This window comes from Kogia breviceps, chromosome 1, assembly GCF_026419965.1.
Source record: "Kogia breviceps isolate mKogBre1 chromosome 1, mKogBre1 haplotype 1, whole genome shotgun sequence".
Lineage (NCBI taxonomy): Eukaryota > Metazoa > Chordata > Mammalia > Artiodactyla > Physeteridae > Kogia > Kogia breviceps.
In genome coordinates this window covers 166,399,085-166,506,696 of record NC_081310.1, presented here as the reverse complement: position 1 = coordinate 166,506,696, position 107,612 = coordinate 166,399,085, and the positions used below count along the sequence as shown (strand labels likewise).

Below are 107,612 nucleotides of genomic sequence, written 5' to 3'. Positions count from 1 at the left end.
CTGGTCCGGGAAGATCCCACATGCCGCGGAGCGGCTGGGCCCGTGAGCCATGGCCGCTGAGCCTGTGCGTCCGGAGCCTGTGCTCCGCAGCGGGAGAGGCCACAACAGCGAGAGGCCCGCGTACCGCAAAAAAACCCAAAAAACAAATCAAAACAAATAAAGTGAGTTTCACAAAAAGTCAAGGTCTTATGGCTAGAAAGAGGCAGAGACAGGTTTTGAACACAGGCCTAAGTCCAGAATTTGTTCTCTTAACCCTCCCCCCATCCCCCCACCTGCACAATGAGATCTCAGTATCAGGGCCAGGCATTTCACACCCCTATGCACAGACCTGGAATCAGTTACTTTATTTTGACTTCCTGTTTCCTCCTTCCAAATCCCCCCTGCTTCTACTCTTTCCCCCTTCAAAGTATCATACTATAGATACAATTTTCTAAAATGCAAATCCAATCATCACTGCCCACTTGAAACCCCATGATGGTTTCATATTGCACTTAGGATAAAGTGTAAACTGTTCCCAACTTGTCCTACCAACCTCATCCCTTCTCCCTTCCTCACCCCCACAGACGTCCCCTTAAAGCGAGCACAAATTACTAGCTATACTTAAAACATTTTTTAAAAAAATAAATAAATAAATTTTTGGCTGCATTCAGTCTTTGCTGCGCGTGGGCTTTATTTTTATTTATTTTTTAAAAAAATATTTATTTATTTCTGGCTGCATTGGGTCTTTGTTACTAAGCGCGAGCTTTCTCTAGTTGCGGTGAACGGGGCTACTCTTTGTTGTGGTGCGCGGGCTTCTCACTATGGTGGCTTCTCTTGTTGTGGAGCATGGGCTCTAGGCGTGTGGGCTCAGTAGTTGTGGCTCGTGGGCTCTACAGCACAGGCTCAGTAGTTGTGGTGCACGGGCTTAGTTGTTCCACGGCATGTGGGATCTTCCCAGATCAGGGCTCGAACCCGTGTCCCCTGCACTGACAGGTGGATTCTTAACCACTGCACCACCAGGGAAGCCCGGAAGCCCTCAAACATTTTCTTGATAAAGATTTGTTGAATGACTAGATTCCCACTGGGCTCTGCTTACCAGATAATCAAGCTCCCTCCTCCCCAGTCTCTCGCTGTTCTTCAAGCTCAGATCAAGTTTCTCCTCCTCAGGGAAGCCTTCATCCACCTTCTCAGGCCTCAGTGGCTATAGCCAATGCCAGCTTCCTCCACTGAACACAGAGTACAGAGGTCTTTTCCCTTTTGATTTTTTTTTCCCCTGCTGGGATAGCTGGCAAATGTTAATAAAAGGTGAGGTGGAGGGGTAAGGGGTAGAGACTGCTGGGGTCTGCGCCCAACCAGATCTATGGCTGATCTCTGCTACCCTAGCTGTGTGTCCAGGGACAAGATAAGCTCAACTTTCCCCAACTTCAGCTTCCTCATCTGAAAATGGTGAATGAAAATACCCACCACAGAGTTGTTGACAGAATTGGATCTAAGGGGAACTTCCCTGATGGCGCAATGGTTAAGAATCTGCCTGCCAATGTAGAGGAGATGGGTTCGATCCCTAGTCTGGGAAGATCCCACATGCCATGGAGCAACTAAGCCGGTGCGTTACAACTACTGACCCTGTGCTCTAGAGTATGCGAGCCACTACTGAGGCCGCGTGCCATAACTACTGAAGCCCGCGCACCTAGAGCCAGTGCTCCTCAACAAGAGAAGCCACTGCAATGAAGAGCCCCCCCCCCCCCCCCACGCTCGCTGCAACTAGAGAAAGCCTGGGCGCAGCAACGAAGACCCAATGCAGCCAAAAAATACATATAAAGAAATAAATTTTTAAAAAAAGAATTGGACCTAAGGTATGTAAAGTACTGTTCCTAGCACTTAAATGTGAGCTATTCTTATTTTAATTACTCATAAAGAGACGTTGCTCCCAAGAACCTGATGAAATTCCCCAAGCACTGTCCATGGTATGTGGTTTCCCAGTTGCTCACTGGGTGGCCCCGAGAGCCATCCTTTTTTATTCCTGAGGCGAGCCAGGCCCCTTTCTTCTCAGGGTAGTGCGGACGCCTTCCCAGACGGCCCGTTTCCTGGGCCCCAGGTCGTGCCGCCAGCGAAGCACCGGAGTGACCTCTGCCCCACGCAACCCGCACCCCCCGCCCCGCCCCACCAACACGTACCTTATCCTCCAGCCTGGGTTCCCAGCTCCACCCACCGGCCCCTTGAGTCACGTCCTCCTAGGAAGCTGCCCCGCAGCGCCTCCCACCGGTCGGACCTGGAGTGCCTGTTGGCCGCTGTAGTCCTGGGGCTGGCGGGGCTCGGCGAGTCCCGAGCCCACGTGCTCCCCGCCTCCGCCGCAAGGCACCGCCCTCCCGCTGGGCGCAATCCAGACTACATTTCCCAGGGTGCGCAGCGGCGGGGGCCTTGGCTCGACGGGGGCCTCGAGCGGAGCGCCGCTCCGCCGCCTGCTCGGGAGCACGCAGGCTGGAGCGAGGACAGGAACAAGGACCCGGAAAGAGTTTCCGCACAGTTCCGCCGGGCCGTGCTCGGCTGTGCCGTGCCGAGTCGGGCCAGGGCAGGCGCGAGTTGCGGGGTACGGCCTCTGAGTCGGCGGTGCCGGGGACAGGCGCTTGGGGCAGCCCGCGCCTCTCTGAGGTCCCCGCCCCGTCCCGGCCGGGCCAGCTCGCCTGTCAGTCAGTGGGGCGGAGGCAGCGACGGTAGAGGGGCCGGCGCCGGGCAGTGAGAGGAGCGCGGGCCAGGCCGAGCGGTGGGGACTTGCCACAGCCCATTAACTCCACGGACTCTTCGCCCCAGACTTACGAAGCTGTACCCGCTGCGCTTCGGTGGACGCCTCCGTAACCCGCGAAGGGCTCTCTTCCCCGTAGCCTCCCACCCCCGTGACCTCTTCCTAGGACCCGAGAGCTCACTCAGAAGAGGGTGTTGTGGGTACACGCCACCGACCCTGTGTGACCCCTCACGGGCCAGGGCCTTGGTTTCCCTCAGGCCTCCCTCCCCTATGACTCCCTCCTCATAGCTTCTGGGGACAGAGCCCTGACCTATCACCAGGACCCCTGCCTGCGAACTCCTCACTGACGGCTTCCTCCTAGGAGTCCCCCTCAGTGGGTCTCCTCTTAAGAGCATCCCTTTTGGCCTCTGGCAAGCCCCCCTGCCAACCGAGGTGGGGAGGCCTCGGCAGCCATGCTCGCCCTGGGCCCCCTGTCACCCCACCGCTCCCTGGGCACCGAAGCCGGAGTCTAGCAGGGGGCCAGCAGCCAAGAGGCTGGGGCAGGAGACAGGTCACGGTCCACCTCCCTGTTGGGGAGGGAGCAAAGATGGAGCGGCGGGAGGAGCAGCCGGGGGCTGCAGGGGCTGGAGCAGCACCAGCCTTGGACTTCACTGTGGAGAACGTGGAGAAGGTATGAGGGCCCTGGGGTGGGCACTCCAGTGACAGAGCAGAAGTTCTGGGGACTGACACTAATGCCAGAGCCCAGGCTTGGGCTGGGTGCCCGTTGGGATGGTGCCTCCAGAGCACCTGGCATTTGCTGTCTCTCTGGGCAGGCGGGACAGCAATGTAATGGTGTCTTAATAGGCTATTTTTGGCTTTCCTTAGACATGGGTCCTCTGTGGATATTCTGTGGTCTTGGGGTGGTCCTTCCAGGGTGCTGACGGTTTAGACCTCCAGCCAGACTGTCTATTCTCCAGCTCCATGGGAACGGCATGAGCAGTGCAGTAAGAAACCAAGGACCCGGGAGACCTGCAGCTCAGTCTCCAGAAACCATAGTGATATTGAGCCATCCTGGACGTGTTTTGTTGAGCCAGGGGCTCAGAAAATAATCTGGAACTAAAACAGTCTGGGTTATGTTTTCACTCTTCCTTGGAGAAGGGTCCTTCCTTTTTTGGATGGAGGCCAGACCACTCCTGGGCAGGCAGGAGTAGGGTTGGCCCCCTTTGTTTTGTGCTGGGTCCAAGGAGCCTGGTCCTGCTGGCAGCTTCAGAGTTCTTCCCTACTCACCTGCCCACATGGCTTCCTGCCATGGCACTCCCAGGTTCCCCCACTGACCAGTCCGTCTTTTTTGAACTGCTTCTCTGTTTCTTTTCTGGGTTCTGCCCCCAGAGGCCTGGAATGCAGAAATGCATTTTCCCTGGGATGAATGGGGAGATGGGGCTACCTCGCTGGAAAGCAGAGAATGGTTGCAGATATTCGTTTGTTATTCTTGAGCCCCGTTTACCATACCCAGTAGTGAGGATGTGTCTCTCTGCTTCTGTTCTCGGGCCTGCCTCAGCATCCCTGAGGGTCCAAACAAGGGACAGTGGCTATAACTGGCTGTCAGGGAAACAGACAGGGCTAAGTCTACTTGGATGGAGCCTGCTTAGGGGGTGAGAGTCCTAGCCTCACTCTTCCACCCCCTGGGGCCGGGCAGTGTTGGCATGGTGGCATACTGTTCCATGTGCTACCAGAGAGATAAGCCACTGTTTTCTTACTGTGTGAAGTCCTAATGGAATTGGGACCCTGGGGATTTGGCTAGTTGAAAGCTCCAGGCTAGGCGTTTGCCAGGGCTACAGGCCAAGACTTCACTGGATCAGCTTTTTGGACCCTCTCGTGTGCTCTCTGAGGAGTGTTCTCACCCTCCTCTCCAGTTTGTCTTTGCCCTAGGGCTGCCTGGCAAAGTCTTAGTCCTGCTCAGATTTCACAGTGGCTTTGGTGCCAGCATCTGGAGTGACCTAGGGATGATCCTGGGGGAGCTAAATGGAGCTGTTGGAGTAGATGAGAGCAGCTGTGCCTGGGAGGGTTGGGGGGGGGCCCTCAGGCTGCTTCATACTCTTCTCAGGTTTAGCTTCTTCCCTATGGAGCCATTCCTTCCACCTGGGCCTTGCCCTTTACTTCAGGTGCTTCCCCTTCGGGGAACTCAGCCTCCTCTTTTGCTGCTTTCCTGTGGAAGTTCATTTTCTGAACCCATCATGTTTTGTTATAAGGAGAAGGGATTATGGTAGAGCATGGGCAGAGTTCGGACACTCAAGATATCGGCAGGACTCCAGGCCCAGGAAACACTGCAGAGCCCTGAGCTCTCCCTTCCCGCTCAGCCCCCCAGTCAGAGAGAGAGAGCAGTCTTGCAGGACCAAGTTCTGCCCTCTGTTCTGGGCTCTGGCAGGATCCAGAGTAGCCAGCACCTGCTCAGTCCTGTGCTGTTCTGCAGGCGCTGCACCAGCTCTACTACGACCCCAACATTGAGAACAAGAACCTGGCTCAGAAGTGGCTGATGCAGGCCCAGGTCTCCCCACAGGCCTGGCACTTCAGCTGGCAGCTCCTGCAGCCCAACAAGGTCCCTGAGATCCAGTACTTTGGGGCCAGTGCCTTGCACATCAAGATCTCTCGCTACTGGAGTGACATCCCCACTGACCAGTATGAGAGTCTAAAGGCACAGCTCTTCACCCAGCTCACCCGCTTTGCCAGTGGCTCCAAGATTGTGCTGACTCGGCTGTGCGTGGCACTGGCCTCGCTGGCTCTCAGCATGATGCCTGACGCTTGGCCGTGTGCTGTGGCAGATATGGTACGGCTCTTCCAGGCTGAGGACTCACCGGTGGATGGCCAGGGCCGCTGCCTGGCCCTGCTAGAGCTGCTGACAGTGCTGCCCGAGGAGTTCCAGACCAGCCGCCTGCCCCAGTATCGCAAAAGCCTGGTGCGGGCCAGCCTGGCAGTGGAGTGCGGGGCTGTCTTCCCGCTGCTGGAGCAGCTGCTGCAGCAGCCCAGCTCACCCAGCTGTGTGCGTCAGAAGGTGCTCAAGTGCTTTTCCAGCTGGGTGCAGCTGGAGGTGCCCCTGCAGGACTGTGAGGCGCTCATTCAGGCTGCCTTCACTGCTCTGCAGGACTCAGAGCTCTTCGACAGCAGCGTGGAGGCCATTGTCAATGCCATCTCGCAGCCTGATGCCCAGAGGTGAGCCAGTCCCCACCTTCCGGAGATGGACAGTCTGCTTGGCCAGCCACACATCCATCCATCCATTTGTTCAGTAAACACTAATTGAGTGCCTACTGCATGCCTGGTCTTATGCTAGACATCGGTCCTATGCTGGAACCAAACAAGACATGGTCCCTGTCCTTATGGTTTAGAGAGGGAGACAGACATTAGACAACTAACCATGTAGTGAATTATTCAATGAAAATATTTGACTCTCCCTTCTCTTTCTCTCAATCATGCAGTCACAAAGTCCTGGTGTTCTGCTTCTGACTATATTGTGTATCTGTTTTTTCCATTTCCACTACCACCACCCTGGTGTAAGCTATCCTCACCTCTCTCCCCAGAATACTGAGGGGCTTCCTCACCAGCCCCTGGTTTTCACACTTACACCCTTCATTGCCCACCCAGCACCCAGAGCAATCCTTTAAAAATGAGGATCTAATCTTTCCTTTCTGCTCAGAAATCTCCAGCGGGCCCTCACTGCTCTTAGGATAAAGTTCAGAATCCTCAACGTGATTCACAGGGCCACTGCACAACATGGCGTCCCCAGCCTTGTCTCGTGCCATGCTCCCTGCTTTCATCACTTTCACATAATCTCTTCAGTTCTGTGAGTGTCCCAGGCTCCCTCTAGCCTCTGAACCATCACATGTACTTGTCACATCACTGCTGCCTCAGCTGAAACTTCACTTCCTTAAGGAAGTCATGATTTTTAAGACTCAGTTTGGTCTCTATTATTTTATTCTAGAGCTCCCAGTGTGTTTCCTTCTTAGCCCGTAACACAGTTTCATTATAAATTAATGTATGTCTCCCCATTAGTCTCTCAGCATTGTGAGGACAGTCACTCTGTCATTTTATTTTGTCACACTGTGCCTGGCAGCACTTGGTAGCATTCATTATTTTTTGAACGCATGAAAAGTAGGAGTTGCCTGAGTGGTGAGGGGCGAGGATGGGGGAGGGGGAGGTTGGAAGGGGAGGGAGTGTTCCAGGCTTCAGGAGCTACAGCAGGTGCAAAGGCCTGTGGTGGGCAGCACCGCCATACATTCAAGGACCCGAAACAAGGTGAGTGTAATGAGATGCTTCTTCAGCAAGTGTTGCTTGAGCGTCTGTTTATGTGTGGGACCCTGGTCTGAGCACAGGGAGCCTAAAGATGGGTTGATTTCTGCAGGATAGGAGCTCACAATCTAGTAGACACTTGGGTGGGCAAGTAGAGCCTATGTGATGAACACTCTGATGGAGGGAGCGGGTGGCTGTCAGAACCCAGAGGAGGCATTTAACCCAGTCTGAGGGTTATTAAGGGCTTCCCAGAGAAAGTGACAATAGAGCTGTGCTTTGAAGGCTGTGGAACAGTTAACCATATGGAGGTGATGGATATGCAGAGGACCTTCCAGAGAAATGGAAGAGCCCGAACAAGGGAAGGGTGTGAGAGAGCCTGGGGAGTGGGTGTGATTAGATAGCGGAGTATAAGGGCCAGTGGTAGGAGATCCAGGCCCAGATCATGCAAGACCTTGTTGGCCAGGCTTAAGATTTTCGTCTTCATCCTGAGGATGATGTAAAGCTTTTAAAGGATTGTAAGCAGAGAAAATGGCATGATGAGTGTAAGTTGGATTGGCCAGGGCAAGACTGGAGGCCTGACACTTCACATTTCAGAGAAGAGGCTTTGGGAATGCTTGGCAGAACCAGAGGGGAAGATACCACTGAAAGAGATGGCCTGGGGAAGTGGTTGATAGCTCTAGCCTTGGCATTAGTCATGTCTGAGTTTGAATCCCAGAGGGTTCGCTTCCTAGATCTGAGACCTTGGGCAAACCACTTTTAAGCCTCAGTTTCTATCATCAGTAAAATGGGTGTGATCATATTACAGAGTTTAAGTAGGATAATGTGCCCAGGGCCTGCCCCTGGTATTCTGTGGAGAATATTTTGGTATGAGGATTAAATAAGAGAATGTCTGTGAAAGGTTTAGCATGGTTCCTGGATACTCCATAAACGGCAGTCACTAGCATTTGGTATCACTATTGCATTGGCAGTTAGTACGAGCCCTTTCCCATGGCTTCTCAGGTTTTCCAACTTCAGGTGGGTACCAAGTCCCAGGTCAAGGCCTTTCTTGGCTGGCTGGGCTCAGACAGTTGGTGGCTGAGGGGAATTGGCAGGGCCAGTGCGTGGGTGATGTGGGGTGTCCTTGGATACACCCAGGTTTACCCGGCTAGCCAGTCTCGAGGGCTTTGGCAGGTAATTGATGCCTCTTCTCCTCTGAACGAATGAGCGAGCAAGGAGTCAGTGAGGGAACCTATAGCCTCCTGAGCTCCCATTGGCTGCAGCCCCCTTGGTTGCTTAGCAACTCTCCCCATTTTCTCAACTCTGCTCCCAGAGCTCTAATTGCAGGTCTGGGCTGAGCTCAGTGTGAGTGGCAGTCAAGGAGTCCCAGCAGCCCTGCCCAGGCAGCTCGAGCTGACCAACAGGAGCAAGGCCTTTTGAACCCAGGCTCAGCCATGGTGCTGAGAGACATCCGCTCTATCTCCCTCCCCCAAACCTAGAAGCCTCAAGGCCTCAGGCCTGTGTCTGCTCACAGGTCTCAGGCACAGGTGCCCAGGTGGTAGGAAATCTATGCAAGAGTTTCCCCCATGGGTGGGCTGCATCCAGCCTGGAGTCAGTGTTGGGCCTTGCTCTATCTGGTCTGTTTCCTGGCTTTGGCTTGAGAAAGTCACCTTCAGTGGCTTTGACTTCTGGGTCATCCAGCCACTACCTCCCCAGGTGTCCTGATGTCAGCTCTCTCCTTGGCTGAGCTTGTACTCAAGTCACCATTTTCCCACCCCTCCACAGCTGCTGCTGCTTGCCTGGCTCTCTCTCCTTTGAAAAAAAATTATTTTTCCCTGAGATTTGTTTTTAATCCTGGAAAAGCTTTTCACTGGGGAAGGGAAAGAAGGTGAATTAGACAGGCTCTTGGGGGCTCCCATCAGTTAGAACTTCAGATATGGGCTGAGATCTCCATAGTTCCTTTGGGGAAATTCAGGTTGGGCCTTGAAACAGAAGCAGATCTATAACTGTGTAAGGAGCTGTCTTAGCCTGGAATCTGTCTCCAATTTGTTCTGTGACCTTGAGTAATACTCTGAGTTCTACTGGGCTGTACTCTTTGATTTACTCAATTGCGAGGTATAGATGAGACAAATTAAGAACTTTCATTGAGTACCTACCGTGTACATGAATTTTGAAGCTGTGAGGGAATCTTGGAATACAGTGGGGATGCTGTGAGGGTAGGGCACTACCTCCTGCCCCCGTCTCAGCTACTGGGGAGTTTGCAGGCCATGGCCTTGGCCCTGCCCCTACTCATTGTGCCAGAGTCCGGTCTGAAGGTGCCCATTGTCTTGTGGTGCAGCCCGTGTCAGGGCCATGAGACAGAAGCTATCCCCACTGTCTCCAGGCAGCACCCTCTGGATCTGTCCCTGGGCTGCGGGTACACTGGTAGGGACGTCTTGTCCCACCAGAACCAGGATGTGGAGAAGGCCAACATCCTGGACTGGTGGCCTCTTGTCCTTCTCATCCTCTACCTAAGGTTATAGGGCTACCTCCTAGCAACCTGCTTGGGACAAGTCCAGATAGAACTCCTTCTGGACCCTCAGTAACCCCTCCCCTCCATAGAGTGCTATGGTGACTCTATGATTGACAGCAGAGGGATCCCCCCCTGAGAGTATCACTTCTCTGCTTAGTCTCATCTCCACAAAGCAGGTTTCTGGGAATGGAGCTAGACTTCTCTCAGCCTCCTTTGTATATTCTGCTTCCTCTGCTCCTTCTTTAGGCATCATTGTGCTCTTTTCTCTCATTCAACAGTTTCTTCTTGGGCAATTCTCATCTACTCCCATTGCTGTTTGCTGATGTTTCCAAAATCTATGTTTCTTGCTCTAACCTCTCCATCAGGCTTCAGGTTTTTATCTCCAACTCTCTGGACACTTCTACCTGCCTATCTCACCAGGTACCTCTGATTCAACATGCCTAACATTGAACTTACCACCTTCTGGCCTCCCATTATTTCATTCATGTCCCCCTCTACCCGCTCCTCCAGGTCTCAGTAAATACCTCCACCAAGGAGAGTTGTTCTTGACTCTTCCCCATCCTCATATCCCTATTTTGCCTCTGAGCTCCCTCTGAGTTCATCATCTACTTCTCTCCCTTCCTTATTGCCACCAGAGTCCTTAGGAGTTAGGGTTTAGTGGTAGGGGGTGGAGTGGAAGGTGGAGTTTGATGCTCTCAGGAGCTGTTGCTGCCTTCTAAAGTCTTTAACAGGACTCCTCAGCCTATATTACCTCTTCTGTCTCCCATCCTCGTTCAGTCTCCCCTGACACTGGCTGTATTAGTTTCCTAGAACTGCCATAATAAAGTGCCACACACTGGCACACACTACAGAAATTTATTGTCTCACAGTTGTGGAGGCTAGAGGTCTGAAATCAAGGTGTCAGCTCCGTCTGAAACCTGTGGGAGAATCCTTCCTTGCCACCTCCTAGCTTCTGGTGCTTTGCTGGCAATCTTTGGTGTTCCGCTTGGCTTGCAGCTGCATAATTCCAGCCTCTGCCTTTATCATCACATGTCATTCTCCCTGTAGGTCTCTGTCTTCACATGAATGTCTTCTTTTAAGAATCCCAGTCATATTGTATTAGGGCCACCCCCTACTCTGTGTTCTAATCTACAATGACCCTATTTCCAAATCAGGTCACATTCTGAGGTACTGGAGGTTAGGGCTTTAACACATCTTTTCTGGGGGGACACAGTTCAATCCATAACAGTCTGTTCTCTGGTCCCCCAAAATTTATGTCCTTCCCACATGCAAAACGCATTCACCTCATCCCAACCTCCCCAAAAGTCTTAACCCATTTCAGCATCAACTCTGAGTCTAACTGGAGGACACAAGTCCACCCATAACACTTACCTTCTCGTACTTCCTTCCCAGAATTCTCCTGGAAGTCTCTGACCTAAGGTTCTTCTCAAATTGGGCAGCATGAAACCTGCCGTGTAGGCCCTGACCTCTTTTTCACTTTGGGTTTGATGTGGGAAGGAAGGGGGGCTTTGATGGACAACAGGGAAATTGTGCCTTTCTCTTAAATCTGGTGGGGGATGGGCAGACAGCTATGATGGGTCTTCTCACCTTATGCCTCCAGGTATGTGAACACACTCCTGAAACTCATCCCGCTGGTACTGGGACTGCAGGATCAACTGCGACAGGCAGTGCAGAATGGGGACATGGAGACCTCCCATGGCATCTGTCGCATTGCTGTGGCCCTGGGCGAGAACCACTCCCGGTGAGGAGAGGGGCAGCTGGGGGTTGGATAGTAGGGCCCTCTAAGAAGTGGGGGAGGTGGAATGACCTCCCCATGTCTCCTCCCTCCCAGGGCCTTGCTGGACCAAGTGGAGCACTGGCAGAGCTTTCTGGCCCTTGTCAACATGATCATGTTCTGCACGGGCATCCCTGGCCACTTCCCTGTCAATGAGACGACCAGCTCCCTGACCCTCACCTTCTGGTACACGCTGCAGGTGTGTCATGTGACCTTCAGTAGGACTGGGCCATGATGGAAGAAGGTGGATCAGGGGCTTCTGTGGCTAACTCTCCTCCCTGGCTCTCTCAGGATGACATTCTGTCCTTTGAGGCAGAGAAGCAGGCTGTGTACCAGCAGGTATACCGGCCGGTCTACTTCCAGCTGGTAGATGTGCTTCTGCACAAGGCCCAGTTCCCTTCTGATGAAGAATATGGATTCTGGTCCTCAGATGAGAAGGAGCAGTTCCGAATTTACAGGTGATGGTAGCAGGCCAATCCTAGCTCTAAAGGGAGTCCTGAAATATTGAAGGCAATGAGGGGAGGGGCCCAAGGCCAGCCTCCCTGAATCCTGGGCCTCCTTTCTCTATAGGCACTTTGACAGGGCTCTGAGGGAACTGGGGTGGGCTCCTGGGCTTGGGGGAAGAATCCAGGCGGTGTATAAGACCTTTATCTGCTTCTCAGGGTGGACATCTCAGACACACTCATGTATGTCTATGAGATGCTGGGGGCCGAGCTGCTCAGCAACCTCTATGACAAGCTGGGCCGTTTACTTACCAGCTCAGAGGAGCCCTACTCCTGGCAGGTACCTCCCCAGCCTGATTCCCTCAGCCCTCCCAGACCTGTCGCACCCTCCTCCTCAGCCAAGCCAGTGGCATCCTCTTTTCCCAGCACACAGAGGCCCTGCTCTATGGCTTCCAATCCATCGCAGAGACCATCGATGTCAACTATTCTGATGTGGTGCCCGGGCTCATTGGCCTCATCCCACGGATCAGCATCAGCAATGTGCAGCTGGCGGACACTGTCATGTTCACCATTGGTGAGACCTGGCGCACACCCATGAGCACATTCCCAGAGCCAAGGCACACATCCCCAGCCACAGCCAGCCTGCTGGGTCCTATCCAAAGTGGGAGACATACATGCCCACACACACAATCAGAACTGCAGCCAACTGACTGTCCTGGCATGTCTAGGGGTCCTTGCTACAGTGCACTGAGCTAGCTGCAATTCAGTGAGGCTAGTTCGCTGTCACTGAAATAACAGCGCTGGGCCTCTACTGCATAACACCTTCCTGCTTCTCAGGTGTAAGGCTCATGTCTGAGCATGTGCATGCGTGTTTGCCCATTCAGTCCTCTGAATGAGCAGCGCTCCATACAGGGGCTGCAACTCCACCCTGCCAGGAGCTCTTCCTGCCTCACAGGGACATGGTACACAACCAGCCTGGCCTGCCTCAGATGTCTTGCCTTCTCCCTTCTTCCCCCAGGAGCTCTGTCTGAATGGCTGGCTGACCACCCTGTCATGATCAACAGCGTTCTACCCCTAGTACTGCATGCCCTAGGCAATCCCGAGCTCTCTATCTCTTCTGTGTCCACCCTCAAGAAGATCTGCCGAGAATGCAAGTATGACCTGCCGCCCTATGCTGCCAACATCGTGGCTGTCTCCCAGGTATGCGGGGGGCCTGGGTGTGTCGCTGGGCCTCAGGGCACACTCTGCCCTGTGCTGACACCATATTCCTTCTTTTTTTCCCCAGGATGTGCTGATGAAACAGATCCATAAGGTGAGTTCAAAAGTTTGTAAGGGGCTCCTTGGGGTATTGTGGGGAGCTGTAGAAATCCCATCTTCTGCCTTTGCACCTTATTCTCTGTTCTCGGAACCTTCCCCAAGAGGTTCATTCTTCCCACCCACAACCAGGTGTGTCTGGGACTGACCCTCGATGTTCTGCCCCACAGACGAGCCAGTGCATGTGGCTGATGCAGGCACTGGGCTTCCTCCTGTCGGCCCTACAAGTGGAGGAGATTCTTAAAAACCTGCACTCGCTCATCTCGCCGTATATCCAGCAGCTGGAGAAGCTGGCAGAGGAGATAGTGAGTGAGCTGATGTGCGCGCACACGCACGTGTGTGTGCATGTGTGAGTGCGTGTGTGCGCGCGCGCATGTGTGTGAGTGTGCGCGTGTGTGCGCACGTGTGACTGTGTGAGTGTGTGCGCGTGTGTGAGTGTGTGTGGCTGGGGAGCAGCAGTGGGACTATGGGGCTTCCCTTCGTGTTGGCTGTGACTGCTGAGGGGTGGGGCTTGAGCTGGCAGTCAGGGCTGGGAGACCCAGAGCTTGGTTCCCTTCTCCCTGTAGCCTAATCCCTCCAACAAGCTGGCCATTGTCCACATCTTGGGGCTTCTCTCCAACCTCTTCACCACGCTGGACGTCAGTCATCATGAAGATGATCATGAAGGCTCTGAGCTCCGGAAGCTGCCAGTGCCGCAGGGACCCAACCCTGTGGGTGATGTTGTCATTGCTATTGCCCCCCCAACCCTGTGGGAATGTCATAGTCACCCCTGAACTCTACGGGTAATATTGTCATTGTGTCCCTGGCCCCATGGGGCATGATGCATTTGGTCCTCTGACCCTGTGAATGACCCTACCATTGCCCCCTTGCTTTGTAGGGAGTGATGTCATTGTCTCAGTCCTGTGGGTGATGTTGTCTTTGTCCCCCCCGCCAGCTGGGGTGATGTTATAGTGTTTCCTTCTCCCCATGGGGGACACCGACATTATCCTACAACCCCAGAGTGATGTAATTATGGACCCCTGTTTAATCCCCAACTCTGTGAGGCCTTCTACTTCAGCATTCGCTGTCCCCTATGGGCACTCCACATGTAATAGTTCTTGCCTTTGAGTTGCTCCTAGTCTAGAAGAAATACATGTAAACAGATTGTCACAGAGCAGTGTGATAAGTACTGCAGTAAGCTCGGGCACAAAAGGGACTTACAAGCTGTTGGTCTGGGGCAAGCCTCAGCTTCCCATTCAAAACTATGAACATCAGGATATCTGGTGCTCATTTCATAGAACTGTGCTGGACAGCAGGGGTGGTCTTGATTGAAAGTACTTTGCATACCGTAAAGCTCTGTACAGATGTGAGGGACTGCTTTGGTCATTGTTCCAAGTATCCTCTCCAGGGTTTCTCCTGGAGAAAAGGAAGCCACAGTATCCTGGCCCCTGTACTCAACCCCCCACCCCAGTTTCAGTTACCCTTTTGGCTCCAGACCAAACCGAGGCCACTGTCCTCCCACAGAGCCCCTTCTCCTATGGTAGTCATCATCCTGCCTTCCCTCACCTCCCAGAACCTCAGGCTGCTCTCTGCTCCACCATAAGCTTCCTGTATCTATGCATCCCCTGGGGCTCTCTACCCTAAGCCTATGTGGGTAAGACAGCATCTCTGCTTCTTCAGAGGCTAGCCCATAGGCCTTTGGCACTAAAATACTTTTACTGAGCAGAAGTAGATAGGGAGTGACTTTTTTAAAAGGTTATCTTCTGAAGCACTTGTAATATGCCTGCTTTGCACTTTGAGGCTTCCTCTAAGGTGATCCCCAGAATTCGGGGTATCCTCTTTCATTCATGCTGATTCAGCAAAGCACTCCTGCCTCCAGGGTCCCGTGCACTGAATCCTCAATGGGCAGTCTGGGGTAATAGATTTGAACTCCTGGCCTACTTCCAGCTACTGAGTAGTCCTTCTTGGGTGGGTGAGAGTGGTAGTGGGGACACCTCACTTCTTCCTTTGTCTTCAGGTGGTGGTGGTACTGCAGCAGGTCTTCCAGCTTATCCAGAAGGTGCTGAGCAAATGGCTGAATGATGCCCAGGTGGTGGAGGTGAGTCCTGACCCTTGCCATCAGCCCCTGTGGTGACTTTGCTCAGAGGTGGAGCAGGAAGAAGGTGTTGCTGCCCCACCTCGGCTTGAGATGACCTGGAGGAAGTAAAGGAGATGAGTCTTGCCCCATAGACACAGGGAATCTCTGGAGAAGACATTCAGAGCTTCCCAGCATCACAAGAAGTGCTCGACCCCAGGACTGATGCTGGGGCTGAGTGACAGGGATCCATTTTAGCATCAGACACCTGCCTTTGTTCTGTTCAGTTCAGAAGTTTCTCACTACTGTTGCTCCCTGAGAGGCAATGGTGAGGATGTAAGTAGCAAGAGTTAAGTTACAAATTTCCATCCTCAGCCCCTCTGAGAAGGGCCTTTTAGCCTCCTGCCTTCCAGGGTGAGGGTCAGACTTGCCTACCTTCCTTGGTTCGCAGAGCCAGACAGGGCTTGTAGGTAAGGGCCCATTTTTAGGCCTCCTCTGTGCAGGGTCTCAGTTCTGCTCCAGCCAATGGTGACCTGCTGACTAGGGCCCCTTTGCTTTCTTCCCAGGCGGTGTGCGCTATCTTCGAGAAGTCAGTTAAGACTCTGCTGGACGACTTTGCCCCCATGGTGCCACAGCTGTGTGAGATGCTGGGTCGGATGTACAGCACCATCCCTCAGGCCTCCGCTCTTGACCTCACTCGACAGGTGGGCCTTCTGGTGGATGCAGCAGTGTTTGGGATGTCATCCCAGACAGAGATCTGACACCGGTGTTGGGCGGGTTGGTGGAGTGGGGTGGATGGCTTCTGTGGCAGGGGTTCTCACCTGCATCCCAGGGATGTTGGCCTGTCCTGGTGAGCCAGGGCCTCAGCTGACCAGCATTCCCTGCTTTGTTGTAGCTGGTCCACATCTTTGCTCATGAGCCTGCCCACTTTCCCCCAATTGAGGCCCTCTTCCTGCTCGTCACCTCCGTCACACTCACCCTCTTCCAGCAAGGTAGGTCCTGACCAGGGTCTCTGCTGCTGCCGCCACTGCCACTGCCTCTGCTTCCCCAACTGGGGAGCCAAAGCTGCCCACTCTGTTCTCCTCTCTCCCCTGAGTTGCACCTGGGACTTGATGGGAAACTAACGGGATCAAGCACAGCACAATTGTCACCTTACAGATAGTTGACACCTTAGATTGAAGTGGACAAGAGAGTGAATGATGTCTTCTACTGGCCTGCTGGACTCAGGGCCAGTCTGGATGTGGGGGAAGATGGGGCTGGAAGCTCTGAGGGACTTGGGGCACCAGGCTGACTCCATTTCCTTTGGGATAGAATGAAAAGTGGAGAGAGCGTGGCTTCAAAGTCAGATAGACCTAGATTCTGAGCTCATCACCACCAACTAGTTGTGTGACCTTGGGCAAGTCACTTACTTTTCCAGAGCCTTCATTCCCATATCTGTGAAATGGAGATTTTCAGATACTCAATAGGATTGTTACAGGTATTAAAGTAGCATCTTTTGGGCCCCTGGCTTGGGTTATTTTTTTTGTTTTTGTTTTTGTTTTTTGCGGTATGCGGGCCTCTCACTGTTGTGGCCTCTCCCATCGCGGAGCACAGGCTCCGGACGCACAGGCTCAGCGACCATGGCTAATGGGCCCAGCTGCTCCACAGCATGTGGGATCTTCCCGGACAGGGGCACAAACCCATGTCCCCTGCATCGGCAGGCGGACTCTCAACCACTGCGCCACCAGGGAAGCCCTGGCTTGGGGTTTTTGCACACGATGTATTCAGTGATTGCTGGTTCCTTTCCCTACATTGAGACTTACTCCTTTCTAGGCCAGAATTCTTTGGCTGTGGTCCCAGCACCCCATTCACTGCGGCCCTCTGCCTGAGAGAAGTTGGGAGCAGGGGGCTCCAGGCTTCCCCTGCTGCCTAACCCAGGCTTCTCACTCGGAAAGGAAACAGTGTTGTTCCTCCAGCCTCCTGAGTTTTGCCTAGATTTGTGGTCACAGGTTTGAGGCTCACCAGGAGTCTCAGCTGGAGCTAGAGTGCTCTCTGCTTCTGTCCTCGGTGTCTGGTCCCATGATGCTGGCCTCTGCTCTGGTGGGCCATGGGTAGTTTCCAAAGTGGGGAGAAACCTGAGCCAGAAACCCGGATGTGGTCATCCTCAGCTCCACTTCTCCCCCTCGTATCCAGCTGGGGACAGGTCGTGGTGGTCCTTCAGCCTGCCCACTTCTCCCCACCCTCCACAGCCACTGCTCCAGTGTACGGTGCCATCTGGATCAGCTCAGCAATCTTCTAACTGGTTTCCCTGACATCTGCCCTTCTCCAATTCATTCGGCACCATGCAGCTGTAATATTTCTTAGAAGACATAAATCTGAGCATTTTCCCTCCCTGGCTTAAAGCCCTTCTGTTGCTCCCCCATCACTGTGGGGTTATCGTCCCACTGCCCTCCACGTGACATAGCTCCTGCCTACTTCTCAACATCCATTCCTGAATGGCTCCAGTAGTTCAGCCACCCTGATTTTTCCTCACCGTGTCCCGTTTGATTCCTATGCCTTGCTCCTCTGCCTGGATTGCCCTGTGCCCTTTACTGGGTGAGCTCTCGCTCCTCCATGCCTTACCCATGCATCAGTCCTCGGAAGCTCCTCTGAGGCAGAGCTGGGTGCTTCTGACCTTGTGCCAAAACGGCATCGGGCATGCACTGCTGATACAGCACTGATCACACTCAGTAAGCAACTCCCATGTCTGTCTCTCTCCCTGGACTAAGCCCCTCAAGGGCAGGCTTGGCTCTCTTCCCTCTGCATCCGTCAGAACAAGGCCAGCATAGAGTAGGCACCAGACGCTGTTGAAGAAAGGAGGACGAGGGTTCCTTGCCCTTGGAGCCTTTCTTCCTCACTGTCCGGCCCACCTTTAGCAGGGTGGCTGCTGAACACCAGACCTGCCGTCTGCAGGGCGACCCAGGCATGGGGCACACTGGGCTTCATTTTCCAAGACTTGAGTAACTTGGGGCACAGATGTGGAAGGGACAGGCTTTATCAGTGGCTCCTCACAGCCCGAAGGAAGCAGGAGAGAGATTATTATCAACTTGACAGTCGGGGAAACCGAGCGTCTGTGGCTTGCGCAAGATCACACAGCTGCTTAGTGGTGTCTCAGGCAGGGGTTCCCGCAGCACCTCCTCCTGAGAGTGGAGCGGCGGGCAGGACCTCCAGGCGCACGCCTCGTCCTTGCCACAGGTGTCCTCAGAACTGGAAGCAGAGTAGTGTCCAACATCCTATCTGTTGGGCTTGTTGGTTGTCTCACAGGACAGGGTGGTTCCCTCTCACCTGCTATGCTGTCCCAGACTTGCCGTACTTTCCTCAGGCTCTGCCCTCCCACCACCCCGTGGGGTGACTGGTTTCCCTTTCCTCTTGCGTCCAGATGGTGGGAGCTGGTGGTCAGCCCTGAGCCTGGCTCTCTGCTGGGTCTGTGTCCATGTGGAGGGGCTTTGTGGGTGGGGCTCTATTTTTGGCCTCATGATGCAGTTCCCTCCCCTAGGCCTTGCCAGTGGCTTGCCTGGCCATCCCCACAGCATATGGGGCACTGAAGTACCCAAGAAGGAGTCTTCTGGTTTAAGAGAACCCAGCAGATTCCTTTCTTTGGCTAAACCAAGAGCCCTAAGGCCGTGGAAGGGAGGGGGCACCTGCTCAGACCATGATACACGGGCCTTTCCAGGGCCTTCAGCCAGGCCTCCAAAGGCAGTACCAAGGACCAACCTCCCACCAGCCCTGCCCTCCTCTTTGATGGCTAGTGATGGGGAGGTATCTGCTAGGAAGCAGTGTAGGGCCACTGCAGCGTGCCAGAGGCCACAGCAAGAGGCTGGGGGCTGTTTGTCCAGCTATGTGGTGGCCAGCGTTGCTCGAGCATCGCAGGATCACTTGGGGACTGATCCGAGGAGGAGCGGGGAGTAGGTGGAAGGCCCCTCGGGAGGGAGCTGGGGCAGACCGTCCTTCACTTTGCCGTCTCTTTCTGTTGGGCTTCTCCCAGTTCATGGTTTTTGTATGTTTTGTTTCTTTATCTTGCTTCCTGCTGCTCATGTGCCCCCACGCTGTCTCCCTGCAGGCTCTCAGTCCCACATAACTATATGAGGTTGAGTTGCTGTTTGTATAATTTTTTCTTAAGTTCCATCTTTATTATATTTTAGGGCCCAGGGATCATCCTGATATTGTTGATTCATTTATGCAACTCCTGGCACAGGTGTGTTTTAGTTTTATTCATTCACGTTCTGTTCTCTCTCTTTCTCTTTCTCTTATGTTGAAATTCAATTTAAGCCTATTTTTAGCTTTCTGTTGACAAATTTTTTTTTTCTGTTCAGTTGAATAGAGTTTCTTCATCTGTTTCCGTGGAAGTTGACAACCCAACATCCTCCTTTAGTGCCCCTTTGCCTCAACTAGCTCAGTCCTCCACAGAGACCAGGGAGAGGCTGATCCCGAAGGGAGGGAGCTGGGCTGGCCTGGGGGGTGGGGTAGGGAGGGGGTGGTAACTGTGCCCAGCAGCTCCTGTGGGGCTGGGGTGGCCGAGGAGTTCAGGGGCAGGACCGGAGTTGAAGGGCCTGGGGTTCACTGTCCCCGTGCTCCTGCCGGGAACTACCTGCCTCAGTGCCCCCAGCCTGCTCTCGAGAGGTAGGCTGGGAGGAGCTCCGAGGGAGGGGCCGAGCTGAATGTGCTGCGGTGGAGCCCAGAGCTTGGCTGTCGCTGGGCTGTCAGACAGATCCTGCTGCTGCTGGGAGGTGGGGTGCTGGCTTCATTGTGAGATGTGTCTGGTGTGTAAGTGTGTCGGACCTTACTTGTATGTTTTGAGTTTGGTTTGGGAAGGGAGCAGAAATCACTTGGCTGCCGTAAGTAGTTACGTGTATTGTGTTGAGTGTCGGGATAAATGTGTAGTTGAAGTGTGGGCCTGTGCATTGTTGCGTGTTGTGTGTTGATGTGCGTTAGGCACTGATGGAGTCTGAATATTGATGTGTGTTGGAGGTGTGTGTGTTGGGCTGTGGGAGTGTGTGTTATGGAGGGTAGGCGTATGTACGGTAGTGGTGTGTCTGTATTAGGGGTTGTATGTTTGAGAAGATATATGTGTCGGGCTGTGGGAATGTGGGGTTAGTATGATGGGGGGTTTCTATGTGTCAGGAAGTTCCTGTGAGTTGGGGGTTCCCATGGGTTGGGGTAAATTATGTGTTTCTTTTCTTAATCACTGTACAAATATTTTTTGAGTGTTTAATACATGCTTGGTAGTCTGCTAGGTGCTGAGAATATAATGGTGAGCAAAAGCAGGCACAGTTCTTAGTCTCTTAGAACTTACAGTCTAGTGGAGGGGGCACAGGAGGAGTGGGAACGGGTGGTGTGTCCTGGGCCTGGGTGGACGTGTGTGAGGGTACCCATGAGGGTGCATCTTTGGGGTGAGGGCGTTTGAGTATGTATTTGTGCCTGTGCGTGGGGAGAGTGCACGTGCTGGGAAACCGGGTGGGACGAGGGTGTGGGCGTGTGGACATGGTTTGGGGATGTGGGGGGGTGGGATGTGAATATGTAGTGAGGGTGTGTAGCAAATGTGGGAGAGTGGTGTGTACAAGGGATGTGATAGAGGTGTGTGATAGAGGGTCAGTAGGGCATTTCAAGTGAGGGTGCATGTGGGGCTGTGTGCACAAGAGTAAACATGGGGGAGTGGAAGGTATGTGAGGACTGGAGGGTTAGGGGTTGATGTGGTACGCATTGGGGGGCTGCTGGGGAACAGCAGTGCTTGATGATTGTGGGAGCTGTGCAGAGCATCTCCTGTGACCTGAGGATGTGCCAGTCATGCCCTGGTACCACTTGGGGTGGGCTCTCTGCCCCTATACTCCATCCACTCCCCCTGACATGGCAGCCCTGGCTCCTGGGCTGGGTATAGAGGAGAAGGGCCTGGACACAGGGTATCCTGGGTGAAAGGTGGGGCTGTGGCTCCCAGGCTCCTGCCCTGCTTTTCCTCTTCCTAAGCTGGAGAGTGTCTGAGGAATGCAGGCGGGACGTAGGAGGGGGGCTATTAGACTGGGCTCCATGTCCAGCTGCCATCTCTTCTTCCTGCTGCCCTGTTAACAAATCCATGGGGCCTCAGCTGCCTCTGTGAATCAGAGTGAAGTCACTGCTGGCAACCTGGAGCCTGCAGGAGGTCTGGCCCTGATGGTGGGAGGTGGGGAGTGAGGTGTTTGATCAGGGGTGACTTGGGACCCAAACTTTTGCATTATGACTCCCAACCTCTCTCATATACCTGTGCGTTCATGTACACATACATGTACGTAGCATCCCTTGGCTGCTACCCTCCTGACCTACTGAGCTCTGGAGTGGTCTGGGTCCCCCAGAGACGGCTGGGTGGCTGGTGTTGACAGCCTCTACTTGCGGTGTGTGAACTTGGGGTCTGGGTGGCAGGTGAGTGGGGGGATGGTTCTTGGAGTTGGCTGGGCTGGGCTTACCAGCTCCACCTCCTGCAGGCTCTGAAGCGGAAGCCAGATTTGTTCCTGTGTGAACGATTGGATGTCAAAGCTGTGTTCCAGTGTGGTAAGTGGGGCGAGGTGGACAGGTGGGCCTGGGGCCCCTTTGGGAGGATCCTTGAGACCCATCTGATCTGCCTCTGCCTCTCCCACAGCTGTGCTGGCCCTCAAGTTCCCTGAAGCACCTACTGTCAAGGCCTCCTGTGGCTTCTTTGTGAGTCCCATGCTGACCCCTAACCCCCCACCACCCCTATACCTAGCGCACCCTGCCTAGGACTCTAGAGGTTAGGGGTGTGGTGTGCAGGTCTTGTCTCCAGGGGGACGGGGAAAAGAGCTGGGGCTGACGGGCCTCTCCATCCTCTGTAGACAGAGCTGCTGCCTCGGTGTGGGGAAGTAGAACCTGTGGGAAAGGTGGTACAGGAGGATGGCCGTATGCTGCTCATAGCAGTGCTGGAGGTGAGATGGAGCAGGTGTGGGGGGTTTGATGGGGGTTGGGTGGCCCTCACTGTTGGGGCAGCTGCCTTCCTGGGGAGCTTGAGCCTTGGTTCCCTAAGCTCTTGTTTCTCCATCAAGTAAATGGCTGGAAGTTGTTGGGTTTCTGTGAGGATCAGCTGGCTCCTGAAAAGCAGTGCTCACCTGTCATATGCACTTTGGCTGAGGAACTGTCCGGGAGTGGGTGGGTGTGGCTAGGCACCCTTGCTGCAGAAGGGGCAAGGCCCTGGTGTGCTGAGAACCCGTCTCCCTCAGGCCATTGGGGGCCAGGCTTCCCGCAGCCTCATGGACTGCTTTGCCGACATCCTATTTGCTCTGAACAAACACTGCTTCAGCCTCCTGAGCGTGTGGATCAAGGAGGCACTTCAGTCACCTGGTTTTCCCTCTGCCCGCCTCAGCCCTGAACAGAAGGACACCTTCAGCCAACAGATCCTTCGGTGAGCAGAGCTGGCAGGGCCTGGGCTCGGGTCAGGGGGCAGAGGAGGCGTGGTGGATGGTGCCAACTTGCTCTCCCTTCTCTCCTTCAGCGAGCGAGTAAACAAGAGGCGGGTGAAGGAGATGGTGAAAGAGTTCACACTGCTGTGCCGGGGGCTACATGGCACAGATTACACAGCTGACTACTGAGGGGCGCCCCCGTCCCACCCACGCCTCCTCCTCACCCCTTCCTATCCCCAAAGAGTAAACTTGAACCTTAACTCCACTGCTGTCTCTGCTTCCTTTCCACTGCCACCACCACCTAACTGGGTGACCTCAGAAGACCTGGGGGAAGGATGGGAGGATGCTTGGACCCAGGCCTTGGTAGGGTGTGGTGGGCCAACCTCTCGCTCCTGGGGTGGAAGGGGCACTGCTATAGCCAAGCCGCCTAGGCTGGAGCCATTCCAGATACTGCGGATGCCCTTGAGGTAGGTGGGGACTGCAGTAGTGTCAGCAACCCCCGCCCCCCCCATTAAATTAGTCCCAACGTTTATGCATGCATACATTTACTTAATCAACAATGCTGAGTACTAGGCCCCTAATTCTGCCATGCCTTGTTCTGTCTGAACAAAAGCTGGATCTAGTCCATAGCTACCATGCTAACTAAGATGGGGAAACGGGACCAATGAGGAAGGCTGCATGAAGGAAGTTTTATTTCTGAAGGGAACGGGAGGTTTCCGAGGTAGAGGACTTGGGGCCTTGGGCTGGCAGTGAGGTGAGGCTGGGCTCAGTTGGGAGGGAAGAAATGGAGAGTGGCTTTGAATTCCAGGGTGTGTTTCTTGTGTGGGTTTATTGAGGCACCCAGACTTGCACTTGGTTGAGGAGAGGTATAGAAAGCGGGGCTGAGCATGTGGGGGAGGAGATATGGTGGACCCCAGAGGAAGAGGAAGGCAGGCCCTAGTGTTGTCTGCAAACCCATAGCTCCCCAACTCTATGGTACCTGACCAGCACATGATGGTCAGGGTTTGGTCAGGACCAAGGACAGCTCCCGGCCTGCTGTTGCTCTCCTCCCCTAGCAGGATTCCCTCCCTTTCTATCTCAGCCATAGTTCCACCCTGGCTGCTTCTCAGGCACCCCAGCCATCTCCTCAGTAAGATCGCAAGAGCAGGACTGGGTTCTCCTGACTCCCAGCCCTGAGCCATGAGTCTCCTTTGGAAGTGTTAGGAGAACTGGTTGCTCCCACGATTTTCTCACTTTTTCTCCTGTTCTTTTCCCAGCCTCTGCGCAAATTCTGTGTCCTGCATTCTTCATCCTCATTCAATCTCTTCCCACACCAGCCAGCATCAGCCCCCCTTTCATGTCATCCCCTGAGGTCACTCTGTCCCCTTTCCCTTACCCTTCCTCCATCCCATTCTCACCTTACTCTTGATTTTCCACTTCTGGAGTATGTGGAGATGTTTCACATACTTTCTGTCCTTTTCTCCTATGACATAGCACCCAGGTGTCTTCCTCCCTGCTGCCATGATCAAATGTAGCATATATAACCTGGGAGAATGAGGGGTCTAAAGAACAGCTTCTGAAATCAGACCTGGGTACTGATGGTGCCACTGATTTGCTGTATCTTATTAGGCAGTTAGCCTCTTTGAGGCTCCGTTTCCTCATCTGCAAAATGCTACAGCTCTTACTCCAAAGACTAAACTCTGTAGTACCTGGTGAACGATACGTGCTCAGTGTTTGCTTGATTGAGACTGCTGTGAGGATAGTAGTGGATTCTTCCAGTACATGTGCTATGCAAAGGACTACTTTATGAAGTTTTATATATAAATTAATTTACCCCAGCAATCCTATTAGAAGTACTATTGTTACAAGCCCCATTCTGCAGATGAGGAAACAGCCATAAAGACGTTGAGTAACTAAGAGCCTCAGTAATTAGCAAGGGGCAGAGCGCAATATTGAAACCCAGGCAGTTTGGTACCCAATTTAAAAATTATGCAATGCCTAATTCTCTATCACCTCCCAGCTGACAGAGTGCATGGTAAGTGCTTAACAGTGTAGGCGGATAGGAACTGCTCAAACTGGAGTAGTTCTTTTCAGGGAGTCGGTGTCTCTGAGGGCGCTTGGCGGCTGAACCGGAAGACCAGCGCCCGGAGAGGCGGGCCAGGAGAACTACAACACCCACAAGGCTCCGCGCCTTCCTCTGAGGCACTTCCGATTGGCTTCGGGCTGGGAGGCCCGACTATTGGTTCTCTGGGGGCGGCTTGGCGAGGACTGGAGGGCGGGAGCCGTGCTGATTTTTAGATGGGTAAAGTTGCCATCAGCCCCGCCTCAAAAACCCGGAAGTAATCTCCCTGGGAGGCCCACGTATAGCGGAGAAACGGGAGTTTGGATGGGTCGGGGCCTGTCCCAACGGCTGCGGGCTAACTGACTTCCCCTCACCCACACCACCTCCACCACCAAGCTGCTCCGACACTTTGAGGGCCGTTCTGAAGCTGATTGAGGGAGGTCCCCGCTGCTTCCCGCTATGGAGTCTACATTCAGCAGCCCCGAGGAGGCGGCGCTGCAGCGAGAGGCGGGCGCTGCCGGGCTGCGCACTCCTCTTGGGGACCTGGACCGAGTGTATGAGCTGGAGCGAGTCGTTGGATTTGTCCGCGACCTGGGGTGTCAACGGGTGAGGAGCGGATGGGTCGCCCAGAGGATCGGGATCTTGGGTGATTTTGTGAGGATGGGCATGAGGGGAGATGCTTCTCTGGGAGGAGGGGCTTTGAAGGTTAGGTAGGGACTCCCGGGAAGGTTTCCCTTGAAGAGGAGAGGCTGTTCCTGACTCCATGGTTTATGCTTACAGGTGGCCTTGCAGTTCCCTGATCAGCTATTGGGAGATGCTGGGGCTGTGGCTGCACGACTGGAGGAGGCCACAGGGTCGAAGGTGTTCATTCTGGGAGACACAGCCTATGGCAGGTGTGAACTGGAGCTTGACGATAGAGGGTGGGGTAGGTCTAGGGATCCAGGCCTCATGGCATTTCCCCTCTATGACAGTGTCTGACCCCGATGGTTGTGTTTCTCCCTGATGGTGACGTTTCCTCTTCTGATACTAGCTCTTCTCAGTGACGGTGTCTTCTTTTCATAACGTCATATTCTTCATTGACCACATTTTTCATTGATAATGGCAACGCTTTTCTCGATGAGAACCCCTCTCACTAATGGTATCTCCTCTGCAGCTGCTGTGTGGATGTACTGGGTGCTGAGCAAGCTGGAGCTCAGGCCCTTGTACATTTTGGCCCTGCCTGCTTAAGCCCTCCTGCCCGCCCACTGCCCGTTGCCTTCGTCCTTGGTCAGCGATCTGTGGCCTTGGAGCTCTGCGCTAAGGCCTTCGAGGCCCAGAACCCAGACCCTGCAGCGCCTGTGGTGCTGCTGAGTGAGCCGGCCTGTGCCCACGCCCTGGGTGAGGGTTTTGCCTTTGCATGCAGGAAGGGTGGGCTGACTAGTTTGTGCCTTAATTTCCCCATGTCAGTACACTCCCATGGAGTTATCAATATGGGCTTGACCCCAGCCTCTGCTTTTGGTTCCCATTCAGTCTCCTGGGGATGAGGGGGGATCCTGCTTTACCAGACCCCAATCCTGACACCACCTCCTTCTTCCAGAGGCCTTGGCCACCCTTCTGCGTCCACGGTACCTGGACCTGCTTGTCTCCAGCCCAGCTCTTCCCCTACCAGTGGGCTCCTTCAATCCAGATCCTGAGCCCCTGGAGCGTTTTGGGCGCCGCTTCCCCCTGGCTCCAGGGAGGTGTTTGGAAGAGTATGGTGCCTTCTATGTGGGGGGCTCTGACGCCACCTCTGACCCTGACCTTGACCCAGACCTGAGCCGGCTGCTCTTGGGCTGGGCGCCAGGGCGGCCCTTCTCCTCCTGCTGCCCAGACACAGGGTGGACTCAGGATGAAGGTGTCCGGGCTTGGCGGCTAAGAGCACGTAGATGCTATCTGGTAGAGAGGGCCAGAGATGCCCGTGTGGTGGGGCTGCTGGCGGGCACGTTGGGTGTGGCCCGACACCGTGAGGCACTGGCACACTTGCGGAACCTGATACAGGCTGCTGGCAAGCGTAGCTATGTGTTGGCCCTGGGGCGACCCACGCCTGCCAAGCTTGCCAACTTCCCTGAGGTGGATGTCTTTGTGCTGGTGGCCTGTCCTCTGGGTGCCCTAGCCACCCACCCTTCTGGCAGCTTCTTCCGGCCTGTATTGGCACCGTGTGAGCTGGAGGCTGCCTGCAACCCTGCATGGCCACCTCCAGGCCTGGCTCCCCACCTCACACATTACGCAGACTTATTGCCTGGTGAGTGGTGCGGGCACTGCCTAGACTAAAAATGCTTGGGGCATGGAGTTGGGGGGCCAGTATGGATCCGCTTTCTCCCTCCCTCCCTTCCAGGCTCTCCCTTCCACGTGCCCCTCCCTCCACCTGACTCGGAGCTGTGGGATACCCCAGATGTGTCACTCATTACTGGGGACCTCCGACCCCCACTTGCCTGGAAGCCATCAACTGATCCTGGATGCTCAGCCCTAACCCCGAGGCCCCAGCTGGAGCTGGCTGAGAGCAGCCCTGCAGGTGAGTGTGGCAAGTCTCCACTCCCATCTGAATTCTTCCCCCATGTTCAGGCCACTCAGCCTCAACCCCCTCCCTCTGCAGCCTCATTCCTTAGTTCCCGGAGCTGGCAGGGACTGCAACCCTGCCTGGGTCAGACGCCGGTGACGGCAGCTGTGAGCGGAAGACGAGGGATTGCCATCGCCTACGAGGATGAGGGAAGCAGCTGATACCACGTGGGGCCAGAGCCACAGGTGGACTTAAGACCTTTAGTGCTCCCTGCACCAACCCCACTCTTCTGCCAGGATCCTTGAAGGAGCCTCTCACTGAGGCAGCCCCTCACTGGGGATAGGATTCAGCTCTTCTTGTCCTGTCCTGGCACTGGCACAAGGCTTAGCACATATTGGCTTAGTAAATATCTGTTGTTTGACTGATGGGGAAACAACTTTGGGTCTTCCCTGAAGCCTTCTGGGCCATCTGTTCTCCTGGGAACAGCACAAGACATTTGAGGGTCTGCCTTTGTTAAAGGCAGGTGCTAAATGCTTTAGACCATGGTTTCTCAATCTTGGCACTATTGACACTTTGGGCCAGATAATTATTTGCTGTGAGGGGCTGTCCTGGGCATTGTAGGATGTTTAGCATCATCTCTGGTTTCTGCCTAGTAGGTTCCGGTAGCATGCCCCTCCCCAGTTGTGATGACCAGAAATGTCTCCAGATGTTGGCAAATGTCCCCTATGGGGGCAAAAGCGTCCCCAGTTGAGAACCACTTGTCTGCACCTATGCTGTCCAATACAGTAGCCACATGTGGCTGTTCAAACATAAATTTGGATGAAGTAAGATTAAAAACTAAGTTTCTCAATCACACAAATCACATTTCGGTGCTCAGATAGCCACACGAGAGAACAGTGCAGCTATAAGACATTTCCATCATTGCAAAAAGTTCTGTCGGGCAGTGCTGGTCTACACTGACTCCAATTTGTTTCTCAGAGAGATCACAGAAATTTGAATAAACCAGATAATTTTTCTCCTTGTTTCTTTTTATTCATCAAATACTGCAGGTCCTGCACAGGTCCTGTGGGTTGAGATCTGAATTGTATTTGACTGGATTCCTTTCCTTACAGTGTGGCTGGGAAGAGAGGCAGTTACAGGCACTTGCCACATGGTGAAGCAATATTCTTTATGAGTAGGGAAGCCCCCAGAGGCAGCTGGAGCGCAGAAGAGGCTTCGCAGAGGGGGTGTAACCTAAGCCGGATCGCTTGGAGGGGAAAAAAAAAATAATCAGAAGTGAGGTGAAAAAGACATTTGGGCAAAGGGTACACCATGCTAAAACAGGCATAAACCAGCACTGTGGGTGCTTCAAGCAAAGTGGAGTTGCTGGACCCTAAAGGTTCAGAGGGGTGAAATGAAATGACTCACCACTTAATTCCCCACATTTGCTGAGAAACTTGGCATATTGGCGTTGTCCAGCATGTTGAAGAAGCAGGTGAACAGGGAGATGTGATTTCTGCCCTCAGGGATTGCCCAGTCTGCTGTAGAGGCAGTTCTGTAAACCGATTGTCATAATTGGGACAGGGTGGCACCAATCATGTATTCTACAGATATGTATTGAGCACCCACTGTGTGCCAGGCACTGGAAATCCAGCAGTGAGCTTAGGAATCCTTGCATGGTGCTTACATTCTCGTGGTGGGGGAGATAGACACAGAACACTTAGTATGCAGAACGGTGATAAGGGCTATGGTAAAGCTGGGAAGGAGTACAAGAGAAGGGGCTGCAATATTAAACAGGATGGTCAGAGAAGGCCTTTTGAAGGTGAGCAAAGACTGAAAGAAGTTAGGAATGAACCACATGGATAATCTGCTGAAGCAGAGGGAACAAGTGCAAGTGCAACGCGTTGAGGGTGTGACTGGTGTGTTCAAGGAACAGCCAGGAGGCCAGTGCAGTCAGAGGAGGGAGTTAGTGGGGGAAGTATTAGGAGATGAAGTCGGGTAAGAGGCATGGGGACCCGCAACAGTAGAGGCCTAGTAGGCCATTTTAAGGACTATGGCTTTTATATCGAGGGAAATGGGGGCCTCCGATGTATTTAAAAGAGAGTGACAGGATCTTCCTTAAGTTTCATAAAGATCGCCAGGGCGGCGGGGGAGCCCACAGCGGGCGCACTCCCCTGCCTCTGGTTAGGGAAGCCTTCCTGGGGGAATGGTGTCCCAAGACCAATAGGTGTTGGCTGGGCCACGGGGTGAGTACGAAGCGTGCTTCAGGCAGAGGAAACAGCATGAGCTCAGTGAAGGAAGGAGCGGACAACCTCGCGGAACTGGGTGGGGCGGTCGTGGGGAGGCCTGCGAGATAAGCACTGGCTTGGAGACTAAGCTAGGGCGGCGGCGAGCAGGAAAGCAGGGCTGGTGGGCCGGAGCAGGGCGGAGTGTCGCGGCGCAGAAGGAGTGAGCTTGGTCGAACGCGAGACTGACCGGCCAGGCAAGGGGTCGAGGTACTCAGAAGGGTATCCGAGTCCCTTAGGGGCGCGAGACTACAACCACCACAATTCTCTGCGTCCGCACTTCTGTCATCATCAAGTTCTAGACAGGCGGCGCCGGGGCGCTAGGCCCGGCGTGTGGTCACGTGGCGCCTGCGCGTCACGTGGGCGAGTCAGGTGACACTGCGGCGCGGACGGCGGACGCAGGGTCGAGGTTTGAGCTCGGGCCCCCTACCCCGCCCCCGACCCGAACCCCGCCGTCGTTGCCGCCATGACTGGGCTGGTGCTGCTCTACTCCGGGGTTTTCGTGGCCTTCTGGGCCTGCCTGCTCGTCGTAGGTGAGGCCGGGCCCTGGCGGGCGGGGCCGGCATCGGGCCGACCTAGCCCGGCTGGAGCCCAGCAGGGAAGTGGAGTCTTGGGAATACTGGGCACGGGCTTTGCACCCCGGGCTCCTGGACTTGCCTCGCGTCTGTCTGGGCCTCTGACCCCGACAGAGGAGACCCGTATCTCCAGCTGCTTGGGGAGGGGCGCGGGCGGGGCTCGGTGGGGACCGCGAGCGCAGCCCTTGTCCGTTTCTGTCACTGCCGCCCCCTTCCCCCGCTCCCTGCTGTCGTCCCTCTCTTGCTCTTGACCGGCCTGCTTGGGTCACCAGCCGGCTGCTCCAGTTCCTCTTTTCCCGGTAGTCTTGCAGTCCCCCCACACCCACAGCGTGTTGGGTAAACAGCGGCTCGGACTGGGCTGGCTGCATCTGGTGGGGCCTGGCCAGAGCCCTTGCTCCCTCCCCTCCTCCAGGGTATTCAGGCCTGCCGGTGGCTCCCCTTGACGGGTCTGGGTCTGGGAGGTGGCCTTTTGGGAAGGTGGCCCATCAGCTGGGCAGTAACTTCTTGCCTAAGTTGTGGCGCTTCTCTCTAGAGAGCAGTCCCTAACCCCCGTTTTTCTCACTGCCGCAGGAATCTGCTACACCATTTTTGACTTGGGCTTCCGCTTTGATGTGGCATGGTAAGGGAGAGGTTTCCCCTAGGAGCTTCTTTGCAGCCTGCCCTCTCTGATCTGATCCCTACCCCACCCCACCCCCCAGCTGTCTGGGATGGGGACCTTTGGGAAACATGAAGTGTTTTGTCTCAGCGTCGAGGACTGGGGCTGTTGGAGGGGGGTGAGGGTGGATTTTGTGCCCACTCTCCACCAGGGCTGAATTGTCTTCCCCCGTCTGCACACCAGGTTCCTGACGGAGACTTCTCCCTTCATGTGGTCAAACCTGGGCATTGGCCTAGCTATCTCTCTGTCTGTGGTTGGGGCAGCATGGTAAGTGTTGGGGTCATGGGTAAGGGGAGGGGCTGAATCATAGCAAGTGGTGTCACTGGGTTCTTAGTCATCTTGGGGACAATGACAGGATTGGGCTCTGCTCATTGGTTTCTTATCCGTCTATCAGGGGCATCTATATCACTGGCTCTTCCATCATTGGGGGAGGGGTGAAGGCCCCCAGGATTAAGACCAAGAACCTGGTCAGGTAAGTGTAGGACCCTTGTAAGGTTGTCAGAACCAGCTGCATTGGTAGCTGCTTGTGCATTTGACCTGCCTGATGTGCTGCTCCTGACCAGCCTCCTGTTGGGATCAGATGTCAGTGGGGGAGAGGTGGCAGGAGACTCTTCAGGGAGGAAGGTTGGTTTCTTTCTCAACTGTTACTTCTCTCCACCCCCTAATCCCCCGCTACCACTACCAGCATCATCTTCTGTGAGGCTGTGGCCATCTACGGCATCATCATGGCGATTGTCATTAGCAACATGGCTGAGGTATGGAGGACTAGGTGGGGTGGGCATCTATTCCAGTGTGTTTATATATTGCTTAGTGATGGTGGAGGAGGGGGAGTGGAGTAGGGGGTGATTTCTGATTATTTCTCTGCTTCCCTCAGCCTTTCAGTGCTACTGACCCCAAGGCCATTGGCCATCGAAACTACCATGCAGGTAGGTGGGTGTGTAAAGGCAAAAGGTTGGGGCTTCACAGCTGCTTCCCCCTCCAATGCGCGCTCCAGCTTAGATTCTTCATTTTGGTATTCTCTCACCTACTTTGGCCTGCTTTGTAGAGTTGGGGTGGTGGCTGGGCCCATTAGTCCATGTTGAATCCCTTGCCCTCATGTCTCCTTGTGTCTGGCTTGGCCTCAGTGCTCCCCTTCCATCCTTCCAGGTTACTCCATGTTTGGGGCCGGCCTCACAGTGGGCCTGTCTAACCTCTTCTGTGGCGTGTGCGTGGGCATCGTGGGCAGTGGCGCCGCCTTGGCTGATGCACAGAACCCCAGCCTCTTTGTAAAGATTCTCATTGTGGAGATCTTTGGCAGTGCCATCGGCCTCTTTGGGGTCATCGTTGCGATCCTTCAGGTGCTGAATCCCCCTGGGGGGTCTCTGTCCTTGACCCCAACCCAGCCTCACCCTTTTTCTGGAGGAGCCACAGTGCTCCCATCTACACCTGTAACCATAAGAACCTCTTAAACAGTTTCCACCACCTAGTTTCCATCTTTTGGTTTTCCCCTTTAGAAGTTTTCCATTTATTTCTGTCTTCAATGTGGTATCACTGACAACTGTCTTTTTTTGTCTGCTGTGTCTATATACAAAAGATTTAGCTTCTCTTTCCTGTTCTGTTATTTTGTATGTTCCTCGCTGTCTTTGTAGTCTAGACCGGGTTGGGATGCGTCTGTCTCGGTCTGTCTTGGTGTGTTTGACTGTGATGTCAGTAGGACAGCACATCTGTGTGTGTGATTAAGGATCAGCCTGAGTGTCTGAGTGTGACTGTGGGCGCCTGACTGGGTTGACTCTTGGTGACTGGCACTGTCCATATGCCCTGTCCATGTGCCACTTCTCTTCATCTTGTCTGTCCCACAGTTGAACTCTGTAGTTGTCTCTGTGTCCCTGTTCACTGTGTTTGTCACAGCATGTCCATCCTGGTCCAGTCATCCATCTGTTGTGGTCTGTCCATCCTGCCATGGGTCTGATCATCTGTCATTTGTCATTGTCTAATCTATTTCTCTGTCCCTGACTGATTTCTCCTGTTCTTCTTTTGCAGACCTCCAGAGTGAAGATGGGTGATTAGCTGATCTTTGTGGGCAGGGCCGTGCCCCACTCTTATTTATTTGTTGTTTTCCCGGGACAGCTGGAGCTGTGCCCCTTAGGCTTTCAGGGGGCTTGGTGTTCAGGGCCCTCCCTGCACTCACTTCTGCTGCCTGTCGACTTGGAGGCACTGCCTGGCTGGATCCGCAGTGTGGGGAGTGGGCTGCTGTTGACTGTGTGCAGCTTTGCACCCGTGTCCCACCTCCACCTCCAACCCATCTTCCCAGTGTTTGTGAAATAAACATGGTATTTGTCTGGGTCAGTGCTGCTTCTCTTGCCTTTCTTTGCCACCTCCTTTCACAGAGGAAGGGTAAACAGGCCTGTAGTTCTCAACTTCATGCCAGCTTCTTGCCAACTTTCCGACTCATATACACTGTCTCTGCTGTGGACAACGATGGCTCCTGGGTTGGAAGGAAAGTGTGCTGGGCTGAGGACTCTGTAGCTCTGAACATCTTTATTGAAGGGAAGGGGGGAGTCTAGGTATATGGGCCCATGTGTTTGTGTGGGGAAGGGAGGTGTCCTAGTCCCATGCCCTCAGGGCTCTGGTCAGCCCAGCCCCAGTTAGCCACATCTGCTTACCTGGTTCTACCCTCAGGCATCCATCATCTCTACCCCTGGGGCCTTGGAACCCATTCATTTGCCTCTGCCCGTCCCTGCACCATACCCTGCCAGTAACTAGTTTGATCACTTGGGGCCATGTCCAGCTCCTCCCACTCCTGTCCAACCTCCTGTTCCCTAGAAGCCCCTGCAGGCCACACACTTCTGTCTATGCCTTTCAGTGTCCTGCTCAGTTTTAACTAGCAGCCCCCTCCTCTGGCGGACCCTTAGTCATGCTCCCATCGATGAGCTGACAAATCCCTGACCTCCCTGCACGAGTTGGCCTAACTTCCAGGTGCCCTTCTTTGGCCGAGTTCGCGCTCCAACCCAGACCAGACCCCATTCCTCCGTAATGGGTTTTACCCATCCACACCCTCTCCGGTTCGGACCTCGAATCCAATGAGTCTGATTAATTTCTCCCGCCCCTCCTTGGTCCTCCGTCCCCTCGCTCCATTGCGCTTAGCCGCCAGCAGGGGCGGGCGTCGGAGGCGCGCGGCGGGTACGGGCGCGCTGGAGGCGGGGGGCTGCGGGGGCGCGCGCGCGCGCGCGGGCCGGGCCTGCCCCTCCGAGGCGCCGTAGCGCGGGAGGGAGGTGGCGGCGCTGTGGTCTACCGGTCGGCGGGTCCGTGGGTCTGCCCGGCCGCCCGGCCCCGCCCTGCCCCCCGGGGCGGCTCGTCTCCATGGCCCGCGGCGGCGGCGGGAGGCGGCCCGGGGGCCGCGGGGGCCGCTGACCGGGGAGGCGGAAGGCGGCGGGGCCGGGCCATGGGGGACGGAGCCGTTCGCAGCCGCCGGATCCCGGAATCCAGCCGGAGCCGGAGCGGCGCCCCCTGCTGAGCCCCGAGAGCCGGGTGAGAGGGGGACGCGCGCGGCCCCCAGTCCGGGGCCCCGAGATTCTAGACCCGGCCCCGCGAGGGGTGCCCCGAGCGTGGCCCCGAGATCCCCGACCAGGACCCGGTGAGAGTCGCTAGCGGGCGTACCCCGGCCTGGCGTCACCCCACCCTACCCCCATCCCTCGAGTCTCCTCGCCCCCCTCGGGCTCCTCTGCCCGCTCCCAGCCAGCCTCCCTTATTGTCCTCGCTCACCCTGGCCTCGTGGCGTGGGGAGGCGCTCCTCGCTCCCCTTTCCTCGGCCCCTACCCCACATCCTCTCCTCCAAGCCCCCTCCCCGCCAGGCTCCACACCCACCCTGTCTTCGCTGCCTCCAGGTCTCGGGGTGCCACGTGTTCAGGCCACTCAGCCTTACAGCCCCGCCCAAACGCACCTCGCAGCCTGGCAGCCTGACCCAGAACCCCTGCCCCGGAGGGAGGGGTGGGAGTATTTGCACGTGGGTCCGGGTGTTGTGAGCTGCCCGGGAGCCCGTCTGTGTGACTCTGTAAGTGCAGGAGCGGCGGCTTTGTTTGTGAGTGCGTGACTCGCTGTGTTGCTGTTACTGTCACCCAGGCGTGTCTGTGACTCTGTATGTAGTTCTGTGTTTATCTGAGTGCAGGTGACTGTAGCTGGGACTGCGGGTGTCTGTGTGGTTGTGGGATGCTGTGTATCTGAGTGAGACTCGCCCTGCTCTCTAAGCACTGCCAGAAGTGCCCCCCGGAAGTGTTGCTGCTGTGTCGGACCCACAGTTAGAGCCATGGCCCAGGCAAGACCCTCTCCTAACATGCTGTCTCCAGGGCCCAAGCGTTCCTCTTTCCGGGAATCAGAACCAGCAGTACTGGGCAGGCCCCAGAGAGTTCATCCCAATCCTTGAGGTCTTATGGGAGGTGTGTCTGATGCCCCACCATGTATTTTGACCTCTTGCTCCAGAGGGAAGGGATTCCATAAACATCTTGTTCAAATTTGGGCCACCTGGATGCTGAGGGCCACTTCCCAGCCTGGTCCCAGATGGCCTGGCTTGCTTGCCACTGGAACCTGTCCAACCAAACCACTGCCCCCCATGTTCCCCAGAGGACTAAATGAAGTCTTGAGTACAAAGCGCTCTTGTGTGGTAAGTACAGTAAATGGTCTCTCTCCCCTAGACCAGGAGTCCTGGGTTGAGGATGCTGGCCTGTGGGGCGTTTGTTTTCTGGGGCACAGAGAACACATGTGGGTCTATACGTAAACGTGTTTCCTTGTTCAGGTATGAGCCAGCGTGAACTAGAGGTCACATGTCCACGTTCTTGGGAATCCATAGCGTGTGTGTGAAGTTGGGCAATAAGGGCACGTTACCTGAGTGTGAGGGTGGGTGAGGCTGTGCTTGTGAGTGTCAATGAGGATGAGGAAGGAAGGCGTTGTGTGAAGATGTGGGAGCAGTGAGTTGCCAGGGACTGCGTGTGTATTTGCAGGTAGAATGTAAGTCGAAGGGTGTGAGCAGGTAAGAATGTGAGCGGTGCGCAGGAGGTGGGTGGGTGGCCTAGCCCCTCTGGCCCTGACCTTCTGGCTCTGTTTCTCTCCTACCCGTGCTCAGGCCAGCAGCCGGATGCCCGGGCCCATTGGGCGGGCCGGTGGCCGCGTGCGGGATGAGCAGACTGCTCGGGGGGACGCTGGAGCGCGTCTGCAAGGCCGTGCTCCTACTCTGCCTGCTGCACTTTCTCGTGGCCGTCATCCTCTACTTTGACGTCTACGCCCAGCACCTGGCCTTCTTCAGCCGCTTCAGTGCGCGAGGCCCCGCCCGTGCCCTCCACCCAGCCGCCAGCAGCAGCACCAACTGCTCTCGGCCCAACGCCACTGCCCCCAGCTCCGGGCTCCCCGAGGCTCCCAGCGCCCGGCCGGGCCCCACGGCTCCTGTCCTGCCACCCTGTCCTGACTCGCCGCCTGGTCTTGGTGAGCCTGCAGGGTGGGGCTCGCCTCTAGGGGTGGGCAGGGGACTGGGGGAGTGGAGTCTTGACCCACGGGGGTGCCAAGAGTCTGGGTGTGTTGTCAGAGGGCTGTTCCTGGGGTTCCCTTGCCCACCCCAGGTGGAGGGAGAGGGCTGGTGTTGCTGGGTTCTGATGAAGGCCTGATTCCTGCCACCGTCCTGCCTGCAGTGGGCCGGCTGCTGATTGAGTTCACCTCACCCATGCCCCTGGAGCGGGTGCAGAGGGAAAACCCAGGCGTGCTCCTGGGCGGCCGCTATACACCACCCGACTGCACGCCAGCCCAGACGGTGGCGGTCATCATCCCCTTCCGACACCGGGAGCACCACCTACGCTACTGGCTCCACTATCTGCACCCAATCCTCAGGCGACAGCGGCTGCGCTATGGCATCTATGTCATCAACCAGGTGTGCTGCCTGCGGCCCCCAGGCTGGCCACCAGCCACCAGGGAACCTATGAGCACCCGTGGGTGAGGGGCCCACATGCCTGCTGGTACAGCCATGGGGTTGGGGGCATTCGTGGCTGCTTGTCTGCCAGTGGTTGTGCGGACACGTGTATGTATGTCTGGGGGGCATGTATATGTCATGGCGTGTGTAGGCAGGTTTGTATGTGCATTCAGGGGAGTGCACGTGTGTTACTGGTGGTGTGCACACTGCCTGGTGTGTGCATGGCCTCGATAGGGGGTGAGCGCCATTGTCTACCCGTGGTAGGCCCCATCCACGGGGGTGGCGGCTTAGGGTATGCTGGCTGTGAGATATGGAGGGCCCCGAGCAGAGGAAGAGTTAGACCTGAAAGAGGGATGAAGTCTGCCTTAGGGCCAAGTGCTGAGCACAGCTGAGATCCAGGAATTCAGCTCAGGCTCTGAGCCCTGCCATGGGCCTGGCTGGGGTTGGCTGCTGGAACCTGGAGAGGATCTGATACAGGCCCTCCTCCCCACAGAGAAGTCCCAGACGTGAACTTCGATCCCTTTAGACTCCAGGACAATGGTGTGTGACTGGAGTCAGGACAATGGTGTGTGACTGGAGTTGGAGCAGGGGACAGTGGGACCACCAAAGGGCCTGGTCCAGCCCTGGGGTGGGAAAGCGATGATGGAGATGGGTCTTGAGGGATGAACAGGCATCAGCTGGCGGAGGGACTGGAGGAGGCAAGCATTTTATGTAGAGGGACCTGGAGGCCCCAGGCCCCAATGAGAGAACTGGTCTCATGTGTTCAGGAACTGTCCGCTGAGGGGTGGGGTCTAACATGTAGGGTGGGTAACAGAGATGAGGTTGGAAGAGCTAGTGGAGGCCAAATCCAGAAGGGTCTTAGGAGGCATCTTAAACAGTTGGATTCTAGCCTGAAAGTGATGGGGAACCATTGTGAGGTTTTAATGAGGGAGTAATGTGTGTGTGTGCTTATTAAAAAGATTGCTCTGACTGCCTGTGGACAGTGGGATGGAAGGGGAGCCTGGAGGCAGGGGGCCCGGTTGGGAGGAGGCTACGATGTTCAGGAAGGAGGTGGTGAATTGTGCATACAAGTCGGGCAGGAGTCGTCTGGGTGAGGGGAGAGGTGTGACACATGTATCAGGGAGTAAGGTAAGGGAGATGCCGGGACATCTTGAGGGTTTCTGTCTTGACTGTTGGCAGTGTAGATGCCTGCGCCTCTGAATGAGATGGGAACATAGGATCTGGGCCAGGTCTGGGGGAGAGTGCGAATCTGAATTCTTTTTTGCATGTGATGAATTTAAGTGCCTGGGGGAAGTATAAGAGGAATGTTCAGCAGGCAGTTGGACAAATGAATCGACCTAGGAGTGAGGTCTGAGGTGGAGAGGGATCTGTGAGCCACCAGTACACAGATGATGGTCCCTAAAACCAGCAGTGTCAGCCTGCCCAGGGGGCCTGGGAGCCGAGAGGAGAAAGCCAGAACATAAGGGAACGGGTGGAGAAAGAGAGAACACAGAGGCCACACGGGTTGGCCAGAAAGGTTTGAGGAGACCCAGGAGAGCTTGGTGTCCCAGGAGCCCAGGAATAAGCGTCAAGGAGGGAGCGTGGCAGCTGCATGAGCGCTGCTGGGGGAGTAAGGAAGGATGTAGACCAAGAAGCGTCCAGTGGATTTAGCAACAAGGTGGGCCCAGCGAGAGCCATTTCAGGGGCCTGGTGGGGGCGGAAGCAGATTGCAGTGGGTTGCAGAAGGAATCAGATTTGACAAAATGCAAGTAGCCAATTGGAGACAACTCTCGATCAAAAAAAACCCCCTCTGCTGAGAAGGGAAGGCAAAAGGTAGGGCGGTGGCTAGAGGGAGGGCTTTCTTTGGATGGGAGAGAAATGAGCATGTTTATGAGCCCTGTGGGAGAAACCTAGGGCTCTGGGGTGGTGAGAGAGGTTAGGAAGGAGTGCCAATGAGCCAGGAGAAAATGGATAGTTGCTCCAAGGGCTGGTGGGAAGGTTCAGGGCAAGGAGAAAAGAGAGCAGGTGGGGCTGGGTCGTTCAGGGTCCAGGGGAGCAGCTTCCACCCCCTTGGGCCCAGGCTGGCTGGTGAAGAGGAGGGGCTACTCCTCCTCTCCTTCCAGAAGGTCCCACTTGAAGACCAGGAGCCTCTCTGGCTCCAGCCTGGAGATCATGGGTTGGATCAGGGGGCTCAGGGGCCAGCCAGCTCCTTCCATGGAACCCTCCTTGCTCTGGCCAGAATTTGGAGCTTGCGGCTACATGGCCAGGAGGCTGGCCTCAAGGAGACCTCGTCCCGCAGCCCATTTCTCGGGGAATCCGAGGCTCACTGTGCTTATCATTTTGTTGGGGAGACAAGTGAATTAAGCCTGGTCCCGTCCTGGTCCCAGAGGCTGCCCAGGGAGTTGGATGTGGATCTACATGAGCCAGAGGGGACAGGTGGCTGAGGCTCAGTGGCTCAGTCCTTGTGGTCTCTGCATCTTAGATGCTGGTCATTTGGGGGCATTTTTTGTTCATCTCACTCTGTGACGTGCTCAGTAGGGAAACTGTGTGCTCAGGGCCGGTCATCTCTAGGATCCGCACCAGCAGAGAGAAGACGCCTGGCACCAAGGACAGGGCCACGTGGCATGTTTGAAGGAATGAATGAAAGGAGAGCTCTAAATTGTCACAGCTGGAATGGACCCTGGCATAAGTGAAGCGCACGGGAGGAAATGATTAATTATACTGGGGCGGGGAGGTTTGGTGACGGAGGCCTTTCCAGGCATGAGTTTGATAAGCAGAGAAGGAGAACATTCCAGGCAGAGGGAACTGCTGACACCGAGGCCTCGAGGCAAGAAAGAGTCTGGCATGTTCTGGGGTCCTGGAGGAATGTAGTACAGCTGGGACTCAGCATCTGAGGGCAGTGGCCAGAGAGAAGGTGGAGTCAATTTCTGAAAGGCCTTGCAAGGCCAGGTCCAGGGTAAAGAGCTGGCCTTGATCCCTACAGTCTGGGGGCCCCGGTGGGGCAGGTGGGGTAGTACTAGGCCCACAGGGACCGCTCTGGACGGTGGTAAAGTGGCAGGTGTCTCCGAGTCTCAGGCCCAGAGCTGACCCGTCCCCTCCACCAACCCCAGCACGGTGAGGACACCTTCAACCGGGCCAAGCTGCTCAACGTGGGTTTCCTAGAGGCACTGAAGGAGGACGCCACCTACAACTGCTTCATCTTCAGTGATGTGGACCTGGTGCCCATGGATGACCGCAACCTATACCGCTGTGGCGACCAGCCTCGGCACTTCGCCATTGCCATGGACAAGTTCGGCTTTCGGTGAGGGCTCCCTTCTCAGGTGGACCCAGGCCTCCCCACCCTACCCAGGCCATCGCTCCCAGCCCCAGTGGCCCACTTGCTGCTGGGCCTCCATCAGGAATCCCCTGGGGCCCCTCACTGATGCCTGCCTTCCGTGCCCTAGGCTGCCCTATGCTGGCTACTTTGGAGGTGTGTCGGGCCTAAATAAATCCCAGTTCCTGAGAATCAATGGCTTCCCCAACGAGTACTGGGGTTGGGGTGGTGAGGATGACGACATCTTCAACCGGTGAGTGGGGACAGGGTAGGGAGTAGACTGGGTGCTTGAGGCGGTGGGTGGGGGTGGGGGGGCGCAGACCAGGCGGGGCTCTTCGCCCTTCCTGGCGCCTGCTCCAGCCCGGCTGTCCCCATCCCCAGGATCTCCCTGGCTGGGATGAAGATCTCGCGCCCAGACATCCGCATAGGCCGCTACCGCATGATCAAGCACGACCGGGACAAGCATAATGAGCCCAACCCTCAAAGGTGACCCCCAGCGCCCTCGACCCCAACCGCCCCGGCCCCTTACTCCGTACAGGTGATGTCCCAGTGCCGCTGATCCCCAGAGGTGATCCCAAGGTCCCTGACCCTTGACTTCTAGAGATGACTCCCACCACCCCGATCGCTGTACCCCAGTCCCCAGCTCAGCCTCACCCCATCTGGCTCTCACCCCTGGCCTGATTCCTAGAAGTGACTGAAGTTTAAAGGCAGGGCTCAGATCGTCACTGAGCAGCTTGCGTTCCGCTCGGTGCCCTCACAGACCTCACTTGTGCCAGAACAGATAGGATGAGAGATAGTGGGCCCAGGGCACAGCTCCAGGGCCTGCAGACCCAACAGAGGTGGCCCGAGCAATGTGGGGTGGTAGTGGAAATCATTGCTGAGCCTTCTGAGATTGGAGTAGGTGGCTGGTCTCTGAGGAGGAAGCAACATTGGTGTCTGATGCGGGGTGGGAGAAGTGCCTGAGGGCATGTGAAGTGTAAGGGCAGGGGGCGGGAGGGTGCAGAGCAGTCAGTCCCAGTCCCGGCTGGATAGCCCGTGTGGAGTTCATTCTAGGCAGGGAGGCCGGCAGAGGCAGCACAGGGTGATCAGGGCAAGGTGCTGTCCTGGCAGAAGAGGGAGTGATGGTGGGAGGCTTCCTGGAGGAGGTGATGGTAAACTGGAGTTTGAAAAGAGTTATTCATTCTACAAATATTTGTCACACACCTACCCTAGGCACAGTGCTGTATTCACCAGGCTGATGGAGGAGGCCAGTCTGGATAAAAGGAATAGTATGTGTAGGAGTCTGGAATGTGAACGTCCATTGTATACGCTGAGAGTCTGAAACTCTTCAGTCTGGAGGCTGGGAGTGACAGGAGAGGGGGTCTCTGCTGATCCCAGGTTGGGAGTTTCACTTTTGTCCCAGAGGCGCTGGGGAGTCATGGAAGGGTTTTCAGCGGGGAAGGGGCAGGACCAGATTTGGGTTTGGAAGGGTCACCCTTTGAGTCTGAAGAAGGTGAAGGGCTGGCAGAGCTGCTGGGTGGAGCAGGAGGAAGCAGACTAGGCCCAAAGGAATTGACGGAGCCCAGGGGGCATGTGGGGGTGACGCTGCCATGCCCACACGGGACGGTAGGTATGTTCTGCTCTGAAGCCAGTGTGTCAGAGTGGGGTGGGAGGCGGCAGCACTGATGTAGGGTTGATCTTTGGCAGAAGCGTGACGCATCAGGCGTCCAGGGAGCTGATGAAAAAGCAGTTCAGATTAAAACCATGGTGAGCAGGGAAAGGACCACAGGCTGGGAGAAGAGGTGCTTCAGGGCATCTGAGGGAGAGCGCTCAGTGTTGGGGTGGCTCTGGAGAGCGATCTGAACTGAGCTCAGGAGGACTGGGAGGATCAAAACAGTTGGGATGGGGGTGGGTGGAGCTCTGGAAGCACGTGCCCGGGGGCTGTGGTCCTGCTTCAGGAATAGCGTGTCTAGGTGCCATCCTCAGTTGTGATGTCTGCCTTAGGTGGGGGAGTGGCATGATAGCAAGATGTTTCTGGCTTAAGGAACTCTGTGGATGCCGGTTTCATCTACCTAGTTGCTTTTGCCTCAGATCTAGGAGTTCTGGATTCTTCTTTCCCTCACCCTACATGTCCGGACCATCAGCCGGTCACATCAGTGCAACCCCCCAGACATATCTGAGCTGGTCCACTTTTCCCTTTACCTCTGCCCTAGTGAGGCCTCTGTCCTCTTGCCCGACAGGTTTTCTGTCTTCCCTCTTCTGTAGTTCATGTTCCCTGGCCCTCCCTCTCCCAAACTGGGCGAAAAATCCCTCAGTGTCTTCTCACCCACAGAATAAAAAACTGCTTCCTCTGACTTACAGAGGCCTGCCTGTACATATGCTCGAACCTCCCAGCTAATCTTACTCTGATTTTTCCCCTTGGCCCGTTAAGCTCTAGCCACTCAGCTGTGCAAATTCTCATTTCCAGTGTAGGCTCAGCATGTGCTGTTACATCTGCCTGGAATGCTCTTCCTCTGCCGTCAGCCTGATGGCCCGCACGCACCCCTTCCATGGCAGTCATCCTGGTCTCCCTCTCCTGTCTCCCTTAGCACGCTGATGTCTTCCTTGTCTGTTACTTGTCTTCCTTAGTGGAATAGACTTGCCACGAGAGGAAGGACCTTGCTGTCCTGTTCATGGCTGTGACCCTGGTGCTTAGAGCGTGCCTGGCACACAGGGACTGCTCAATAAATAAATGGTGAAGGAGTGACTAAACGATGAGGAACGGAGAAGATGGCACAGAGAGGATGGGTGTGAGGAGTAAAGATGATGCATACAATACAGGACACGTTGCATCTGAGGTACCTGTGGGGTGCCCTGTGTCTAGGTCTGAGATGAGAGAAAGATTTGTGAGGGTGTTGTGATTCTGGACTCACGGGGGTGAGATCTCTTTTTTGAGGGTAGTTGCAAGAGCCAAAGGGCTCCAGGCAGGTGGAGGGGGTGACGAAGAGAACCGTATCACCCCAGGAAGAAGCCAGGATGGCGTGACCCTTGGCCCCAGTGATCTCGGTTGGGTTTGGTGGTGAGCCCTGATATGGACCCACTTCCATCCTATCTAGGTTTACCAAGATTCAAAACACGAAGCTGACCATGAAGCGGGACGGCATCGGGTCAGTGCGGTACCAGGTCTTGGAGGTGTCTCGGCAACCGCTCTTCACTAATATCACAGTGGACATTGGGCGGCCCCCATCATGGCCCCCTCGGGGCTGACACCAATGGACAAAGGCTACCAGTGCCAAGGATTGCCTGCCAGAGGACTGACCTACAGCCTGGCTGGTGGCTGCTCTGTGACAGATCCCCCAGGACAGAGACTGTGGGCTCTGTTTTCTGAGGGTCTTCAGTAGGCCCCCCAGCTACACCTGGAAGTTTCAGAACCTACTTCAGGGAGCTTCTGTCCTGGGCAGGCCCCTCAAGTGTGGCCCTCTCTGGGGTCAACCGTTCTTCCTGCTCCTCCCTCCCCAGTTCAGCCCCCCTCACTGTCAGGGTTGGGCCAGCCCCTGCACTGCCTCGCTGAGTGGCCTGGGCCAGGTCACTCCACCTCTCTGTGCCTCAGTTTCCCCCCCCCTTGAGTCCCCTAGGGCCTGGAAGAGTGGGAGGTATGACTAGGGGGCAATGTCGCTTCCAGGGGGAATTCTCAGACCTGGGGATCCCCCATGCTCCCAGGGGAGGGGAAACCTTTTTCACTCAACATTGTAGGGGGCAAACTCCGGTGCACCCCCTGCTGAGGAGCAGCGCCAGGAGGGGACCAGAGTGGGTGCTGTGTCGCTGCCTGGGATCTTGGGGTCGGGCTTTGCATGGGGGCGGATGGGGCTCGGATCCGCCGCCCCTCTCAGAGAGAAGGCAGTAGCCCCAGGGCCGGCTCGTGTTTGTACATTGCACAGAAACTTGTGTGGGTGCTTTAGTAAAAAACGTGAATGGAGCAGCCCCTTTGTCTGTTTGGGGATGGGGATCTGGATCCCTAAACCCAGACACGGAGTGTGTTATGGGAGGGCCAGGGGGAACCAGGACAGCCTATCGGTCTGGCCCAGGCTGTCCTAGTTCCCCAGGCCCCTCGAAACGCTGTGGTTCGCTAGACTTCCGCCGGCTGGAAGGAAAAATGTTTACCCTGCCCGCTGCCTCCCGGCCAGAAGAGACAAAGAAGTAATAAACCCATTGGGCTCAGATTTCTCGGTTCTTTCACCTGCCCTGAAGCCGAAAGGTGCTTGGAACCAGGGCGGTGTGGATGGTTCGCACTCCAAAACCACCTACCACGGCTGTGGATTGGGCTTCACGAGCCGGCACCACCCTGGAATGGGCGGGGGCGGGGCTTGGGGTAGCGGGCCCCGTTTCCCGGGTGACGGTCGCGCGGAAGGGGCGGGGCTAGGGACCCAGTCCCGCGGCCTGGCTCCTGGGTCCCCGGCCACGGAGAGTCGGCCAGTAGCTGGGTAGAAGAGACAGCGCCAGAGATCGGCGGCTCTGGACCGGGCAACTCTAGTCGTGGGGACGGCCGGCAGAACGGGGTGGGGCTGGGGAGAGGCTGGCCCGAGCGACAGGCTGGGGGCGTGGCATGTGAGACCAGGAAGGGGCGGGGCGTGCGTGGGCGTGCCTGGCCCTGGGAGACCCCAGTTCTCCGACCTGCTGTCCCGCAGTCCGCGCGTTGTAGGGCGGCGGTGCGGACAGGCCATGCCTGGGGACTCCCCGCCGCTGTGGGAGCTGGTGGAAGAGCACGTTCCGCTCCCGGAGCGGCCCGAAGTGAAGAGGATTCTAGGGGAGACGACGGTGGACCTGAGCCTGGAGCTGCGGGCAGAGGTGGGGCGAGGGAAGGTGGGCCCCACTCCAGGCCTACCCCACGACTTGGGTGATTTCCTCACCTCATCCGGGTCCCTGGCTCTGCCCGGTAACTTTCGAGCTCTTGTCGGATCTCACTGTCCGCCCAGCCCTCTCCAGTTTAACTCTGCCCTGCCCCTCACTCCCCTAACTTCTCCCCCGCAGTCGCAAGATGTCCCAGCTCTCCTTGCAGGTGGTGATGCTAAGATCACTGCTCCGAGAGGCTCGGTCCTTCCAAGCCCCTGGTTCGCGCCCCACCTCTGACCTCTCCTCCCTTCTGGCACCACCGCCCCTCCTAAGAGACCTCATGCGCCAGGAACTGCGGCAGCTGCTCCAAGGTCTCCGCCGGAAGGCCATCTGTGAGGGCAGGTTGGAGCCTCAGACCTGGGGCTGGGCCCTGTCCCCAGAACTCAGATGGGCTAGCCCTGAAACTGACAAGGGGCCAGGGTCGCCTTTCCTGTGGTTCCCTGGAAGGAGCCCCTGAGTGTCCCCCGTGTGCACCTTCTGCAGGGACCAGACCCAGGCTTGGGTCCAGTATAGCCCCGGGGTCCTGTGCTTTGCCTTGGAGGAGCCCAGGCGTGATTTGCCAGAGCAGGGGATATTCCGCCTGAGAGCTGGTGAGCCCAGGTATAGTGGTAGGAAAGGAGGGGTCTGTTCCCGCTTGGCAGAGGCCCCAGCCCCCTGGCGGGTCCCACCTGCCGGCATAGAGGAGCTCCTGGTCTGGGACTGGATACTTCAACAGCCACTTGTTGTAGGGATCAGCACATGAGGGCTGCAGGCCCAGGAGACATGTACCAAGCCTGGAAGCTTGGTTTGATGTGGGTCTTAGAGCATGAGGGACAGACTTCCAGACAGATAAAAAGAGAAGGGCTTTGCAGGAAGAGGGAGTGCTACACACAGACATGGGTGGAAGGAAAGTCTTCATCCAGTGGTCAGTCGTTCCTCCGGCCTGGAGAACAGGTGCAAGGGCTGCGCTAGAGAGGGCTGGGGACTGCACGAGATAAATGAGCAGCAGCGTGTTCATCACCGAATGGCAGCACCTAATTTGTCACACGTCCTTAGGAAGTGGGTGATGTCCCCATTTTGCGGATGAGGAAACTAAAGCTCAGAAAGGATGACTGATTTGTCCAAGCTCACACACAGTGGAGGGTGGCAGAGCCCATCTGCAAACCCAGGCTCCAAAACTCCCCCTCTTAGTACCATCTTATGTTGCCTTTGTGAGAAAACACACAAAATTGCCTAGGAGAAATGGCATTTGTGTCCTGAAGGCCTGGGGCGAAGCAACATGGGAGAGTGATGTTGACTTCATCTGCCAGCAGCTGTCACACGGACCTCAGCATCATCAAGGACCAACTGAACGTGTCCCACGTTGACCAGGTTGCCGGATACCTGCGGTGAGGCCCCTGAGTGTGTGCAGTGGGGGTCAAGACAGGGAGGGTGGGACGGGGGATGCATCCTAACGTATTGGGGCTCTGAGGAAGGAGGAGGGAGGCAGCATACCTGATGGGGAGACCCAGGAGAGTAGGGCTGAGAGGTGGAAGGGGCAGGTTGCTGGTGAGGTTGCTGCCAGGAAGTAGCCAAGTAGGGATGCCAGCAGGGGCCTTGGCCTGAGGACTTTTATCCTGGGGTGTGGGAGAGAGATGGACCACAGAAGAGTCATTTAAACAGGGGAAGGGCTGTGATCTGGGGGAGAATGGAGGCAGGAGGACTTGCAGGCCCAATACTGTCATGGAGAAGAGAGAATGGGGCCCCCCAGCGTGGGTGCAGGGAGGCGGGCAAGGAGAGGACACATCCGCCCAGGAAGAGGCCGGTGGGGCTGCAAGGCCGTGCTGGGATTGCACTTGAGCAGCAGAGGGAGAGGTGGGCTGAGAAAGGAGGGCCTAGAGGGAACTCCTGGTAAGGCTGGAGGCAGGGTCTGTGTGGCGGACTCTGCTGTGACTCGGGCCTGCAGCACTGCTGCCGGTGCCACACTCCCCCATGTCCCAGGGCCCTCCTGGAGGAGGAGTGTCACAAGTTGAAGAGGGAGATTGCCATCCTGCAGGTGAGTGGCAGCCCTGGGCCTCCCCACCCCCAGAGCCTTTCTGCTGAGCCTAGACACACCCATCTCTCACCTGGTGTGTGAGATCCACATACATGTGTGTCTGTGTGTGTATGTGTGTGCAAAGATTGTGTGAGTCCTCTGTCTATTTCTCCTGTATGCTCACTTCCCGTACGTGTGAATCCAGATTCTGGTTGAGTCCCTAAGTCCAAGGTCAGCACTTTTAGATTAACCTGCTGGATTTGCCCCTGGTCTTTTGCCTCCTTCTCTTCCCCATGTCTGGGTTCGGGCCTGCCACTACCTTGCCAAGCTCAGCTTTGCAGGGAGGCTGGTGTTCCTCTCAGGAGTGTCCTCAGGTGGCTGGGATGAGGAGGCTGCACTGGGTGGTTCCTGGGCCCCACCCTGGATCTCTTGGCCTCTGCATCCTGCCCCGCCCCTGCCGTAAAGCTGGGCACTGAGCCAGCTCTCCCTGCAGCGCTGCCTGGAAGAGGAGTATACAGGGGCCCCTTGGCCCTCTGAGGCAACCCTAGAGCCCACCCTGGCAGGTGAGGACCCTGAGCAGGCCCCAGAGCACCCAGCCTCCTGTCCCTGTCCCGCTTTTGTACACACACCCTGGAATTGCTGAGCGCTGTGTCTCAGCTAGACCTCTCCTCCAGAGCTAAAGGAACAGAAGGCAGCCATGCAACAGGAGCTGCGGGCACCTCTGAGGCCTTCCCGTGTCTCCCCCAGTCACAGGTAAACCAGAGCAGGTGGACAGCTGGACGGGGTGGGCTAAGTGTCAGGCCATGGCCCCCTCACAGCTACTCCTTCCTGTTCAGGCTGCGGCCCTTGGAGTCCTCCAGCCAGGGCCTCGGACCACTGCCTTGCCTCCGTGGGGCTGCTGGAGTTTGGGCCAGGCCTCTCCAGTGCCACCTGCCCTCTCCTCCTCTGGAGCGCTGCCCCAAACCTCAAGGCCTGGCTGCCACCTGCCGCTGGGGACGGAAGCTTCAGTGCAGCCCCAGAAAAAGGCCAGCTTCCACTCCGATGTCCATTGTGGCACCCCAGGCCCCAACCTGAAGGGCTGGTCAGGAAGGAGACTTCCGCTTCTGCTGGAACTCGCCCTGTCTGCTGCTGACACCTCTCAGCTGCTGTGGCCCAGCCCACTTCAGATCTAGTCTTGGATGAGCCCTCACCAGGATTCCAAGGCTGTCTGTCTCTCTGGCCCTCACCCTACCCCCTCGCCTGGTCCTTGGTGTCTGGTCCTGACCATCACAGCCTTTGGCCTTTCTCTTCCCAGGCATCCCTCAAAGGCCTGGCAGGAAGAGGTCTCATCCCAGCCCTGACTCTTGTCCCCATGGGGGACCCAGACAAAGCACAGCAGCAGCTCAGAGACAGGAATAGAAATTTCATTAAAATCTATGGACTTTAAAATCCTAGTGGTGCACGGATGGGCAGGGGTGGGCGGCGCACCGTTATTGCTACAGAGGATTAGAGGCGGCTCTTCCGGGGTTGTCACTGCACAGAGGGGCACAGAGGACGGACAAACGGATACTGCAGGGCTTGGGGGAAGGAGCTCTGGCTCCAGAGAGGGGGTGGGGCACGCCGGCTGGAGCCATTTGGCACATGAACAAGGGCAGCCCGTTTTGGGAAGACTGGGCCTTTAGCCTGGCCGAGGGAGGGCAAGGGGGTGTCATGTAGGGTCCCCTTCCCCAGGGCTCTGGGCTCAAACCTCCTGCTGAACATCACCCCACCCCTATCCCCCAGAAACGAGTTCTTTGGGCAGGCTGTTGGGTCATGGGCCTCTGCTGGCTGGCCCTACAGCCAGTGCTGGAAGGCAGAGACCCCAGAGCAGCTGAGTGAGGTGCAGGCAGGCCTGGAAGACAGACTGGGCGCGAGGCCAAGGGCAAGGGGGTGGCAACCACAGATAATACAATTTTTACAAAAATAATAACACAGACAAACAGGGCTGGGGTTACAGCCTGACATGTAACACTGCACAGCCCCCTAGCCCCTTACCCTGCCTCCAGGTAGGAAGATCCAAATCTGCCTGGGCAGAGGCTGGGGTCTGCTCTGGGGTCAGGAATACTGGTCAGGAGGCTGAAGGCTCGGGTAGGGGGACAGGTAGGGGGCCCACCCAGAACCTTAGCTCAGGGCAACGTGTGGGGGCATCAGAGGCCACATAAAGTCCAGCTGCCTCCGGGGACCTGGCCTGAGACCCCTCCAAAGTGCTTTGGGCCCCCCAGCAACCCTCCCATCACTCACGCCCCCCAGCTGCCATCTTGGCATCCAAAGGACCTGTAAACACTAGGGACACGAGCACGAATGACCACGCTAGCAGTGGTGGCCAAGGTGACATGAGCCGCCCTGGTCAGGGCGTGGAGGGGCAGGCGGTGACACCTGTCCACCGCCTCCCCAGTCTCTGTGGCGGGAGCACGGGGCGGGGGTGGGGCACTCCCCCGGCAGTTGTGCTCATATCCGGGAGTCCTGCAGACGGCTGGAGCCGTTACTGCCCACCGTGGGGATCTGGGCCTTGTCCGGGTGCAGCGGCTGGACCTCAAGCCCGTCTTCAGGAGAGGGTGGAATGGTGCAGGCATAGCGCCCCGTTCGGTGCTCCAGGAGGGCGGGCCCCCAGTCTCTGCTTGGCTTGGTTGCATTTTTCAGACGCTGCAGGAGAGGTAAGCATGGTTGGGGGCGGGGTGGGCACGGTCATCAGAAGGGAGCCCTGAAACCCCGTCCATCCACCCCCTCCTGTTTCACCTGGCTGCCCCCTGCCCCCACCCCTCACCTGGAGGAGGGTATCCCCATCTGTGAGGCAGAGCTGGTACAGGGCGTAGAGTGGAATGCAAATGACAGAGGACAGAGCCATGAGGAAGCCGATGGCCACAGCCCAGCCTGGATACTGGTAGTGGTTGTAGGTAATTGGCTGGTACTGGATCACCGTGAAGATGAGAATGAACTGCAGAGAGTGGGGGACGGGAGTGGGCGTGAGTCCTGCCCAGCCCCACCCAGGCCTCAGGCCTCCTATCTGCACCCTCTCCCTCCCTCTCCATTTTCCCAAACTAGAAAGGGGCATTTTGGGGAGGGCGAGGGTGACGTCAACGTTTGGGTAGTGGAAGAAGCTGATGGAACCAGGGGTCCAGGATATGATGGGCAGGTGGCTACGGTGGAAGGGGAGAGGCCTGTCTTGTGCATAATCCTGAACCAGCCAGGGAGCCATTCAGCTGCCGTGGCCCTCGGAAGTCAGTTCTGCTCAAAGACTCGCAATGGCCCTGCATTGCCTGCTGAAGCAAGGCCAAATCCCTGGCCTTTGGGGCCTTCTCCACCTCACATCAAGACCTCGGCTTATCTCTCTGGCCTTACTGTCTCAGTGTCTCTGCTACACCCAGTGTTTCCCACCCTTCTTACTATGGAGGATCCTCTTTTGCATCTTCCTCTGTCAAACCCTATTCAAATGCCACCTCCTTCAAGAAGCCTCCACTGATTTCCAGTCTCCTCTTCCTGAAAGGGCTTTAGTGGCATTTTTCATCTACTAGGCATTTTATGGGTGTTTCTGCCAGACCTGGGAGCTCCTGGGATTGCATCAGCTCTGGGTCTCCAGTGCCCAGCACAGTGTCTGGCACAATCTTGTGTGCTGTTCTGAACTGACTTATGCAAGGAGGTGGGAGTAATGGGGGAGAGGAAAGGGCAAAGTCCTGCCAGTCTGTGGCTGTGGAGACAGTGACAGACAGCCTGGGGAGGCTCCAAAGGCTAGAAATCATGAGTGTCACGCTGGGGATGCTCTCGGGAACTGCTTTGGAAAGAGATGAGGGACATGGGAAATAAAGCCTAGGGTTCCAGCAACGAAAAAACTAAAGTTAGCAGAAAGATGGGCAGGTGGCTCACGGGCCACCCAGAGGAGCCGGGGCAGTGGGTGCCACTTGCCAGGAGGGCTCAGCATCCACCTTGAGCCCTCAGCTGTGTCCTGGAGCTCAGGCCCCTCCAGCCTTCCGGGTGACCAAATTCTAGAAGGCAAGACCCATATCCATTCAGGGGTGGGTGGGCCCTCCTAGAACGCTGCACACAGAGGAGCTTAGAGCAAGTTTTCTGAATGGAATTAGATCCTGATCTAAGGTGTGCATAAATTCTTTAAAAAAAATTTTTTTTAAGCTTTTGGCCACATCCCACAGCATGTGGGATCTTAGTTCCCTGACCAGGGATCGAACCCACGCCTCCTGCATTGGAAGGCAGAGTCTTAACCACTGGACTGCTGGGGAAGTCCCAATAAGTTCTTTATTTGAGCTGATAGAAGGATGGAGTTTGTAAAAAAAAGACCTTTTCAGCAATATAAAGAAGTAAAGCTCCCAAAGAAAACCAACAGCCCAGAAACACGTGTCCACAGAGCCTGGCATCCTCACCTGAAGGTGACTCCAGCCTGGCTTTCTGGGCACAGAGAGGGCGCTGCTGGCTTTGACTCAATCTCACGGAGACACTGGACCCAGGGCCCTTCCTGCCTCCTGCCCTGCCTGGGCGGTGCCCTGGGTCTCCAAGCAGGGCGGCAGCCTCCTGGGAGCCGTGGAGGATGAGCTCCCCTGGGGCACTTCCTGGGCCAAAGCCACAACCCTCAAGGGCACGGCGCTTGGCTGGCATCTACCCTCCCCTCCTCCCACCACTTACAGGAGACTTCCGTTGCTCCTGTTTCAAAGCTGGGCCGGTGGCCAGAGCTGGTGCCTGCGCCAGGCTCGGGAAGATCCCACACCCCATGTGACAGAGGCCTCAGCCCTCAGGGGCCTTTTATTCAGAAACATGAGCCAAAGTGGAAATCCGGTGCTGACCTCTCTGTGGCACACAGGAGCTGGCATGACGGGGGCATGACTCTGGACACTGCCCTGGCCACTGGGCTGACCCCTCCATCACTCAGAGATGGCCCTGCCTCTTCTTTGTGGAGGGACCATTACACTAGCAAATCCCTTTTGCCCCCCACTTCTCACCCTGAGCATAAAGGAGCAAAATCAGAGGGTTTTTAGTCCATAGACCACCCCTCCTCCTGCACTTGTTTCTAGTGTAGCATGGGCCCAGCACACAGGCTCCAGATCAGACTACCTGCTTTGCATGAGGGCTCTGCCTCTTAGAAGCTGTGTAAGCTTGGATCAATTACTTAACATTTCAGTGCCTCAGTTTCCTCATCTGTAAAGTGGAGAGCATAACGATATCTTGGAGAGTTGTATCACATGACTTAATATATGGTTCCCGGCCACAGTGCGAGTTCCCTCCACCATTTCAGCTCCCTGATGGGAGTTTCCCAGGTGTTGAATACTGGTGGAAACCCAGAATTCCCCCTCCCAAGCCGGCCCACTCCAGTGACTGGAAGGCTTATGAGGGTGTCCCGGATCCTGAGCTGACATCTGACTTGTACAACCTGCTTCTGCAACGTGCATTCACACTACATACCCCGAGTTCTCTGAGCACCTCGGCTATCAGGGACTGGAGACAGGAGCTCAGCGTGGCTGACGGAGGGCCGACACCAGTGTCAATCATGGCCCGAGGCTCCTCTGGGAATGCCAGGCGGGAACACCAGGGAGGGAGGGCCGGCTCTCAGCTGCTGCCAGCCTGCTTTCCCCTTCCGAAGCTGGGCGCTGTCTTAAATAAAGGCCCCTGTGCTCCCTTCCTAACCCAAGGCCAGGGCCTGGGTGGTTCTGAGTCTCCACACACCTGTCTGACTCTACGCAACCTTGCTCGGACCCCCAGTGGCCAGATCTGAGGGTGTGGAGCCTCCATGGGGAGCTCTGGCCAGATGGATGGGCTCTTGCTCTCCCTTTGCTGGTTCCCAAGAGAAGGAGGCTGGCCACAGGGCAGCAGGGGAGGGACCACTGGGGAACTTACAAAGATGATAGCTGGAGAGACGAAGCGCCAGCAGATCTGGAAGAAGAGGGGCGGTGGGAACCCCAGCATCATCTGGATGTCCTGGAAGTAGTTGTGGTGCCCTGGAGAGAGGGAGGTCAGCAGGCCCGCAGGACAGCGTGGGCAGGCCAAGGGCCGGGACACGGGAGGCCAGGTAAGCTTGGGCACTTACCGTAAATGTACATGATGGACATGCACATGATGCAGGAGATGACAACCAAAGAGAAGCTGGCCGCGTAGTTGTCCATCAGCAGCAGCCAGTAGATGCCTGCCTGCGGGCCAGTGGGCAGCTGAGTCCAGGGTGCCCGAGGCTACACTCCCCCCTTGTTAACCCCCACACCCTGGCAACTCCGGCCCAGCCTTTCCCTCGGTTCTTACCTGGCTGGTGAGGGGGATGCCCAGCAGGAAGCCAGCCACGGCCACACCCAAGGTCACATAAGTCTTTTTCTGCAGGATCCACTCGTTCCCTACCTCATCCACAATGGCCGTGACCAGCGTCTCTAGGAGGCAGAACTGCAGGATACAGCCATCAGAGCAGGGGCCTGACCTCTGCCCCTGCCTCCTCCCTCCCCAAGCCACAGGCCCATGTCCTGCACCTCGTACCTGAGTGCCCAGCCCCAGCAAGATGAGCATGAAGAAGAAGAGCAGGGACCAGAGCGGGGAGATGGGTAGCAGGGTGAGGGCCTCAGGGTATGCCACGAAGGCCAGGCCAGGGCCGTGGTCTGCCACGCGGGACACGTCCACACCCAGGTGATTGGCCATGAAGCCCAGGATGGAGAAGATGACAAAGCCGGCATAGACGCTGGTGGCACAGTTAGTGATGCTGATGATGACACTGTCCCTGATGGGGAGGAAAACAGGTAGAGTCAGGACACGCAGCTTAGTTCCTCCTGCCCAATTTGGGCCAAGAGACGTGGAGACAGAGAAAGTTCTAGGAACAAAGGTGCCCCCAGTCTCTTTTCTGGTCTGCTCTGGGCCGCTTTAAGTGGGCCTGAGGCTCCTGAGTCCTCACAGACCCCTGGGGCATCACTGTCTTCACCTCTTCTCTCTTCTGCCAAAGCTCTCTCCGTTCTGCAGTGACTGGACCCGGACCCCATGTTGCCAGGATCTCAAGGCCGTGAGTGGAAGGGAGGGCCCTGGTGGGCCAGGAGGCTGCACTGGACCTGGTGGGTCTGGGGGAGCCGGGGTCAGGCTGCAGGGAGGGTAGGAACTGGGGGCAGCCCCAGGGCTGGAAGGGAGAGTCTCACCGGTAACAGTTGTTGTGGAACTTGTTGTAGGAAGCCATGGTGATGAGGCCGCCCCACGCGCAGCCCAGCGAGTAGAAGATCTGGGAGGCGGCATCCCCCCAGACCTGTGGGAGGGATGGGCCGGTGAGGAGCTGTGGTCAGAGGCTGGCACCTCCCTGCCTCTCCCCGTCCCTCTAGGCCCCCCTCCGTCCACAGCCCACCTTGGCCTCCAGGATCTTGTCCCACTGTGGGGTCAGGTAGTACATGATACCCGTGAGGGCTCCTTCCAGGGTCACGCCACGGATGAACAGGATGGTCAGCACCACGTAGGGAAATGTGGCCGTAAAGTACACCACCTGGGTGCGAGAGGGGCCCCGCTGGACTCCTTTGGGCTCTTCCTGCCCCCTCAACCGCCACTGGTCCTCCGGTCCTCTTCCCCTCCCACATCCTCTCATCACTCCCCGCCCCACCCCTCCACACACAAAACCCAGGTAGGGGAGGCAGGATATCTCTGGGTGGGCACAGACCCTGCTGGGGGAGGGGTACTTACTTTCCCTGAAGACTTGACCCCTCGGATGAGGCAGAGGAAGACGACCACCCAGGAGACACCCAGGCAACCAAGGAGGGGCAGTCGCACCTCCCCGAAGTTTCCGATGTCATCTGACAGCTTCAGCACATAGAGCCTGGAAAGGGGATACTTTGTCACTGATGGCCAGCCCCGCCACCCAGCAACAAACTCCCAAGGCCAGGGCCCAGCCTGGCAGCTCCCTCCTTTCTCACGAAGTCCCAGAAGCCGGCTGATGTGAGATGGGAGCGTCTGTGAGGCGACAGCCCCGGCAGGCCCAGTCCCCTCTGCCTGCTTCCTCTCCCAGGACCCTCAAGGGCACCTGAAGGCCACACCCTGGTCCTGGGCCAGACTCTTCAGCCCCTGGGTGTGGAGGTCTCCCTGTCCCTGCTCAGACCCAGCCCAGGCCCTTGCTTGTGTGTTTCTCCCTTCCGGAACGCCCTCTCCTCCAGACTAGACATACCCTATCTGGCGTCACCTCCTCCAGGAAGCCTTCCGTGATCTTTTCACCCACACTAGTCCTCCAGCTCCGATGAACAGAGGGAGGCAGTGGAGGACTGAGTAAACATGGAGGCTCCAGAGCACGCCCAGACTTGAACCTACGTATGTGTGGCTCTATCTGGCGCCCTATGCCACGTCAGCTGTGCTCTTTCAATCAACTGGACGTTTATGTGCCAGGCCCTTGCTAGATGCTGGGCATATAGACCTGGATCAGGCATTGTGGGTACTTCTGGGAGGAGTGTCTCAACCCCATGGGGAGGAGCACACTGGAAGTCTTCCTGGAAGAGGTGAAGCTTGAGCTGAAGTTTGAGGGATGGGGAGGAGGTGGGTGAAGAGGAGTGGAAGTGTATGCCAGGCTGAGGGAATAGCACGCAGCAGGACAGGGGTCAGGAACCAGCACAGCCCCGCCTGGGCATGTCAGTAGCTCAGGAAGGCTGGAGGAGAAGGGGGAAGGGAATAAAGAAGGATGAAGATAGGAAGGGACCAGACCAAGAGAAGCTGCGAAGTCAAGGCTGAGAAGTTTGGATTTTATTCTGAGAACAATGAGAAGCTTCTGGAGAGTTTTTAGAAGAGCACTCTCAGGGTCTCTCCTTGGCTCAAAACCTTGCAGCAGCTCCCATCTCTCGCCATGGAAAAACCAGAGCCCTACATGATCCAGCACCCCCGAACTGCCATCTCTCGGATCTCCTCTCCTCCTGCTCTCCCCCTTGCTCACTGCTCCAGCTGCACTGGGCTCCTTGCAGTTCCTTAAATGTGCCGGGCATGCTTCCACCTTTGCACGTGCTATTCCCTATTTGGAGTACCCTTTCCCCAAATCTCCACATGTCCACATGGGTGTGAGACCTGTGCAGGCACACAGGACCCCATGCTTAGAAGGGCCTTGTGCTTGGTTTCATGCCCGGCCATTGTCATCTTGCAATTCTTAATTCATTTGAATGAGGGGCCCCATCTTTTCATTTTGCACTGGGCCCCACAAATTATGCAGCTGGGCTTGTCCAAGTGGCTTCCGCCCTCTTTACTTCCTTCAAGTCTTCACTCAGGTGTCCTCTTTGCAAAGGGGCCTATTCTGGCACACCTGATTAAACCTGCCACCCTGGCCCCAGCCTGGCACACCTTACCCCCTTCTCTGCTATATTTGCCTCCACAGCACATCTCTTTCTAGCACACTGTACATTCTACTATTTAGTTTGTCATCTGCCCTCTGAAGGCAGGGGTTTTTGTCTGTTTTGTTCGCTGTTGTAGCCCCCAGTGCTTAGCACAGTGCCTGGCACAGAGCAGTGCCCAATAAGTATTTGTTGAATGCATGAATGAATGCACGTCATGGAAGATGGACTGAGAAGTATAAAGGGGAGAACCTGGAGGGGGACCGGCTTGGTTGTTGGAGTTGTCCAGGCTAGAAGTGATGAGCAAGAGACAAACTCTTGAGCCTCAGTTTCCTCATCTGTAAAATGGGCATCATAACACCAACCTAGGATAATTTGTAGAGAAATTTAGGTAAATACAGGCTCCTTTCTTTCCCTTCTTTCAGCAGGGTCTCTCAGCGTAGCTCATAGGCTGTCCTCTAGTCTTAGCTATTTTTACTTTTTTTTTTTTTTTTCCAAATCAGTTCTCAGACCTCATGACAACATGTTCAATGCCTTGCGATGGGTTGTCACTCCGGCCCCTCATGGGACAGTGTTGCCAGGCCTGGGACTTGGTGTTTGCTTGGTCAGCCTGCCTGGCTGTTAAGACTTGCAAGCACCTTGTCCTGCCTCTGCCTCAAATCTTCCCCCAGGCCGCCTTACACATTGTGACCTGCAGAGGGCGCTGTCCAACACGCCCCTCTCCTGTCCAACTCCCGCCACAGCGCTGGTTCATTCAACGGGCCACGCCCTGGGCTGGAACCTTTCCAGGCTCTTAGTCCGTGGGGGAACCGAAGACAAAGGGATGGAGAGGTTCCCCCCCCCAGCTGTGCTTTCCAAACCTTTTCCCTTCGTGGCACGCAGAAAAAATATTTTTGGCCCGTAAGGGCAAATCGACAAGGTCACTCAAAGTTGAAGGCAGCAGGGCTGGGGACTCTGGGCTGCCCAAGTGCCACCGGACTGGCGCACTAGGGTGCATCATGTTGGGAGGCTCTGCCTTCCAGAATAGCCATCGGGTCCTACCGCTACAGCTGAGAGTCGCTTTACTTTAAGCAACAACGTTCAAAGTAAAGAAACCATTTCTTGTTCAAAAGACTTTTTAAAAACTTTGCTAATTATATCTGTTAAGCTGGTCGTGCTTTATATTATCTTTTATTGCAAGAGTCCAGCATATAATATGAGGGCTTAAAGAGTTTAGAAGGCTAGCCTGGGAACTAAATAATGAACTCTACCTTTCTTTTTATGGTACCATATTTAGTGTTTTGTTTTGGTTTTGGACCATGTGCTTTTGAGATCAAACAGCCAACCTTAAAACTTTTGGAACCCCACATATTTACACGTTGGCTCTCGCATAACATCTCTGGAGTTATTCTGCATTATATTTAAATTTCCCCAACCAGATGGTAAACGCCTTGAGAACAGGACACCCTAATCTATTTCACTGCATCTCCAGCAGTGGCGATCACTGTGCTTACTGAGCACCCATCACTGTTCCTAGTGATTTCTGTTGCATCTTTATAACAACAAGAATGATGTTGTAACCATGCCCGCGTAACGGATGAACAGCTGAGACTCAGAGAGTTTGGGTGACCTCCCAAGTCCACGCAGCTGGTAAGTGGCAGAGCCAGGATTTGAGTGAGGTCTGTGTGGCTCCAGGGCTGCCATGAAGACACCGGGAGAGGGGTGCTGGGATCCAAGTCCCACTGGGTGTCAGGTGTCTGCTGGGGAGATGAGAGGGCATGTCCTGAGCTTAGGGCCTGCCTAGCAGGCGTTAGACCAGCACACAGAGGACTGTAGGACAAGATTGTGAAGGGGTGGTGAAGGAGGGGAAGACTGTGGGCCAAAGGGTGAGCAAGAGGCAGACGTGGGCTCAGAAATCTGCCCTGGGAGCTTCTCTTGCTTTAGAGGAGTCACTTAATCTTTCTTTTGACTTGTTTGTTCACCTGTAAAATGGGAATATTTTATAAAACCCGCACCCACTACCTAACAGCGTTGCTGTGGGGCTCAAATGAGATTGTGCAGCTTTCCAGAGGGCCGCTGGAGAGTGTGGACCAAGAATGCCTGTAGAGTGTCATTGGCCTAATTCACACCAGGCACCAGGCACAGAGAGGCATGTATATCCTGACACAGCATTGCTGCCTAGCTCGTTAACCTCTGAGCATAAGTCTCTGAATCTGAAAAACAGGGATAATATCATATAAGAGAATATGCCTGGCACATAGTAGCTGCCCGAGAAATGGGGGTGCTTGCTCGCCTCACCTCCTTGCTGATGCCATCTGGGGCAGCCCTCTCAAGGGTCATTTCCCCAGGCTCTCCAGGAGGGGGCGGCAGGGAGCCATCCTTCAAGGAAGGAGTCCTGCCTGGGACAAGTGGCTCCTTAGGGATGCCTGGCTCCAGCCCCGGCTGAGGACTAGAGTTGAGCTGGCCACTCATTGGACCTCCTGACCCATGCCTAGTTTTCTTTGAGGGAGATTCCCCTCTAATTGCACTGGGTAAAATCTCGTGAGCTTTGCCCTGCAGTGGACCCACCCGTTAGGGAATCCCTGGCAGACGGCCCCTGGGATGAGAGCTTCTGGAGCATCTCTGGAGTATGGGTGGGGCACTGTGCTTCTGGGCGCTTCCAGAAGGTTCACCCCCAGTCTAGATCAAGCTGCCCAGTCCACACCATGACTCAAATATAGCAGAATACCTAAATGGGCAGAGTCTGTTTCTTACTCCCGGCTCTGTCCGCACTCTGAGTGCAGTGCCTGGTACCTACTAGGAGCTCAGGAAATGACCTGTCCAATGACTGAATGACTGAGTCTGCCCAGAGGTAAATTTGCCCGCCCTTTGCTGGAAGGCAACAGCTCTGTTGTCTCCACCACGAGCCCCAAGGTGGAGTAATCACATCTTAACCATCTTTGAATGCCTATGGCCCAGCACAGAGGCTGGCACAGGGAAGCTGGGTCCTCAGGGTTTGAGCACTGGGCCTGGGCTTCGAGGATACTGACCTGCTAGGACTTCAAGTATCACTGGGGCCTTGGCCGATCACCCACAGCTCTCCATCACATTGTGGAGAAAGCCTCCAACCCTCAGCCTGGCATGAAAAGCTCTGCACCTTATGATGCCTCTGGCCTCTTCCGTCCCAATACTCAGTGTCCCACCTGCCCCCGACCCCAGCTCCAGTTTGCCACCTCCTGGCCTCGGCTCACCTGCTCACGTCTCTCCCAATCCCTTCTACGTCTCCCTCCCTCCTCCAGGAAGCCTTCTTGATCAGCTCCTCCTGTACCCACCACACCCCTGCACATACCTGCACTGAGGCACGTGCCCCTAATAGCGGTAACTACCCACCTCCCACCCTGGACTGTGAACTCCTCAGGGCAGGGGATCAGGGCCAGGCATACCACATGGGCACACGGGGCCTGGCAGGGTGGATGCCATAAATGTTTGCAGAATGAATGAACGAGGCCTACCCACCAGTCCACCGAGCCCTCTTCCCATGAGTTCCTCAACAGGACATAGGGAATTTCCTCCAGGATGTCCTGCTGTGCCCTCACACCCGCCCAGCTTGGACAAGATGTTCCAAACACCTCCAGCAGCAGCTTCTCTTCAGCCAGCCCCGAGACTCCGTTCTCTGTCACCACGGAGCACAGTGGTGCCAGGCTATCTTTCCTAAGCACAGCTTGATGAGGGTAGCCCTGGACTCAGGAAACTTTCACGGCTTCTTCTGTTCCTCAGCATTAGGTCTGCTTCATTCTTGTAAGCTCTCCAAGAGGGCTGGTACTCCCTCCTAGGCTACCTCATGGCCCGTGAGCTCCCCACACACCTGTCACTCTCATCACAACAGGTTCCCCTCAGGCTCGGGACCAGCCCCTGCTCAGCTGGGACCCAGGGCCTCCACTCGTGCTGTTCTTCTCGCCAGGAAGCCATCCCCCTTTTCCCTGACTCTCCTCTGCAGACTTGCCTGGAGCCCTCCCTCCCTCGCTGCCACTGTTTGAGTGTCAGCCTCTCCTGAACCAGGCTGTGAACTCCTTGGACCTCTTCCTGCACCTCTGGCCCGCTCCATTCCTGGTACCCTCCTGAGGTTGCAGACGGCTGCCTGATGGCCAAGGCGAGGGCTGAGTGATGGCGCCAGGGTTCCCCCCCAGAAGCCCAGGATCCTTGGGGGCCTCACCTCCAGTACTCTTCGCTGGGGCTGGTCCTCTGGAGGGTGTGGTTGAGCGCGTGGGAGAGGTTGCCAGGCAGGGCGGGAGGCCGGGAGCCATTGGTGATGTTGGAGGCATCCAGCACGCCGGCGCAGTCGGGCGTGTTCCAGGGGTTACTGCAGTAGGCCCAGGGCAGCACGGGCGTCATAGACGAGAAGAAGTAGTAGAAGGCGATGCAGATGACCACGTTGTAGTAGATGCCGATGTATGTGGACACCACCATCATGCCGTAGCCCACACCTGGGGGAGGAGAGGGGCGGGAGCAGCCTCACACATCTAGCTGAAGGAGGCAAGGCTAATTCTGAAGGGCCTGAGAGGCAGGCTTTCATGGAGTGCCACGAAAGAGGCAGCTCAAGGCCTTGGCAGGGGCAAGCTGGGGGGCGAAGGGCCTTTGTGTATGAATGTGGTAGGAAGAGAGCGTGGAGGCCAAGTAAACATGGATCCCAGCATGTGTCCATGGCCTTGGCCATTGATGTGGGCCTCAGGTTAACACCAGTGTCCCATAGGGGTTGGCAGTGTTTATACAGATGGGTGAGTCAGCATGGTCCCCAGAGGCCCGTGTGTGTCTCTGTGTGTGTGTGTGTGTGTGTGTGTGTGTGTGTTTGTGCGCGCGCGCACCCCACCCAGGCCTCACCTTTGAACATGGGGCTGATCCTCCAGACCCCCAGGCAGCCCTGACTTGCAAACTGGCCGAAGGAGAGCTCCATGAAGAAGAGTGGGATCCCACAGAAGATGAGCATGATGAAGTAGGGGAACATGAAGGCGCCTGGTGGGCAGGGAGAGGGCTGGCTCAGGGCGGCTTTGGGGAAATCCCACCCTCTTCCCGCTCAGAACTGACAGCAAAACCTTTGCAACTGGCTGGGCCCCCAGGAGGATGTGCCACGCACTGGGCTGGAGCCTAAGTCTGAGGCACGCTGCTCACCACCTGTCTTTGAACCTGACAGAGGCTCCCAGGAAGTCTGTTCTGAGTCAAACCCAGGGCCCAGAGCCGCCATGTTTGGGTGGGATCTGATGGCTTAACCAAGCGATTTCACACACATTAGTCAATGAGATCCTCAAATATCCCCGAATCATTTGGGCGGGGTGCTGCTGAAACACAGGCAGTATAAAACAGGGAGCCTTGGGAGGTTGGGTTGCTTTTCTCTACCTCTCCTCCCCTCGAGGGAGCAGGCTGCCAGGGTCGGGGGTGCTGCGCCTTAGGTAAAGGGTACCTTAGCCAGGGATGGGGGCAAAGGAGATCAGGGCCAGAGGCCAGCCTGTCTGGAGTGTGTGCCGCGGAGGGGGCGGCTGGGCCCTGGGGGTTGGGCTCTATCCACGTGGGTGGACCCTGCCCTGTGCCCGCTGGCTACCTCCCCCGTTGCGATAGCAGAGGTACGGGAAGCGCCAGACATTGCCCAGGCCCACGGCATAGCCCACGCTCGTCAGTACAAACTCGATCTGGTTGCCCCAGTTGCCTCGTTTGAGGTTCTGGTCCTTCTTGGTGGCCTCACTGGGCACAGCACCATTCTGCGGGAACAGGAGAGAAGCTACCATCAGCAAGGCATTTGCACGCGCCGTGCCTGACCCTTTGGGCCTCCCCCAGTGGGGACACCATGGACCCTCCAGGCCCCCACCCCACCCTGGGCTTCCCCTCTGCTGGCAGGAGCTGCAGGCAGGCCGGGCAGAGGACGGGAAAGGGAGCAGCGGCCGCCGGAGGGTGCCAAGCTGGCCTCCCTCACCAGCCCCCCAGCACACTGTGCCAGGGGCACCAGCCCACCTGAGCAGCTGCTACCGACATCTGAGAGGTGGGACACTGAGAGGGAGCTCGAGTTGAGGGCCCCCCAGTGCCAGCCCCTCCCAAGCCTCCCCTCTCCCCTTTGGGTGAGGATCTGGGAGCAGCTGAGCCTCATACCAAGCAGCCAAGCTGGGCTGGGCACAAAGGGGCCTGTGTCCAGACAGCCCCCCCAGCCGCGGCCACCACATCGCCAGGCTGAGCACGCTGCCCATGGCAGGCGGCTGTGGGGGAGGGGACCCGGACCCCTCCCCCAGCTGAAAGCTTTTTCCGGGGGGCACACAGTGGGCAGGGCTGTAGGGTGGGGGAAGGGGGAAGCAACTGAGCTGGGCCAGACCTGGGGAGGGCATTCTGGGGCTCAGGATGGGAGGGCCAGGGGAGCCACCTATATTGCCCATGACGGGGGCGAGGGCCCTGGGGAAGCTGACCTGGGCTGGGGGATGCTGGCCATGAGTTGGGGGGAGGAGACCAGAGTTGTAGGCACCACGCCAGACTTGGAGGACAGATTCTGCTAGGGGAAACAGAGGGAGTGACTCTAGAAAAGGGTCTCTGAGCTGAGAAGAGGTGGGCTGTAGAAGATGGGCTGGTGAGGAGGGGCTGATGAGGGAGTTTTCCCCAAGGGAAGGATGCCGGGTTGTCCTGGAGGAGCTGCGAGGCTGGACTGGGTGGCCTGAAACCCCACTAAGGACCCTAACCCCACAGTTGGAACTAACCCAGTAAGTACCTTTATAAGTGAGTGCACCCTTCCCCCATGCCCTGGCCTTTCTACCCCCTACCAGGTGAGCTGGAAATGGAGCCACCCTGAGCCAGAGCCTGAGGAGTCAGCGGTGTCTCACTAAGAGAAAAGGACCCCAAGAGTCACTAACAGAGAAGCCCAGAGAGTCCTTGAGTGACGGAGACAGCCTCCCAGAGGTGGGCTGTTCTCCTGAGAAAAATGGCCAGGCGTCCCTGGAGGACACCCAGGATCAGAGACACAGCTGCATGGCCTCTGAGGGACGGCACTGCAGTGACGCTGACCCTCAGCTTGAAAGAGACATATTCAAGGACAATAGGCACGCTGGCCAATAAACAAACAGACCTGGTGCTTTGACACGCTGTCGGACCTTGATACTGACCAACAGATGCAGAGGGGAGGAATGGCCTCCCCAGGCCTGCGCCCTCCAGAAAGGCCCACTTAGGAAGGCAGGCACAGGAGGCCCCGGCACCTGGTGGTGGCACCCCAGCCATGCATCCCTTGCTCCCACAATGGGTAAATCTGGGGGGTGCTCTGGGCTTGCACACCACCTGGGCACTACAGCACAGACACCCTTGTCCTGCACACCCAATCCAGCATTGCCCGGAGAAGACACTGAGCCTTACACCATCCTGGAAGGTTTGGGGGCACAGTATCAGAAACCGTGGTGCCCCCTTCAAGGAGCACGCAGAGCCAACCGGCAGAGCCTGTGTACTTTCATTCACGCAGCCACGGAGGTTTACGAGCTCCTACTATGTGCCAGGCCCTGCACCAGGCTCGGGGAATTCAGCAGTGAACAAAACACGCCCCTACCCACTCAGAGCTAGAAGTCCAGGAGGAAGTAAGCCATCAATGAGATAAACACATAATTTTTATATGCAACTTCAATGTGCCCACAAAGGGGAATTTTCTCAAGTCACAAGAGCATGGAAGGATGACAAGGGGTGGGGCTGGGGGCTGGGAAAGGTCACAGAAGGCCTCCCTGATGAAGGGGCTTGAAGGCCACCTTGTCTCTGGGAGTGGGAGGCTCCCAGTCCCAGTGTGACAGGTCCTTACAGAATCTTGCCTAAGCCTGTCATCACCTCCTAGGGCCGTTTTTGGGGACAGGCCTAGAAATACCTCAGGGTCAGGGGAGCATTTTTTCAGAGGGTGTGAGGCCTGCTTGGGGTAGTGTATCCATTCCCAAACAAATCACAGCCAAATAGGGCTCCTATATGTTGATCCTACAATAACAGTTTTATTCTGTCCGAGGCTTGTTTACTTAGGGGCACAATGGGGGATTGTGGCAGCTGTGGAGTACATGGGTGGGGTCACGAAGCAGCGGTTACAGCTGTAAAAGAGACAACTGAGGGTCCAGGATGGCCTCATGGGCTGGGCAAGGGCAAAGCCTCTTGCAGAGACCGAGGTCCCCAAGGCCTGAAGTTCAAGGCCTCTCTCGTGGCCCCAGCCCCCTGACCAAGTGCAGCGGGACCAGACTTGGACCTCTGAGGTCTGCTCCTTCCCTGGCATGGAGGGGGCGGGAAGGGTGATGATGCCCCCAGCCGAGTGCCATAGGCAGTAGCTTGCCTGAGCCCTCAAGAGCCAGTGGTCACTCCATTCAAGAGCAGCACACCACTGAGCCTTGTGCTAACCAGTTCAGCCCTGCCGGCTGTGACCTGGGGAGGCCAGAGCCTGGGGGACAGGGGCTCGGAACTGGGGATTGGGCTGTGGCGGGAAGTGACCGGCAACGCTAGGGGTCCGCTGTGCAAAAGGAGCTGAAATGACGCCTTGTGAGTGGCGTGAGGAGCTCGTGGCAGAAGCAGCACCATCTGCTGCCCCCAGCCCTGCAGTGCCCCACGCAGGCGCTGTGGATGGGGTGCTGCCGTGGAAGCCCGGTCCACAGCTAGGCCTCTGACTTTTAATTCCAGTGTGAGCTATGTGCAGGCAGCCTGGCTGGTGAGGGGGCACAGCGCTCAGCAAGGACAGAAGAAGCCAACCTTCCTCCAAGTACACTGGAAGGAAGGGTCCCTCTGTGTGTGTGTGGGGGGGGGGGTCCTAGGGGCTCTAGTTCCCTTCCTCCTCCAGCCCTCCTCTGGGGACGCCCCTCCACTTCCTTCCCTGGCAGCGACGCCCAAGGCTGGTGAGCCTTTTTCAATGCTGCACTTTTTTTCTCCTTGCATAATTTTCCCCATTCTAAGCCTCCCATTTTTTTGATCTGCTAGGTGGACGGCGTGTCACTGATATTAACTGTCCCTGCAGAGGTTGTTGGCTCTGAGGTGCCCACGAAAGAATTTCTTTGTGCTCATGGTCTGACCCAGACTGGTGGCCTGTCTGCCTAACCCAGCTCGGCCCCGCCGACTGGCCGGGCTCCAGGCTGCTCCTGCCCATCACCCACCTCCCACTCTCCGCCCCTCGCTGCTCTCCCAACCTCCCTCCGTCGCTCACACCTGGGCGGTGAATTAAACCATAGTGGCCTGGTGCCCCTCCGGGCTGCTCCCCTCCTCCTTGGGCTCCCTGGAGGGGCTCCCCCCGCCTCACCTCTGACTCGCCTGGTGAGTGATCTCCAGGGCGGGGACTGCCCTGCCCTGCCCTGTGCCCGAGCTTCCCCAGGCCAGGCAGGATGCAGACTACGGGGCGTGCCTTCCATGGCTGTGTGGGTGGGCTGGCTGATCATCCTCCATGACGCCTGCCATGCACAGACATACAGGTATAAAACCCTCCATGCCCCTTACCCTTAGAAGCAGTCGGTGACCTGTCTTGGGTTCACAACCTCCCACCCCTGTTCCTGCCTATAGGGGTGAGCCACACCGAGCGGTCACTTACATGAGTCCTTTCCATAGCCCTCTGCCCTCAACTTATTCACTGGTCTGGATGAACTCCTGGAATTAAGGCAGTTCAGCTCTGAGGGCAGAATCCAGATCTCCCTCTATACCTTGGGCTTGGCAGGCCGGGACCCTGAGCTGGGGGTTAGAAGCCTAGCATTCTAGAGCCTGCACCCTCAGCAGCCCTGGGCAAGCCACTTCCACTCTCAGCATTCAGCGTCTTTACCTGTAAAATCAGGGGATAGACAGACCTCAATAGATCTCCTAATATTCTGTAGCTCTGCCCTGCCTGGAATCTGCTATTTCTGACTCTCTCCTGTGTTTTCCATTAGTTCCACTGGCTTTCTAAACAATTAAAAAAAAAAAAAAAGTTGTTGCTTTCTTTCCGATTATAAAAGCATTATAAGCTTATCATTAAAAAGAAAACTGGAAACTACAGCAACGTGTAAAGAAACAACGCTGCAGAGCCCGCTGCCAGTGGCGGCCACCAGCGCCACTGCAGGGGTGTCCCTTCCTTCTTCATGCCCAGACCCAGAGGCAGCCCAGGATTCTACCCTGGGCGACAGCTGTGCTCTGGCTCCCGACTCCTGCCCTCCGAGAGCGGTGTCCACGGGACATTTCTGTGAATTGTGAGCTCTGCTCTTGGTGGACACTGAGGAATCCTGGAGCAGCCCGGGCAGGGCGGGCCCCACTAGGATCCAGCAGGCTTCTTGTCCAGGACTCTGCAGCTCCGGGGTTTGCTCAAGGGATGAAGTCCCACCCAAGACAAACTTTGTGGAGGAGAACGGGCAAGACCCTACATCCCAGACTGACCTTGAGCCAAATCCAGATCACTGGCAACTTTCTTTGAGTCCCAGTGGGGAATTCAGGCAGAACAGCCAGGACAGTAAACTGTGGCTGCCTCAGGAGACCCTGTGACCCCCTCACACCCCTTGGTTCTTGTTTCCCCAACTTCTCTCCTGTCGGTCCAATCAATCCAGGAGCCAGGCTGGCCCTCAGGCAACATCTACCCTGCAGTGACAGAGCCTTCCATCTTTCATCTGGCTTCACTCATCCAGACGTGGGAAAGAGTCAAGGGCCCGGGCTGGAGAAGCAGGACCGTGGGGAAATCCACCCCAGACCCGAGCAGTATGCAGGGGCTATTAGTGCCTCTTGCTTCAAGGAAAACCTCCGAGCGCCTGTCAGGAGATCAGGCCCTCATAGAGGAGGTGAGAGAGGCACGGACATGCCGCTGCTGTTTCGTCCCAGAGGCCTGATTGGCAGAGAGTGATCTGCCGATATTGTGGAGAGCAGACAGAAGATGCCCCCCAGGCATGCCCGGCTCCACTCCGGGCCCTGGGAGAAGTGATAGGGCCATTGGGTGGGCTCCGCTTCTGCCCTGAAGCCCGGCAGTCACGCCCTGCACCGTGGCAGCCGCGAGCGGTCTCTGCCCCGCTCGGTTGGCAGCGGGCTCGCATTCTGGAAAGTGGCTTTGGCTTCTGACCCTGGCAGTCCTGAAGGTGGAGGGCAGCCCTGCATAATGTTTCTCCCAAATGCAACCCACATCTCCCCAGAGGACATTCCTTCTCTTGCCTTCCGAAGGTCAAGTCAGGATGCCCCACAGGGAAGGAAGGTGGCTTTCCCAGTCCCCTCTCCCTCACTGTCATCAGCCCTATTGTGCCTGACATTCCTGCCCATCCCTGGCTTCCAGGGAGGAGGACACACCGGTGCCCCGCCCCCACCGACCCAGGCACTTGTCCTAGACACTGGCGAACACTGCGTGGGGTCTCTCTCCTCGCAGCCGAGACTGTCGCCCATCCCGTTCCCCCACCCTCACCACTGAGTCCATGTAACAAGTCCTCCTGCCCCCTCACCACTCTCCCCATAGGAGTAGCTGCCGTGGCAGAGACAATGGGGCTGTATTGATTAGTACAATTCCTGGGCACCTCCGGCCCGTCTCCCCGGGAGCTAGGACAATGCAGCTTTGATACACAGAGCAGATTCTCAGCAGGTCCTTGGGCTGGGGGAGCCCTCATACCCCCATTCTCCTCCCCTGTGCCCCCTCCGCATGGCTAACTCTTCCTGCTCCTTTGCACAGTTGCAACTTTCTGGGTCACTTTTGCTGGTGTCTGTCTCTCTGGCTGGCTGTGCCTGCCCCTCCCTGGCACAGACCACTCAGCCCCTCTCCCCACCCCCAGCCCTGCCTCCCAGTCTGCCTGGAACCAGAGAGGGGGCTCGACCTCCTGGAAGGTGACTGACCTGTTCTGGGGAGGAGGGGGCCGCAGGTCCCTGAGCCGCGGCCATCCCAGGGTAAGCACTTGGAGCGGGGTGCGCGTGTCTCCTCTCATTCACACCTCTGCCAGCTCCGGGCGACACTGACGCATCCCCTGCCTCTTCCACTGCTGGCTGGGCAGCATCAATTACTTTCACCTCGTCTCCTCCTGAAGCTCTGCCTACCCCCTCCCCGGCCCTCCCCCTCCAGCCAGTCCCCATGCAGCCCAGCGCGGGTGCTCCACAGTTAGAGTGAAGCGCAGGGTTTGTTGTGTTTCTCCCTTGTTCCCAGCAAGTTATTGGAACAAAACACACACACACACACACACACACACACACACACACACACACACACACACACTCTCACAGCCACAGGGTGAGGCAGAGCAGCCGTGGAAGAGAGAGAGAGGGGGCGGCTCACTCCCATTCCAGAATGAGGTCTGGGGCCCAGATGCTTCTGAGCGCATAGGCCTGGCACTTGGTGGGCTCCTGGTAAGGTGGTTGGGTACCACTGGGCACTAGAGATGGTGAAGGAGAAGGGGGAAGGAGGCGCAACCCACAGGGCACTACCAGAGCATCTCAGACTTCTTAGAATGCTGTGGGCTGGGGGGTGATGGGTCCTGAAGCAGTCCTCCCCGGAGTTGGGGACTCCCAACCAGCCAAGATGATGGAGTGTCCTCATGAGAGAATATGACTGACCATGTAAAAAAGCTCTGGCTTAGCGAACGGTGCTGTCACCTGTCTGAAGAAAGATGGCATTAGCCAAGAGGGTGGCTGCAGAATAAGGACCTTTGAGGATTAGTACTGCATCACCCAGAACCTGAGGTATTCCCTCTGGGAGTGTGTACAGAGTGGGCTGGGCACAGTCTAGCAGGTGTCGCCATGGCTGGGGTGGAACGTCACTCAGACCCATCCAATCCCTCTTCTCTGAGGCCACACTCACTGGTCAGTCTCCAGCGGATGCTGAGACACCACAAACCCGTGGCCAGGAAGGTGGGCACGAGTGTTCTGGTGCTGGGAAGGCATAGCTCTTTTTGGAAACTGATAGGTTGGCAAAGGGTCTGGTACATGGTAGGATCTTCGTAAACATCAGTCAAATGGAAGCATGTATGAATTCTGATGTAAAGGACAGCTTCCCTGTGAGTTTGGTAAGTGAGGTGACCCCAGTGGGAACATGGCAGAATGACATTTTTTTTAAAGGGCAAAAGCTTTAGAGTCAGACAAGCTTGGGTTCAAACCCCAGCTCTGGCAGTTCTCACTATATATCTATCTCCTTAGGCAAGTCACTTAACATGTCTGGTCTTAGTTTTTTCATCTCTAAGATGGGGATAATATCCGTCCATCTTTGAAGCTATTCGCATTATTAATAATAGTAACAGATAGTACATATGAAGTGTTTACTATGAGCCAGACACTGTCCTAAACACTTTATATATATATTAACTCATTTAATCCTTCCAATAGCCCCTTGGGGTGGGTATGTTATTATGCCCATTTTGGGGAGGAAGATGGGGACTGACCTCGGCTCAAGCAAGTCTCCTAAGAATGGCCTCAGACCCCACTGACTGAGCTAGCTGTTCCCCGGGCCAGCCTCATTCAGCCGGGTCCCCAGACACGCTCCGAGGACTTCCTGTGAGCCCAAACTGAGGGCCAAGGCCCTGGCTGGGCCGCTGGCTCCAGGAAGGCCCAGTCACCCATGATGCCCAAATGCTCACTTCCACCCAGGGTGGGCTCTGGGCTTTGGCTGCCCTGGCCTGGGCTGGGTGCCCAGAACAGGCAGCCCTGGCTGGACAGCTTTCTCTGGCTCTGGCCATGGGGACAGGAGGCGGCAGCGGCCCAGCTGGGTCCTGGCAGTAATGAGGCCTCATTAGCGGCATCCAGATGCTCCAGCCCCACTCAGGGAGGCCGACTCCCCCAACCCTGCCTCTGACTTTTCTTAATAAGAGTGGGCATGCCTCCAGAGGGCCAAGGAGTCTAGGGGCTTTGTTGTACCCTGTGACTCTGAGGGAAGGTCCTGCTGAGCCAGGACTGGAAAGTGCTGGGGGTAGCGGGGCTGCAGGGAAGCCGTGTGAGGGGAGGGGAGGCCGCAGGACTGAGCAGGTGGCTTCCAGGGAGGCAGGGGAGACCAAGGGGAATGGAAGGCAGGTCTTAGGTCCCAAGAGGAAGCCTGGGGAGGTTGGGCCTTTTCCTCTGGATCTAGATATCGTCCATTTCACTGGGGAGGGGGTAGTTGCACATCTAGGATCGTCTAGTTGATTATCTAAGTCATTGCTCAGGCTGTCCTGGGTAGGAGAGCACCTTCTCTGTGCTAGGCCTTATAGAAGGAGAGTGCCCACTGTGTGTCAGTGCCTGAGGTAGGAGAAGACCTACTGTGTGTCAAATCCGTGCTAGGAAGGCACACAGTGTATGCCAAATCCAATGCTGGGAGAGCTCCCACTGTGTGCCAGGCTCTATGTTAAGAGAGCACCCACTGTGTGTCCACCCCACAGGGAGCCCTTGTGGTGTGCTGGGTCCTGCACTACACGAGTGTCCCATGCATGCCAAATTCTGTGCCATGTGAGGACCCAATATATGCCTAGCCCTGAGCCGGGTGAGCACCCACTGTGCCCCTTGCACTGTGCTAAGTGAGTGCCCAATGTTTGCCATGTCTGTACTAGCTGAGTACTTGTTACATGCTGGGACTCATGCTAGGTGAGTGGCTGGTAAGTGACAGGCCCTCTACCAAGGGAGGGCCAGGTGGGTGTCAAGCCTGTGCTTGCTGAGATCCCAATGTGTGTCAAGCCCATACTAGTTGAGCACCTGCTACATGCCAGGACTTGGGCTGGGTGAGCACCCACTGTTCACCGGGCCCTGTGATGGCTGCTGCAGAGAAGAAGTATCCAAACCCTCTTGTCAAAGCATAACAGAACAGGTCGGGGTGGGGCAGCCCCAGGTGGCCTGTGGTGCTTTCAAAGCCTTCTAGGGGGGCTTCCCTGGTGGTGCAGTGGTTAAGAATCCACCTGCCAATGCAGGGGACGCGGGTTTGAGCCCTGGTCCGGGAAGATCCCACATGCTGCGGAGCAACAACTCCGCGCCACAACTCCGTGCGCCACAACTACTGGGTTCCGCTCTAGAGCCCGCGAACCACAACTACTGAGCCCATGAGCCACAACTACTGAAGCTTGCACACCTAGAGCCCGTGCTCCACAACAAGGGAAGCCACCGCGGTGAGAAGCCTGTCTCCGCTCACTGCAACTATAGAAAGCCTGCATGCAGCAACAAAGACCCAACACAGCCAAAATAAACAAAAAAATAAATAAATAAAATAAATTTAAAAAAAAATAAAGCCTTCTAGGACGATTCAGATGTTCTGGCACCCAGGGCTCTAGCCCGGGTGACACTGCTCTTATTCGTCATGAGGCTTCCAGGGACAGAAGCAACCAGTGAACTCAAAGATGTTGGGAGAGGCCAGTGAGGCTCACCGAGGCCTTTCCGCCCAAGGTGCTGTATGAGTGGGGAGTGGACACAGGGGAGGGGACTGAGCTGGCCAGCTGTGGACTTGGTGTGCAGCTGTGGGGTTAAAGCTGACCCAGTAGGGCTCTCCTGTCCTGGGCTCCTCTCCTCCAGCTCCCTGTCCTCCAAGCCCCAGGCAGCCCAGCCCCACATGTGTATAGAGGCACTAGGTCTCCACGAAAGGACCACTGCCACCTCCCACCCCCAGTGCCCCCAAGCATGCCAGCTGCTCCCAGGCTTGGAGGCACCCTGGCCAGCTGGGTTCCTGCATGGCCCTGTCCTAGGAGCTGCTGAGGCGTGAGGGAGGCAGCTGAGCTGGCCTGGCAGAGACCATCTGGGCTGGGAGAGGGGGGAGGGACACGTGCGGCAGGCATGTGGGTCTGGGCACGTGCTGGGAAGTTGCTCACCCTCCACGGGGCACCTGCCACATGAAGAGCCCAGCAGAAGCTCCAAGGATGACATAGGGTGGTGGACACTGAAGAGACCCAGGGGACCCATGTCCTCACACCCAAACCTGAGGCAAAGGCGGATGCAAGTGAGGACCCCATGGCAGGTGCCAGCTGACTACTCGCAGCCTACCAGGGCACAAATGGCAACAGAAGCCACAGACCTGGGACGGTCCAAGTGCCACTGGCTTACATGCATGACCCTCAAGACCCTCTGTTCTGCCCCACCATGGCATCCAGAGGAGCATCCTCAGTCACTTGCCCTTAGGGGACCACAGGCACCTAATAAAGTCCAGGCGCAGCTGCCTAGGTTAGCTAGGAGAGATGGCGCTCCTCAGAGGCTGTATCCTAGAGACAAGCACTGAATGGAGGCGGAACTGGTTCCAAACTGGGTCCCGAGAATAGCGGAGCCCAAGGTCATAAGCAGAACTGAGAAAGAAGCAGGAATAGAATCCCGAGCAACCGCTGGGGGTGCCCAGGGGACATGCTATGGAGCCTCAGACGCAGCAGTGGCGGGCAGAAGTCAAAGGTCAGAGGGCACAGAGGAAATCGAGCCCCAGCTATCTTTAGGCACATCCTGGTGCTGGGAACAAGTATCCCAAGGCAACGTTCCCTTCCACAGACGGGCTGGCCTGCTGGCCGGCAGAGCCCAGGGTCCGGGAAGCTCAGCTCCGGCAGGGATTCTGGGACCTTGTGATTCACGCTCCCTATGTTGCCCACGTGGGTTCCACATCTCTCCTGCCTCCCTGCCCCAGTCCTTTGAGGGTCACTCCAGAGAAAGTAGAGCAGCCAGTACTGAGTAGTATAGAGTACTCGGAGGGTTTCTTAAGTTTCATGGGACACAGAATCTCCATGTAGGGAGGGGCAGAGCCACAGCCCACTTCCTGCAACAGGCCCGTGGCAATTCCAACACTTCCGGGAAGGGTGAGGCCATTTTTGAGTCTATCACAGCATCCACCCCCTAGCAAGTATTCAGGTCAGGAGACCTCCAGCTCTGCCCACATCTGAGTACTTAGAGTTCAGGTTGGCTGAGGAATAGAGAAGCTTAGTGCATTCAGACTTGTTCCGGTTAGGAGGGGGCCAGACCAGAGCAGGTCTGAGGGGCTGGACGCTGGAAGTTCAGAACAGGACAGGACAGAGGGTCCTGAGCCTGGAGCACGACTGTCCAGCTCCCTCCCCCAGACCATTCCTTTGGACCAGGTACTTCGAGTCCCAGAAATCAAATCCCTGGTGAGGGACAGGGCTTGTTTGGGGAGGGCTCGGCAGAGACCCTAGGCCGATCAGTCTTTCAATGAATGGGAGAAGGGAGGAGCCACAGGAGGGGCCGTGCTCAGTCACTGGCTTCCTCCCCTGACAGCTGCCCAGTGTCACTGGCTCCTGAGGCAAGATCCCAAGAGAAGGAATACAGCCACTGCCCTTGGGGTATTTTCCTGGTTCCTGATTCCAGTGCTGGCCTGTTCTGCCCATCAGTGAGCCGGCCCTGCTCTTGCCCACTGCTTCTCACCGCCTCTCCTGTGCTCTGAGGCAGTGAGCAGTGAAGAGCTGTGGCTTGGGGAAGCAGTAGAGGGAGGTTTTCCGAGGAGGCCTCAGGAGAGGATTCAAAATGAAACACTCTATGTTACTTTTCAGAGTGGAAGAAGAAAAAAATCAGACAGGCTCTGAGGACCCCTTGATCAGCACATGCTGAATGCTCCCCACCGCAGGCGGAGCGCAGCGTTGGGGGTGCCTGGGTGTCAGCCACAGGACAGCTCTCCCAGCAGGACTGACTGCAGCCTTCTCTCCAGGGTATCTTGTGATGAGGGCGGGAAGTGTGCCTCGTGCCTCCTAGCATGCCTTTCGGGCTCTGTGGTGGAATCTGCACTGCTATGGGCCTGGAGCCATGGCAGCATCTAACCTGCTGGGTGAGGTGCTGCCCACCTGGGCCTGGGACAGCCCTAGCACTCGGGAGCCCTGGCAGTGCCAGACTCGGGGCCCCACGGAGCCTCCTAGGCCCTCCTGTCGGGGCCAGCAGCTGACAGCGGGCCCCCGCGGGGATGGTCCTCATGGCCCCCTCCTCCCTGCAGCCTGGTCCATGTACTCACCAGCATCGCTTTGGCACCTTTTCCCACCATGGTAGTGGTGGGTTAGGGGCTCTGGAGTCCCGGACCACACTCACAGGCTCTGTTTCTAGCACCTTTCAGAGCACAGGCCTCAAGAGCTGTGGAGAGAGCAGAGAATGCACTGAGGATTTGGCCCAGGAAGGCAGGGAAGGACACGTGTGGCCCTCAGGGCTCTTCAGAACAGGTAGTGCAGGGCCCAGACCACCAGCTGGCAGGTCCTCTCTTCCCTCCCGCCCTGGCCCAACCCCTTCCAGACCATCTCCTGTCCTGCTCATTTCTGGATGACCCTCAATCCAGTTCCTGCCTCACTCTCCTCCCAAACCTTCCCCTGGATCCCTTGGTCTCCAGACTTCCTGTCCCAATGGGCAAAGGTCTATTTCTGACTCTCCAGATGCCCAATTCTATAAAAGATAAAAAATGAACACAGAACTGGGACAGGGTCCAATTCCTTCATCACCTGTGTGAATGGCTTCAACCCCTCCCCTGACGGGGAGTCGACTTGGACCAGCACATGCTTCCCACCCTCGCCCCAGCCAGGCGTCCAGGATGGTCCTTCCCTATCCTGGTGCCACTCAGCTTGGGCTCCAGGCAGAGGGCTCGTTATTATGTCACTAACTTGGACCAGAAGCTCTAGGCACACCAAACACGGCATGTGCAGGCACAACGCCGCCATGCCCGTGCTCAGGCTGGCCCCTGCAGAACACATTCCCTCCTGTTCACCAGGTGGAATTTACAAATCCTTTAGGAGCCTACTTAAGTGTCACCTCTCGTCTGTAGCTTTTCCTGACACTACCCACCCTCCACCCCAGAGGGAACAAACTGTCTCCTCTTTAGTGTTTTGTGCAGACTTCGACCAGTGTCCTTATCAACTCATTTGCTTACGTCTGTCAACCATGGGTTGGCTGGCCAGTTCCCTGAGGGGTTGGATGTGTTTCATCTACCCCTCTGTGCCCAGCAACCGGCGCGATGCTCAGCTTGCGGGGAATGTTGGTGGAAGTGAGTTGAAGGGAAATGGGTAAGGCTGAGGCCTTGGAATGAGGGGCCAGGTCAGCCAGAGAGATCTCGTAGGAAGCCTCTGAGAGGCGATGTGGGGCTGGTGAGCAGGAGGGGCAGACAGACGGGGGGGGGCGGCCATGCAGCTGCTGGTGTCTGCAGGTTCAATGCTGGACGGACGCAGATGGAAGAGGGGGAAGTTTTTGACAGGTCGCAGGAGTGGAATCAACCTTCAGGGAGCCTCAGAGAATTCTCTTATGGGAGGAAAACCCGGGGTCAGGTGCATAAGGACATTCACGCTCCATAGGGCCTGGTCCTAGGAAGGACTGGGGCCTTCTCTGGCTCCTCTCAAGGAGTCACTCTACTCCAAAGGCTGTTTTGTGCCCCTCTGCCCCACCTACAGCCACCTTCAAGGGCCACCTCCCACCCACAGGCCCAGGAAGCCATTGGAAGGCTAGAAAAGAGGAGGAAGAAGCTCTTCTTTGCCTATGCAAATCAGCCCTTGGCTACCTTAGGCCTCTGTCCTGGCCACCAGGTGTCCTGCATAACCTTCTCCCCAGGGCTGAGCCAGGTAGGGATGTGACTTGCGACCATTTCCCTTTGGTTAGTCACCCAGGCCGGCCTTCCTGCCTCTCACTGTTTCCTAAAGAGGTCCCTGCTTGTGGCTTTGGTCTTCTGGGGGCAGTCAGAACAGGGGGTGTGCTCCCTTAGAAGATCATACCCTTGTCTTCGCTTACCACACCCCTCCCTCCAAGCTGTACACTCTAGATTTGCTGTCCTCAAAGCTGTCCCTCTTCAGCTAACAGATATTAATGACAATGAGGATAGTAATGACAGCAGATGGCATTATTAAGAGCCACCTCACTGGATGGGCATTACGCCCTCTGGTCAGGTGAGTAAACTGAGGACACTCCATCCCGGAATCTAAGTTCCAGGGTATTATCCCTAAGCACTGCAAATACAGCCCTTGTGGTCAGGGTGCTGACAGATTAGTGGAGAAAAGATTGCTTGGGGGCTGCTTCCAGGACAATGAGTTGGGTGGAAAGCTTTGCTGCTTCTGCTTCTGCCATTTCTGTTAAATGGCCCCATCCATCCATTCAAAAAGTACCACCTGAATGCCCACGATAGGCCAGGCCCTCTTCTAGGGGTTGGGCATCCACATTACCTAGACACCAGGCCTGCCCCTAACCCATATATGGGCCACTATTGACAAGCTCTCCATCTGTGCTACGTGGGTCAGAGTCAGCTTGGACTCTGGGACGTGGAAGGAGGAACTGGCTCTGACATTCACTAGGTATGTGACTTCAAGCAAGTTACTTAACCTCTCTGAGCCTCAGTTTTCTCAATCTGGAAGATGGGGCTAATCATACTTCCTTTGTACATTCTGAAATTTGTGCTTAATTTTTGACTCTACAAGTCCTCCACTTTTTCCTCCCCTCCAATTCATTAATCTTCCCAAAGTCCTAAAGCCCTGATTCCCTCCAACAGTTTTCCGCAGCCAACAGGATATGGCCTAAATTGTTCAGCAGGCATTTAGGGGTGGCCACAATTCAATTCATTTACTCTGCAAATATTTATTTCGGGCTTGCTCTGGGCCAGATCTGTGCTGGGTACCAATAACTCTTCAGTCTCTGCCCTCCTGCAGCTTACAGGCTGGTGGGGAAATGAATGAAACTGGTGACTCAAATGTGTATAATTAAAGCCTACAATAAAGGGTGCGAAAGTGAAAGATCTTTACGAAAATCTACACCAGGGGGGCCTGGCCTTGTCTGAGAGTTACAGAGGACTTTCCTGAGGAAGTGATGTTTAAGAGTCAGAGGGGGATGATTTGGCAACGGTGAGCAGAGAAGAGGAAGAGAGATTCAAGCAAATGGAATACTATGTGCAAAGACTGTGAGGCTGAGGCTCAGATAGTGAGGGACAAAGTGGCCAAAGACAGAGGTGGAGAGATAAGCAGGTTCGGGGTCTTTGGGGCTTCCGTTTTGCGGTTTTGCTCTTTATCCTGAGGGCAACGGCAGCTATTGAAGTCTTTAAAGCAGAGCTGTAACGGTGAGGAGGAGCAATTGGTGGAAGGTGCATTTTGAAAACATCACCCTAGATTAGTGTGGAGAAAGGACTGGAGGGAGGGGAGAGGGGAAGAGAGGAAATCAATTAGGAATAGGCCAGGCCAGGGATGAGGGGGCTTGGCTCAGGAAGGTGATGCTGGGGTGGGGAGAGGTACAGAGATTTGAGACAAATAAAGAACATTAACTTTGGTAGGAGACTTGGTGATGAAGCCTGTGCTAGTCCCAGAGACAGGAATGCTGGGGATGCTGCAGGTTTGGAGTGGGGAGAGGATGAGCTGGGTTCGAGTTGCCTCTCAGCCACTCAAGGGAGGATGGGGAGAGGGTCAGAGGACCCAGCCCACCTTTACTGTCTCATTGCTCAGTCTTCCTCTCCTCCAAACAGGACTGTCAGGTCAATCAATTTTAAGGGTCCATCTGGGCCAAGCCCTGGAGTCTTCTCTGGGGATGGAAAGGTGACAGGTTCTTTCCTGGCCTTCAAGGACCTCACAGCTTAGGAGAGAGATAGAGGAGGAAACATAATTTCCATTCACTGTGACGGAGGCAGTGGAGGGGCTGTGAGAGTAGGGGAGGGCCCTAGTTCTGCCTAGATTCAAGGTCCGCTACCTGCAGCCACTTGCGGCCACCTGAGGCCACGTGGGACTATTCAGCAACCCCAGAGGGTTCTTGTCTTCATGCCTTTGCTTAGGCAGTTCCCTCTTCCTTGAGTACCCTTGTCCCCATATCTATCTGTATATACCCCACCCGTCTTCAAAACCTGTCCCAATGCCATTATCGTCAAGAAGCCTTCCTTTCTCCTCCCATTTGCAGTCAATCTTTAAATGCTGCTCCCGGTTACCCCCAAAGCACGCTGTGTACATCTGATTAATATGCTCCTCACACGTAGCCGTTGCGGCATGGTTACTCGTGTCCCAATCTGCCTTCCCCACCAGCTGGAGAGATCATCCAGGGCAGAGGTGTGATTCTTCTGTGTCCCCAGAGCTGGGCACTGAGCTTCAGTCGCAGTGTAGGCCGAGTAAGGGGGCGTTTTCTCTGCGGTCCTTGGAAACATTTGGGCATGCTCAGTGTCGCTCTTTAGTCTCTTCCTAGAACCAGTCCCCTCACCCACTATCCTCCAATCTTCTGACGCTCCCTCACTTTGGGGTTCTTTAACCTCTCAGGTCCTTCTCTCCTCCACTCCTCGCTCCCCAGCCTTTATCTTCTAGTGGCCGCAGCATCAGGCTTGTTTCGGCAAAGAAACAGACCTAGGCTTTGTGCGGTAGCTGTCAGAGAGCTGGGGACGCGGCTCCTTTAAGAGTGACCAGCGAGGGGGCGTGGCCTGCGGAGTACAGGCCCGAAAGGGGGCGCGGCTTCTTTAAGAAGCGGCCGGCAGGCTGAGAAGAGGCCCTGGAACGGCAGGAAGAGGCGAGGTCGGTTTCGGAGCTGTAGCGCCGCCTGGAGCGCCCAGATTCCTCGAAGCGGGGCGCGTCCACCTTAATCGGGGTGCGAGGTGTCGGGGGCGGGCGTTACATCAGCCGCCACGTGTGGGCCTCTCAGCTGGTGTGGAGGCGGCAGCCCCGCCCCCGGTCCCTGCCGTGGAAAAGTACCCGGGCTCCCAGGTCCCCGCCCCCTTGCCCCGCCCCCGAGCCGGCTCAGGCCCCTCCCGGCCCTCCGGGAAAGCCCCCCTCCCGCCCGGCCCCGGCCCCGCCGCCTGCTCCCGCGGGCCTTGGCTGCGGGGTGCGGGGCGCTGGCTGGGAGTGGGCGCCCCAGGCTGCTAGGCCCCTGCCCTCACCTGCGGCCGCCTGGGCCCGCCCTACGCGCACTGGGAATGAAGGTTGGGCTGGGGAGGGCGCGGGTTACAACCCCCAAAGAAAAACGCGGCCGTAGCCCCTTCCCAAAGCAGTGGCCGGGAGCCGAGGACAACAGCCCGAGGGCACCGAGACTCCTTGGCGCGGCTTCCCGGGACCTGCTGGCGCGCGGGAACCCTCAACCGGCCGCCGAGTGGGCGGGCAGATAGTGAGGCAGGCCGGCTGGAGGGGCCAGATAGGCAGCTTGGCCGGCCAGCGGCCGGCAAGGAGATGGAAAGCAGGAGCCCGCATGAGGGGCGCAGACACCCGGCCCACCGGTTCCCGGCGCCCGCAGGCCCCTGGCGCGCAGACCCACTGGCGCCTCAGACAGAAGCTCTGGTTCCGGCGCTGCCGGCACAGCCCCACTCCCGCAGCCCCGGACCGAACCGGCGTCGGCACGCAGCTCCCCCTCCTCCAGGAGCACCCCCCGCCCCGCGCCGCCGTTCCCTCCCGCTTCAGCTCCTTGGTGACAGCGGTGACACCCAGACGCGCGCACCTACCCCGACCTTTCCGACGAGACAGACATCCCTGTACGTGCACCCACACTCTTACCCCCAGATGCCCGCATGCATGCGCGATCTCACACACACACACACACACACACACACACACACACACGCTCGCCCGCCCGCTGGTCTGGGGCTCAGCCCCGCGTAGCCACCAAACACCCAGACCGACGGCGGGACAGACAGTGGCGCGGGCCGCAGCGCCCCCTTCCCCCAGGCTCCTTACCATGCTGCAGCCCCCGGCCCAGGCTTGCTGGGTCCGCACCGCGGTGCGCCCAGGTGGCTTTCTTAAAGGGAAAGTTGCATCAGCCTCCTGAGGCTCAGTGCCGCCGCGAGTCCGCCCGCCCCGCCGCGCCGCTCGCCTCTCCTCCTGAGCTTGTGTTTTGGTTTCAGGGAGGCGGGGGCCAAGAGTTTGGTGAAAGTTTGGAGAGTGGAGAAGGCTTGGGAGATCTAGCCAAGTCCCTCCCCTCTCTGAACAGCTCCCCTGGCCTCCCTGCGCGCCCCCCCCCATTCATCCCCACCCCCAGACGACTTCTCAGGCTCCTCCTCCCAGGGAATAAAATTACAAGTTGCTCCTGCTTTCAGATGATTGATCCCCACGAACCCCTGGGAGTGGGCTCCGCAAAGGAGCCCCCTTCTCCGCCCCTGTCTTGCTGCCCTTCAGCTGGGGCCCTTGGAGGAAGCAGATGTCCCCTTTGGGCTAGGCTGGAATAAAGCCAGAACGCCTGGGGCACTTGGGGGGCTGGAGTTGGAGTTAGCCTGCCAGGCCCCCGGCCTTCTGCGCCTGCGTTCCCCCTAGAGAGAAGTCAGAGCAAATTCCATTCCCTTTGAGCAGTGCCGCTAGGGACTGTGGGCACAGCTGGGTAAGGCCTGGGTCCTACTCCTTGGAACTGGAGGGCTGGGGGTCCTTTCTCCATGGACCCTCCTTTGACCACTGGTTTGGTCAACCCTACATTGGCCATTGTGTTACAAGTGCTGCAGTCACCAACCTGGGCCCCCTCTTCTCTCCCTGGGGAGACATACTTGGGTTCCAATTCCAGCTAATGGAGACTTTGCCAAAGGGAGCTTTGCTGAGCCTCAGTTTCCTTCCTTCAAAATAGACAAAACACATTGCTCCAGGCTGCCCCTGAGCAGCAAGGCTTGGCAGTTGGTGGAAAAGGGCTCCCACAATTGCTTACCTTGAGAGCCACCAGCTTTCAAGGAGAAGGGCCGGTTAGTACTGGCTGTCAGGGAACAGTTGTTGCCCCCAGCATCTGCTCGGGAAGGGGACCAGTCTCTTCTCGGCACCCTGAGTCTGTCCTCGCTGTTGTCTGGCCAGGAAACCAGTTTTATTTGTTCCTTGGGGATAGTCAGCCTCCAAGAAGCTGATTCACATACGCCAAACTCGCACAAGATCAATTGACAAGTGAGATTCCACTTTATTAATTTACAATCAGAGGCACTGAACAAGATAGCAGGTATCAGGCACAGATACTTCCTGCCAAGGAGTGCTGTCAGGCCACACACAGTCCATTCCACCAGGCTTCTCCAGGGCCCTACCAACTCAGAACTTATAACCTATTCACAGTAGAGACTTGGTCAGATCTGGGGAGATCTGGAGACATTATTCTTGTCAGCAAGATTATTTTCATTTTTACTCTCTCCCCAAACCTAGCAGGTACAGCATGTTTGTGATTTATATTCTCCTATGAACGAATTACAGGTGTCTTATGTGTATGTGTGGCCTCTTCCTGAGCAGACTGTTGCTCCTGTGCCCCCCTGCCCCTGTGGATTTGAGTAGGTGGATCTGTGTTTGTGAGTGACTGTGTGCACTGCAGCAGCTCTGTGTAGTGGTGTGTGTTTGTGTGTGCAACTTTGGGGGCTGGGCACCTGTGATCCAGGCCCCACCCCCTCGCCTGTCCTGCTAGGACATGAAGTCTGTGGCTGGTCTCTCCCTCCCTCCCTCCCCCTGGGGCTTGTCAAAAAGGGCCACCACACAGGGAAGGCAGAATGGAGGCTGTTGGAAGATCCCGCATGGAGTGGAGTGGGGACAAGGAAGAGTGGGAGGGTGGGACAGTGGCCTTCTTTCCCCTTGAAGCAGTAGACTGGGGGTCAAGGGGCCCTGAGAAGAGGGCACTGAGAGTCAGTGAAGCTTCTGGGATCGACCTGGCCACCTCATCCTAAGGACTCCGTATGAAGGGAGGGAGGCTCAGGATGCTCACAGCCAGACCCTGGGGAGGCTCTCAGAACCTGGGGCTGGGGGTGGGGTGGGGTGGGGTGGAAGAAGAGAGGGGGAGGGGTGCTCAGGGTTCAGCCCTCTGAGTCTCTATCAGGGAGAAAGAACATTTGTGATTGATCTGGGGGCAGGGAGGCAGCCTCACACTTTAGCCCATGGGGTGGGGGAAAGAGATTTTCCCTGGGGGTGTTTGGGAAAGTTGAAGATATTGACCACGTGGGTTTTGCTAGACAGACAACATAACACAAATCGTATTTGCATACACATGGAGAGATTTATAGATGTGTGTATTTTACACATCTTGAGCTAGAAAGGGCTTCAGGCAGCTACACAGTGAGTTGAGTCCTGAGGAAAAGCTTATGAGAAAGATTCTGGCTTGAAAAACCGTCTCCACGAGTCAGGAACTGAAGCGGCTGTTTTTTTCCAACCAGAATGAAGCCCCAAGGGAGACGTGTTTGGGCCTAGTCCAGGTCAGAGCTGGGATGGCCTTCATCCCCTCCTGTGAGTTCCCCGCACTGGACCACTGGCCCACAGGTTGGGAAGGGCATGGCCAGCCTGGGCCACTGTGAGGAGAGTAGGGGGATTGGGCCAGAGGACCGAGAGAAGGACTGATGGGTCAGACATCTCGCTGGCTTGCTTCTTCCTGGGGCAGGGCAGTAAGAGGACAGGCAGCAGCCAGGCCCCACCCACTGCGGGCTAAGGCGTGTCTCAGGAGCCTCTAGTTGCAGTGCAATTTCCTGGGAGGGCTGGGCCCAGCGTCAGATCCCCTGGTGCTGACTGGTGTCACTTGTCATCAGCCTGCAGGAGCAAGGCCTCTGTTGAGCCACAGGGAGTGTGCTTAGGTGTATGTCTGGTGGGATTAGGGATAAGGGCAGACATGGGCCACTTCTAGATGGCACTGTAGGAGCTGGCAGCACTGGCCACCTTGGTGGAGGGGTGCTGAGGGACCTTGCTGAGAAGTTGGGGGAAGGTGGACATTGCTTTGAGTTACAGCCTGGCCTGACCAGGCTCGGAGCCCCAGCTTCAGGAGCTGCAGAAGCCCACCTGGACTCTGCTCTCAGATTCTTCCTCCCTTGAACTTGGAGCCTAGTGGTCAGTGCCTGGTACCTTCCCTGCCCTGTCCCAATGCAAGGGAGCAGGCTAGGTTGGTTCCAGATCCAAGAGCTGTCTCTGGGGCTTCATGTGCCTTTCAGGCCATTCTGTTGTGTTTTCTCTGGTCCTGATCCAGGGGGGCAGCATGAGCCAATTACGGGAATCAGAGCAGGGTTCCAGGCTGGACCTCAGCAGCTGCAGGTAAAATTAGGCATACAGACTGGAAGCATTGACTTTGGCCTGTCTGGGCTACAGCCCTGATGTCCAGAGCATTCAATGTCCAGATTTCTAAATACCTTAGATCTCCCCAAATCCAGAATTCCCAATGCCAAGGGTGCCAGAGCTCCCAACACTGCAGAGAACCCCAAACCCAGAGTTCCCAGCACCCAGAGCCCCCTAATGCCCAGGGCACCTAATGTCTAGACCACTGATGTTCCTAACATCCAACTCTCAACGTGCCAGTGTCCCAATTCACTGGAAAGGAATCTGGAGGGCAGGGGGCAGTGGCCCTGATGACCCAGGTCCCTTCAGTGACTGACATTGCCTTAGGAGTGACCATCATGGAAGCTGGGGCCGGGGGTGGTGCTAGAAGCAGCTTGATGATCCCATCCTGTCCTGAGGAGGGATGGAGACTGGTGGCTTTTCCTCCAGTCCCTCCCCACCCCGGTCACATGACCTGTTTAATTGCATGTCCACTTACTCACCACGTATGAATGTACATCTGCACTGTGCTGGGAACTGTGCTGATTTCTAGGAACTCAGCCCTGAGAGAAAAGGAGTTCCTGCTCTCCTGTATGGGATGTGCGACCATGTGCGATCATGTGCCTATGTCACCTGCCCATGTGGGGCAACACGTCTCTGTCTGTGACCCATGTGTGGTCACATGTGGCTGTGAGAATGAATGGCTGCTGGCTTGTGAGAGTGTGGATTTGAGGCTGTGAGCACAGACTGTCAGCAAGTTGACATATCTGACTGTCACAGCGGGTCTGACTCTGTCCATCCGTTTGGCCATCCTTATGATCCCTCCCTGCCTCACTGCTGAGGAGATGTAAGGCCCCCTCTTCCCCAGGCTCGGGCCTCCCTGTGGGGAGCAGGGGGCTGATTCAGAGCTAGAGGCTGACACCCAGAGCTGCCCTGTAGAGGGATGGGAGATTCCTTCCACTGCCCCTGCCCCTGCTGGACCCAGAGCCTCTTTAGATTGGGAGGAGTGGCTATAAGTGGAGCAGCCAACACCAAAAATAGCCATCCACCCTGGGGAGGATTCTGTGACACCACCCCCTCTTCCCAGTCCAGCCCAACCCGGCTTGCTGACCTGGAGCCTCAGTAAGGCTCCTGTCTGACTCCACTCCTCCTGTCCGAGTAACCCCTTCAGAATTGAAGGAGGGACAAAGCCATGATGTGACTACAAATGATGACATCATAGGGAGTTATGACATTATGGGGCGTGACACCCCTCGCACATGGGTGGTATATGGCAGCCTGAGTGGGTGGGGTTCCACCTGCTGGCAGCACCCCACAACTCCCAGCAGCTGAGGATGGATAAGGCTGTACTGGGGGCCCTGTCTTATCAGTCTCCCCCATGTGTCTGATAAGCCTCTTACCGTGGGCTAGCTCAGGAAGCAGGCTGGAAGAGGGAAAAGGGTCAGTTGGGGCTGGCTGAGCTCCAGGGCAGACAGCGGGGGTCAGGGCGCCCTGGCAGAGCCCCAGGAAGCGGGTGGGAGGGGTCCCTGGGAGGGCGATGGCTGCCTGCATCCTTATCCCAGGTCTTCCACTTAATAGCCAGGTAAAGTGGAACCTCAGTTTCCTCAACATTCCTCAACAGGAAGACTATCAGTGTGACTGTCAATCATAGTATTGTTGTGAGGATTAAATATGGGTGAAGTGGGCACAGAAGAGGGCCTGGTACATAGTAAGTACTTATCCTCCTTCCTAGGTGAGATCAGGGTCCTACCTATGAGCTACCCATTTGGCCCAGCAGCACACCTGGCTGGCCTAGGCCTTGCTGGGCTTTCCAGAATCTGTGCAGGCCCATCCCCGTCCCCATCCCCACACCTTCCCAGTCTGCACTTGCCTCCGGACTCCCCGGGAATCCTGGACCTTCTGGCAGGGTTTCTTCTGGCGCCCCCCGACTGACATCTTGGAACCCTGGTGCCCCCTGGTGACAAAAGCCATACATGACAGTTACAGCCCTATCCCTAGGGCACATCTGGTCAGACAAGGTGCTGTCCCTTCTCTGGTTATTTTAAGTCTTCCCCACATCATGTTTACAAGGTAGAGATTATCTCCATTTTCTAGAACTAAGGCTCAGGCAGGTTAAATAATTTGCCCAAAGTGAAAGAACTAATAAGTAGTAGAACCTGAACTTGAACCCAGGTTGGCTGGTCTCCACAACCTATGCTCTCACCTTGCGAACAGTATGCACACAAGGTCACATGGTGACCCAGTCGGTGTTTTATGTGCCTTACTGACAATTTGAGTGCAACTACGATTGGGTGTGTGCTCGTTGAAATTCTTCAACTGTGGATACAAAATCGTGTGACTTGGTTTTGAGCACAATGAGGTTGGGTGTTTGGCTATGGGGACTTTTTGTGTGGCTTTAGTGTAGCTGTATGATCTTATTGGGTGAGTGTAACCATGGTTAGGCTTGTCATTTATGCCGTGTGAGATTAGCCATGGCAAGTCCAGCTCTGTGTGTGTGTGTGTGAGAGAGAGAGAGAGAGAGAAAGAGAGAGAGAGAGAGAGAGACAGAGACAGAGACAGAGAGAGAGACTGTTGTGGAAGGGTGTGTGGCTAGCTAGAGAGACTGTGTGGGGGAAGGTGACCGAGGGCCCTGAGTTCCCAGCACCACTTGCCTTTGCGGTCCCAGGATTGTATCTGCTCACCATGACACACATGATGGATGGCTTCACATGCTTGATACACTCCCATGGGCCTCCCGGTTCTTAATCCTCCCCTCTCCCTGACTTTTTTTGGAGGAAGTAAAGCAAATAGTACCACAAATGGAGTTGGCTTTCATTTTTTCCATAGGATATTTGTGAGAGCATTTTATAAACCTTTGAGTGACAACTCCAAAAAAAATCATTTAAAAAGAAAAGTAAATATGGCTATTCTAATTCTTTAATTTGAATTTGAGTGTCAGTTCTTATTCATTCTCTGGGTCTTGTTCACAAATCCCTGGGGGTCTCCAAGACCCTTCCAGGGGATCCACAAGGCAAAAACGATGTTTATAATACTACTAAATTGTTCTTTGCCATTTTAACTTAGTTGATCTTTGTGCTGATGATGCAAGAACAGCAGTGGGTAGAATTGGTGGCTCCCAAGTAGGAATCAAGGCGTGGCTCCCAACTGCACGAGCAGTCTCTGTATTTTTCTCTGCCACTATGCATGCACAGTACAAAAAAAGAGAGAAAAAGGGCTGGTTTCACTGTTGATAAAGCAACAAAATTATTAATTTTATTAAATCTCAACTCTTTTTTTTTTTTTTTTTTTTTGTGGTATGCGGGCCTCTCACTGTTGTGGCCTCTCCCGTTGCGGGGCACAGGCTCCGGATGCGCAGGCCCAGCAGCCATGGCTCACGGGCCCAGCCGCTCCGCGGCATGTGGGATCTTCCCGGACCGGGGCACGAACCCGTATCCCCTGCATCGGCAGGCGGATTCTCAACCACTGCGCCACCAGGGAAGCCTTCAACTCTTTTTTAAAAATTTATTTATTTTTATTTTATTTTTTATTTATTTTTGGCTGCATTGGATCTTTTTTGCTGAGCGCAGGCTTTCTCTAGTTGCGGCGAGCGAGGGCTACTCTTTGTTGTGTTGCGCGGGCTTCTCACTGTGGTGGCTTCTCTTGTTGTGGAGCACGGGCTCTAGGTGTGCGGGCTTCAGTAGTTGTGGCTCACGGGGTCTAGAGCGCAGGCTCAGTGGTTGTGGCACATGGGATCAGTAGTTGTGGCTTGCAGGTTCTAGAGCGCAGGCTCAGTAGTTGTGGTGCACCGGCTTAGTTGCTCTGCGGCATGTGAGATCTTCCCGGACAAGGGCTTGAACCCGTGTCCCCTGCATTGGCAGGCAGATTCTTAACCACTGCGCCACCAGGGAAGCCCTAAATCTCAACTCTTGAGTATGTCTTTTTAATATTTTGTGTGGCAAAGGGGAAGTATGCATACTGAAGTATGATAGTTATCTCCAGGAAAAGCACTCAAAAAGATTTTGAGTTGTGAGCCAAAAGTCACTTTTCTCACTGAATGACTACTTTCACTTAAAAGAAAACATGACAAAAAAAGTTATTCAGACTTGGGTATTTGGCATGATTTTCTCCAAAGTGAATGAAGTGAGCCTGTCACTTCAAGGGAAGAAAACTATTAGTGTTTGTGGCCAGTGATACAATTAGAGCTTTCAAGTGAAAATTAGAATTTCGGAAATTTCCGTCTGCTACCGTGAGTTTGAAAGCTTCTCAAGTTTGATGAGATTGGTAATGACATTAATGAATGTATGGGCTTTTTTGTTTTTTGGATTTTTGTTTTGTTGATTGGTTGGTTGCTGGTTGGTGTGTATAATGAAATGTGTCAACGTTTGGAAGATCTGATAACTCAGTGAACCAATATTTTCTGAATGACCAGGGTATGATGTTACAGAATCATGCATGGATGAAAGAACCATTCAAAATGCAAGACAGGCCAATGGACTTTAATATAACAGAGTATAAACAGTTCATTGATATAGTTTCAGATTCCACACTGTCACTAACCTTTAAGAAACGACACCTGTCGAGTTTTGGTGTAATATCAAAGAGGAAAGCCACAGTAAACGGAAAAGGCTATTAAACGACTTCTCCCTTTTCCAACTACATACATTGTGAGGCTGAGTTTCCTTCACATCTTTCAACCAAAACCATTTAATGCAACAGATTGAATGCAGAAGCAGATATGAGAATCAATATGAACGTCAATAGATAAAACTCAAACAAAACTTTTGGGTCCTCAATTATTTTTAAGTGTAAAGGGTCCTGAGACCAAAAAGTTTGAGAACCGCTAAATTAGAGTTTTACTTAAAAAAAAGACAAAACTGTATTTAAAAACCTGCTAAGAAACTAGATCTTAATTGTCCCTAGAAGAAATAATAATTATGGGACATGATAGAAGTGTTAGCTAATGCTGCAATGGTGATCACGTTACAATATATAAATGTATTGAATTAATATGCGGTCCATCTTAAACTTACACAATGTTATATGTTAATTATACTCAGTTTTTTCAAAGGAGACTTTATTTTTTTATTGTTATTATTAATGTATTATACTATTGGAGAATAAGTTTATTTTACTGCTTCCATCACAATGCATATAAGCCACAGGTTTTCAGCATATTCACAGTGTGATTGGTGACATTTTCTCTCCCTTGTGAGATGTGCACCTTGTCACCTTCTCCCCACACAGCCTGGTCTTCCTGCATGAGAAGAAGAATTGATCCCTCAGTAGCTACTGCTTCCAGGACCAGTGATGCAGGCCAGCAGGCTGGCTGGGCTCTTTGTAATTACTGGGCTCTTGCTCATCCCATCTCTCCTGTTTCTAAGCACACTTTTTAAAAAGCCATCATTTGTTGAATACTGTGTTAACAACTTTATATTCATTTTCTCATTTAATCCTCACAATGATTCTACAGGCTAGAAACTATGATTCTCATTTTATAGGTAAGAAAAGTCAACCTCAGAAAGGTTAGGAGAAGGCTTTAGGAATGTAACTGACCTTAAACCCCCTTTAATTTATACATTCAAAAAGTTATTCATCTAAAATTTAGTACTTTAATAATTGTTCTTAGTAACAAATTACCGCTGAAGGGAGACACCAGCACAGATCCATACCTAAGCCTCACCTGAGCCTCCACCTTTGGGTCCGTGCCCCTGAGATCCCACTGAAGCCCATGTCATGTTGAGGGCATGTCTGAGCCCTAGTACTGAGGCCTTGCCTGGATTCTTTCCAGAAGCTTTATGCACAGCCTTCACACCCCCATCTCCACCCCCACCCCCCATTCTCTCCACCGGCATCTCTCTGAGCCCTTACCTGGGGCAACATGCTTGAGCTCCTCGCCTGATCCTACATACCTGAGCCCTTTGATCAGCCATCACACCAAAACCCCTCTCCTGGTGTTGAAATATGGGTGGATTCAGACTCCAGGACCGCCCCTTTCAGGGAGCAGCAAAGGAAGTGGAAGCTGGAGGGTGAGGGCAGTGGGTAGAGACAGGGTGTGAGCTGAGAGAAGCAGGAATGGACAGGAACCCTGGGCTCTCAGCCCCCAGCCACGGTCAGGAACATTCCCAGAGAGTGCTGACCTCTCACCCCAACCTGCTTCAGCTCAGGATCCACTGCCCCCACGGCCCCCACTTCAAGAACCAGCAGCTGCCTCTGGAGCAACTGGGGCATCACCATAGCAACCAGGCCAGGGTGGGGGTGGGGTGGGGCTGCTTTAGAGTCTTGTGGCTTCAAAACATAGGCCTGATCCTCTCATCTTGGTCATGTTCAGGGGCCCTGTGGATTGGGGGATCCAGGCAAGTAGGGACCATCTGCTCCCCACCATGTCTCTCAACTCAGGGAAGGATGTTTCTCTGGTCTCAACCAGATCCTTCCCGACACAATCCAGTGGGAAATTCAATCTCTCTCGCCCCAGCAGCCCCTGCCCCTACACTCTAGATACTGGTGAACGTCTCCTCCTGGCATTCTGGGGGCAGAGCTGGGAGGGAGGCAGGGAGGGTCTGACCTCTCACCTCTGCCCCCCTGGGCTGTGATGTGTTAGGGATGAGATCTTGTCAGTTGAGTACCTGACGGGAAGAGTAGAGGAGTGACTGGGGTTGGGGGCTGGTCAGGGCTTGGTGACCTGCACAGAGGCCTTGTGTGGTGATTAGCTGTCACGCTGGGTCTAAGCTCCTTACCCTCAGACTCTAGCCTCCCCGCCCCCAGGTCTAATCCAGAGGTGGGGGGAAGGGCCCTGATGGGTCTCCAGAGACACATTTAGCATAACCACTGTGGCCTGTGGGGATGGGTCTCTCTCTGTCCCTGTCTGTGAGTCTCTCTGCTTCTGTGGGCTTCCCTGCCCCTCCCTGCCTCTGTGTCTCGGTCTCCCCGTCTCCACGTGTATTTTGTGCCGTGTCTCTGTGAAGAGCTCTGCGGCCCTGACTCCGTGAATCTCTGGTTGGTGACACAGGGCATGGACACCACTAGGTAATGGGCTACACAGATCTCAGTGACAGGACTGTGGGTGACAGGAAGTCTTGGGGACACAGACTGGTAGGTGACATGAGGTTTTAGACAACACGGTCTCAGTGGCAATGCATTGTGGGTGACTCAGGTTTGGGGGACGTGGGGTTGTTTGTATTTGACACACAGATTGGGTGACCCTGAGTTGTGGCTAACACAGGATCTGGGAGACTCAACGATAGCAATGCAAAATGAATTTGGAGGCAGTAGAGCGACAGCAGTGGTTCTCAACTGGGGCAATTTGCCCCTTCCCTCCCGGGACATTTGTCTGTGTCTAGAGACACTTTTGATGGTCCCAAGTGAGGGAAGATATGCTACTGGCATGTAACATGTAGAGGCCGGGGACGCTGCTCCATATTCCACGTGCACAGGCCCGTCCCCCACAATAAAGAACCGTCAGGCCCAAATGCAGTGAACCAGCTCTGAAGCCCAACTTCCCAGGTTGAAATCCCAGCTCTTGCCCTCTGCTACCTTGGGCAAATTTTCTCAGGTCTAACATGGAGTACCCAGGCAGTATCCTTCTGAGGTTATTGGGATTGCTGAGCTGACACTTGTAAAGTGTTTAGAATAGTGCCTGGCACAGAGTAGGTGCTGTTTATTGACTCAGGCCTGGAGAGAACAAGAGTAGGTTTAGATTCAGGGACTCAAACGTTCTCTCCCTTTCTCATTACAGCTTCTGCTTCAGACAGGCTTCTTCCATTTCAGGAAAACACATGGCCAAAAGCAGCTCCCGTAATACTGTTACCCACCAAGGTTCTTGTCCTTCCTTAATCAACAGAAATTAAGAGGCCAGACAAGAAATTCAGGCAAGGCTTTATCGGGGCCCCTGCTGCAGCAAGGGAGAGAGAAAATAAGTGACATGTCCCCTTGCTCACTCGCTGAAGGGGGAGGGAACTGGTTCCTTATATGGGCTGAGGGTAGGGGTATGTCCAGGGCTCCGGCTGGAGTAGCGGCTTAAGTTGTTTAACCACCCCTTTGGTATTGTTGAGTGCAGGGGGCATGTGTAGTACCCTGCTTTTTCTCCTGACACCCTGCTTTTGCTCTGGGCTCTTCAGAAGTGGCAGTTGAGTTTTTGGTCTTTTTGTATCTTGTTGTCCATAATTTGCCCCAACTGCACATGCACAGTTATTTTTCATCCCTTATATAGTTTCTTTGTATTTTGTTGCTCCAGGAGACATTTGTCCAGGTGCAAGCACTGCAGCAAAGGGTCCCGGGTCCCAGGTCCTGACCTGTCTCATTATGTCGTGTGGGCTCAGTGATTTCAGAGGAAGAGACAAGTACTGATAAATCCCGAAGAATGGCTCTGATTGGCTAAGTCTGGGTCACATGATCATCTGTGTTTTGTTTTGCAGGACACCACATAAATAGATTAACTCTTCTATTCTTCATGACAACTCTTTGGAGTAGAACTTTTACTTTCCTCTTTTAACAGGTAAGGAAACTGGTGCACAGAGGTTCAGTAACTTACTGATACCTTGCAAACTCAGGATTTGATCCAAGGCAGTCTGGTTTAAAAACGTGCACCCTCCACAGCCACCATCTTGAATGTTTATATTTAGATATGTCGGGTTTTATTTTAAAATGTGCAATAAGAAGCAATGTTGTATTTATTAGCAAGATGCAGTCACAGAAACGTTTTCATTACAAAAAGTTACTCAGTTTTGTTTTTCTAAGATAAATCAGTTGTGCTAGTAGCATTAAGCCATCCATTTTCTTGAGTGGGCTGATGAAACATTGGTTGTGACTTTCTTGGGGAGAGAAAACAATAAGAGCTGGTCCTGGGGTGAAAGGTGGGGTAGGAGGGAGGAAGGGACCTTGGTGGTGAACAGGAGAAGAACTAGGTCTAGATAGGACCTAGCCTGGTGCTGAGATGGGGCTGCCATTGTTGACAGATCCTTTACGTTTGGATGATGACCCAAGACCAGACTCAGCCTTTTGACTTTTCCTGGAGCATTGACAGGGATCCAGCACAGGCGAATCAACTTTACTAATAATACATCTGCCATCAGTCACATACATCTTAAGGGAAAGAATGCCTGGATTGTGAGAGTATCTTGCCCTGGGGCCAGGGGCAAGAGACTAGGGGGCATGGATGGGGTGCTGCTTATGTCCTTATTCATATCACCTAATCATTCTTAGGTGCTTAGTGTAAGAAATAGGTGGAAACATGAGTGGTTTCTGCACAAATTGGTGTCGGGGTGGGGTTATAGTCCCCTCTAGTGGACACTTTGTGAATTTACACAATATCAGATTTTGGATGTGGCACATTAACGTAGGTTAAATCCACCCAAGGCAAGGCAAACTTTTTTACCAGGGGGTTGACCTCCAGAGTGTTTGGAAAACAGGCCCATAAGAAACACTGTGTGTGTGTGTGTGTGTGTGTGTGTGTGTGTGTGTGTGTGTGTGTGTGTTGTGAGCTGTGTAGCTTCTCCTAACTTCACCATGCAGAAGTCAGGAAATGGTTAGAGAAGCAAGATGTGGGAGTAGCTGATGGCAATAACCCAAGGATTTTATTTAAAATGTGAGAAAACCAAAGGCTGTGGAGATAGGAACTTTTTCCTTCTCTTGATGTAGACTAAGTAAGGTGATTTAAATATGAAGGCACAACCAGTAACTTTCCAAACAGAATTGGATGTGTGCCTGGGGGGATTCTGGATGTCAGTTAAACTGCGAAATACTCCAATTCCACTGATTCCCTTGATTCACCCCGAACAAGAAAATAAAAAGTGCTGTGGTGCTGTGCCATTATTAAAAAATTAAAAATTAAAAAAAACAAGTAAGTAAAGGACCAAGAGATAGTATACCCACAGTAAATAAAGGGATGTTTTTGCCAGGATGGGGAAATAGAAGGGTTTGGGGGGAAGGGCAGATAAGAGGAGATGAGTTAGAAGTTTCTTCCTAATGGTGAATGATTTTGCCTTTAAATGTGTATTTAATTTTTTCTCCTTCTGAGAAGGTACCACACTCTTTGTTTCCAGCCAGAAACTGTCTTTGATATGATTGGATTTAGAGCTAGTTGGTAAAAAATTAGTATCTGGGGATTTAGAAAATATTTTGTTTGCTTGAATGGCTTTTCTTAAGCAAGTTTTGCTTTTTGAATTGCTTTATTATGAGCCTAAATTGCTCTTGGCAAAATTGTCTTTAACTGGCCAAGGTACAATTTGTTTCATTTATGAACACAGTAAGATTTATCTATGAATTAGAGACATTGAAAAAGTTGATTTATTCTCATAATGATGTTAAGATTTTTTGGTTTTGTGTGTGCAAATAATCCATCAGTTTGATAAAATTTAATTGAAATCACTCATTAATGCATCATTATAAGTTGAACACATCTGTGCAAACATAACGTTTTAGTCTGTTCAGGTTGCTCTAACAAAATACCATACACAGGGAGGCTCAAACTTCAGACATTTATTTCTCACATTTCTGGAGGCTGAGATGTCCAAGATCAAGGTGCTGGCAGATTCAATTCTTGGTGAGAGCCTTCTTCCTGGCTTCCTGGCTTGCAGAAAGTCACCTTTTTGCTGTGTCTGCACATGGTGGGGAGGAAGGAAGGGAGGGAGGGAGGAAGGGGGAGGGAAGGAGGGAGGGAGGGAAAGAGAGAGATGGAGAGGTTAAGCTTTTTGGTTTCTTCTCATTGAGTCACTAATCCCATTATGGGGGCCTCACCCTCATGACCTCATCTAAACCCAATTACCTCCCCCAAGCCCCACCTCATAGTGGAACAGAGAACAAACCTGACTCCATATTGGACCTATTCCTTTAGCTCTAACCTTTGTGTTCTGTTTCCTGTGCTTAGTCATGCTGGCTCTGCACCTTGGAAAGGAATGTTGCCTATAGCCTGAAATACACATAATAACCCCTTTTCAAGGCTCTGCCTCCCAGGCTTGACTATTAAAGGTATAACAATTTTCATTCATATAGAGATAAAAAGTTGCAGATCAGAATAACATTTGTCTTGTTGGAGGTTTACAGGAATATGGTGACCAGACCTAGAGTGGACAGCTACAAGAACAAAAGATTATCACATTCCCTCTGGGGTCTGGCCAGCACCAAGAAGTATGCAACAACCAACCACATCCCCTACTCTTTTAGTATAAAAAAAGCCTGAATTCTAACTGGGGTGATATGGTTCTTTGGGACACCTGTCATGTGGCGAGCAATATGAGCTTGGACTCAGTAACAATAATATCATCATATTGGGGGTTAGGGCTTTGACATATGAATTTGGGGGGGACACAAACATTCAGTCTGTATGATAACTATCCAGTAGAGATGCCTCCCAGTCATTAACCTTCTCTGTCCTCCCCAAAGCAACAACTACCCTGACTTCTAGTCGTTTTGCCTGTTTTTGAATGTTATATAGTTAGAATTATACAGTATGTACTCCTTTTTTTTTTTTTTTTTTTTTTTTTTGGCCACACCTTGTGGCTTGTAGGAGCTTAGTTCCCCGACCAGGGATAGGATCTGGGACGCCGGCAGTGGAAGTGCAGAGTCCTAACCACTGGACTGCCAGGGAATTCCCAGTATACACTTTTTTTTGTATTTGTGAGATTCATCCATGTTGTTATGTGTAGTAGCAGCTTATTCGTTTCTGTTGCTGTATTAGTATCCCATTGCATGAATACACAACAATTTATCCATTCTAGTTTTTCTGGTTTTGACTATTAAAAATAATACAAATATTTTGGTGCACATACCTAGGAATGGGATTGCTGTCTCCCAGCATATGCGTATATTCAACTTTAGCAGATATCATCAAATGATTTTATAAAGTGGTTGTACCAATTATACTCCTACCAATAATGTGTGAGAGTTCAGCCGTGGTAAAAGTATTCACCCCACAGAAATTGGCAACTTCTGCAAATCAGGGTTTCTTTCTCAGTGAGCCAGTTGTTAAATAGTTACCATCACACCACTCCCAATACCCATTGTCACAAAAACTTCATATGCTTTTCTTTTTCTTTTTTTTTTTTGGCTGCGTTGGGTCTTAGTTGAGGCATGAGGGAATGTTTTTTTTGTTGCAGTGTGCGGGCTTCTCTCTAGTTGTGGCATGTGGGTCTTCTCTTCTCTAGTTGTGGCTTGCGGGCTCCAGAGCACATGGACTCTGTAGTTGTGGCACGTGGGCTCTCTTGTTGAGGCGTGCGAGCCCAGTAGTTGTGGCTCTCAGGCTTAGTAGTTGTAGCGCATGGGCTTAGTTGCCCCACTGCATGTGGGATCTTAGTTCCCCGACCAGGAATCGAACCTGCGTCCCCTGTGTTGGAAGGCAGATTCTTTACCATTGGACCAGCAGGGAAGTCCTTTCATATGTTTTTCAATTCTTGGTATTGTCAGTCTTTTTCTCCACCAAAAAGAAATAAAAAAATAATTTTTTGTTCAAAATTTTAATTGAATATATTTTTAACTCTAACATAAGACAAAATTTAGAGATATTATTTTGATTTTATTAAGATCAAAGCTAACACAACATTGTAAATCAACTATACTCCAATAAAAATTTTTTTAAAAGATCAAATATACAAGCAGTCAGACATCTTTACTTTCTAAACACAAACACCTCTCAAATTTAAAAACAATAACCTTATTTTTTAGTCCTTTCCAAATCATATATCTTAATGTCAAGGATGTGGTAAAACCAGGACAAACTTACATTGTTTGTGAAACTGTTAACTGGTACAACGACTTTGGAAAACTCCCACAGTATTTCCTAAAACTAAACATACATATACCCCTGACCAGCAATTCTACTCCTGGGTATATACCCAATAGAAATGAATTATTCTGTCCACCAGAAGGCATGGATGAGTGTATTCATAGCCACTTTCTTCATGATAACCCACTCTGGAAGCAACCAAAATGTCCATCAGCAGTAGAAAGGATAAATACATTGTAACGTGTCCATACAATGGAATATTATGCAGCAATAGAAAAGGAACACAGTATGGACAGTATAGCCACAGGGTTGAGGCTCACATAATTTTGACCAAAAACTGGCACAACGAATCAACACTGGTAGAGGCCAGGTAGACGTCACCCATGGGAGTGGTACTAACTTGCAGGAGACAAGAAAGACTCTTCTGGAAGTCTGGACTTATTCTGTTCTTGATCTGGGTGGAGATTACATGGGGTATATGTATTTAAAATTGATTTGTACACATTACTGTATGTAAATTATATGCCAATAAAATGGGAAACATCATATAGCCGCCTGTTATTAAGAGTGATGTTACTGAGTCAGATCCTTATACCAGGTGCAGCCTAAGTCTTATGCTATATTTAGCTGACATTGCCGTGTGCATGAAAATACCATTTTTCATAAGCATGTTGTAAGATAGGGGAGAATCAAGCTGCTTCTTCTGTAATAGTTGGGAGTGCTCTTCATTTTGGCTGTTCCAGAAATCATTAATCATAAGATTTGGCAGCTGCCATCTGACTTATTTTTAATTAAAAAAATTTTTTTTAGAAGTCACTTGGATGTATTCTCTTTGCTTATGGAGTTTAGACACAGCTTGAGAATAATAATACTCTGCTTTTAATTTGCAGCTTTCTTTTCTTCAGCCATAGATTCAGGGGGAATGAATTTGTGAAGTATGTCAAAATCCACCAGCAAAAGATCGTCAGGAACACACCTGTAGTTAATCAAAGGTAGGTGTATTTGGCTTGCTGCAAATACACCCCAAGAAAAAATGCTCCCCAAGGGAACCTGGGAGTCATCTCAGTTAGGGAGACTTGGGTTTGGGCTTTTGCTGAGAAGGGATTATGGAAGCAATCCTGCATTGGATACTGTTAGGAAGCAGGAACAATGGATGCAATTCTGAAAGATCAGCCTTTGGGGTGGGATAGGGGGCCACACAGATCAGGGGGTAAAAAGGTGGGAAGTGGACCAAAAGGGAAAATGATGCCCATGTATCCTCTCCAAAATAACTATTAGAGAAAGTACTTCAGCCAAATAAAAAAATGAATGAAAAATTTAGCTGAAATACAAGGAAGGCATAATATGCTGAACACAGACAGCATCAAGCCAACAAAACCAGTAAAATTTATGGTTAAATGTAATTCTTGATCTTGTGATTGTGGAAAGATTCTTAAGTAAATGATCATAGAAAGACATACGCTCCTCATAAGAATTAATACAGAAAGTACTAAAAAGCTGCTAATTGTGTGTACAGAAACATTGAGCTTTCAAATAATTAAATATGAAAATAGATTGATAGTTAATGCAATTTTAAGAGAAAATATGTTAACTAGGTATTTTTAAGACGAAACTTGTCTGTTTATAAGTCAAGAACTGTTATATACTGGCAGGAAAACAGACATGATAGATCACTAGAACAGGATAGAGAGCTCAGAAATAAACCCATGCATTTATGGTCAATTAATCTACGACAAAGGAGGAAAGAATATACAATGGAGAAAAGACAGTCTCTTTAATAAATGGTGCTGGAAACTGGACAGCTACATTTAAAACAATGAAATTTGAACATTCTTTAACACCATATACAAGAATAAACTCACAGTGGTTTAAAAATCCAAATGTAAGACAGGATACCATAAAACTCCTAGAGGAAAACATAGGCAGAACACTTCTTTGACATAAATTGCAGCAATATATATATTTTTGGCCCACCCCCTAAAGGAAATAAAAGCAAAAATAAACAAATGGGACCTAATGAAACTTAAAAGCTTTTGCATAACAAAGGAAACCATTGACAAAATGAAGACAACCTACTGAATGAGAGAAAATATTTGCAAATTATTTGATCAATAAGGGATTAATGTTCAACACACATAAACAGCTCATAAAACCCAACATCAGAAAAACAAACAACCAGATTAAAAAGTGGGCAGAAGACCTGAATAGACATTTTTCCAAGAGGAAATGCAGATGTCCAACAGGCACATGAAAAGATGCTCAACATCACTAAATATCAGGGAAATGCAAATCAGGACCACAATGAGATATCACCTCATATCTGTCAGAATGGCTATGATCAAAAAGTACACAGATAACAAATGTTGGCAAGGATGTGGAGAAAAGGGAACACTTGTACACAGTTGGTGATAATGTAAATTGGTGCAGTCACTGTGGAACACAGTACGGAGGTTCCAGCAATTCCACTCCTGGGTATATATCCGAAAAAAAACAGAAACACTAACTCGAAAAGGTACATGCACCCCGATGTTCATAGCAGCATTATTTACAATTGTCAAGATAAGGAAACAGTGTAAGTGTCCATCAACAGATGAATGGATAAAGAAGATGCGGTATACACACCACATCTCAGCTATAAAAAAGAATGAAATTTTGCCATTTGCAGCAACATGGGTAGACTTGGAAGGCATTATACTAATTGAAATTCGACAGAGAAGGACAAATACTGTATGATATCACTTATGTGTGGGATCTAAAAAATACAACAAACTGGTGAATATAACAAAAAAGCAGACTCACAGATACAGAGAACAAATTAGTGGTTACCAGTGGGGAGGGAGAGGCAACACAGGGGTAGGGGAATAAGGCTACCAGGATGTATTGTACAACATGGGGAATATAGTCTATATTTTGTAATAACTGTAAATGGAGTGTAACCTTTAAAGTTATATAAAAAATAGAAATTAAAAAAGTCAAGAAGCCTCTTAGATAGCCTCATCCACCAGAGGGCAGACAGCAAAAGCAAGAAGAACTACAATCCTGCAGTCTGTGGAACAAAAACCACATTCGGGCTATGTACCAGATGAAGGAACAAGATAAAACCCCAGATAAACAACTAAATGAAGTGAAGATAGTCAACCTTCCAGGAAAAGAATTCAGAATAATGATAGTGAAGATGATCCAGGACCTCAGAAAAAGAATGGAGGCAAAGATCGATCGAGAAGATGCAAAAAATGTTTAACAAAGATCTAGAAGAATTAAAGAACAAACAAAGGGATGAACAATACAATAACTGAAATGAAAACTACACTAGAAGGAATCAATAGCAGAATAACTGAGGCAGAAGAACCAATAAGTGACCCGGAAGACAGAATGGTGGGATTCACTGCTGCTGCCAGAATAAAGAGAAAAGAATGAAAAGAAATGAAGACAGCCTAAGAGACCACTGGGACAACATTAAATGCAACAACATTTGCATTATAGGGGTCCCAGAAGGATAAGAGAGAGAGAAAGGACCCAAGAAAATATTTGAAGAGATTATAGTCGAAAACTTCCCTAACATGGGAGAGGAGATAGCCACCCAAGTCCAGGAGGCACAGAGAGTCCCATACAGGATAAACCCAAGGAGAAACACACCAAGACACATAATAATCAAACTGGCAAAAATTAAAGACAAAGAAAAATTATTGAAAGCAGCCAGGGAAAAACAACAAATAACATACAAGAGAACTCCCATAAGGTTAACAGCTGATTTCTCAGCAGAAACTCTACGAGCCAGAAGGGAGTGGCATGATATACTTAAAGTAATGAAAGGGAAGAACCCACAACCAAGATTATTCTACCCAGCAAGGATCTTATTCAGATTCGATGGAGAAATCAAAAGCTTTACAGACAAGCAAAAGCTAAGAGAATTCAGCACCACCAAACCAGCTCTACAACAAATGCTAAAGGAACTTCTCTAAGTAGGAAACACAAGAGAAGAAAAGGACCTACAAAAACAAACCAAAACAATTAAGAAAATGGTCATAGGAACACACATATCGATAATTACCTTAAATGTGAATGGATTAAATGCTCCAACCAAACGACACAGACTTGCTGAATGGATACAAAAACAAGACCCATCTATATGCTGTCTACAAGAGACCCATTTCAGACCTAGGGACACATACAGACTGAAAGTGAGGGGATGGAAAAAGATATTCCATGCAAATGGAAATCAAAAGAAAGCTGGAGTAGCAATGTTCATATCAGATAAAATAGACTTTAAAATAAAGAATGTTACAAGAGACAAGGAAAGACACTACATAATGATCAAGGGATCAATCCAAGAAGAAGATATAACAATTATACATATATATGCACCCAACGTAGGAGCACCTCAATACATAAGGCAACTGCTAACAGCTATAAAAGACGAAATCGAGAATAACACAATAATAGTGGGGGACTTTAACACCTCACTTACACCAACGGACAGATCATCCAAATAAAAATAAAGAAGGAAACAGAAGCTTTAAATGACACAATAGACCAGATAGATTCAATTGATATTTATAGGACATTCCATCCCAAAACAGCAGATTACACTTTTTTCTCAAGTGCGCATGGAACATTCTCCAAGATATATCACATTTTGGGTCACAAATCAAGCCTCAGTAAATTTAAGAAAATTGAAAGCATATCAGGCATCTTTTCTGACCACAACATTATGAGATTAGAAATGAATTACAGGGAAAAAACATAAAAAACACAAACACATGGATGCTAAACAATACGTTACTAAAAATCCAAGACATCACTGAAGAAATCAAAGAGGAAATTAAAAAATACCTAGAGACAAATGACAATTGAAACACGATGATCCAAAACCTATGAGATGCAGCAAAAGCAGTTCTAAGAGGGAAGTTTATAGCAATACAATCCTACGTCAAGAAACAAGAAAAATCTCAAAAAAAACAACCTAACTTTACACCTAAAGGAACTAGAGAAAGAAGAACCAACAAACCCAAAAGTTAGTAGAAGGAAAGAAATCATAAAGATCAGAGCAGAAATAAATGAAATAGAAACAAAGAAAACAATAGCAAAGATCAATAAATCTAAAAGCTGGTTCTTTGAGAAGATAAAAAAATTGATAAACTATTAGTTAGACTCATCAAGAAAAAGAGGGAGAGGACTCAAATCAATAAAATTAGAAATGAAAAAGGAGAAGTTACAACAGACACTGCAGAAATGCAAAGCATCCTAAGAGACTACTACAAGCAACTCTATGCCAAAAAATGGACAACCTGGAAGAAATGGACAAATTCTTTTTTTTTTTTTTTTTTTTTTTTTTTTGTGATATGTGGGCCTCTCACTGTTGTGGCCTCTCCCGTTGCGAAGCACAGGCTCCGAACGTGCAGGCTCAGCGGCCATGGCTCACGGGCCCACCCGCTCCGCGGCATGTGGGATCTTCCCGGACCAGGGCACGAACCCGTGTCTCCTGCATCGGCAGGCGGATTCTCAACCACTGCGCCACCAGGGAAGCCCTGGACAAATTCTTAAAAGGTATAACCTTCCCAGACTGAACCAGGAAGAAATAGAAAATATGAACAGACCAATCACAAGGAATGAAATTGAAACTGTGATTAAAAATCTTCCTACAAGCCAAAGTCCAGGACAAGATGGCTTCACAGGTGAATTCTATCAAACATTTAGAGAAGAGCTAACACTCATCTTTCTCAAACTCTTCCAAAAAATTGCAGAGGAAGGAACACTCCTGAACTCACTCTATGAGGCCACTATCACCCTGGTCCCAAAACCAGACGAAGATACTACAAAAAAAAGAAAATTACAGACCAATATCACTGATGAACGTAGATGCAAAAATCCTCAACAAAATACTAGCAAACAGAGTCCAACAACACATTAAAAGGATCATACACCATGATCAAGTGGGATTTATCCCAGGGATGCAAGAATTCTTCAATATATGCAAATCAATCAATGTGATATATCATATTAACAAATGGAAGAATAAAAATCATATGATCATCTCAATAGATGCAGAAAAAGCTTTTGACAAAATTCAACACCCAGTTATGATAAAAACTCTCCAGAAAGTGGGCATAGAGGGAATCTACCTCAACATAATAAAGGCCATATATGACAAACTCACAGCAAACATCATTCTCAATGGTGAAAAACTGAAAGCATTTCCTCTAAGATCAGGAACAAGACAAGGATGTCCCCTCTCACCACTCTTATTCAACATAGTTTTGGAAGTCCTAGACCCAGCAATCAGAGAAGAGAAAGAAATAAAAGGAATACAAATTGGAAAAGAAGAAGTAAAACTGTCACTGTTTGCAAATGACATGATATTATACATAGAGAATCCTAAAGATGCCACCGGAAAACTAGTAGAGCTAATCAATGAATTTGGTAAAGTTGCAGGATACAAAATGAATGCACAGAAATCTCTTGCATTCCTATATACTAATGATGAAAAATCTGAAAGAGAAATTAAGGAAACACTCACATTTACCATTGCAACAACAAGAATAAAATACCTAGGAATAAACCTACCTAGGGAGACAAAAGACCTGTATGCAGAAAACTATAAGACACTGATATAAGAAATTAAAGATGATACCAACAGATGGAGAGATATACCATGTTCTTGGATTGGAAGAATCAATATTGTGAAAATTACTATACTACCCAAAGCAATCTACAGATTCAATGCAATCCCTATCAAATTACCAATGGCATTTTTTACAGAACTAGAAAAAAATCTTAAAATTTATATGGAGACACAAAAGACCCCAAAAAGCAGTCTTGAGGGAAAAAAACAGAGCTGGAGGAATCAGATTCCTTGACTTCAGACTATACTACAAAGCTACCGTAATCAAGACAATACGGTACTGGCACAAAAACAGAAATATAGATCAATGGAACAAGATAGGAACAAGATAGGAAACGCACACATCTATGATCAGCTAATCTATGACAAAGGAGGCAAGGATATACAATGGAGAAAAGGCAGGCTCTTCAATAAGTGGTGCTGGGAAAACTGGACAGCTACATGTAAAAGAATGAAATTAGAACACTCCCTAACACCACACACAAAAATAAACTCAAAATGGATTAGAGACCTAAATGTAAGACCAGACACTATAAAACTCTTAGAGGAAAACATAGGAAGAACACTCTTTGACATAAATCACAGCAAGATCTTTTTTGATCCACCTCCTAGAGTAATGGAAATAAAAACAAAAATAAACAAATGGGACCTAATGAAACTTCAAAGCTTTTGCACAGAAAAGGAAACCATAAACAAGACTAAAAGACAACCCTCAGAATGGGAGAAAATATTTGCAAACGAATCAACAGACAAAGGATTAATCTCCAAAATATATAAACAGCTCATGCAGCTCAATATTAAAAAAACAAACAACCCAATCAAAAAATGGACAGAAGACCTAAATAGGCATTTCTCCAAAGAAGACCTAAAGATGGCCAAGAAGCACATGAAAAGCTGCTCAACATCACTAATTATTAGAGAAATGCAAATAGAAACTACAATGCGGTATCCCCTCACACCAGTTAGAATGGGCATCATCAGAAAATGTACAAACAACAAATGCTGGAGAGGGTGTGGAGAAAAGGGAACCCTCTTGCACTGTTGGTGGGAATATAAATTGATACAGCCAATATGGAGAACAGTATGGAAGTTCCTAAAAAAACTAAAAATAAAATTACCATATGATCCAGCAATCTCACTACTGGGCATATTCCCAGATAAAACCATAATTCAAAAAGACACATGCACTCCAATGTTCATTGCAGCCCTATTTACAATAGCCAGGTCATGGAAGCAACCTAAATGCCCATTGACAGATGAAAGGATAAAGAAAATGTGGTACATATACAATGGATTATTACTCAGCTATAAAAGGAAACGAAATTGGATCATTTGTTGAGAAGTGGATGGATCTAGAGACTGGATGGATCTATGACTTACTTCATAAGTCAGAAAGAGAAAAACAAATACCATGTATTAACGCATATATCTGGAACCTAGAAAAATGGTACAGATGAACCGGTTTGCAGGGTAGAAATTGAGACACAGATGTAGAGAACAAACATATGGACACCAAAAGGGGAAAGCAGCGGGAAGGTGGGGGTAGGTGGTGTGATGAATTGGACGATTGGGATTGTCATATATACACTGATGTGTATAAAGTTGATGACTAATAAGAACCTGCTGTATAAAAAAATAAATAAAATAAAATTCAAAAATTCAAAAAAACCCAACAACTGACAAGTCCACTTACATGTGGATTTTTTTCAATTAACATGTACTACAGTGCTACACAATCCACAGTTGATTGAATCCACAGATGGGGAACTGCAGATATGGAGGTTCGATTGTAAAGTTATATGCATGTTTTTGGCTGTATGGAAGTCGGTGCCCAAAACAAAACAAAACAACAACAAAAAGTCAAGAACTGTTTATAACAACTTAAATAATACAAATCAGAATACTAGTGATCAGATATGAGCATGATTCCAATTATAGAGAATTTTTTGGTATAACAGTATTCATAACATTCATCAAAATAATCTTTAATAACTGTATTACTTTTTGTGTGTGTGTGTGGTATGCGGGCCTCTCACTGTTGTGGCCTCTCCCGTTGCGGAGCACAGGCTCCGGACGCGCAGGCTCAGCGGCCATGGCTCACGGGCCCAGCCGCTCCGCGACATGTGGGATCTTCCCGGACCGGAGCACGAACCCGTGTTCCCTGCGTTGGCAGGAGGATTCTCAACCACTGCGCCACCAGGGAAGCCCTGTGTTACTTTTATTTATTAAAAGACACCTCAGAAGAAATAAAAATACAAGCCACAAGCAAAGGAGAAGTTGCCTGTGACAAACATAACCAACAAAGGATTAATATCTAGTATATGTAAATAACTCCTATAAAATAATAAAAAAAGAGAATCAATTCAGTAGAGAAACTGACAAAAGACATGCTCAGAAAATAAACTTGTATGGTCAATAATTGATGGAAAAATGCTTAATTTTATTAATAATTAGGGAAATTTAAATCAAGACCAGAGTGAGAGACCATTTTACATACATTCAATTGGCAAAAATTAAGAAGTATGGCAACATTTTCTTTTTTTAAATTCTTTTTTCTTCCAGTTTATTGAGATATAATTGACATGGAGCACTGTATAAGTTTAAGGTGTACAGCATAACGATTTGACTTACATACATCATGAAATGATTATCACAGTAAGTTTTTATGTCAAATAGATACAAAACTAAAGAAATAGAAAAAAATGTGTGTATGATGAGAACTCTTAGAATCTATTCTCTTACTTTCATGTATAACATATGGCAGTGTTAATTATATTTATCATGTTGTACATTATATTATGGCAATATTTTCTGAAGAGAATATTGATCAATGGGAACGCTTATACATTATTGGTGGATGTGAAAATTGAACAACTATTTTGGAAAACAATTTGGCATTATCTTATGTTATTGAATAATCACATGCCTAGAAACTCAACTCTTAGGTATATACCCAAGAGAAATTTTTGCCATGTACACCAGAAGATAAGTGACAGGGATGTTGCAACACTATCTGTAAGAGCAAAAAAAAAAAAAAAAAAAAAAAAAGAAGGAACAGTTCAAATGCCCACTGACCACAGAATGGATAGTCTGTGGTATATTTGCACATGGAATACTACACAGCAGTAAAAATAAAAATGATATTCCTTTTCGTGCCACAACTTTGAATAAACCTTAGTAATTATAATTTTAAGTGGAAAAGCAAGTCTCAAAAGACTAGTCTTTTCATCAAGATCAAAAACTACTAAAACAGGGCTTCCTTGGTGGCGCAGTGGTTGAGAGTCCGCCTGCCGATGCAGGGGACGCGGGTTCGTGCCCCGGTCCGGGAAGATCCCACGTGCTGCGGAGCGGCTGGGCCCGTGAGCCGTGGCCGCTGGGCCTGCGCGTCCGGAGCCTGTGCCCCGCAACGGGAGCGGCCACAACAGTGAGAGGCCCGCGTACCACAAAAAAAAAAAAAAAAAAAAAAAAAAAAAAAAAAAAAAACTACTAAAACAAAACAATATCTTATCTAGGCATCAACATATGTGGTAAAGCCCTCAGATAGTGGTGACCTCTTGGGGGAGGCATGGGTACTGGATAGGAGACGAGCGCATGGTAGAACTAAGTTACTGATAATATTTTAGCTCTTGGGATGAGTACTGAACTCATGGGTGCTCATTATATTATTATTTTTTAAAAAACTTTTTTCTTGTGTTTAGTTAATTAATTTATTTTTTGGCTGTGTCGGGTCTTGGTTGCGGCACGTGGGATCTTCATTGAAGCATGCGGGCTTCTCTCTGGTTGTGGAGTGCAGTTTTTCTCTCTCTCGTTGTGGTGTGCGGGTTCCAGAGTGCATGGACTCCGTAGTTTGGGACACTCAGGCTCTCTCCTTGAGGCACGTGGGTTAGCTGTCCTGCAGCATGTGGGATCTTAGTTCCCCGACCAGGGATCGAGCCCGTGTCCCCTGCATTGGAAGGCTGATTCTTTATCAATGGACCACCAGGGAAGTCCCTCATTATATTATTTTAAAAAATAAAAACAAGAAATAAATAAGTAGTCCTCACTATCTCATCCTTTAATACTAATAGGATTTTCAGTGCCTTCAAACTCAACCAGGTAGGATGACCAATCTCACCCCTAGGATGCCAGACTCCCACTCCGTGAGTGTTAATTGCTGCAACTATTTCTGGTGTGAATCATTGTACTGGTCAAAGTTCTTTGGGCAGACCACAGAATCTAATACTCAGTTTAAACAGAAAGAGATTTATTACAAAGTACTAGGTACTGGGTAAAGCTGAATTTTGAGAGGTGATAAATTGTGGCTGACATCGGGTCGTGGATGATGCTGATTATGAATGACAAGAGGCTTTTGTAGGGTGGGGTCCCTAGAACAGAGGCTGTTATGGAGATTCTTATTCAAGTGATTTATTGGAGGAGTACTCTTGGGAGAAGGTGATTGAGAGGAGCCAGATAGGACAGAGGAAGAAAGTTAAACAAGGATGTGGAAGTGGTGTCATCTGGAGACTGGTCAGCAGCCTGGTTTGCAGGGGAGATCAGAGCATGTACCACAAGACTGGTTCCTGTTTCAGGCAAGTGGGATAGGATAGCCCTTTGTACCTAAGGGAAGCTGCCTAGCCTCCAGGGGAGTTGATTTCCATGTGGTTGAGAAGGGGCCACCAGCTCTCACAGCGACTGGGGTTGGGTGCAGTGATCAGGGCAGAGACCTGGAAGTGACTCAGTACCAACCTGACCTCACTGGGAAAGGTGGGGGAGATCTGGGACGAGGTCAGGATCAGGGGTCAGGCATGGAGGAGGGCAGTGAAGTGGGGAGAGCAGAAGGGGGCTGTCTGTGCACCCTGGAAGCACAGCCTAGGTTCCCTGAGACCCTAGGGGCTTGGCCTCATGCAGCAGTGACCTTTCTTCCCCATCTGCACATAGAAGGACAGGCCAAGACATTCCCTTAGCTTCTCACTCCAGTGGGTGCCATGCACATGATCACCCCACCCCAGTCATCAGTGTCACCCTTCCTGTTACTCGGGCAGAGAGAACTAGCCTTCTCTCTTAACAACCTGCCTCCCCCTCCCTCATCACTACGTTTCCCCACCATGGCCTTGGCCTTGATCTCAGGCTCTGAAGGTGCTGGATTCAATGTGATGTCTGATTCATTGGGTGATAGGTAGTTTTTTCCCAAGCTGCCTGCCTCAGTCTGGAGTGGAACATTCTGGCCTCATAGGAGGGCAGCCCAGCAGTCATAATTTAACTCCTGCTCTGCCAGCATGATTCTCCAGGACCAGAACCTGGGGTTCTGAAAATTATTTTCTCCAGGGTGGCACCAAAGGGAGCCTTGTGGAGGGCTTGCGACACTCCATATACTTCCTCATTCTCACCCAGGGCATCCAGGAAACAGTTAATCTGAGTAAAAAGAGTGTCCTTTGGCCTGCCGCCCATTCCAACACAGTTGCCACCCTCTGCCCTTCTGTCTGCACTTTCTGGGGCCACTGATGTGCCGTCTCTAACGGAGTGGCCCACCTGTGCCTTCTGCACACCTTCTCCTGTCCGCCTCCTCCCAGGGGCCGGCCCCCACCTCCAGCAGAGATTTACACCTTCCCGAGCACCCACACAGGAAGCCAGAGCCGGCACAGGCTAGTGGCAGAAGTTCAGAGGCTGAGACAGGCCTGGGTGGGAGATACTGCAACATTCCAGTCCTCTCATCCTTCTGGATGGCGGATGGAGGCATCTTGGCGGGGGTGGGGGTGGGGGGGAGAGGAGGGGCTGGGAGCTTTCTGGGAGACGTCTTG

General features: G+C 53.2%; 6 protein-coding genes across 29 annotated transcripts; 5 read left to right on the top strand and 1 right to left on the bottom strand.

The window, feature by feature from the left end:
- Positions 1-2,381: 2,381 nt before the first annotated feature.
- IPO13 (importin 13) lies at positions 2,382-22,713 on the top strand. Of its 2 annotated transcripts, XM_059082858.2 has the most exons (20): positions 2,382-3,389; positions 5,169-5,905; positions 11,068-11,208; positions 11,299-11,440; positions 11,533-11,699; positions 11,904-12,024; positions 12,111-12,258; positions 12,703-12,884; positions 12,970-12,996; positions 13,169-13,303; positions 13,565-13,708; positions 14,995-15,075; positions 15,618-15,755; positions 15,947-16,043; positions 19,212-19,264; positions 21,522-21,588; positions 21,677-21,735; positions 21,888-21,977; positions 22,269-22,450; positions 22,541-22,713. In XM_059082858.2, exons 1-20 carry the CDS (start codon positions 3,306-3,308, stop codon positions 22,635-22,637), a joined length of 2,892 nt encoding a protein of 963 aa, XP_058938841.1. In that variant the 5' UTR covers positions 2,382-3,305; the 3' UTR covers positions 22,638-22,713. The 2 variants fall into 2 exon arrangements, 1 of the variants encoding a protein (XP_058938841.1); XR_010835818.1 differs by lacking the exon at positions 19,212-19,264 and having other exon boundaries at positions 2,500-3,389.
- Positions 22,714-24,626: 1,913 nt separating this feature from the next.
- Positions 24,627-28,020, top strand: DPH2 (diphthamide biosynthesis 2). The gene is made up of 6 exons (XM_059082942.2): positions 24,627-25,095; positions 25,270-25,382; positions 25,643-25,866; positions 26,066-26,749; positions 26,843-27,019; positions 27,101-28,020. The coding sequence occupies exons 1-6, from the start codon at positions 24,949-24,951 to the stop codon at positions 27,223-27,225; spliced, it is 1,470 nt and encodes a 489-aa protein (XP_058938925.1). The 5' UTR covers positions 24,627-24,948; the 3' UTR covers positions 27,226-28,020.
- Positions 28,021-29,315: 1,295 nt separating this feature from the next.
- Positions 29,316-32,823, top strand: ATP6V0B (ATPase H+ transporting V0 subunit b). 4 transcript variants are annotated; one of them, XM_059083138.2, is made up of 8 exons: positions 29,316-29,801; positions 30,414-30,462; positions 30,682-30,765; positions 30,893-30,970; positions 31,184-31,253; positions 31,373-31,424; positions 31,645-31,835; positions 32,518-32,823. In XM_059083138.2, the coding sequence occupies exons 1-8, from the start codon at positions 29,735-29,737 to the stop codon at positions 32,542-32,544; spliced, it is 618 nt and encodes a 205-aa protein (XP_058939121.1). In that variant the 5' UTR covers positions 29,316-29,734; the 3' UTR covers positions 32,545-32,823. The 4 variants fall into 4 exon arrangements, with proteins under 4 accessions (XP_058939121.1, XP_066865485.1, XP_058939113.1 ...); XM_067009384.1 differs by having other exon boundaries at positions 29,354-29,677; XM_059083130.2 differs by lacking the exon at positions 32,518-32,823 and having other exon boundaries at positions 29,624-29,801; positions 31,645-31,961.
- Positions 32,824-33,746: 923 nt separating this feature from the next.
- Positions 33,747-43,897, top strand: B4GALT2 (beta-1,4-galactosyltransferase 2). Of its 2 annotated transcripts, none has more exons than XM_059083041.2 (7): positions 33,747-34,111; positions 35,594-35,949; positions 36,153-36,388; positions 39,517-39,707; positions 39,850-39,972; positions 40,101-40,205; positions 42,794-43,897. In XM_059083041.2, exons 2-7 carry the CDS (start codon positions 35,646-35,648, stop codon positions 42,942-42,944), a joined length of 1,110 nt encoding a protein of 369 aa, XP_058939024.1. In that variant the 5' UTR covers positions 33,747-34,111; positions 35,594-35,645; the 3' UTR covers positions 42,945-43,897. The 2 variants fall into 2 exon arrangements, with proteins under 2 accessions (XP_058939024.1, XP_058939017.1); XM_059083034.2 differs by having other exon boundaries at positions 33,900-34,005.
- Positions 43,898-43,956: 59 nt separating this feature from the next.
- CCDC24 (coiled-coil domain containing 24) lies at positions 43,957-47,988 on the top strand. Its single transcript, XM_059082975.2, is given in 11 exon segments — positions 43,957-44,026; positions 44,029-44,156; positions 44,159-44,334; positions 44,336-44,522; positions 44,734-44,909; positions 45,051-45,167; positions 45,857-45,934; positions 46,527-46,581; positions 47,054-47,123; positions 47,235-47,313; positions 47,397-47,988. Coding segments are annotated over 11 exon segments (1,374 nt in total). The 3' UTR covers positions 47,635-47,988.
- On the bottom strand, positions 47,948-79,536 carry SLC6A9 (solute carrier family 6 member 9). 19 transcript variants are annotated; one of them, XM_067009343.1, is made up of 15 exons: positions 79,238-79,405; positions 73,606-73,721; positions 62,231-62,310; positions 61,381-61,537; positions 60,666-60,797; positions 60,001-60,271; positions 54,211-54,343; positions 53,882-54,016; positions 53,682-53,785; positions 53,038-53,275; positions 52,813-52,947; positions 52,607-52,706; positions 52,417-52,517; positions 49,343-49,513; positions 47,948-49,221 (listed from the first exon to the last, which is right to left on the bottom strand). In XM_067009343.1, the coding sequence occupies exons 5-15, from the start codon at positions 60,787-60,789 to the stop codon at positions 49,027-49,029; spliced, it is 1,707 nt and encodes a 568-aa protein (XP_066865444.1). In that variant the 5' UTR covers positions 60,790-60,797; positions 61,381-61,537; positions 62,231-62,310; positions 73,606-73,721; positions 79,238-79,405; the 3' UTR covers positions 47,948-49,026. The 19 variants fall into 19 exon arrangements, with proteins under 19 accessions (XP_066865444.1, XP_058938859.1, XP_066865448.1 ...); XM_059082876.2 differs by having other exon boundaries at positions 61,464-61,537; XM_067009347.1 differs by lacking the exon at positions 79,238-79,405 and adding an exon at positions 79,006-79,087.
- Positions 79,537-107,612: the final 28,076 nt, after the last annotated feature.

Bases quoted from the DNA above. Each gene is read 5' to 3' on its own strand.
- IPO13 (XM_059082858.2), top strand. From the start codon at position 3,306: ATGGAGCGGCGGGAGGAGCAGCCGGGGGCTGCAGGGGCTGGAGCAGCA. The intron at 12,025-12,110 runs GTACCTCCCCAG...CTCTTTTCCCAG, and splicing joins AGGAGCCCTACTCCTGGCAG to CACACAGAGGCCCTGCTCTA. The intron at 13,304-13,564 runs GTGAGTGAGCTG...TTCTCCCTGTAG, and splicing joins AGAAGCTGGCAGAGGAGATA to CCTAATCCCTCCAACAAGCT.
- DPH2 (XM_059082942.2), top strand. From the start codon at position 24,949: ATGGAGTCTACATTCAGCAGCCCCGAGGAGGCGGCGCTGCAGCGAGAG. The intron at 25,096-25,269 runs GTGAGGAGCGGA...TTATGCTTACAG, and splicing joins GCGACCTGGGGTGTCAACGG to GTGGCCTTGCAGTTCCCTGA. The intron at 27,020-27,100 runs GTGAGTGTGGCA...CTCCCTCTGCAG, and splicing joins GGCTGAGAGCAGCCCTGCAG to CCTCATTCCTTAGTTCCCGG.
- ATP6V0B (XM_059083130.2), top strand. From the start codon at position 29,735: ATGACTGGGCTGGTGCTGCTCTACTCCGGGGTTTTCGTGGCCTTCTGG. The intron at 30,463-30,681 runs GTAAGGGAGAGG...TCTGCACACCAG, and splicing joins TTCCGCTTTGATGTGGCATG to GTTCCTGACGGAGACTTCTC. The intron at 30,971-31,183 runs GTAAGTGTAGGA...TACCACTACCAG, and splicing joins AAGACCAAGAACCTGGTCAG to CATCATCTTCTGTGAGGCTG.
- B4GALT2 (XM_059083041.2), top strand. From the start codon at position 35,646: ATGAGCAGACTGCTCGGGGGGACGCTGGAGCGCGTCTGCAAGGCCGTG. The intron at 35,950-36,152 runs GTGAGCCTGCAG...TCCTGCCTGCAG, and splicing joins TGACTCGCCGCCTGGTCTTG to TGGGCCGGCTGCTGATTGAG. The intron at 40,206-42,793 runs GTGACCCCCAGC...CATCCTATCTAG, and splicing joins AATGAGCCCAACCCTCAAAG to GTTTACCAAGATTCAAAACA.
- SLC6A9 (XM_067009259.1), bottom strand. From the start codon at position 67,808: ATGGGGACTGGCTGGAGGGGGAGGGCCGGGGAGGGGGTAGGCAGAGCT. The intron at 61,538-67,574 runs GTCAGTCACCTT...CTGTTCCCGCAG, and splicing joins CCCCCTCCTCCCCAGAACAG to AATGGTGCTGTGCCCAGTGA. The intron at 52,707-52,812 runs GTAAGAACCGAG...ACTGGCCCGCAG, and splicing joins GCATCCCCCTCACCAGCCAG to GCAGGCATCTACTGGCTGCT.